The sequence below is a fragment of the Cetorhinus maximus genome, chromosome 19 (assembly GCF_964194155.1).
Source record: "Cetorhinus maximus chromosome 19, sCetMax3.hap1.1, whole genome shotgun sequence".
NCBI lineage: Eukaryota > Metazoa > Chordata > Chondrichthyes > Lamniformes > Cetorhinidae > Cetorhinus > Cetorhinus maximus.
Genome location: NC_135897.1, coordinates 19,107,095 through 19,251,273, shown reverse-complemented (window position 1 = coordinate 19,251,273; position 144,179 = coordinate 19,107,095). Strand labels below are relative to the sequence as shown.

General features: G+C 43.2%; 3 protein-coding genes and 4 long non-coding RNA genes across 7 annotated transcripts; 4 read left to right on the top strand and 3 right to left on the bottom strand.

Annotated features, from left to right (window-relative positions):
- Positions 1 to 2,233: 2,233 nt before the first annotated feature.
- LOC144694302 (putative G-protein coupled receptor 148) lies at positions 2,234 to 4,377 on the bottom strand. The gene is made up of 2 exons (XM_078564635.1): positions 3,326 to 4,377; positions 2,234 to 2,345 (listed from the first exon to the last, which is right to left on the bottom strand). Exons 1-2 carry the CDS (start codon positions 4,375 to 4,377, stop codon positions 2,234 to 2,236), a joined length of 1,164 nt encoding a protein of 387 aa, XP_078420761.1.
- A 6,738-nt stretch (positions 4,378 to 11,115) lies between these two features.
- On the top strand, positions 11,116 to 12,153 carry LOC144694301 (putative G-protein coupled receptor 148). Its single transcript, XM_078564633.1, has one exon. The coding sequence runs from the start codon at positions 11,116 to 11,118 to the stop codon at positions 12,151 to 12,153; it is 1,038 nt and encodes a 345-aa protein (XP_078420759.1).
- A 6,383-nt stretch (positions 12,154 to 18,536) lies between these two features.
- Positions 18,537 to 46,542, top strand: LOC144694147 (uncharacterized). Its single transcript, XR_013579659.1, has 3 exons — positions 18,537 to 19,683; positions 44,682 to 44,780; positions 45,937 to 46,542. It is a non-coding gene; the product is annotated as an uncharacterized LOC144694147 (long non-coding RNA).
- A 17,138-nt stretch (positions 46,543 to 63,680) lies between these two features.
- Positions 63,681 to 127,715, bottom strand: klhl6 (kelch-like family member 6). Its single transcript, XM_078563548.1, has 7 exons — positions 127,342 to 127,715; positions 116,307 to 116,472; positions 107,133 to 107,582; positions 97,592 to 97,829; positions 92,337 to 92,539; positions 86,437 to 86,650; positions 63,681 to 64,921 (listed from the first exon to the last, which is right to left on the bottom strand). The coding sequence occupies exons 1-7, from the start codon at positions 127,599 to 127,601 to the stop codon at positions 64,620 to 64,622; spliced, it is 1,833 nt and encodes a 610-aa protein (XP_078419674.1). The 5' UTR covers positions 127,602 to 127,715; the 3' UTR covers positions 63,681 to 64,619.
- Positions 64,452 to 79,899, top strand: LOC144693671 (uncharacterized). Its single transcript, XR_013579582.1, has 3 exons — positions 64,452 to 64,588; positions 74,820 to 74,918; positions 79,857 to 79,899. It is a non-coding gene; the product is annotated as an uncharacterized LOC144693671 (long non-coding RNA).
- LOC144693672 (uncharacterized) lies at positions 96,925 to 111,465 on the top strand. The gene is made up of 2 exons (XR_013579583.1): positions 96,925 to 97,037; positions 111,351 to 111,465. It is a non-coding gene; the product is annotated as an uncharacterized LOC144693672 (long non-coding RNA).
- A 12,225-nt stretch (positions 127,716 to 139,940) lies between the features above and the next one.
- On the bottom strand, positions 139,941 to 142,014 carry LOC144694146 (uncharacterized). Its single transcript, XR_013579658.1, has 3 exons — positions 141,870 to 142,014; positions 140,555 to 140,700; positions 139,941 to 140,402 (listed from the first exon to the last, which is right to left on the bottom strand). It is a non-coding gene; the product is annotated as an uncharacterized LOC144694146 (long non-coding RNA).
- Positions 142,015 to 144,179: the final 2,165 nt, after the last annotated feature.

The window sequence follows — 144,179 nt, the reverse complement described above, 5'->3', positions numbered from 1 at the left end:
AAAAGGTGTTTGAGGCAAAGTCTTTGATTAGCTTTAAGGCAGAAGTAGATAGATTCTTGATAAGCAAAGGGTTAAAAGGTTATCGGAGGTAGGCAGGAATGTGAAGCTGAGGTTAAAATTAGATCTGCCATGATCTTATTGAATGGTGGAGCAGGCTCGAGGGGCCGAGTGGCCTACTCCTGCTCCTAATTCGTATACTTGTATGTTCATATATATCTTAGCAGCTTCTCTTCTCTGGATTATCTGGAATGCATTGTTGGAGTGTGCTGACTCGCCTTTGAGAAGGAGCTGGACAGTTTCTTCACTGGGACAGAGATCATATCTTACAAAACGTAAATGGACAGTTAAGGTACACGTGGTCAGTGTGATCTCGTGGACCGGTTACAATTTCCTGAGGAGTTCACAAAGGAACTTTCCAGTTATATTTTGCCTTATTGGCCCTGTTTTCTTTCTGTTTTTTTCTCCCCTCTTCTGGAGACTACTTATATATGGCTGTGGGTGTGTGTATGAAGTGTTCCGTATGATGCTTCAGCCATCATGAGTGTGGGAAACGATCTCACTCAGTCAGCCTCTCCCAGCTTCTCACTTGTGCACTGAAATTTTATATAGGCAGGATTGTACCTGACAACTTACTCAACTGACTCCTGTGCAAATCACTCATGTCTTCATGTCACTCCATTAATCAATAAGTATTTCTATCCACCTACTTATTTTATAAATATGGCTCCATTTTCAAGGTTTAATCAATAAAGCTCCACAAGACAGAAAGACTTAGTCATTTATTTCAGTAGCACAGACAAAATTCAGCAGATTTAGCAACTGAAAATCCTAAACATCGCATTCCTCTTCGTGATTACATGACATTTTGGCACAGCTTGATGGAACTTGTTTAGTGCTAACAACATATCTTTACAAAAGCAAAATGCTGCAGATGTTGGCAATCTGAAATATAAACAGAAAATGTTGAAAATACTCAGCAGGTCAGGAAGCATCAATAGAGAGAGAAACAAGAGAGCAGACTTTCCCTATTGTTCTTCCCTCCTCTCCCCTTTTCCCTGCCCTTGTAATTGCTTAGAAACTGACAGACCTCTAATTTCCCCAATTCTGATGAAAGGTCTTCGACCTGAAACGTTAATTCTGTTTTTCTCTTTGTAGACATCGCCTGATCTGCTGAGTGTTTCCAGCATATTCTGTTTTTACCACATGGCCCCTACAATTGTTTCTTTCACTTAGCTCAGCAAATGATGGCCCAGAAGCAAAATTGTAGAACTTGAGAGTGAGACAGTGGAGAAAACTGTAAGTCATCTCCTTGGTGACTGTTCAGGCAGAGCCAGGGGGTTTCGAGAATCCGCTCCATGGTCATCGTCACAGCGACTGTTAACATTCAGGCAAATCCAGTGAAGTCCAACAATGACCTCCATAATTGTCACTGCAGCGACTGTTAACCATTCAGGTTATTTTAAAAGGTGTCTGAGAGTACGCTCTACGCTCAGTAACACAGTGACTGTCACCTATTCGGGCTGAATCCAGGGAAGCATGGGAGGCATTGTTGCTTCTAACCTATAATAGCGGTGGCAGTGCGCTCTCCAAACAAAGAGCTGGAACCCGTTAGTTGAGGAGCAGGTAGCAAGGCCGACAGGTGGCAAACGGGGTGGGGGTGGGTTTGGGAGGGCACTGAAGATAATGTTGTTCAGTGAAAGTCCCACTGAGAGGCAAAAGTAGGATATTTTAGCTCTTGGCCCAGATGGCTACCCAATCCCTCTAGCAGGAAAGCTGGGCCCATTTCGAAGTCTGGGCTTTATTAACACTCATCTGTGAGCAGGAGTTCCCTGGAGCTCGCAGGCTTTACATTACGGCATAAGAAGATGGGGGAGCCCAAGATGGCAGTGGCCCACTTAGTTCTTGAGGAGCTCCTGTGGGTATCTTCTCCTGGACAACCAAGTTTCACTGGCTCTCACAGTTCATGTCCCACCCACTACAGGAAGCACTATTTATATTTAGAGTCATAGATTCATAATGGTATAGCTAGAGGCCATTTGGCCCATCAAGTCTAAGACAGTTTTCTGTACAGCAATCCAGTCAGTCCCATTCACCCGTTCTATACCCATAGCCCTGCAAGCATATTTCCTTCAAATGCCCATCCAATTTTCTTCTGAAATCAATGATTGTCTCTGCTTCCATCACCCTTGTAAACAATGAGTTGCAGCTCATTACCATAAAAAAAAACTCTGCTTCACATTCCCCCTGTTTCTCTTGAAATCTGTGCAGCTTGGTCCTTGTAATAGTAATCAAAATGAAGCTCTTGACTGATCCAGGCAGGCTTCTCAGCCGCCAAGTGTAAGACCCTGGGAATAATGATCATGGAGCGGGAAAAAAGTTAACCATTTTGATTTTTAACTCTGCTACCACCCTGTTTCTACTGGGCACAGGGAGATAAAATCCCCGGTCCTGAAGAGAAATACTAATAAGCATTGAGTTGGAGCAAAGGAAAGGTAAATAATAATATACACCCAAAGCAGCCCCCCACTCAACCTCCAAAACATCAAAATTATCCCCAAAAGATCAACACTGACCCACCCAAAATGTCGAGCCCTCCTCTACAAACACCAATCCGCTCCAAAAAAAATCAAACCTGATCTTTATTATCCATTTGTAGAGATTTGTCCATGAAGACTGCTGATTAGAAACCCGTTTGCCAGATGCACCGAAGGCTGAAACTTAGGCTTCTCTGCCTTAATGGAATAATACAAACTGAATACAAGCGGGTCACAAAAAGCAAAGCAAAGCACTCCTGTCACATTGAATGGACTGCAATGAGGACAATGACCCCCAATGATTATTTATTATCATGCTCTGACTCCTGTTGAGTAACCTCCATAAAATTTTGTTTTATGTTGAGAAACCCAGGTGAAGAGCGAAGGAGAGAAGATGTGGTAAATCAGGACATAGTAAGTAAGCAACACCAAGATTGGTTTTTAACAGACTGAGAACTTCATTTTACTTTTAAGATGTTTAAAAATGTTTTAAGCATCTTTTGGGCGTGTTGAACTCACATGAAGCACTGACACCGGCAGAGACCAGTAGGGCCAAATCACCTGTTTCTGTGCTGTAAATTCTAAGTGAATCCGAACAATTCAGAAATTTCACAAGCAGGATCTGCAAAATATTAGTTTGCACTGAGCCAGGACGTGTACAAGCGCTGTGGAATGTGCTGCACAGAATATGTATGAACTGAATAAAATCCTGCTCTCAGTACAATCTGGAAATAATAATGGGAAGCAAAGAGCCTCAAGTCACATACCTTTCCTCTCATGTATTAACTTACAGTGGCCTTACTTGAGCTATGGGTTTCAAACTGAAGATTGACCGGATTGTGTTTGCAATTTCTCGATATCTCAGCCCATAGATATAAGGGTTCACTGCCTTTGGCAGCATTGGTACATTATTTATGGAGACAATGATCCAGACTGCTGAATGGAATTCAATCAAGTGCATCCCAAAAAGCACTCCTCCTATTACCAACACTACCAGAGGGGAGAAGTAAACAATTAACAACACTGAATGGATGAGATAGGTCTGGCTTGCCCTTGAGTTGCTAACCCATATCCCTGATGCCCTAGTCTTGCAGTATAACATGACATGAAAACTTGAGATCAATATTAAACATATTAGAAAATACAGTACTGTAATACCAAAAGAGCTTTTTAACAAAGTTGTTCCAAGTGGACAGGACAAAAGCACTAAAGGCACCACACATGTCTGTAACAAGGAGAATGGCTTCTCTTGTGCCCACAGTATTGTTATCAATAGGATGGAAGAACTACTAGTAGACAGAATCAATATGCAAGCAATGATCTTAATGGTCCTGGAACGAGGTAAAAGTGAGGGATATCGAAGAGGCCAACTAATGGCCACATAAGTGTCCACCACTGTCGCAGTGATTGTCAGAATTCCATTCAAATAAGCCACCGTTAGCAAGAACAAGAGTGTTTCGCAAACTACTTTAGGCATTCCAATATCTGCTGCATTTAGGATGGCAATGAAGGTGTTCAGTATTGAATAAAATAAATCATTAACCAAAGTGTTGGCAAGTAGCAGGTACCTGGTCTCCTGACGGAGTTTGCTGTTTGAAAAGATGGCCCACAGGACCAGAGGAGTGGCCAGCAGTGAGGCAAAGAGACAGACTACCGGAGGAATGACTAAAACATGCATTCTCCAGTGTGGCATATTGAGAAACCATTCCCGCATCAGGTTATATAGGACACGGAGTTCTTCCAGACTGGGGGAGCTTGTAGAGGATTGCACAGGAATGATTTCTTCCCCCAGATGAGACATCTCATTGTATGAATCATAATGTTCACATTTAGATAAATTCATTGTATGCTGCTTAAAGAAAGTTCACGATTCCAAGGCGTTGTGTCTGTTTGTATCCTGTGTAGAAATGGTTTCCAAATTCTTCACCCTACTTGATGCTGTGACTTGGGCAAGCCACTTCTCTGGATATTCGCTGCAGGGCTACTGCAGATTAATTCTGCAGCCAAATATAGGTAATACCTGTAAACTCTCCAAACATGAAGAAAGCAAATTCTTCTGGACAAATCAGCAGGAACCGTTCAGTTTCTGTGTGCCACACAAACCTGACTTCAAAATATTGTCCGGTTTAGTTTTCAGAACCACATATGTAGGAATCAATCCTGCAGAAGCTGAAGACAGCAGAGATTCAGGCTTTTTCCAATGCCATCCAGAGCAATTCCACTTATATATCAAGCATCACCGTCCTCTCATGAACGTCAATGGATTACATAGACCCTGATCCTTATAGAGAAACAAGGCATATCCTCATAGAGCATATAGCATCAGGTCTGTCACTCTCCCTCAAGCTGAGATGCGAGCAGAGCTTCACTCCAACTCATTGCTGTTTCCCCTTCTCTGCGATATTATCTCTGACTAACTGTTTGATTTGACACTTCAGTGAGCACACACCATGCATGGCCAACCCTAATGAAAACTAAGTTCTGTTTACCCAGGCCAGACTCTGAATGGACATTAGTTGGCTCTGGATCCATGAATAAAGGGAATTTACCATGAGTTTAAACTGGCACAATTGCAGGAGGTTGCAACTTTGCAATTTCGGAAACAACTTGTGTAAGATCATCTCAAGTGATAATTGATTAATAGTATGCAGCAAGGTAACAGGCTGGATAAACCCAGGCTTAAAGATGTTGTTGTGCCAAAAAGAGGTGCCCGAGAGGCTCAATGCATTCCACAAACAGTGGGCACTGCAAGACATTGTTTACCTGATTGATGATAAATCATCATGTGGCTGTCTGCATGTATTTTAAGTTTGACTGTCATTAACAGTGTCAGTGGTTTCCTCCCTTTGCAGGATTTGTTCTGATGTCAATCGATTCACACTCAATATCTCAATCGGCTTGGACGTATATTGAGGCTGGTCACTGATTGATGCATTACTCTGATCAATCAATCACTGCCCAAGCTATCATATGAATTTCTCCAACAACAAGGGAACAGAAAGAACTGAGAGAAGGCATTTATCCAGAATAAGTGGGACATAACCAGTCATGTCAGGTGCAAACTCATTACACAGATATACAGAGGGGGCCAGGAATATTGGTAAGTGTCAGCTCAGACATAACCTGATCACGATAAACTGGGCTGAACTGTTAATGGGTGATCCCACAGACAAACGGTAAGTTGTGTTCAAAGAACAATTTGGTACAATATAAGTACCCACAAAAGGCAAAAACTCCCCTTAGCTAAGTAACTAAATAACTGTGGCCAACAAACTAGGTAATATATAGTATAAAGTTGAAAGAAGAGGCGCATACAAGTGAAAAGAAAGTGGAAATCCAGTAGATTGAGGGTTATAAAGCAACAAAGGGATACAAATAAAGTTATGAGAGCTGCAATAAAGAATACAAAAAGACTTAAGAGTTTTTTTTTATTCACTGGATGTGGGCACCACTGGCTAGGCCAGCATTTATTATCCATCCCTAATTGCCCTTGTTCAGAGGGCATTTAAGAGTCAACCACATTGCTGTGGGTCTGGAGTCACATGTAGGCCAGCAGATTTCCAGGACATTAGTGAACCAGATGGGTTTTTCCTGACAATCAGCAATGGGTTTTGTGGCCATCATCAGACTTTTCATTCCAGGTTTATATTGAATTCAAATTTCACCATCTGCTGCGGTGAGATTCAAACCTAGGTCCCCAGAGCATCTAGAATACCAGACCAGTAACAATGCCACTACACCACCGCCTCCCCTTAAACAGTAACAGTAAACGTTTTTATAATTGCATTAAGAAAAATAAAGTGGCTAAGGGAAATGTAGGCCCATTCAAGACAGATGCAGGTGCTTTTGTAATTGCCTATGAGGAGATTGTATATTTGTTAAATGATGGCTTTGCACCATTTTCACAGTACAGGAAAATAATAAAATGCCACAGTACAAAGGAAACTGAAAATTATTAAAAGAGGATAAACTTATTATATTCAATATAAGTTAAAGAATTGGTAATCTGGAAACTAATGAGACTTAAGGTAGTACAATCTCCAATACTTTCGACTTCAGGGCATTGAGAATAATAAGTAGAAGCAATTGTAGATGCGTTAGTCATAATCATCCAAAACTCTCTTGATTCAGGAATTGTGCCATTGAGTAACTGCAGACCTGTCCATATAATGTTCACAACAGGCAGGGTACAGACTGTACCCAACCAGCCATGATTGCAAAACTCAAAACACAGTGTTCAACATGAAATGTGATTCCTCAGTTGGACAAAATTTGAGGTATTCCTCGATATGCTAAGAATTACGCTGACAACCAAATTAATATTGTCAGTGGGGCTCGCAATGTGGTGCATTTGCATGTACTGGAAGCTACATATATTAATACACAGGGGCCTGTTCTTTGCAGACAGAAAGAACATGCACCTGTCTCAGCTAAACAAAATAAGTGACAGCCATTCACTGACTCATTCCTCAGGGCAATGCCTTGACCAATCAGGGTCAAGCTGCCTGGTTTAAATTTCAAACAATGCTTGGCAGTTAACTGTCAGTCACCATCAGTGGTGCATTCTCCATGGCAATGCCACTTTCCAACCAATCAACACTCTCTTCACATATAGTATAAATTGTTATTTTTCCCCCTTATATTGGTAATCTTGTGTGTCCTGATGAGTGCAAGATGAAAAGATTAGACATTTCTCTTTTTTTCAGCAATACTCAAAAGGTATTCCCCAAGGTTTTATAAGGGGACTTCAGCTTTTATTCATATTTATCAATAGTTTGAATGAACGAATAGAGAGTTGTACATCCAAGTTTGCTGATGACACTGAATCAGGAGGTATAAGTAAGTATTGCAAATGGAAACCAAAGTTACAAATAGCCATGGACAGAATAAGTGTGTGGGCCAAACTGTGGCAAATGAAGTTCAAAGTGGAGAAGTGTGAAGTCATCCAATATAGACTCAGAAAAACAAATCAGAATATTGTTTAAGTGGTTAGAAACTAGGAATTGTGAAGAAGCAAAGAGGTTTTAGTGTTGCTGTACACAAATCACCGAAAGTTAGTGGGCAGGTACAAAAAGAATATTGGCCTTTATGTCAAGGGGTCAGAACTTCTAAAGCAGAGGAAGTTATGCTTCAGTTATATAGGGCTTTGGTCAGACCCCATCTGCGTGTTCAGCGCTGGACACTGCAAATTATACTGCACAATTATGTAAAATTATATTGCAGGTTGAAGGGTTGTATTATGAGGACAAGTTGTATAAAAATATTACAAAGCTTTCAAGGTAGTATTTGAATACTGAGGTGCTCATCGACTGAGGAATTAGGTGCACAGATGGCATAGTGGATGGCTTATCTCAGTTACGTGGACTGAAAATAACTAATGCAGACATATCTCATGCACCAGAGTACCTGAGTAAACATCTCTAAGTGAGGAATTTTTTAATTGCAGGCAAATTAGTGTGCTTTAGTGCTGCAGAACCAGCTCACTGAAATTACTCACTGACTCCTGTTTCTATTTCTGCCAAGTGACTATGGGTGGGATTTTCTGGCCCCCAACACTGGCGAGCATCGTCATGGGTGGGGATGGAAAAATTTGGGGGGGCCATTAAAAGTCAACGGCTCTCCAAATTTTCTCGACCTGCCTGCAACGATGTTTGCTGGTGTTGTGGCCAAAAAATGGACTCTTCCATTGAATAGTCAGTTTATTGGTTAGATTCTTATGCTGTTTATAGAGTGCCTCACTCAGCTGCACCCACAGTGCTAACACAATCCAAAATCCTTGGAATAATGCAAGAAGAATTTAAACTTTATCTAATTGTGACCTCTGAAACACCACCACACCTACACCTGCAGCCTCCGACAGCAGAAAACTTAAACACTGTTGAACTTCAAAGGTAGTGCCTGATTTAGTACTAAGTGATACAGATCAAAAGGTCCCAAGCTCAATCTCTCAACCACACTACATTCACTCACCTCAACTGGGGCTGCAGTTGGGGTGCAATAACTAGCTTCAGTATCCCCAGACAAGAGTGGGGAAAATCAGCCAGAATCCCCCTCTGGACCACAATCTTGTAATTCCTGTTGGCGCATAAGTGGTTGAACAACAAGAGGGAACAGGCACTGCAGACCCTAATAGTGCGGATTAACAGTGGAAGAATGGCTCCTTGAGCAGGGACATCAGAGGCCTGTGGATCCATCAGTGGTTAGCAGGCGAGGAGTCAAAAACATTGAGAGAACAAGGAGGGAGCTGTATGTGATAGGTCAGCTGAAAGAATTACACGGTCATTTCCCAAATTTGTACTGCTGGAGGTGAGCCTGAAATCAAACATTGGAAAATTGTGATGTCACATCAGTAATTTCCCATTCTGAATGAACAGTGAGCGAGTCTCGCTTTTGGCAGCTCAAACCCTTAAATATCATCTCATTGTCTCCCCTAAAAAAGCTGTGGATGCTGGAAGAATTGGAGCTTTCAAGAACAATAGAATTTGTCTAAGTAAGATTGAGATATGGAGCTAAGGCAGAACAATGGGGTGAAGGGGCAGATCAGCCATGATCTAATTGAATGGTGGAGCAGGATCGATGGACTGAATGGCCTCATGTACCCTTGACTAATTTTACCATCATAACTAATGTCAAAAAACTCAAGTGCTCTCGCCCAGTAGACTTCTTATATTTTATGAGAGTGAAAATCATCTTGGACAGCACTGAAGTCAATAGAAAAGGAAATGTAGTAGTGTAAAACAGGGTACCAACCTGCTATCGCACAAGATGAATTTTGCCCCCATTATGTTTTTTCTGTGGGTTTATTATATGTCAGCACTGTGCACATGCCCTGTGAGAGACAAGATAATTGTTGGAGTCCTGTTCCCAGCTCTCTACCTATGCTATTTCTTAATTTCCTGTTGGAATACTCTTGAATGTGAGCTGAGGAAATGTAAATTGCTACTTTATTTTCCCTTCTCTAACCCTGAGACACTGAGGCAAACCGTGGCATGCCAAGGTTAACCCCAACGGAGATCTGCACAGAACTAGGGATTAAACTTCTTATTTTCCTGATCTATACAGCTTAATACCATACCAGGTAATTTATTTATTCACTGAGCCAATCTGAATGGACTCCAAGTTCAGAACTCCAGATCAAATAGCTGTTTTTGCCTTTGATATTAGACCCAGTCTCTTTGAAGATTGTACTTAAAGGAAAGCCCGATCCTACATTCTATTTCTCCCAGTGGTGAGTGGCACTCCTTCCTGGAGGACAGAATCACGCAATCACTCCTCGTGTCTGAGCAATATATGTTCCAGCCAGCAATGCTGAAATGGTCCAGGGAATGAGTCTCTTCTCACCATTCGTAACAATTTACCAGCTTACAATGGTGGACAAAGAAATGTTAGGAGAATGTACCCTTCAAAATATCTTCACGGCACTGCCGCTAATGTGGGGTGGAATTGGGACCCGGAAAATGTCAGGTTCCTGATCCCGGATTGAATCCCAATCCCAGGTCAGTTCTCATCACAGCAATCTTTTGACACAGTAGAATCAGAGCTTTGCTTCTGCTCTGAGAGAACCTTGACTTTCTGTGATGAAGGTAAGAGTGCAATGCTGGCCCCATTAGCTTAAGGATAGAGTTGCTTCAGGCACAGTGCAGCACAAATGTACAATGAATGGCATGGACTATTATAGCCCAGAAAGATTCCTCAGAACTTTTCCAGGTCCACCGCTGTAGTTTTGCCAGAAACTAATGGGGTTCTGATAAAAATACAGTGATGGAGTGGCAGCAGCATGAGGAAATTCAGGCCATGTGTCATCAGTAACTCTGATGCAGCACACTGGAAAGCTATTGTATATCCTAATCGTTTGGCTTTGATTTGCCTTTCATTGCAATGAGGTTTGAGTATCTAAATAGACTCCAAGAACTCAAGTCTTCCTTTGGTTGATTGGTTTAAGTGTAGGAAAAGCAAGAAGTCATTACTAGAGAATTTTAAATGTATATTTTTAGACATTCTCAGAAAAAGAAATAATCAGCTAAATAAGCAGGCAATAAATAAATGTTTTTGTCAAACAGACAGATAGCTGGTTGTTGTTAGGAAAACATTAGGGAAAGTGGAATGCGTGCATTAACAGCAATCCAGTTGTTTGCCTTTGTGTGACTAGTCCACCTGCTCACTGTCATGCACTCAGCACGAAAAAATATATCAACTGCAATGATTTGAAGAGGTACATTTACTCCGAAGTTTGCGGGAGAGGCTGAGGGACGTTCTGGAGCTAATTGAGCTTGGACTAGTTATGGGGCTTCCATGCTGGCATATTAAGGGTGAAAGTTTGCACATGATATTGGCAATCTGGGTTTTGAGTGCAGGTACACGGGAAGGTGCACCGTGCAGTTCCTTTCCTCTCGCAGTAAGACGTTTTGGACCTTAAATATTTCTTTCCCGTGGGAAATACGTGCAATCCGGTTTGGAGGTCTGTCTAGGACAAGTATTGGAACTTAATGAAATTTGGGAAAGAAAAGAAGAGATTCTAATTATTTGGAATCACTTTCCCTTTTTCTTGAGGCTAAAGAAGATAATTGATTTTTGAAGCACGATGACTCTGCTCGATGATGATTGTATTTCTCATTTCCACACCAATGGCTCATCAACAGAGCTCCCAAACTCCACAAATGCCTCCAGCACTATTACTGAAATATACCTGCAATGGATTCACGCTTTGATTCTGAGCCGAACCAGGCTTATCATCGTCCCTGGAGCAATCTGCTTCTTTGCATCTTTGATAGCCAGTACGCCGATTCTGTTGGCCATTTTTACCAGCAGCAGCCTCTGCCAAGAATCCAGATACCTGCTGCTCAGCAACGCCTTGATCAGTGACTTAATTTATTTGGTGATAAATTTCTGCATCCAGCTTGGTAACATTTCCCAACTGAGCTCTCCCAAGTTCGTGTGTGAATTGTTGCTTTTTACTCTAACGACTACAAGCTACTGTGGGTTAATGACAATCACAACCATGGTGATAGATACTTACTTAGCTATTAACTGGCCTCTGCATTATATCACACTCTTTCCTCCCTCCAGGGCTGTTAGACTGGTCATCTTGATATGGATTGTGGTTGCTTTTCCTCAGTTCATCATCACTGCAGTAATGCTAATAACCCAACAGTCTCCATTTTGCAAGCTAACATTCTGTGAGGTAGACTACATTTTCTTGATAGTCCCGCATGGTGCAGTCCTCACACAACTCTTTTATAGCTTCCTTATTGCCCTATTGCTATCATGCATTTGTTTGCTGCTGAGCTGTTACTTCATGTTGTATTGGAAGACGAGGAATTCTGGGATATGGAGCGGCTTTTCCTCTAGGGCAAGACTCACTTTTCTAATGCACTTTGTTGTCTTTGCCTTTTACTTTTGTTCAATGTTACTGATAGTAGTGGAAAGGATTTTATATAATAGCAGCATGGTCAAATTCAAGATACCCATTTTCATAGCTCAGACTACGTCTAACATAATAATGATGGCACCAAAGGCACTGGCCCCCTACCTTTATGGAATGAGGTACAGAGAATTAGCAAAGGTTATCAAATCTTTCTTCTTTTTAAAAGATATCAATCAGGTGGAACCCATACATTAAACCTGTGTGAACACCAAATTTGTATAGTCCCTTCAGGCCTGTCAGAATGTATTTATATTCAACTAAGATTATGGCAAGTGTTGTATAGCTATATATGTGTCTTGCTCTCTCTGTTTTAAATGCACTGATTATAATTGATAATTGATTATAAAATATATCAGTTATGCATTATTTAAGATATAAACTGACTCATAATTTACCAGTGAATGTATCTTGGCTTTGCTTATGGTAAGTTAATGTAAAATAAGAAAGCCTTTGCATTTATACAGTGCCTTTCATGACATCAGGATGTCTTAAAGTGCTTTACAGCCAGCTAAATAGCTTGGAAGTGAAGTTACTGTTATAATGTCAGGAAACACGATAGCCAATTTGGGCACAGCAAGCTCCTACAAACCTCAGTGAACTAGGAAACTACAGACCAGTTAGCTTAACGTCTGTCATTGGGAAATTGTTGGAATCCATTATTAAGGAAGTAGTAATGGGGCATTTGGAAAGTCAAAATACAATCCATCAGAGTCAGCATGGTTTTATGAAGAGTACATCATGTTTGACTAATTTGCTAGAGTTCTTTGAAGATGTGACAAGCAAAGTGGATAATGGGTATCCTGTAGATGTAGTATATCTGGATTTCCAGAAGGCCTTTGATAAGGTGCCGCACAAAAGATTAATACGCAAGATGAGATCACACGGAGTTAGGGGTAATATATTAGCTTGGATAGAGGATTGGCTAACCAACAGAAAGCAGAGAGTCGGGATAAATGGGTCTTTTACTGGATGGCAAGCTATAACTAGTGGGCTGCCACAGGGTTCAGTCCTTGGGCCCCAACTATTTACAATCTATATCAATGACTTGGATTCAGGGATAGAAGGTACTATAGCTAAATTTGCAGATGACAAAATAGGTGGGAAAGTAAGTTGTAATGAAGAAATAAGAAATTTACAAATGGATATGGACAGGTTAGGTGAATGGACCAATATTTGGCAGATGGAGTTTAATGTGGATAAGTGTGAGGTTACCCATTTTGGTCAGAAGAATAAAAAGGCGACTTATTATTTAAATGGAGAGAAACTTCAGAATGCTTCAGTGCAGAGGGATCTGGGTGTCCTCATGCATGAATCGCTGAAAGCTAGTATGCAGGTACAGCAGGTAATAAGGAAGGCAAATGGAATTTTGGCATTTATTGCTAAAGGAATAGAGTATAAAAATAGGCAAGTGTTGTTGCAACTGTACAAGGCATTGGTGAGACCGCACCTGAAGTACTGTGCACAGTTTTGGTCCCCTTATTCGAGGAAGGATGTAGTTGCATTGGAGGCAGTTCAGAGGAGATTCACTAGATTGATTCCAGAGATGTGGGGCTTGTCTTATGAGGAGAGATTGAGCAGTTTAGGCCTATACTCGCTAGAGTTTAGAAGGATGAGAGGAGATCTAATTGAGGTATATAAGATGCTAAAGGGGATAGACAAAGTAGACGTGGAGCGGATGTTTCCCCTTGTGGGGCATTCTAGAACGAGAGGCCATAGTTTTATGTTAAGGGGTGGTAGATTTAAATCAGAGATGAGGAGGAATTACTTTTCTCAAAGGGTCATGAATCTGTGGAATTCACTACCTCAGAGTGCAGTGGATGGCGGGACGCTGAATAAATTTAAGGAGGAGATAGACAGATTTTTAATTAGTAACGGGTTGAAAGGTAATGGGGAGAGGGCGGGAAATTGGAGTTGAGGCTGAAATGAGATCAGCCATGATCGTGTTGAATGGCGGGGCAGGCTCGAGGGGCTGAATTGCCTACTCCTGCTCTTAGTTCTTATGTTCTTAAATGACCAGGTCATCTGTCTTTTGGGGGATAAATGTTGGCCAGAACACCAAGAGCAGTCCCTTGTTCTTTGAATACTGTCATGGGAGGACGGAGTGGTGACTACTTAGGGAGAATAGACCTGACATGGTCTACAATTATGTGTTGGGGCTATTGGGGTTATTAACCAAATTTGACCTGGTATTTGCCTAGACTCAAGGTAAGTGCATTCCACTGGTTAGAGAAATCACCTTTGAACATTGAAACAGGACTCTATAAGCCTGGATAAATTCCAGCACAAAACTGCACAACAGTTCATCAGTGAGAAAGGTATAATAAACTTCTTGCATACCAATTGTGACAAGTCGTCACCCTCTCTTTAATATAAAGAAGACACCAGCAGACTGTGGCCATTGACAGTTTTCAGCATGTGTACGTCTTCCCAGGCTATAAAGACCTGAAGACTGCAGATTTAACATCTCATCCCAAAGACAACACCTTTGGCAGTGCAGCATTCCTTCAGTACTGCACTGAAGTGCCAGCCTTGGAATTGGAATGGAATGAATTGCCATTAAGATGGGGCAAGGGCTAAATTTGTAGAAGACAGTACTTACAAGGAGGTTGGTAGGGATGTATTTATTTATGGTAAGATGAGACCTTTACTTATTTTTTTTTTAATGGGGAATAGTGTAGAATTATTAATTTAAATAAGGGAGATTTGTAATATGACAGGTGTAATGAGGCAGGTGGGAGCAGACAGTAGCAGTGAGCTGAGAGAGGGGCCAGGGGCCTAAAGTTAAAATTTTATTCAGGGCAGCAGGACTTAAGATTTTTTTTTCAAATATACCCAATGGGGAGCAGCTTATAAATCCCTCATGTTCAATTGCTTCCATGACCTCCATCCTCCCTAACTCTATTACGTTCTCAGTCCCTGCAGCCCTCCAAAAACTCTGCATTCCTCCAACTCTAGCCTCTTCTTTGCTCTCCTGACTCCCTTTATCCCACTGTTGGTGGCTGTACCTTCACCCACCTATGCCCTAAGCTCTGGAATTCCTTCCCTAAACCTTCCCACCTCTTCATTTCTCTCTCTTAATTTGGGACGCTCCTTAAAGCCCACCTCTTTGGTCAGGTTTTTGATCATCTGACCTAATGGCCCGTATTTTTCCCTTGTCGGGCGTGCATGATCGGCGGGCCTGGGAGCAGTCAGGAAACAGGCCCCCCCGACCTCAATCAGCCCCCCTACCACGATTCCACATTGGCTGGCCAATTAGTGGCCAGCCAGCTTGAAACACACACTGAAGAGCTCAGCGCTGCCGGGGTTGGGGCAGGGAGAGGGTGGCGACGACATCATGTCGGGCACTTCGAGAGAACTCCCTGAAGGCAGACAACTGCCTCAGGGAGCTGTAGACCTGAAAATAATAAAATAAAGCATAAAAATGCTGCAAAAAATGTCCATGCAGCATAATAAAGCACCTGAAAACATGCCTCGTAACAATGCTGTCCCCAAATATTTCTTTTTATATTATTTCTAATGGAAATTTCATCCCGCCCTTGGATAAGGTTTCATGAAAAATGTAAAGGCCTGCTGGCTGATTGGCCCATCAGCCAACCATACAGTTGGGTGGGCCACAGAAAATTGTGTTCAATTGCAGTGTTGGACTCCTTGTTTGGCTCAGTGTGAGTTTTTTGTCTGATTACTATCCTGTGAGATGCTGAGGAATGTTTCACTACACTTAAATTACAAATTGTCTCAGAGGGAAAAGTCAGTTGAAAACTGAAGCTGTGACTAAGCAGCCTCTAACTAGGATAACCTGTACCCACTGGGAGCAACTGGAACAACTGGGGAAATCCAACCAGAAATCAGTTGACATCTGATTCTCTCAGCTAGAATTGGCAGTGATCAGTTATGATTTAGTGGGAATAGTTGACTTAACTGGGAACTGATCAGCTGAAGTCTTGACCTGTTATTCTCGGTATGGTCCGCTGTATTGTGTGTGTCACATATGTCTGGTATCAGGATAGTAAATATATGTTCCCGTGTGCTGCTTATCAAATTTTGCCAGGTATAGTTCTGTGTTATCACATTACAAAGAGTCTTCCCCAAGCCTCCACCCGGGGTGAACAGCTGTCCTGTATTTTATGCAATTGTCCTGGTATGTGCACTGCTGTCTGATGTCCCACATGGCGGGTGTGGGGCTTGCCAGTCCCACAGGCATGCTTGGACAGGGTGAAGGGATCTGATGGGCTTGGAGACGGGCGCTCGAGTATGGAGGGGTCTATCGGGCATGGAGGTGCAGGGACCCGGCAGGTCATGGGTGCAGGAGTTCTGGCAGGCCCATGGGTACAGGGGAGCCCATGAGTCCGGTGAGCATGGAGGTGCAGGGACTCTGGCGGACATAGATATGTGGGGGTTCCCCAAAGGCCCCACTCTCCTGGTCACTAGTGTTGGCAGCACCACCTCCCTGCCCCTCTGACAAAGTGTCCCTTATTTTTTTCCAGCAGAGATTGACCTGTCTCCACCTTTCAATCCAACTAATTCAATTGACACAACACAACAGGGAAGGCATAAGAGAACTCAAATTCCCATGAGCCTTTGCAGCTCCTACAGGAAGTGCTTCTCTAATCCCACCCCAATTTCCTACAGTACACTAGTGCTACTTCCTGTAACAAAAACAGAAAATGCTGGAAAAACCCAGCAGGTCTGACAGCGTGTGTGGAGAGAAAAACAGAGTTAACATTTCGAATCCGTATGACTCTTCTTCAGAGCTATAGAGAAGTAAAAGTGTGATGAAATTTATACTGTTTAAGGGGGGATGGAGCAGGTGAAGCTGGATAGAAGGCCAGCGATAGGTGGGGGCAAAGGAGAGATTGACAAAGATGTCACGAACAAAAGGACAAAGGGGTGTTAATGGTAGTGGTACGGGCTAAAGGAGGTGCTGATAGTGGCATTAAGGTAAGAAAGCAGAATGTGATAATAGCAGGACAAGGGTAAGTACTCTGGAAAGAACAACATGAACTAGTAATAGATGGCTCTTGGGGAGGGGACGGTGGTGGAAAAAAAGATCGAAAAAGGATTAAAGGTGGGGATAAAACAGTGAATAAATGAATAAGAATGAAAACAAATAAAAATAAAAACAAGTGGATAAAAAGTAAAAATTGAAAAATAAAAATGAATATTGAAAAAAGGGGGTAAAAATGGGTGAGGATGGAGGAGAGAGTTCATGGTCTGAAGTTGTTGAACTCAATGTTAAGTCCGGAAGGCTGTAAAGTGCCTAGTCGGAAGATGAGGTGTTGTTCCTCCAGTTTGCGTTGAGCTTCACTGGAACATTGCAGCAGGCCAAGGACGGACATGTGGGCTTGAGAGCAGGGTGGTGTGTTGAAATGGCAAGCGACAGGGAGGTCTGGGTAATGCTTGCGGACAGACCGAAGGTGTTCCACAAAGCGGTCACCCAGTCTGCGTTTGGTCTCTCCAATGTAGAATAGGCCGCGTTGGGAGCAGCGAATGCAGTAGACCCATGCAGCGAGTGCTACTTCCTGTCTTGCCCATGCAGCATGCTGCAGGACAAGCATGGTTTTTAAAATACTGGTACAAATTTCAAGCATTTTGGTCTGAATTAAGCTATCACAAACATAATCCTAGCTAAGTAAGTTGCTGTTGTAAATGACAGGAAAGTTCAGGCAATTTGGCAGAGGTTGCGTTAAACAAGGCAGCGTGTATGGGCTCGGGCTTTGGAGTGGGAGATTGCAAGGAAATTAACAAATTTAAAATTTGCTTGTGTTACGACTGGGACGGGACCCCAATTTTGTTATGATCCCGGGTGAGGAGGAATGAGCTGGCTCCCCTCTTTGCATTGGGACTGGGAAAGGTATGCATGGGTAAAGGATTTTTAAACAAACCTTGTTGCGACCAACCGAGCGGATTGAACAAAGACGGGGGGGGAGGTGGGGGTTAGGTGGGAGCGGGCCCGGGCGGGCGTGCAGCTGTTCGCTGCCCGCGATAGGCTGGGCACTGCCATTTTACGCGGGCGGCTCAGTTAAGGCCCACCCAGTGTGACGGGCACCTGGAAGCACTGAGCGCTCCCTGTGCGGGAGTGGGGGGTGTTCCTGAGTCTGGGAGTGTGCTCTTTTGCGCATGCGCATGAAAGAGCACAGAAATCTCCCTGAGGCACAGAGCTGCCTCAATTTTAATAAAGCAAACAAAAAACTTAAGACATGTTCCCCTCATGTGAAAGTGTCACATGAGCTGCGACATGTCTATGAATGTTATTAAAAATTTTTATAAAACTTTAAAAACCTTCATGAAACCTCATCCCGCCCTTGGATGAGGTTCCATGATAAACGCAAAGGCTGCCTGGGCTCTTCGCCTGCCCCCCACCAACCTTAAGGTTGGATGGACAGCTCCGTTTATTGTTTTAATTGATATTTAACTGGCCTTCATGGGCCTTTGACAGTTCGGCTGACCCACAGCCGACTCCGGTGCGCGCCCGCCGAACTGAAAATCTGAATGACGCATGGTGATGTCGAGACGCATGCCCGACATCACCACACGTAATTTTACCCCTCAGTGAGTGGGCCCCATCCCCACTCGCCAACCCGAAAATTCTGGCCTTGAACTGAGGCAGAATCTGAGGTGGTCACAGACTGTTTCTGAGTTTGAAGATCGGACATCCTGTACAGCTCCATCCGGTGGTACCTCTCTGACATCGCATGGGCAATTTTCAACTTCATTCATACGTGCATAAGGCCCAAACCTCATCATCAGCCTGTCAGGCGTCAAGCAGGTATCCTGCTACAGCTCGCCTGCTCTGGCAGTGCGAGAAATCAGCTGGCTCCCACGCCCAGCTATACACAGCTTCGGTACAGGGAGGGAAGGCGATGTGGGAAATTGGCTGGGTCCTACGCCCAGCTGGACACAGGTTGGGCATGGGGGGTGGGGGAAGGTGATCAGCGGTGGGGTCACAAATTTTCCAGCAGCTTGCCAGACATTTTTAGGGCATGGAGGAAAGAGTGCAAAGAGAAAAAAAAGGCTTCATGAGTCATTTAGTGAGCTCAGGGTCTGTCCAGTTGTGCCTGATAATTGCAGCTGAGGTCCTACACAGGCAAAAGACTCCAATTAATATATATAAGCAACCTTCCATCTGTTTCAGGCAGCCAGGCTTCTCATCCATTTATAGGCCTGCTAGAAAGTTGGTAGATATTTGGAATTAATGGGTCAGTAAGTTAATTGAGTACAGCATGGAAACGAGTCAAATAAGCTCAGAAATAGCATAACCATTGACATTGATCAGAACAACTACAAAAATGCTACGTCCATTAGAGAGGTTGGGTATTCTATGGTAACTGTCTTCCTTCCATATTCCCTAAAGCCTCTCCACTACCCATAAGGCACAAGCAGGGAGTGTGATGGAATATTCTCCACCTACCTGGATGAGTGCAGCTCTAACAACACTAAAGAAGCTCATCACCATCTAGGAGAAAGCAGTAGGCTTGATCGACACCCAATCCATCAGCTTAAACATCCACTTTCTCCGTCACTGACACACTGTGTTCTATCTGCAGGATGTACCGCAGCAACTCACCAAGGCTTCTTCAACAGCACCTGCCGAACCCACAAGCTCCACCGTCTAGGACAGGGGTCGACAACCTTTTTTCCCCTGAAGAATCTTTTTTTTTAAAAACTTGCCTCAAATATAAACTATTGGGAGCTGCAAAGCGACAAAAGTTGAAGAATGGAGTAAAGGTATTTATCAAGAATTTAAGGGATATGGTGCACTTATTTGATACTGTAAAAAGTCATTTGCTTTAACTTCCCTCTGAGATTTATAAGAATGACCACAGTTACTACTAGATTTCATGTAATTTCAATCCTTTGTATAGGTCAGGCAAAAGTCCAATCTTTATATCCCAGGAATGTGATATCAATTGTTAAGGATATTTAAGTACCACTTTTGAAGCTTGACAGCATAGAAACTATATTATTAATTAAACAAATGAATAAGACAATAAGGATTACATGTTACTGCCTAGTTCTTTGATTTGTAATTTTCTTGACTTCATTTTTTTTGTCAATGTTGGGAGCTGTAAATATGTTGTTAAAAAGCTATGCGAGGCTCTGGATCCAAGGGTTGCCAACCCCTGATCCAGGAGGACAAGGGCATCAGCAAGGGAATATCAGCACCCCCAAGTTCCCCTCTGAGTCATACACTATACTGACTTAGAAATGTATCACTGTTCCTTTATCGCCACTGAATCAAAATCTTGGAACTCCCTCGTTAACAGCACTGTGGGTGAATCTTCACCACATGGACTGCAGCAGTTCAAGAAGAAGACTCACCAGCATCTTCTCAACAGCAACTACGGATGCCTAATAAAATAAAAACAGAAAATGCTGGAAAAACTCAGCAGGTCTGACAGCATCTGTGGAGAGAGAAACAGAGTTAATGTTTCTGTTCTGTTGAAGGGTCGTGAGGACTCAAAACGTCGACTCTTTTCTTCTCCACCAATGCTGAGTTTTTCCAGGTAATTCTGTTTTTGTTAATGTTTCAAGTCTGTATGAGTTCTGAAGAAGTCATTTTCTGCTTTTATTTCAGACTTCCAGCATCCACAGTATTTTGCTTTTATCTATGGCTAATAAAATACCAGCTTTTCCCAATAATTAATTTTTCAAAACTTCAGAACAATATGGAAAATGAATTGAATCCACTGGAAAGAAAGTACTGACAATTCATTGTGAGCAAGGGTTTCTAAAGAACACCAGGGGAGGAATGAAGTTTAATGAATGAGCTGGTAGAAAATGAAACAACCAAACAAAGGAGCAAAGTGATTCTGGAGATCTAGTTGTGGGGGGAAGAGATTTGAAAAACAAAGTGAATCATTGACATCGAATCTACTGGGGAGAAAAAGCAGTTCATGAGCATGAGCAGTTGAGCTGGCAGAGAGCAGGTCTTGCAGCAGGGCCTGTGGGAGATAATTGAGAGCCCAGGGAAGCAATTGCAATCCAGCCCTCTTATAATGTAGGCTCTATGGGAAAAAAAATTAATATTCATATTTATTTATCGACTGCTATGGAGTCTGCAACACGTTAAGCCAAGCAGAGGAAACTGGAAGAGGTTGGGCAGTGATGATGTGACAGGAATCTGTTACAGCACAGTGAGAAAATGAATGCTCAATACCAACAGAGTGGCACCCAGTGCGTGAGAGGATGTCATGAATGTTCATATTTTAACTTTGGGATTCCCATTAGAAATGTTTACTTAGCTGTTTACAGTGAGTGCAGTAAACAAATTTGCAGGGTTATGGGGTCACAGCAGGGCAGTGGGACTAGCTGAGATTCTCTTGCAGAGAGCCAGCAGAGATTGGCTGGATGGCCTCCTGTACCCATTCTGTGATTCTATGAAAAGCCTGTCTCCCACAGCGTTGCACACAGAGAGTCAAATCAAATTTAATCTTCAGGGGAATTGGGGTTAGAGAATTTTGGATAATTCGACCAGGGCATGATAATGTAATTCAGTCTCCATTTTAAACTCACATATTCTGTTCTGATTCTTTTTACTGTATATTTAAATTTTATTATGTTATTTATATTTAAATAGCAAAGCTGCCAGCAAGTTGAGAAACAGAGAAGTAGAGTTGTTGGAACATAGGGGTTTTACTGCTGCACAGACCAAGAAGTTGGGAGATGAAAAGCTGGAGAGACAGAGTGCCACCAGTGTTAGGAAGGCATAATTACAGTGTGACAAGTTTACTTTAGCAGTTTTCCATTAGAGATGTGTACAAACAAATTCATAATGGAAAACACTGATAGAAGGTATTTGCAATGCTACGGTTTTTAGTATATTAGTAGTCAACCTGTCATGGCATCATAGCATACTTAATCTTTACTACATTTATGCAGAACAAAGACGGGAAACAGGAGTCGGGATTGGTGCATGTTAGCGTATGAATTAGGAGCAGGAATAGGCCATTTGGCCCCTTGAACCTGCTCCACCATTTGATAAGATCGTGACTGATATGATTGTGGCCTCAACTCTACTTTCCTGTCTACCCTCTATACTCTTTGATTCTCTTGTCAATCAAGAATCTATCTAACTCCACCTTAAAAATATTTAACGACCCTGAGTCCACTGCTCTCTGGGGAAAATAATTCCACAGACGAACAGCCCTCGGAGAGAAAAAAATTCTCTTCATCTCCGTCTTAAATGAGAGACCCCTTATTTTAAAACTGTTTTCCCTAGTTCTAATTTCTCCCGCAAGGGGAAACATCCTCTCAGCATCCACCCTGTCAATTCCCCTCAGGATCTTATATGTTTCAATAAGATCACCTCTCATTCTTCCATATTCCAATGGATTCACCCTGTCCAATCCTTCCTCATAAGATAACCTCTTCATCTCAGGAATTAGTCAAGTGAACCTTCCCTGAACTGCTTCTAATGATATTATATCTTTTCTCAAGTAAGGAGACCAAAACTATATGCTGTACTCCAAATGTAATCTCACCAATATCCTATACAACTGTACCAAAGCTTCCCTCCTTTTATATTCCATTCCCCATGCAATAGATAGCAACATTCCATTCACCTTCCTAATCACTTGCTGTACCTGCATGCTAACTTTTTGTGATTCATGTACCAGGAAACCCAGATCCCTCTGTACAGCAGAGTTTTGCAATCTTTCTCTACTTCTATTCCTTCTGTCAAGTTCACATTTTCACACATTATACTCCATCTGCCAATTTTTTCCCATTCATCTAAATCCCTTTATAGACTCTTTATGTCCTCCTCACAATTTACTTCCCTACCTATCTTTGTGTCATCAGCAGAGGTAGCAACCATGCATTCAATCCCTTCATCTAAGTCATTTGTATAGATTGTAAATGGTTGAGACCCTAGCACTGATCCCTGTGGTACTTGCAGTTAGCCAACCCAAAAATGACCAGTTATCCATACCCTCAGCTTCCTATAAGCAAACCAATCCTCTATTCATGATAATATGTTATTCCCTACACCACAGGCTCTTATTTTGTGTAGTAACCTTTGGTGTAGCACCTAATCAAACACATTTTGGATCCGACCTCTGTCCCAGCAGTATCAGCAAGTGGGATTTTCATCACTTGGAGATTGGGATGGCCTGGAGTCTGAGATGGAGGCAGGCCAATGTCGAAGCGGACAGATTAAAGAACATCCTTTGTTCCCAGAAACATCAACTCAGTTCTTTAGATCAGTGCAAAGCCTTACCCTCTTAACCTCCCTATCCCCTCAACCCCATCCCTTTCACCTCCTTACACCCTTAACCCACCTCACCCTTCACCACCTCATACCCTTCACTGCCCCTTAACTACTCACCCCCTTAACCCCTACCCCACCTTCACCTCAGCCCCTAACCCTCCCACTTTATAAACAGAGCTCACAAGCCCAATAATAACTTTTGGAAGTCATTGAAAAGCTCATAAATCTGCCAAAATGAACAAACATCACTTGAATGGGCATTTGACAACCAGTATTCTCTACAGAGTTTGCAAATATGTTAAAATAAACAAATTACTTGAAAAGATACTTGAGAAAAACATTATAATCTTCAGAAGCTTATAAATCTGTCAAAGATAGAAAACTCACATTCCCCTGGATAGCTGAATAAACTCTGCAGTACAGAATGCATTAGTGCTTTTGAAGGCCACCAAGCCATCAAATTTACATTCGCAGGACACCTGAGTAAATCAACTCTGAAGCAGAGAATCCATTATTGCTTTGAAAGGGAGCCAAAAGATTATACATCTGTCAAAGCTTTCAAACAGCCAAACAGATGGCCTAGCTGTTCCACAAATAGGGAGTGTTAAAACAATTTGCTCTGGATCTCAAACTAAGCTAGCTTTTCAACGTTGTACAATGCAGAATAGCACTTTATCCAGTATATAATCTTTCTAAAGTATCTGAAGACATTCCAACTTTTGCAATGCTGTTCTTTCACTTGACAGCTTGCCAGTAGTCAGAAGTAACAACCTGGCAACCACATTATTTAATGGTTATTTACCTTTCCCAATCACAGCACTGTCACTATTCATTTTAGTAAACACAGATATAACTCAGGCTATGCAAAGTTCTGCAATGCCCACTTGTCCAATGTTGCCGGCAATTTCTACATCACAGGGCATGCAGTTCCTGACCTGTGTCTTTTCCCGCACTAGTAAAATGGTGTCACCAGGAATGGGCACGGGACCTCTGGATCTGCATTTTATTTTCCCACCCAACCCCATTTAGTACTGAATGGGATCATGAAAATCCAGCCCTTAGTCTTCATCTGAAGTGAGTTAGAGGGCAGGGTATAATTAGATCAGGGTGCACAGGTATAATTCAGTTCCTCTATTAAAATTGTACACATGTCCTACTTGATATAAAATGCGTTATTCTTATGTTGTTTATAATTACATATGGAGTCATACAGTAGTTTGGAAAATGGAGAAGTAGAGTTAGCTTCAGACACTTTCTATACAATGTGGGCTCAGGATTGTGAAGAAGCAGAACTGAGATATTGCAGTGTCGCCACAAGCAGGATGGTATAATCTTAGGTGTGAGATACTCAATATACTGAGGTGTGGTGACCCTCAGGTTAAAGTCACCAACAGTCAGGTCTCTCTCTAATGAGAGAGCAGCCTCTGGTCCTCTGGGACTATGGCAACTTTCATTCATTTCATACTACAGTAGAGGAGCAGTGGCATTTCTTACAGTGAATCAGAAGATACAGTGGGGCTGCACCAACACCTAGTGGCCACATTCAGTGTCCAACATGTCATTGGGATTGGTTTATGTAGGAAATTCGAATTATAACTGATTACATAGTGACTTCCCAGGTTATAAGTTAGCATAAAAAGCGTGACCAACAAACACAACAAGGAGTGAGGTTTAAGGATAGGAAGTGCAAGGAATTTAGTACAATAAATGATGGATCACCATTTAAGTATCTGGGTTCAGTGTCTAATTTATCCTGAGCCTGTATTATTTAATATGTTCAACTTAATACTTAACACATAAAGAACCTGGATATTATTACAAATGTGGATCTTCCATAGATACTTTCTGGATTTCAGTGGTGTCAGTCACTTCCGTAAGTGTTCTGAGCATCTTACTTTTATGAGAGTTAATTTCTACTTGCACAGTATCATGACTGTGATATGTACTCCATTGCAATCTGAGCGAGAAATTCATGTCCTTCATGTGTTCTTCAATCTCTCTGAAGGCAGACTGAGCAAACACTTGATCAGGTGAGGATTGATGTTTTGTTAAACTGTTTTAATTTGCAGAGAGTGGACACATAAAGCAAAATTATGATCCAATTCACTGAGTTCCAGTTGGTACAATTTGTCTCTGTGTTACAGTAGAAAAACAATGAACACTTTGTGCTTCACATCAGTGGATCACTATGTTCTCCTTACCCTTATAGTGTATCCTTGATGCGGCCTTTTTATGGGGCTCAATACTTTTCAGCTTTATTCAAAAGCTGTCTGATTGGATCATTACCTGTATTTTATCTCATGCTGTTATTCACCAGAAATGTGAAAAACTTTCCATTGCAATGGAGATGAGGGGTTAAAGCTAGCTTATTAGAATCCTGGAAAAACTCAGCAGGTCTGACAGCATCTGCAGAGAGGAACACAGTTAACGTTTCGAGTCCGTATGACTCTTCAACTAATAGAAGACTCGAAACATTAACTGTGTTCCTCTCCGCAGATGCTGTCAGACCTGCTGAGTTTTTCCAGGTATTTTTATTTTTGTTTTGGATTTCCAGCATCCGCAACTTTTTGCTTTTTTTCTCATTAGAATCCTAATAGCTATTATCTCAGATTCCTTTTCAACATGCATTAATACACATAATTTAAACACAACATTTCAAATACCTTTTTGCCAAATCCCACCTGTGGAAAACTGGTCAAAAGATCCCAAAACCTGAAAGTTACATACTGTGCATTTACTCAGAACTTAACATAGCCTGTATTACATAGTATTCCTTTATTTGATATTTGAGATGTAGTGGATCTGTCTCTGTGTCATACAATATATTCCAATTTTGGTACGCAGTATTATATAATGAATCTATTATATAAGATATTCTGACTTGGTAACCATCACATATTGACCCGATATTGTATAGCATATTCTGACTCAGTACCCAATATGTTCTGATCTTACATCATATAACGTGTTGAATCAGTAGCAAGCTTATCATTTCCAAGAAAACAACATTGATTTTGTCAGGTAAGTTTGCAATAATTGTACCACCGATGTCATCCACAACAGCATTGATGTGGTCGACAGGAAGACCTCTGCTACCTGCAGAAATATCGCACCTGGAAAAAATAACACAGAACTAAATCTATCCTTTGAAGTTCAAAGCCTGTGTTACATTAAAAAGCAAAACATCCTGAGGGGAGGTTTGAGACTTTATGCAGATGGTTCCGCTTAAATTTCTCTCTCAGACATTGTAACATGATCCAAGCCAGCCATTTCGATTACTGTCTTGTGGTCACTCCTATCTGTTCATTTTTATGTAAGGAATTACAAGTGGAGTAGTTCAGAAAGGCAAAATTATTAACTGTTCAAACCAATTCCCCAGAAAAAAATAAAAACAGAAAATGCTGGAAAACCAGCGGGTCTGGCAGCATCTGTGGAGAGAGAAACAGAGTTAACATTTTGAGTCCATATGACTTCTTCAGAGCTCTGAAGAAAAGTCATACAGACTCGAAATGTTAACTCTCCACAGGTGTTGCCAGACCTGCTGAGATTTTCCAGCATTTTCTATTTTATTTCAGCTTCCCAGCATCTGCAATACTTTGCCCCAGAATAAAAGGCAGCCAAAGAAAGACTCCCAATGAGACAGTGGTCGAAATGCTACAGTGATAAAGTGAGGATGCCTTCATAGAATCTTACAAGGGTAGGAGGAAGCCATTTGGCCCATCGTGCCTGTGCTAGATCTTAGAAAGCTATCCAGTTGGCCTGACTCTCCTGCTCTTTCCACACAGTCCTAAAATGTTTCCTTATCAAATGTTTATCCAACTTTCTTTTGAAAGGTATTAATGAATCTGATTCCCTTTCAGGAAATGCATTCCAGATAGTAATCATTCGCTTTGAAAATATTTCTCCTCATCTTGCCCCTGGTTGTTTTGCCAACTATCTTAAAACTGTGTCCTCTGGTTATTGACCCTATTAATTTTCAGCTTGCCTTTCTCTGCTCCAGGGACAGCAATTCCAGCAAACCTACCCTCTACACATCACTGAAGTCCAAAATCCCTTGTACTATTCTAGTAAATCTCCTCTTAGGCCCCCTCAGATTACCCCCCAATTCCCTTAACGCATAGAATACAAGCTATATTTATGAAACCTTTCCTCATAATATATACCCTCTATGTCCCAGTACCATTTTGCACTGCACCCCTCAATATATAAATATATCAATCCTCCCTGAGGTACAGTGCAGAAGCTCCAGATAGAGTAAGGCCATTGCTCTCATTATAGAGTTGATCCTCAGACAATTTTTCTTAGAGGAAACATTTGACTTCATTTACAAGACAGCAGTAGCAACTACACGTGTGCATCAAACTCCATAAAGAAGAACTCTCTCTTATAGAGGTTCCGTGCGCTGCTAGCTCATTGGTTTACATGGATCATGTGATCTTACAGCACAGGATTATCCTTAAAACTATAATCTAACATTTCCCAGAACTGCAATTACTACATTCCACCCCCCACTCCCTTCAGCCTTTCTGTACATTTTGTATTTACAAGGATAGTTATCTCATGACATAATATTTACACAGGTCATGAAATTACAAGTTCAGCCTTTAAGGCAGTTTCCTGATCCGTGTGGAACGTCATAAGTCCACGACTTCAGATTTTTTTGTAGGAAACACATTCTCTGGAACTGCATTAACATTAGGTGCCTCATTAGGCACAGGCAGTTCAGTGCCTTCAACTCTGACAGAGACATCGGGTGTGTCTATCCTTGGTTGAACATCTTCAACAGGAACTACAGGTTCAGCAATGGTTATAGGTGGAACATCATTTTGTTGGGGCATCTCTCTTTTTCTTAAATGATCCACGTGCTTACAGGTGATCCGGCCCTTCACTTCCACGTGGTGTGACAATGGTCCGGTCATAGAGCTTACTTTACCAGGTAACCACTTCAGTGCTCCACCGAAATTCTTTACATATACTGCTTCTCCAACAGTAAATTGTCTCTCACGACTATGCAAATCATGAGTCGCTTTTTAGTTCCCTTGACTTTTCTCCACCTTCCCCTCCAAATTGGGAAGTATTAGGCTCAGTCTTGTCTGAAAACGGTGCTCCATCAATCATTCTGCAGTTGTTGCTCCTGTCGTAGGGCTAAATTTTGTCATCGGCGAGCAGGGGGTGGGGCCCACTCACCGACGCATAAAATGACGTGGGATGACATCATCCCGCCCCATTTAAATTTTCAGGAAGGCTCAGCAAAATCAGCTGTGTGCCCACCGACCTGTCAATGGCCAATTGAGACCATTGACAGGATCATTGAAACAATTAAAGGACCTGCCCGTCCAACCTTAAGGTTGGCGGGCAGGCCAGGAGCCCCAGCGGCAAACAGATAAAACATGAAACCTCATCCACCGGCGGGATGAAGTTTCATGTAGGGATTTAAAAAGTTTAATAAAGTTTTAGTGTAATTTATGAGCATGTCCCATCTCATGTGACATTGTCACATGAGGGGGAGATGTTAAGGATTTTTTTCCCCATTTTTAATGTTTTTAAAAGTGTCAGCGATCTCCCTGAAGCAGCACTTAGTCTCAGGGAGATGTGCGCTCTTTCGTGCGCATGCGCAAAAGAGCGCACTCTCAATTTTGGGGAATCCCCCCCCCCCCCCCCCCGCCCGCACAGGGAGTGCATAGCGCTTCCCGGTGGACGTCACACTGGGCGGGCCTTAATTGGCCCACCCACATAAAATGGCGGCGGGACCCGCTTCTCCGGCAGGGACCGGCTCCCCACCCGCCGGAGATTGGGTCAGACCCACTCGCCCAGCAGGCAGAAAATTCTGCCCGTAGTGTGGGAAGTGGTTCTGTAATGAAATAGAAAACGAGAAAGTTTGGTCTCCAGCGAATCACCGGTTAACTCTTTCATTCCCACCTTAAAAATTTGTACTATCCTTTCCGCCAGTCCATTTGATGACGGATGGTATGGTGTAGTCTTCACTTCTTCAGGTTGTAGAATCATTACACATTCCTTTTACATCCTGTTGTGTTTCTTGGACTTTCCAGGCTCTTTCTGCGATACCTTGCCTTGTTCCTTTTTCAAGACAGGAACTCTTCCAGCTTCCTTTTGAAATCTAACTGGCCAAGCAAGGTTGATTTCCCTCAACCAATTTCACCTTAGAAGGCTTGGTCCACTGCCTTTCAATACCATCACTGGTAGATATGCCAATTGGCTTCTATAATGAACAGTTGCCCTGGTGATACCTTTTACTTGGATTTCTTCACCTGTGTATGTTTTCAACTTCGCAGATGTTTGTTCCAAATTTAATTGTTGATCACCTTTATTTAGATATCTGAAAGTGTGTTCTCCTGTTACAGTGGTAGAAGTGTCTACTTCCATTTTTAATGGTTTACCATTCGCTTGCACTGTAACAATTACTGTCTCTGTCTTTCCAACTTTCATGTTGAATAGTGAATAAATGTCAGAATTGGTTGTTTCTGGCTCTTTTACATTATAGACTTCATTGGATTCCGTTTGTTGTTTGGAGGCCTGTTTAAATCTCGCTTTGCACTGTCTCATTATGTGTCCACTTTTGTGACAAAAATAACATTCTACTTTTTTAAATTGCCAATCGCTAGAAGAATGATTGTTTCCCCGTCGCTGAAAGTTATTTTTCGATTTAGTTGCTAAGTTGTTTCCTCTCATTTTTCGGTTAGCGGGGGCTGTTTCCCGCTTCGCGGCAGAGTCCTGGCTTTTTGCACAACTTTCGGCCAACCGTTCCCACCCAATTTGGAGTATGGCATCATTTTGCGCCGCCTGAATTGTTTGTGAATCCCTCACAGCGCTTCCCATCACCAGCGCTATTTCTAAAGCTTTCTTAAAATCAAGATTCACTTCAGCCAGCAATCTTCGCTGAATAGTGTCTTCCTGCACGCCTCATACTAAACGATCTCTGAACGTGTCATTCCATTAGTTGCTTTAATTTCGGCACGTAGGTAGCAATTGTCTCAGCTGGGGCTCTACTTCGTGAACTGAAACTGAACCTCTGCATTGCGACTGAGGGCTTGGGTTGAAAATGTCCCTTAACGAAGTCTACTAATTCATTGAAAGTCTTCGAATATGGGGCACTGGGGGCCATCAAGCTTCGAATCAAACTGTAGGTTTTGCTTCCACAGATACTCAGGTGGATTGCTCTCCTCTTCCCTTCCCCTGTGATTTTGTTTGCTTGAAAGAAGAATGCAAGACATTCTTTATACTGAGACCAATCACCTGTGGCTGGCTCAAGAATTGATCCTGCCAATTCTGCCAAACTGTGGCATTTTGGATCAGTATATCTTCTGTTATTTTTAACAAACTTAGATATTCACAATCGCTGGGCGAGGTCCAGCACAGAATCTGATTTATCCTTGTCGCCAGTTTGTTACAGAGTTGATCTTCAGAAAACTTTTCTTAGTGGAAACATTTGACTTTATTTACAAGATAGCAGTAGCAACCACACATGTAGCAACTCCACAATTAAGAAGAACTCCCTCTGTAGAGGTTCCCTGCGCTGCTAACACATTAGTTTACACAGATCATGTGATCTTACAGCACAGGATTATTTTTAAAGCTACAGTCCAACATTTCCCAAAACTATAATTACTACAGATCTTTACAACTGAAGAATATTATATTCTTGATAAGCAAGGGGGTAAAAGGTTATCGGGAGTAGGCAGAAATGTGAAGATGAGGTTACAATCAGACCAACCATGATCTTATTGAATGGTGGAGCAGGCTTGAGGGGCCGAGTGGCCTGCTCCTGCTCCTAATTTGTATGTTCGTATAGCTCCCTCCCTTTTGTGTTTCTGCCCCTTTAAGATAAAGATGCTGGCAAGTGTGAAAGAGAACAGTTTGAAAATATTCACTAAACTGAAGGTGGATTTTGTGACTTATTTCACAAGTTCAAGTGAAGTAGAATGCTCTGTCATCGTGCTGTCATGGAGAAAATGCAGTCGTTGTTGTGACTATCGAGCACAAGTTTATTGGCTTGTTTACATCTCCCATCTCTAGGACTTTCATTGCTGGCAGCACAGTTACTAAGGGAACATTATTTAGTAAGTAGTTTAATGGACAAGAACCCAGCTTAAACACACTGTGATTTAAGGGATCTATGCGAGTGGTCCCTTTGTGTAGCCACAGAGTGCACTAAACACTAAATAATGCAAAGAGAGTTCTAATGAATGTATAAGCAGCTTAATTAATCTTTACAAAAGGTTTTAACTGCCTGTTTTCAAAAGGAACAAAAGAATAAAGATTTCACATTGGTCTAGGCACACTGCAATTGTTAGTTCTCTCTTTTCTGTACAGCCTCTTGTCAGCCATGAGATATGGTTGCCACAGGCTGCTGGAAGAAACAGGAACTCAGTTTGAAGTGAGAGAATGAAGGAGGAAGTTTGGATTGGCAGAAAGAAAGTGAATTTGGGATAATGAAAGAGTCTGGGATGATGGAGGCCAGAGTTTCGAATAACAGAGTGTGAAACTGGGATAATGGAGAGAATGAAGCTGAGAAAATAGAGAGGAAGTAATTTGAGATAATGGAGAGAAAGAATCTAGGATAAAAGAGAGAGGGAGGGTCTGCAATAATGGAGAGCAGAGTTTGAGATAACAGAGACAGTGAGCTGGGGATAACAAGGAAATGGAGAACAGAATATGTCTGGCATATAGCAGGAAGACTGAAACTAGAATAACGGAGAAACAGATAACAGATTGAATCTTGGGTAACAGGAAACATAAAGCAGAACAGTCCTGGAATAACAGAGAAATAGGCAGAGGTGAGCCTAGAATAACGGACAGCAGAGTAAGCCTGGAATAACAATAATAACAACTTCTGTTTATATAATGCCCTTAATAATACTTCCCAAGGTACTTCACAGGAACATTATAAAGCAAATTTGACACTAATCCATATAAGGTGTTATTAAACATAGAAACAAAAACTGCTGGAGTACTGAGTGGGTCAGGCAGCATCTGTGGAGAGAAACAGAGTAACATTTCAGGTTGACACTTCATCAGAACTGCTTAAAGTGATATTAGGCCAGACACCCAAAAGCTTGGTCAAAGAGGTAGGATTTATGGAGCATATTAAAGGAGGAGAGATATGGAGAGAGGGTTATAGGGAAGAAATTCCAGAACTTAGGCCATGACAACTGATGGCATGGCCACCAGTGGCAGAAAGCTCGGAGGGTTGTGAGGCTGGAGAAGATTTTGGGAGATAATGCTAATAATGAAGGGATTCGAAAACAACGATGAAAATTTTAAAATTGAGATATTGCTTAACTGGGAGCCAGTGTAGATCAGCAAGCACAGGGATGATGGGTGAACGAGATTTGGTAGGAGTTGTTGTTTGTCTTTCGTGGCAAAGATGTCCATGTTCATCATCTGGGGTGTTTGGTAGGGTTCCAGTGGGTACGTAGGTGAATGCTAAGGCTGATCTGTGCCCAGAAGATTTGGTTGCAAATAGGACAGATGATTGCATTTTGGACGAGCTGCTGTTTCAGGATTTCATCTCCTTGCATGTTGTCTCTGCCTGTGATATGTGCTTGCGTTTGTAGGAGGCCACTCCCTTTCTTTATTTGGTCACCCCAGGGGCAGCGATCCTGGGTGAACTTCTCCAAGGACTCGAGGTTGATATTAAAACTCCCAAGCGAAGCCTTCAGAGTGTCCTTGTAGCACTTCCTCTGATCGCCATGAAAGCACACCTCAGACCCAAGCTCTCCATAGAACATTCACTTTGGTAAGCGAGTGTCAGACATTCTGACTACATGACATGCCCAGCTCATTTGTGATTGTCTCAATATGGTGTGGATGCTTGGCATGCCATCTGATCTTCAGAAGCTTCTGAAGGCAGCTCAAGTGAAAGCAGTTGAGCTTCTTGGCATGATGCTGGTGCACAGTCCAGGATTCACATGTGTAAAGCAGAATGGGCAGGACTGTTGCACTATAGACTTTGTTAGGCAGTTTGACAGGCAGACTTACACCTTATCACTCTCAGACTGATGTTCAAAGTCTGCTGAAGGCAACACTTACTTTGACAATTCTTGTATGTGTCTCATCATCGATATAGGGAGCTCAGTAGAGTGTGCTGCCGAAATAAGTGAACTTATTGAACTTCTGACTAACAGCAAATGTCCAAGAGCTGATGCTATCCCAAATGAGGCCTACAAGCCTGGAGGTCAATGGATGCATGTTAAGACTTGGGCATCAGAGCTTTGGATGACCTGAAGTTTACAGAAAGGGGAATGTGGTGGCCAGCAATGAGTGATTGAAAAACTTAAATCCAGAGGTAACAAAAGCATGAATTAATGTTTCTGTAGCAGACAATCTGAGGCAGGGTTGGATTGGGCAATGTTACAGAGGTGAAAGTGTGCGGTCTTGCTGATGGTGTGGATATGTGATTGAAAGCTTGTCTCAGATTCAAATATGACAGCAAGGTTGCAAGCAATCTGGTTCAGCCTCAGATAGTTGCTAGGGCGAGGGATGGAGTTGGTAGCTAGGGAATGGAGTTTGTAGTGAGGACCAACAGACTTCAGTCTTCCCAGGATTTAATTGGAGGAAATTTATGGTCAGCCAGTGCTGAATTTCAGAAATGTACTCTTATAAGTACAAGACAGTGGAGGGTTTGAGAGAGGTGATAGGGAGGTAGAGCTGGGTGTTGCCAGTGTACAGGTGAAAACTGATGCTGTACTTTTGGATGATGTTGACAAGGGGCAACATGTAGGTGAGAAATAGGAAGGCACCAAGGATAGATCCTTGGGGGACACCAGAGGCAATGGTGCAGGAGAAGGAAGAGAAACTGTCAATAACAGTTCTCTGGCTATGATTTGATAAGATTGGAACCAGGCAAGTGCAGTCCCACCCAGCTGGACAACAGTGGAGAGGCATTGAAGGAGGATGGTGTGTTCAACCATATCAAGCTGCAGACTGGTCGAGAAGGACATACAACCAATTAGCAGCGTGAGTTTGCAATAACAATCATTTTGATTTATTTCGCACTGTTAACATAGAAAAATCATCTGAAAACCCATTACAGAGGCTTAAGGAAAAATGGACTGAGCCAAGGAAAGAGGCATTAAGAGGGATAACCAAAAGTTTGGTCAGAGATGTGTTATACAGAGGGTCTCAAAAGGAGGAGAAGGAGGCACATTTAGGGACTACATTCTAAATTGTGGGACTTAGCTTTGATGAAGGAAGAGGTGATTGCATAGTTATTCTGAGTCAAGAGAAACAGAGAACTCTGAGGTTATAATGCTAGAGAAAAATACAGAGATAAGAAGGGCAAGACCATGGAGGAATTTAAACACAGGTATGAGGATTTTACATCTGACATGTTGTAAGGCAGTGTAGGTCAATGATGACAGGGGTGATAGGTGAGCTGGAATTTGTGCAGGATTGGATACAGGCAACAGCTGAGTTGACATTTCCAGAAGGTGGGAGATGGAAGACCAACCAGGAAAACATTGGTGTAGTGAAATTTTGAGGTGACAAAGACTTATTAAGTGGAGTTATTATCAAGCATTTCCACTATAATACATTGCACTTCTGCAAGGTCCTACATGTTCCTTAGTCAATAACACATGAGAGAATTTTAGCAGTTGTGCGAAATGGGAATTACAATATGAGTGATGAGTTGTGATCTATCCATGTCTTTTGTGCTGTGTCTGCCAAGCCACACATTAAATGAAATACTTTTGCAAGTGCAGCAAATTGATGGATATTCCATCAGAAGGCCTTGTTAGTTTGTATGTGATGGTGGCAGGTTGGAGGGATGCACCAAGAGTGAGGGTTTATGGAGAATTATTTTAATAATTCCAGGGTTATAACCCTTCCTCCGATGCTAGAAGTTTTCGTATTTACTATATATACAGCAGAATCACGGCACAGGAATTATGTGTGACAATCAGTAAGTTTACATTAATTGCAAGACTATTGATGCGTGTTTGTCACAGTTACTTCCTGTGTCATAATTTTTATCATTCTTTGCCTTGTCTGCCAATTTCACTGGCAGCTTAGATTTTCAAAGTGCTGATACAGTAAACAAATGGATTATAAGATATTATAGCATATGATAAACAGTGAACCCATAAGACCATAAGATGTATGAGCAGAAGTAGGCCATTTGGCCCATCGAGTCTGCTCCGCCATTCAATGAGATCATGGCTAATCTGATAATCCTCAACTCCACTTTCCTGCCTTCTCCCCATAACCTTTGATTCCCTTACTGCTTAAAAATCTGTCTATCTCAGCCTTGAATATACTTAAAGACCCAGCCTCTACGGGTCTTAATGACCCTGCGGTAAAGAATTCCACAGATTGTCTACCGTCTGAGAGAAGAAATTCCTCCACATCTTTGTTTTGAATTTAAGGGTGACCCTTTACTCTGAGATTATGCTCTCTGGTTTTCAATAAGGTCACCTCTCATTCTTCTAAACTCCAATGAGTACAGTCCCAACCTACTCAACCTCTCCTCATAGGAAAACCCCTCCGTCCCCGGGATCAACCTAGTGAACCTTCTCTGGACTGCCTCCAATGCCAGTATATCTTCCCTTAGATAAGGGGACCAAAATTGTTCACAGTATTCTAGGTGTGGTCTAACTAGTGCCTTGTATAGCTTTAGCAAGGCTTTCCTAATTTTATATTCCATTCCCTTTGAAATAAAGGCCAACATTCTATTTGCCTTACCGATTACCTGCTGAACTTGTATGTTAGCTTTTTGGGATTCATGCACGAGGACCCCAAATCCCTCTATGCTGCAGCTTTCTGCAGTCTTTATTCATTTAAATAATATTTAGCTCCTTCTTCCTGCTAAAGTGCATAACCTCACATTTTCCCACATTATATTCCATCTGCCACATTTTTGCCCATTCACTTAACCTGCCTATATCCCTCTGTAGACTCTTTGTGTCATCCTCACCACTTGCCTTCCCACCTATTTTTGTGTCATCCACAAACTTGGCGATAGTACATTCATTTCCCTCATCCAAGTCATTAATATATCTTGTAAATAATTGTGGCCCCACCACTGATCCCTGTGGCACTCCACTAGTTACAGGTTGCCATCCTGAAAATGCACCCCCCAACCCCACCCCCTCACCCCCGTATTCCAACTCTCTGTCTTCTATTAGTTAGCCAGTCCTCTATCCATGCTAATATAATGCCCCCAACACCAATAGCTCTTATCTTATTAAGTAGCCTTATGTGTGGTACCTTATCGAACGCCTTTTGGAAATTCAAATATATTACATCTACTTGTTCCCCTTTATCTATCCTGCTTGTTTGTTCCTCAAAGAATTCTAATAAATTTGTTAGGCATAATTTCTTCTTCGTGAAGTCATGCTGACTCTGCTTGATTATATTGTGCATTTCTAAATGCTCACTATTACATCCTTGAAAATAGACTCTAATATGTTCCCAATGACGGATGTTAAGCTATAGTTACATGTTTTTTGTTTCCCTCCCTTTTTAAATAAGGGTGTTACATTGGCAGTTTTCCAATCCTCTGGGATTTTTCCAGAATCTAAGGGAAGAATTTTCCCGTCGGCAAGAGGGGGCAGGGCTTGCTTGCCGACGTGTAAAATGACACGGGATGACGTCGGGTGGAACTCCCAACTCACCCCGCGTCATTTCCATTTTCAGGTCGGCGGAGGTGCAGCCAAGTCAGCTGCGTGCCCGCTGACCTGTCAATAGCCTATTGAGGCCATTGAGAAACTAATTAAAATCATTAATGGACCTGCCCGTCCAACCTTAAGCTTTGCGCATGCGCAAAAGTGTGCACTCCCGGCTGAGGGAATCCCCCCTCCCCACACAGGGAGCACATAGCGCTTCCTGGCGGACGTCACACTGGGCGGGCCTTAATTGGCCCACCCACGTAAAATAGCGGCGCACTCCCAGTCGGGGGGCACCAATCGGAGGTGGGCCCGCCCGTGCACCACTCCCGCACTTCCCACTCCCCCCTCCCCCCCCGCGCAACGGTGGGGAAAATTTTTCCCTTAGAATTCTTGGAAGATTACTACCAGTGCATCCACTATCTCTGCAGCTACATCCTTTAACATCCTAGGATGCGACCCATCAGGCCCAGGTGACTTAACGGCCTTTAGCCCCATTAGTTTCCCTAGTACCTTTTCTCTAGTGATAGTTATTGTATTTATTTCCTCCCCCACTTTTGCCCCTTGATTATTTAGTATTTTTGGAATGCTATTAGTGTCTTTTACCGTGAAGACTGATGCAAAGTATTTATTCAACTCCTCTGCCATTTCCTGGTTCCCCATTATTATTTCCCCAGCCCCATTCTCTAAGGGGCCTGTATTGACCTTGGCCTCTCTCTTCCTTTTTATAAATTTAAAGAAGCTCTTACTGTCCATTTTTATATTACTTGCTAGTTTACCCTCAAAGTTTATTTTCTTCCTCTTTATTATTTTTTGGTCATCTTCTGTTGGTTTTTAAAACTTTCCCAATCCTCTGGTTTACCACTAATGTTTGCCTCATTGTATGTTTTTTTTCACTTTTATACTAACCTTACTTCCTTGGTTAACCATGATTGGTTTATCCCTTTTCTATAATCCTTCTTCCTCACTGGGATATATCTTTGTTGTGAGTCATGAACTATTTTATTAAACATCTGCCATTGTTCAGCAACCATATTTTCTGCTAAACTCCTTTCCCAGTCCACTCCAGCCAACTCTGCTCTCATTCCTTTGTAATTACCCTTATTTAAATTAAGCACAGTTATTTCCAACCCAAGTTTCTCACTCTCAAACTGAATACTAAATTCCACCATGTTATGGTCACTGTTTCCTGAACCCCGCAGAGATTAGGCAGTGGACACAAGATGGGGTGTTATTGAATCCAAACATTTCAGTTGACTTATGATGGGTAGGAATAGAGGTGGCAAATGAGAAGAAAACTGAGGGGAATTGGGGAAGATGGAATAAGCTGAGGGGATATTGAAAAGAGAGCAGACCAGATAAATTTTAAACTTTAAGGCTACATTGAATGTAAATTGGGCTCTCTGTCATTTCACAGTTTTCCTCCACTCATCAGAAAAAAGATGACAGAAGGAATGGGGTTTGTAATAGATAACAAAATACTTGACAACACTGACACGTTGCCGAAATCTTCCACTTCACACGGACTTAAAGCTATTTTCCCCTATACTTGGACTGCCAATGATCACAGGATTTGTGATGGAGTTAATATTATCAAATTTCACTAAGTTCCACTCAGCGCCATCTACGGGCGTTGCAAGGGGAAAAAAAATTACCCCAAAATGACAGTGGTCAAATGGTTAAGGCTCTTGATCTTTTAGCTACAGGATTGAATACAGGCCATGTTACTGGAGCAGTGATGGCCGTTAAGCCTGCAACATTACTTATAGCTAGGGAAATCCTCCCAATTTGGCATACACGAGGGGGTTGGGCATATATAGATATAAGGGCCAAAGTGAGAGGAGGTAATTGGAGTAGGAGGAGGCTTGTGTGGACAATTGACCATTTGGGCCAAATGGCCTGTTTCTGTGCTGTAGACTCTGTACAAATCTGCGGGTAGGGGTGAGCACATTTAACATGCATAATTCTAAAGGAAGTGTTTACATAAGACTTTTCGTTAGTGTAGTGTGATAAATTCAATAACATATAAATCGTTCTTATAATTAGGAAAAGTTACCCTTTCTACCTCCCAAGGGCCATTCTTTCTGCAGTGCTAAAGTGCCATGTAATTCAGCTCCCTCTCTCCAACTGCATTCCGATATACAGGGCTAAATCTTACAGTCTCCGGATCAGGGCCCTGTGGAAGTTCTGATGCATGGTCCTACATGGGAATTGCCTGGGAAGCTTCAACTTCCCTCTCCCCAGCACCCTCTATGAATGTCTCCAACCCTGAGCTAGAGTTGAAAACTTCAGACAGTTCCACGGGATTTACCTCAATAGTTATCCAGGAAATGTTGGGTAGATTAAAGCCTAGTCTAAAATCTTGGTAACTACTCAACTGACCCCTGCCAATTACCCCTCCGACCCTCCGCCTACGCCTCTGGCCACCCAGCTACCCCCGTGACCCCCAAACTAGGCCCTGACCCGACCTAACCTGACTACCCCTCCCAACCAACCCCCCAACTACCCAACTATGCTCCTGACTACCCCCACGACCAACTGCCCTGCCATCGACCCGACTACCCCCAACCCGACCCAACTCAACAACCCCCGAACTGACTAACCCTCCCAACCACCCGGCTACTCTCCCAATCCGATCCAAGCACCCCACCACCACCCAACTACCGGCCCCGACCTGACCTAACTACCTACCGACCACCTGATTACCCCTCCTGATCACCCAAAATCCTTCCGATCCGATTGTCCTCCCAACCATCCAACTACCCCTCTGTCCATCTGACTACCCTCCCAATACAACCCAACCACCTTCCTGACCACCCAACTACCCCCCCAACCACCCAATTACACCTCCAGACCACCCAATTACCTTCTGAAACACCTAACATTCTGTCCTGACCTCCCCCTGACCTGACTACCCACTCAACCCCTACACCCCTACCCACCTACCCACTAATCCAGTTCACCCATCTCACCCACCCCTACCTACTTAGCCAATTCACCCACTTACCCACATATGTACCTACCCAATTACCCACCTTACCCACCTCACTCACCTACCCCTACCCACGTTACCCACCTACCCAACTCACCCACTTACCCACCTCACCCACCTACCCCTCACCCACCTACCCCTCACCAATTTACCCACCTCACCCACCGAGCCATCTCACCCACTTACCCATCTCGCCCACCTCATCCACTTACCCAGCGACCCACCTCACTCACCTTACCCAATTATCCACCTACCCACTTCACCCATTACCCATACTACCCCTCCACCCATTCACTCATCAATTCACTGAAATTCAGACTGGACATTTCAATTTACCCCATGGCAGCAGATACTGTAAAAGGGGGACGTCCCCAGGATACGTATCCTGTATTCCCTGACTCTACTCCCCTCCAACGGAGTTCCCCGATGGAAGCGGTGCTGTGCATTTCTGTAAAAGCCAGCACAGAACCCCAATAGAAATGCGCAGCAGTGTTGAGTTTATGAGAGCAGCAGCAATCCGACGATCATTGCCACTGCTCGGAAGATCCGAGCCAAAACGTCTACAACTTAATTGACCTGTCAACCCAGCAAATCCAGAGATCGGATTTGCAACCTCACCAAAAAAAGTGACTCCGTCACTAATTTCATTAAGCAGCCTCGAGTGTCTTACGCCTACTTTCCATAAAACATGATGCAATCTTCTTGATTTTATAAACAGTTCATTCTCAAATTTATCATGCGCATAATCACAGGTGGTTTACCGATGTGTGCCTATCTATATGTACAGATAAGAAGCACCATATCTCCAGTAATTTATTAAACATATTTAAATTTTCATGACAGTTCTTCATAATATTTCAGGTAAAATATTCTTTAAAAATCAGAACAGCATTTTAAGATACAGACCAATATGTTCCAGGTTTGGGCTCTGGACAGTAGCCCTTAAGGAAGGACAGTTTTCAAACGTATCAACCAAGTTACATGGTTGTCCACATTGGTCTTTGGCAGTTGCTCCAAGCTTTAAGACACACCCCAATTGAGGAGGGACAGGAACAACAGTATCAACAGCCAAAATAAACTATGACCTTAAAACTCCACTTGGGGTCAAGGCAGAATCCCAGGAGATCTTGTATCACCAAGTCCCATTAAAACAAACAAATCTTTGCTAGAGTAATATAATCGATCCCAGGGGGAATTGATCACCTCCCCAACAGCCTCATCTGCTCCATTGAGAGTTGATCTGGAGAAGATGCTATTTCTTGGGGTCTCACTGGACCTTCAGTCTACAATGAGAGTAGCATGGTGTGCTCCAACATTGTGCTGGTGGATCAGGCTGGACACTGCTGAACAGCCCATGCACGAGCAAGCACCCATCCTGCCGGACACCTGCCCCCTTTACTGGGAATGGCAGCCTGGAGCTAGGATGGGACACCTAGAGGGCTAAAGTTGCGATTTCTACCTCCTAGAAGGACAAGGGTAGCAGGTGCATGGGAACACCATCACCTCCAAGTTCCCCTCCAACTCACACACCATCCCGAAGGCAGCTCACCACCACCTTCTCAAGGGCAATTAATGATGGGCAGTAACAGCCTTGCCAGTGATGCCCACATTCGAAAAAAGATTTTTTTTTTCGCTACGGACTAGCCCTCTGCAGAAATTCTGGGCCCCTATCTGTTTATTGCATGTACACGACACGTTCTGATGATGAATAGCCTCTTGACTGCCTCTGCCAGTTCTCTGTACCTCAGGCCATAAAGATAAGGGCACAGCAGTCGTGGGAGCATCATGAAAATGTGAATGTTGACACTGTAGAGCCACATTCTAGTGCTGGGGTTGATGAGGTGTGATTCACGGAACACAATCTCAAAGCTAAAAATCAAACAGGGGCCAAAATACAGGAAGAGCACGATCCCATGTATCAACAAGGTCATTCGTGCCCTGGAGTTGAGACTGACCCAGATCCCTGAGCTCCTGGTTTTGCAGTACAGCATGACATAGCAGTACAATACCATTAAGAAACAGATCAAAATACTGCACACAAGGAAAATATTGATACCTAATATCAGCTGGTGGTTGAAAGGACACAAATCTGGGGTCAGTAATATGAGACACATCTTGTGGCCGTGAGTGAGAGCCGGCTGTTTTGCCAGGATCCCAGTTAGTAAAGTGAATGGATACATTGATGCTAGAATCCAAATCACAATTACAAGTTTGACAGTTCGTGACGGGTGTATTAGCGACAAGTAGCGCAGTGGTAAACTAACTGCTATGTAGGTATCAATTGCCATAACAGTGATGGTTATGACGCTGCTGAAGTCAGATATAGTTCGTCCAATCACTGCAACATCACAAAGGAGATTGGGCATGCACTGCTGTGCTGCAATGCTAATTGCTATAAAGCTGTTAAGGAATAGGAAAATAAGATCAGCCACCAGTATGTTGGCCAGAAGCAGATACCTCGTTTCTCGGCGGAACCTTTTTGTTAACAAAATAAGCACTAGAAGCAGTGGGTTGGCCAACAACGTGCCTGCGAGGCAAAAGGCTACCGAGATGAGAAAAAAGTTTAAACGCTGATGAAGGATACCTTTAATTGAGACACTGCAGTTCTCACTGTCATTAGTGGCATTGGAAAGCCTAATGCCCGACAAGATCACAGTGAAATTGGTAACATTGATCCCAAGAAAAGCCATTGCATTTCCAGTCAGATGCAGCCAGTATTGAAAAATGCCAACCTCTCAGCTTGGTGTTGTTACCATGATCTTTTACATACTTTCCAGTCGCTGACTGCTGATATACTTTCCCCTGGGTTTGGGGCTTGAGTTACAAAAGGGAACTTCAGCCAACCGCATTGGGGCACATAATCGTTCTACTCTACACTATTTTTTCTTCACCAGTCGATATCCAGCTTTAAACCTGTCTTAGGTCAGCAGACTTGAGGGCATCATTTCCCATTTGTTACTCGCCTCTTGATTCCTGCAAATTAAACATTAATTGAAATTTAACAGAAAGATTGGCACAAAATGCTAAGAAGTCTTTAACGTTGTGGGAATTTCAAAGAGAGGGATTCACAGGCGAAATGATTCCAAGATCAAACAGTAACAGAGAATTAGAATTGCCTACAACATCCCCTTGTCCAACACTCATTTCAGTTGATTTATTTTTAATACTTATTTATTACTTATATTTAAAAAGCATGTATTGATGAATTTATTGACAATATATGTCAGGAAGAGGTTACTAAAATCCGTAATCTTTGCTAAGTATGTTTATCAAGGAATGTGGAGCAGAGGGACATCTTAAGGCACAATAGGTAGCATCCCTGCCTCTAAACCAGAAGCTCATGCTTCAAGTTCCAGTTTAGGACTTGACGGCCAAGGATGGTGCATTTATAACATGGCCAAACAGGTTGAGTATTGTCCTGCAGATCCTTCCAACACATGCCAATGGCAGCCATGTGATGGAAAGAATGTTGGAACCTCTACCATCACTATCCATGGCTCCAGACTAGAACATGCATGTAAAAGTGCATGTTGCCACTGCATCTCAGACTCCCTGAATGAATGGTAACACACCATGGAGCAAAGGTGAGTAGGGGAGGTGGTGGTGTAGTGGTATTGTCACTGGACTCGTTTTCCAGAGACCCAGGGTAATGCTCTGGTGACCGGGGTTTGAATCACCATGGCAGGTAGTGAAATTTGAATTCAATAAAAATCTGGAATTAAAAGTCTGATGATGACCCGCGAAACAATTGCTGATTGTCAGGAAAAACCCATTTGGTTCACTAATGTCCTTTAGGGAAGGAAATCTAGGGCAGGATTTTATGTGTCATTCGGGCAGGCGAGCGTCCCAATGTCATCGCACGCTCTCGTGATCTTTCGGCAGGTGCATGCGAGAGTCAGCAGCACATCCACCGACAATTAAGAGGCCTACCAAGGCTCTTAAAGTATTAATTAAGTTGTATTTTTCACTGCCCGCTCAACCGCTCGGTTGGCAGGTGGGCGAATAGACCAGGTGGCCTTTGCAATTTTTAAGAAACCTCATCCACGGGCAGGATGAGGCTTCCAATGGTAAGTAAAAAGCTTTTTAAAAATGTTCCACTTCATTTGAAACATGTTCCTCTTCATGTGACTGAGTCGCATGTGGGGTCACATATTAAAACTTTATTTTCCTTTGTCCGAATCTTTTTTTTATTTGTTCATGGGATGTGGGTGTCACTGGCTAGGCCAGCATTTATTACCCATCCCGAATTGCCCTTGTTCAGATGGCATTTAAGAGTCAACCACATTGCTGTGGGTCTGGAGTCACATGTAGGCCAGACCAGGTAAGAACGACAGATTTCCTTCCCTAAAGGACATTAGTGAACCAGGTGGGCTTTTACAACAATCGACAATGGTTTCATGGTCATCTTTAGACTTTCAGTGCACCTTTCAAGCTGGTTGGCTGTTAACTGGCCAGCCAGTGTGAAATCGCGGTCAGGACCTGATCCCGGAGATTGGCCCATTTCACGGCCGCTCCCCAGCCCACCCACCACGCCCGCCCGACAAAGGGAAAATCCTGCCCCTGCCTTTCTTATCTGGTCAGACTTACATGTGACTCCAGACCCACAGCAAGGTGGTTGACTCTTAAATGCCCTCTGAACAAGGGCAATTAGAGATGGGCAATAAATGCTGGCCTAGCCAGTGACGCCCACATCCCAAGAACAAATTTTTTAAAATGGGGTTAAGGTACAGATCAGCCATGATCTGACTGAATGATGGAACAGACTCAAGGGATGAAATGGCCTACTCTTGTTCTTATGTTGCTGATATTAAATAAAAAATTCTTGCTGAGCCTCCTCTGCTTGGTCCCACCAAGGTAGCAATTTAGGAATAATTACACAGATTTTCTTCAATGTTAGCAGGTCGAGGGGACACCAAAGCCGGGCCTAATGAATTACTCACTATACACTCCTCCCATGGCACATGTCAACCACCGGAAGCTTGCTGTTTGATGAAAGGTGAGATGGACATCTGATGCTGGCTATAGGAATTTAAACATTGGCAGCAAAAATTTGGAGGAAAGGGGATTTTTGACAGACAAGCCCCTTGATTTGCAGAAGCTGAATACATATTTACAGGCGGTCATCAGCAATGTGTTAATATTCACAGGGGGTCCTCAGGAACATGCCAATAATTGAAGGGGCACTTCAGGAGTTTGACAGTATTTTCATGGGGTCCCAGGAAGTGTCTTAGTATTTGCAACAGGGGGCGGAATTTTCCATGCCCGCTCGTGTCGGCGTCACGGCAGGTGTGAGCAGACAATATGGCGGGAAGGCCAAAAATCAGTTTCACAATATTGTGAAAGCAGTTTGCAATCGCCCGCTCTGCCCGTCAATGGTGGGCCACGTTTCCCGCCGCTGCACATGGGGAACTTCACTGTAATACATCTGCATATCACAATAAGCCCAGCTCGCCGGAATCATCCCCCCCCCACCACGCTGGATCATCCAAGCATCACGTTGGCATGTTTCACAACTGTACATGCACCTGGGGAGCTGCACTTTTGTCTAACTTGCTTTGGGCAGTACTCACATTCATCAGCGCCAGGCTTCATCGGCAGCAACACATCACCTTTAGGGGGGGCTCACGGGCAGGTCTCTACCTACCCGACCAGCCATAAGGCGGGGGTGGCTTTTCAATGGCTGCAGGGCTAGGGTTTGCTTGGGGAAGGGGAGAAGTGGCTTCAGGCAAGGAAAGAGGCTGCAGGGCTGTACTGAGGCAGGGGTTACCCCAGGGTGTGTGTGGGGGTACATGTTAATCTGTGTAAGTGGGCCTGAAGATGGTGAGGGCTGAGGAGGCAGTCTCCAGAGGAGATGAGGCCAGATGGAGATATGAGGGTGTGTGTGTGAGAGAGAGTGAATGATGGTGTCCCTTGGGCTGGCAGTGAATGAGATGCTAGTGAATGTGTGATTCCACCCAGGGGTTCAGTGGAGTGTGTCAATGTTTACAAGAGAAAAGGAAAACTTTCATTTATATAGCACCTTACACAACCTTAGGACGTCTCAATCCACTTGACAGCCAATGAAGGATGTTTGAAATGTAGAGATTGTTGTAATGTAGAAAACATTAGTCCTCGGGAATATGACAATATTTTTCAGAAATTTTGTGTTGCAGGCTGCAGATCTGGCTGGCAGGAATTGCATAAAATTGGAACGGATGTAGGAGAATCGAGAAAAGGAAAATCAAGAGAAATTAGAAAATTTCTCTGATAAAGGTTTTGAAAACATCTCTCCTATTTCAAATTATACATTTCTACATTGGGCCCAAAGCTCAGAAATTCCCTTCCTAAACCTCTCCATCTCGCTTTCCTCCTTAAGATGCTTCTTAAAATCTACCTCTTTTTGCCATCTCTCCTAATGTCTCCTTATCTGGCTCAGTGTAAAAATTTTGTTTGATTACCCTCATGTGAAGGGTATTGGGATGTTTTACTGTGTTAAAGGGCATTATATAAATGGAATTTGTTGTTGTTGTATCATGTTTATTTGAATAGTGCCGCAATGTTTCCAATGGATTTTGCCGACAAGACTTCCTTTCTCCTTTGATCTATCTCGAGATCTTCAAAAGAAGCGGGTTTGGAGAGGCAAAGGGTGGAGATGCAACGAGTGACCGAATGAATACACAGAAGAGGGAGAATTTTCCAACATGAATGCAGTTTTCACCTGGATGGCTAGAAACAGGTTTTACACCAACACCAAATTAAAGTCCGCCAATACTTCTCTGATGTCAGCTCGTCATTATTATTATGCACATCTCCAGCTGCAAAACCTCTTTGTGTACAAGTGGAAAATTACCTGTTAGGGCAGAGTTAAGGGGAACAGAAGTTGTTGTGGTTGAAACAGAGATATTTAAATCTTTGCCAGAAAACATGTTGCCATGGTAATATCACTGAAGGAATCAAAATGGTGTCATGTAATTCTCTGCATGATAAGTCGATATATTTGATACCTCTTCATAGGAAGCCTTTGTAGAGAAGATCTATTTTTAAGATGGCTGCCAGCGGCTGTATTTCCCCTCAGTGCTGGTGATACACTGTTGGTCTGCACAATTTGCACCTTTAAAGTCTGTAATCCATTATCCCCCCAGCCCCCTGGCAAAAATACTGGAAACTTTGAAAGTCTTAATGGCATCTCAACTCATCAGCAGCTTTATCACAAGGCTGAAGGGGCAGGGGACTAAGTGGTTGGAGTAAAGAGCTCCCTCCCCATTCCCTGCTCCCTCCCCATTCTCCCCCCCACCCCGCACATAAGATCCCACATCATTTTCTGATTTCTAATGCTTAGCTAGTCACCCAAACATTGGGCTGACTGGACCGTAATTTCCATATTGATGTCTCATTCTTTAAGCAGTGAGATAATATAGAAAAAAGCAAAGCCCATTAAAAGTGGATTGTTTCCAGCCAGTGCAACCATGCATTAACTGTACACAGAATAAATTCAGATTTTCACTCACCTGACTGAGCCAAGCTGGTGGTAAAGTGCGTTTGGAAGTGGAGTCGATGTTAAGTAAACCTGTCCAGAGCCAATCACCTCCTGGATGGAAATGGGGCTATTTCAGTAAATATCGCTGCTATTGATTCATTAGGAAATGAAGTGATAACACCATTGTCATCAACACTGAATAAGCAGGCAAGGCTATCTCTGCCATAGTAACTGAGCAAATAAAAATCACAATAGGTGCCATGATGCTCATGCAAATTATTGCCACTGATAAGCGCAGTTACAGGTGGAGAAGGCACCAAGGCTGGGGGGATAATGGATTACAGACTTTTAAAGGTGCAAATTGTGCAGACCAGCAGTGTATCACCAGCACTGAGGGGAAATACAGCCGCTGGCAGCCATCTTAAAAATAGATCTTCTCTACAAAGGCTTCCTATGAAGAGGTATCAAATATATCGACTTATCATGCAGAGAATTACATGACACCATTTTGACTCCTTCAGTGATATTACCACGGCAACATGTTTCCTGGCAAAGATGTAAATATCTCTGTTTCAACCACAACTTCTGTTTCGAAATCCTTGACTTTATGAAAGATATCCCATGATCCAACCATTTTAAACAGTTAGTCAATGGTATGTTAATTGTATTATTAAAGTTAAGGATATGCAGCTGGGGGATATTAATTGATTAAGTACCTTGAGCACATATAAAGAGAGACTTCTGGGACACTGGGTGTTTGACATTTATAATGCTACATTCTGTAAATAAATCTAGTATTTAAAAAAAAATTGGCATCTGGTTTTCGACTTCACCATCTGGCATCAGGGTGAATTAACAGTTAAGAATGCTCAAAATGGCAGAAAATGGGTCTTCTGGAGCATTGCCTCAGCTGGCCGGTGTGGGAAATGGGGGCAGAGGTTTACCACTAAACCCTGGCAGTAGACATGGGTTACAATCACCTCCCCACCAGCAGATATGGGCTAGAGGTATGGTTGCCAAATGTGATTAAATGTATTCCTGGAGGTTTCGTCAAGTGATTTGTCCCATGTTCCAGCCATTAGTTTGCCAACACATCCATCCCTGTAATGCACTCTTTTCCAATGCTGGGCATAGGCGGGGCTGGGTGGCTTGTTTTTCAGTTGGCACAGACACGATGGGCCAAGTGGCCTCTTTCTGTGTAATAAACTTCCCATGATTCTACGCCAACTTTTAAAAATTCATTCACGGAGTGTGGGCTTAACTGCCTGGACAAGCATTTATTGCCCATCCCTAATTGCCCTTGAGAAGGTGGTGGTGAGCTGTCTTCTTGAACCACTGCAGTCTATGTGGTGTAGGTACACCCAAAGTGCTGTTAGGGAGGGAGTTCAGGATTTTTTCAGAACAGTGAAGGAACAGCAATATATTTCCAAGTCAGGATGGTGAGTGACTTGGAGGGGAAATTCCAGGTTTCCAGATGGTGGTGTTCCCTTGTCCTTCTAGATGGTAGTGGTCATGGGTTTGGAAAGTGCTGTCTAAGGAGTCATGATGAAGTCCTGCAGTGAATCTTGTAGATGGTACACACTGCTGCTACTGTGCGTCGGTGCTGAGGGCAGTGAATGTTTGTGGATGTGGTGCCAATCAAGCAGGCTGCTTTGCACTGGACGGTGTCAAGCTTCTTGAGTGTTGTGGGAGCTGCACTCATTCAGGCAAGTGGGGAATATTCCATCACGTTCCTGACTTGTGCCTTGTAGATGGTGGACAGGCTTTGGGGAGTCAGGAGGTGAGTTACTCATCACACGATTCCCAGCCTCTGACCTGCTCTTGTAGTATTTATATGGCTAGTCCAGTTCAGTTTCTGGTCAATGGTAACGCCCAGGACATTGATTGTGGGGAATTCATTGATGGTAATGTCATTAACTGTTAAGGGGTGATGGTTAGATTCTCTCTTGTTGGAGATGTTCATTGCCTGGCATTTGTGTGGTGCGAATGTTACTTGCCACTTGTCAGCCCAAGCCTGGATATTGTCCACGTCTTGCTGCATTTAGACATGGACTGCTTCAGTATCTGAGGAGTGGCAAATGGTGCTGAACGCTGTGCAATCATCAGCAAACATCATCACTTCTGACCTTATGATGGAAGGAAGGTCATTGATGAAAGGAAATTGGAAAGCTAAGAGATTCATTACCTAATTGGATGGTGATTGACTGTCAACCAAGCAGCTTTTTTTCCCCATTTTCTATATTTTTATATTTGGTTCAAAAAAAGTTCAAAGGAAATGACAAAAAGTATATATTTTTAATGTCCCTATGAATTTTCTCCAGGGTTGCACACGGCAGTGTCCTGGAGATTGACCTTCAATTCCTGGAGACTCCAAACCAATCCTGGAAGGTTGGCAACCCTAGCTAGAGGGATACAGTCAACTCCCCATCAGTAGATGTGAGCTAGATGGGCACAGTCACATCCTCACAAGCAGATAGGAATTAGAGGGATACAATTACATCCCTACCAGCAGATATGTGCTGGAAGGATACAGTCACATGGCCACCAGTATATATGGGGGTGGGGGTTGAGAGACTAGGATATGATCACATTTTCAGCAGCAGCTGATATGGATAAAGATACCATGACATTTCTGAACTAAATACTGGAACAGTATAAATATCGGAGATCAGATCCTCACCAGCAGATATCGGGACAGAATAATATTGTACATCACATCTTTATCAGCAGATGTTAGGATGAGGGATACCATCACATTCCCCAGGCAGATATGGTGGATCAGGCATCACCAGTGGCATTTGGAAAATGTTCACAGGTGTCATCCTACGAGGAAGTTTCAACCAAGTCCCTGCTACTTCAACTTGTCCTAGCAGCTGTGCCTTTCGAGGCTATGCTTCACTATCAGGCTGTATCTAGTTTCAACATCTATAATATAAGGCAGTCAGTTGTACATAGATACATTAAACAAGTGACTGACGCCTGGCCTGTTAGATTGAGCTTTCTCACAAGCTTCCCCGTAAATTCACATCACCAAAAGCAGCACTCCAGGCTGACCATTGTTCTGTAATTTTTCTTCAATTATTCATTCATGGGATGTGGGCTTCACTGACAAGACCAGCATTAATTGCCTATGCTTATACAACTGAGTGGTTTGCTAGGCCATTTCAGAGGGCATTTAAGAGTCAACCACATTACTGTGTCTGCAGTCACGTATATACTAGATTGGGTAAGGATGGCAGCTTTCCCCCTCTAAGGGGGACATTAGTGAACCGGACAGGTTTTTAATGATGATCCAGTAGCGTCATGGTCACCATTATTGATACTCGGTTTTTTTATTCCAGGTTTATTTATTTCACTGAATTTAAATTTCTCGGCAGCCTTTATGGGATCTAGGGATGATCTGGAGATAATTAGTTGAAGCCTCGGGATTTCTAGGCCAATTACAAAACCACTATGTTACCATACTCCCTAATTTAGTGTTCAACTACATCTAGAAGAGCAGAGAAAAAACTGATATAAAAGCAAAATACTGCGGATGCTGGAAATCTGAAACAAAAATAGAAAATGCTGGAGAAACTCAACAGGTCTAACAGCATCTGTGGGGAGAAAGACAGTTAACGTTTCAAGTCCGTATGACTCTTCTTCAGAGAGAAGAAACTGAGTTGCAATGGCTCGTTGAGGAGCACGTGTTACACAGGAAATTGGGTCTGTAGGCTTTGGGTTAACGTGGAGCCTGCTGGTATGTGCCACCTTCAATGGTCAGCCTGTATCTGGAGAGAGCAGAGCCAGTGCCAGTGAAACTCTCCTCTTCCCTCAACACTTTTTACTGAGCTTCCATCCATACATAGGGATCCTCATCAGTGTCGGTAAATGTGCAGATCACTCATGCATCAAGCTGGTGTCATGGTATGTAGTTACGATGTTACAGATTCTGTAAAAAAAATTGTACTCTCTTTTAAAAAAAGGACACGGTAGACCTTAAAATGGCTGTCAAAGTCACCTGACTTTACAACTGCAATGTTGTCAAGCTTCTGGAAGGCTGAGTGGATTACAAGCGGACACACCCAGTCATGAAAAGGCTTTTGAAATTCAATCAGTCCTTAAACAGACAATGGCTTTACCTGAAAGTGTTAAAAATCTCTTCCTAGCCCACCAAATATGGAAGAATTGGGCCATTCAAGTTTATGGCTGGGGCATTTAAAATGTAATTACCTCAGCTAAAAGACAATGGCTAAGATAGGGCACAGATATGGGTTAATCAACTTCCTTATCTGGAATATGATTCGGCATTTTGAAATAGTGGCCGTCTAGGCTTGCTTGTCAAGAATATAGAAAAGGCAGAACAAGCTGCTTAGAAGAGAGAAACCATCTTGAAGAACCACCTTGATCCATCTTGAATCATATTCAGTGCAGCAGGAAAGAAATTGCTTGCAATAGAGACAGAGAAAGGCATTTTTTTTAATTCATTCACAGGATGTGGGCTTTGCTGGCTGGGCCAGCATTTATTGCCCATTCCTAGTTGCCCATGAGAATGTGGTGGTGAGCTGCCTTCTTGAACCGCTGTGGTCCATATGGTGTAGGTACACCCACAGTACTGTTAGGAAGGGAATTCCAGGGTTTTGACCCATCCAGAACAACCGACTGGTTCTGCTGTAAAGTAACTAGGCAGCTAAAAGTGTCACACCTGCAGAACTAGAAGGAGGGAACCTTCTCTCCTCCCTGTAAACTTGATTCCACCTACCAAGCTTACCTGTGAAAGCAACCTTTGGCAATTCAACAGTGGAAGCCATCACAGCTGCAGAGACAATTCTACAACCTCAAAACCTTAACTTTATCTTTCCTTAAGTAACTTCCAGAGCAGTACAGTGAAATAAACTAAGTAAAAAGACTTTGTTGCTGGGTTATTTTACATTGAATTTCTCACTCCAAGGGTAAAAGTACACACAAATACAATTGTTCACAGGGAAATTTGGAGAAACACCTTTGAAGTGTCCATGACACTGGTGATTAATAGATCGGTCAGCAGGTGTATAATTTTGATCTCTCTTCCAGCTGAATAGCACCAGCAGCATGTCACTGTACTACATTTCAGATCACAACAACTTGCTGTGTTAAAATATTTCTCCTCATCTCCCCTTTTCTGTTCAGGCTTGTTGCAAATACACTCAGGCCATCCGCTTGGCAGGTGGTGCTGTTGGATAGTCTTATCTTAAAGAGTGCCACCTGTTCCTCCTCCTTCTCAACCAAGTTACCCTTCCTCAATCTCCACTCTGGTGCAGTAGCTACTCTCCTTATGCCCAACTATGAAGTGCCTGGGACATTCTTCAAGTTAAAGGTGCTAAGTAACTGTAAATTGTTGGTGCCATGGATGAAGTTGAAACAGCCGAGGATGAAGCTGAAAGAGGCTGAGAGGCTTTAGTAGACTCAACATCGAATCTGTCCAACCAAGGCAGTGCAACAATCAGCAAAACCAATTGGATGTTAAGCTAACAGCCCGGACAGTGAAATATAAGTCAGAGGATGTTGTGATCAGACTGTAGAGTGCTCTGGTCACACTGATGCTTGAGTACTGCATCCAGTTTTGGTCACAAAGATGCAAGGAAGAGATTCAAGTGCCTGAGACAGTGCAGAGTAGAAACATGAGGCTGATTCCTGAATGGTGATCGTATGGAAATACATGAGATAGTTAAGGAAATGGGAAAAGTAAATCGAGAATATCATTTTCAATTAACAAAATGACATAGGTTCAAACTAAAAAAAGATAACTGATATCAGGAATGAGTTCTTCATTGTAGATGTGGATCATTGGTAGCACTCTTGCCTCCGAATCAGATTGAATGGTTCAAGTCCCTGGTATCCTGTCTAATATTTATCCATCAATCAATATCTCAAAAGTAGATTATCCGGTCATTACCGCATTTCTGCTTGTGGGAGCTTGCTGTGTGCAAACTGTGTCGTGCCTCCTACATTACTACAGTGACTATGCTTCAAAAGTACTTCATTGGCTGTAAAGTACTTTGAGACATCATATAGTTATGAAAAGCACAATATAAATGCTCAGGGCTGGAGAGGAACTTGCAGTGGGAGGGGGAGGATCCAGTGGTCATGATCCATGTAGGTACCAACGACATAAGCAGGAAGTTCTGCATAGTCAGTATGAGGAGCTAGGCACCAAATTAAGAAGCAGAACCTCAAAGGTCATAATTTCTGGATTATTACCTGAGCCACGTGCAAATTGGCATAGGACAAATAAGATCAGAGAAATGAATGTGTGGTTCAAAGACTGGTGTGGGAGAAGTGGGTTCTGGTTTGTGCGGCACTAGCTGCAGTATTGGGGAAAGTGGGATCTGTACTGTTGGGATGGTCTACACCTGAACCATGCTGGGGCTGGTGTCCTCTCGAGCTGCCTAACTAGGGAAGTAGAGAGGGTTTTAAACTGAATAGTAGGGGCAAGGATCAAATTTGGGAAGATGTGGTAAACCAAAGAGTAGAGATAAAGCAAGAGAGACAGGTACTAATATGGGAAATGATAAACAGACTGTGACAGGAGGGGACAGAGAGTACAAATCTAGAATAAATCAGCAGATAAGGATAGATGCTACAAAGATAACAAAAGGACAAAACTGAAGGCTCTGTATCTAAATGCATGTAGCATTCAAAACAAAACAGGTGAACCAATAGAGCAAATAGAAATAAATAAGTACGATCTGATAGCCATTACAGAGACATGGCTCCAGGATGACATAGATTGGGACCTGAATATTGAAGGGTATGTGACATTTAGGAAGGACAGGAAGTTAAGAAAAGATGGAGGGGTGGCTCTGTTAATTAATGATGGTATCAGCACATTAAAGAGGGATGACCTAAATTCAAGAAACCAGGATGTAGAAGCAGTTTGGGTTGAGATGAGAAATGATAAAGGCAAGAAGTCGCTTGTGGGAGTTGTTTACAGGCTCCCTAATTGTAATAGGGCAGAGTATAAAAGAAGAGATAATGGGAGCTTGCCAGAAAGGTACTGCAATAATCTACATACATATGGGCTGGATTTTAATCTACATATAGACTGGAAAAATCACATGGGCAAAGGTAACGTAGATGAGGAATTCATAGAATGTTTTCGGGATAGTTTCTTAGAACAGTGCGTTCTGGACCCAAGCAGAGAGCAGACTATACTAGACTTGGTATTGAGCAACGAGTTAGGATTAATTGATAACCTCCTAGTGAAGGCACCCCTAGGTAGCAGCGATCATAATATGACTGAATTTTACATTTGTTTTGAGGGAGAAACAAGTGCATCCAAGACAAGTATTTTAAACTTAAATAAGGGCAATTATAAGGGCAAGAAAGCAGAGCTAGCTAAAGTAAACTGGCAAATGAGGTTAAGGGATATGTCATTAGGAGTTTAGTGGCAGACATTTAAAGGGATATTTCAGAATACACAGAATATATACATTCCAATGAGAAAGAAAAATTCCAAAGGGAGGGCCCACCATCCACGGCTTACTCAAACAGTTAAAAACAATATCAAACTTAAAGGAAAAGCATATAACTACACAAAGACGGGTGGCAGGTCAGAAGGTTGGAAAGAATATAAAGAACAGCAAAGAATGACAAAGAGATTAATAAGGAGGGAAAAATTAGAGTACAAGGGAAAGCTAACTCATAATATAAAGACTGATAGTAAGAGTTTCTATAGATATTTAAATAAGAACAGTTAACAAAGTGAACATTGGTCCTATAGAGAGTGTGTCTGGGGAATTGATAATGGAAAGTAGGGAGATGGTTGATGAGTTAAACAGGTATTTTGCTTCAGTGTTCACTGTAGAGGACACAAGTAACATATTGGAAATAGCTGTAAATGAGGAAATGGAAGGGAGGTAGGAACTCGGGAAAATTACAATCACCAGGGAAGTGGTATTGAGCAAACTGTTGGGGCTGACAAATTCCCAGGTTTGGATGGACTTCGCCCTGAGGTCTTGAAAGCAACGGCTAGTGAGATAGTTGATGCACTGGTTTTAATTTTCCAAAATTCCCTAGATTCGGGGAAGGTTCCATTAGATTGGGAAATAGCAAATATAACTGCTTTATTCAAAAATGGAGGGAGACAGAAAGCAGGAAAGTATAGGCCAGTTAGCCTAACATCTGTCATAGGGAAAATGTTAGAAGTTATTATTAAAGACATTTTAGCAGGGCACTTAGAAAAATTCAAGGCAACCAAGCAGAGTCAACATGGTTTTGTAAAAGGGAAATCATGTTTAACCAATTTATTGAAGTTCTTTGAAGGAGTCACATGTGCTGTGGATAAAGGGGAATCAGTAGTTGTACTGTACTTCTGGTATTTGATAAAGTGCCACATCAAAGGTTATTGCAGAAAATAAAAGCTCACGGTGTAGGAAGTAACATATTGGCTTGGAAAGAAGATTGGCTAGCTAACAGGAAGCAGAGATTTGGCATAAATGGGTCTTTTTCTGGTTGGCAGGATGTTACGAGTGGTGTGCAACTGTGGCGTGCTGGGGCCTCAACTTTTTACAATTTATATAAATGACTTGGATGAAGGGATTGAAGGACTGGTGGCTCAATTCGCTGATGACACAAAGATAGGTAGGAAATTAAATTGTGAAGAGGACGTAAGGAGGCTACAAAGTGACATAGGTAAGTTAAGTGGATGGGTAAAGATCTGTCAAATGGAGTATAATGTGGGAAAATGTGAAATTGTTTTGTTTTGGCAGTAAGAATAAAAATTAAGCTTATTATCTAAATGGTGAGAGATTGCAAAGCTCTGAAGTACAGAGGGATCTGGGTGTCCTAGTGCATGAACACAAAAGGTTAGTACGCAGATACAGCAGGTAATTAGGAAAGCTAATAGAATGTTATCATTTATTGTGAGGAGAATTGATTACAAAAGTAGGGAGGTTTAGCTTCAGTTGTATAGGGCACTAGTGAGACCACATCCAGAGTATTGTGTACAGTACTGGTCTCCTTATTTGAAGAAAGATGTAAATGCATTAGAAGCAGATCAGGGTAAGTTTACTGGACTAATACTAAGGATGGGCAGGTTGTCTTAAAAGGAAAGGTTGGACAGGTTAGGCTTGTATCCACTGGAATTTAGAAGAGTAAGAGGCGACTTAATTGAAACCTTTAAGGTCCTGAGGGGTCTTGACATGGTGGAGGTGGAGAGGATGTTTCCTCTTGTGGGAGAATCTAGAACTAGAGGTCACTGTTTAAAAATAAGAGGTCGCTCATTTAAGACAGAGATGAGGAGAAATTTTTTCTCTCAGAGGGTTGTGAGTCTTTGGAACTCTTCTCTTCAAAAGGCAGTAGAAGCAGAATCTTTGAGTATTTTTAAGGCCGAGCTAGCTAGATTCTTGATTAACAACGGGGTGAAAGGTTATCAGGGGTAGGCAGGAATATGGGGTTGAGATGACATTCAGATCAGCCATAATCTTATTGAATGGTGGAGCAGGCTCGAGGGGCTGAGTGGCCTACTCCTGCTCCTAATTCAGCTGTTCATATGTTTCTTTACATACAGAGTGATCAACATATAGAATAAACTCTTCCATTGCAGCACTGAGGTTGTGAGAGGTGGCGGAGATGTGAAGGTGTTCAAGGTAAATGTCCGGGTAACCTTATTTTTATGTTTTTCAAGCACAGGACATGATGACAGGAATTATTTTGGAGAATTTTCCTAGTCTCTTACATGTGTTGGGGCTGGGTATACCTTTACAATTCCACACACCTTACAGGGAGTCTTGCCAGCCAGGACATGCTATGGAGAATTCAGTCGTGTACTGTCCACAATGTTACAACCATAAGCTTGGACTTTTGCCTCATGCTCATGTTAGATACAACATCTCTCTGGAAACGGGGTATCAATTATATGAGTCTCTTGTGGTTCTGTTTTTTTGTTTACAACAAAGACAGATCCACATTACATCATCTGTTCCACAATGACACTCCAATGTGAAAGCATTGCTAAGTGCTATCAAGTTCCCTGTCTGATACCAATGCTGCTGTGTCAGGTAGAAGGGACTGAAAATAGGAAAAGACCATTGATTAATGTTGTTGAGGTATCGGTATTGGCACAGGTAGCACTCTTACCTATGAACCTACCTTCTATTTCTATTTCTGACATGCCAATAGTGTGTATGAGGAACCTGATGTGTTTTCAGATGATATCGTCAAGGGGTAGCATGCAGATGAGAAATAGAAGGTGGCTGTGCTTTCAGTTGCCCGGGCCCAAGCTTTGGGAATTCCTTCTCTAAATCTCTCCACCTCTCTCTCCTTCTTTAAGAAGCTCCTTAAAATGTAGCTCTTTGACCAAGCTTTTGGTCTTCACAGGTGGCTCAGCGTCAAACATGTTTTTATTGATATCTCCCTTGTTATAAGCCTAGGAACATTTTACTATGTTAAATGTGCTATGCAAATGTAAATTGTTGTTGAGTCAGTCTGCAGCTCATGATCCACTCCAGAGATTAGAGCACAGAAACTTGGCTCTGAGGGAAGTGCTGCACTGTCAGAGATGTGGCCTTTCAGATGAGACATTAAACCAAGACCCTATCTCCTCTCTCAGGTAATGTGAAAGATCCTATTTGAAGAGCAGGGGAGTTCCCCAAGTGTCCTAGCCAATATTTATCACTCAACCAATGTCATTAAAACAGGTCATTTGATCATTATCTCAGTGTAGTTTGTAGGATCTTGCTGCATGCAAATTGGTTGATTTGTTTCTAACATTATAACAATGACTGTATTATGTTGTTCCTGAAGTGCTTTGGGACAAGCTGAGGTTGTGAAATGTATATATAAAAGCAAGGTCTTTCCCCCTTTCATAGTAAAATATGCAGAATTATTGAATTTGATCCCAAAATATTGGGAACAATCTCAGACGTTCATGCAGCAAACAGGGAATCTGAGTAATCATGTATCAGTAGCCCTGGCAATTGCCCATTGCATCAGAGGCACTGGACACAGTTAGTCCACATTGCTAGACACAAGCTTAAAAGGACTGGGTGCAGGCTAAGATTTTATTTTGCTGCAATTAATTTGTGCTCTTTGCATTTTAGTTTGCAACTGTAATCATGACTGAATGGAAGGTAAACACAAGGCAATAGTGGGATAAAGACGGATTAAATAGTAGGGAACAGTGGGACACAGAGGTTAAATACTAGGGAATAGTAGGATATAGAAAGGCTAAATGCAGGAGAATAGCAGGATATAGAGGGGTTAAGTACAGGGAAATAGTTGGAATCATGAGGTTAAACACTGGGGAATAGAGGGATATAGAGGAGTTAAACCCTGGGGAATAATGAGATATAGAGCAGTTTACAGGGGAATCTGTAACCTCATATGGCCAGCATATTACCCACTCTACCATTGCCATCAAGCTAAGGGATCAACCCTGCTTCGAAGAAGAGTTTAGGAGGGCATTCCAGGAGCAGCCCCAGGCATATCTAAAAATGAGGTGTCAACCTGGAGAAGCTACAACACAGGACTACTTGCGTGCCAAACAGCATAGGATGCATGCAATAGAGAGAGCTAAGCAACCCCACAGTCACGGATCAGGTCTAAGCTCTGCGGTCCTGGCACATCCAGTCGTGAATGGTGATGGATAATTAAACAACTCACAGGAGGAGGTGGTTCCACAAATATCCCCATTCTCAATGATGGGGGAGCCCAGAACACTAGTGCAAAAGCACTTGCATTTGCAACAATCTTCAGCCAGAAGTACAGAGTGGATTATTCACCTTGGTCTCCTCCTGAACTCTCCAGCATCACCTTAAACAAAAAATGTGAATTTGCGAAAACTACCATTAAATCCTTGGCGCACATCATACAACAAAAAGGCATAATAGTAGACTCTCAAAAAATGAAAGGAAAAGGGCAATTTTCCTCAACTAAAGTGTGTTACTGATGTCCAGAGATTCCTCGGAATGCACAATCAGGTTGGTAAATTCATTCCCCACTGAGCTACAATCATTGAACGTTTGAGAGAACTTTTACGGAAAGGTCAACAATGGTTTTGTGGCATTGAGCAAACCAATGCATTTCAGAAAATAAAGGAAAGGCTCATCTCTTCAGGTGTGCTGGTGCATTATAATCCCAGATTGCCCATGGTGGTGGCCACTGCTGCATCCTCAACGGGCCTCGGAGCTGTAGTCATTCAGGTCCAGGAGGATGGTAACAGAAAGCCAGTCTACTTTGCTTCCAGGGCATTAACTGAAATGGAAGAACATTATGCAACTATAGAGAAAGAAGCGTTGGCAGTAATCTGGGCATCTGAGTGATTCTCTGATTATTTGATGGGATTGCAATTTCAAATCGAGACAGACCAGAAACTGTTGGTCACCCTCCTGAATTCCACAGAGATTGTCAAAGTGCCTCTATGCATACAACATTTCAGACTCAGGCTGATCTGTTCTTATTATACAGCTGTGTATATGCCAGGCAAAATACAGACCACAGCAGATGCATTATCTAGCTATGGTTGATCAGGCAGCAACCCAAGACTTAGTATTTATTTCAAAAGTGGAAGCATTTTCATCAGTCATAACCAACTCTCTACCAGCCTCTGAGAAAAAAAAACTACCAGGAATCAGGAAAGCACAAGAAGAGGTTGTGGAGTGTACCCAGGTTAGAAAATGTTGCTGGAGCTTGGTCAAAATATAATCCAAACAATCAGCTCTCATGAAATTACCACTAACAGAGGAAAAATGTAATGATAGTGGACCATCTTCTAGTATTTAACCATAGACTAGTAATACCCAAGGCTATAAGGGAGGAGATTCTTCATAGAATCCATGGTCCATGGTGGTCACTTGGGATTAGGGAATGTAGAGCTTGTGCACATCAATCTGTATGGTGGCCAGGAATTTCAAAAGCAATTCAAGACTTCATACTTGCACAGTTAATAGCCAAACATCTACAGAGCATTTATTACCATCTAGATTTCCAGACAGGCCTTGGGAAAGATTGGGACCAGATCTCTTTGACTTTAGAGGAAAAGCACACCTTATTACAGGATTATTATTCATGCATTCAAGTAGTGGGAAACCTTTGCAATAAAGAACACGCCACAAGTTACCTGAAGAGAGACCCAAATAGTATTCAAAGTGGAAATCAAACCACAAACCTACCACCATCTTCTCAAAGGCAATTAGGGATGTGCATCAAATGCTTGCCAGTGATGCCCACGTCCATGAAAGAATTTTTTAAAAGTTTGATATAGAGCGGTTAAACACCATCCAGAAAATAGCCTACAAAGGGATTTAGACAAGTTAAGTGAGCGGGTAAAAATTTGGCAGCTGCTGTCCACTTTGGCAGGAAGAATAGAAAAGAAGTATATTATTTAAATGGAAAGCTCTACGGTACAGAGGGATCTGGGTGTCCTGGTGCATGAAACACATGCCACAGCTGTACAGGGCCTTAGTGATACTGCATCTGGAGTACTGTGTACATTTTGGTCTCCTTACTTCAGAAAGTATATAATTGCATTAGAAGCAGTTCAGAGAAGGGTCACTAAACTGAATCCTGCATTGAAGGGGTTAGCTTATGAGTAAAAGTTGAGTAGGTTGGACCTATACCCATTGCAGTTTAGAAGAATGAGAGGTGATTTTATTGAAACATATAAGATCCTGAGGGGACTTCATAGAGTGGACACTGAGAGGATGTTTCCCTTTGTGGGGGGATCTAGAACCAGGAGACAGTGTTTAAAAACTAGGGCTCTCCCATTTGAGACTGAGATGAAGAGAATTTGTTTTCCTCAGAGGGTCGTTAGTCTGTGGAATTCTCTTACCCAGAGAGCAGTGGAGGCTGGCTTATTAAATTTATTCAAGGCGGAGTTAGATAGCATTTTGATTGACAATGGAGTCAAGGGTTATGGGAGACAGGAAAGTGGAGTTGAGGCCAGAATCAGGTCAGCCATGATCTTATCGAATGGTGGAGCAGGCTCAAGGGGCCAAATGGCCTAGTCCTCCTCTAATTCTTGTGGTTAAACACTGGGGAACATTGGGATATGGGGACGTTAAAAACTAGGGAACAATGGGATAGGGAGAGGTTAAACACTGGGGAACGATGAGATAATGAGGGGTTAAACACTGGGGAATAGTGAGATATAGACAGGTTAAGTATTGGGGAATAGTGGGGGACATGGAGAGGTTAAACACTGAAGAATAGTGGGATATTGAGAGGCAAAGCACTGGGGAAAGTGAAGCATATGGGAACATAAAAACAAGATTAGGCCATTGAGCACCTCAAGTCTGTTCCACCATTCAGTTAGATTGGACCGGACTTTGCGATCAGTTTGAAGGTAGGCATTGCCAACTGACCTCAGAAATGCGAATTTACCCTAGTTCATTGGCTGCACTGACAATTTCAACCTCTGGCTGCAGAAAGGTACATCTGCAAAGACTAGCGGTGAGGACAAAGCCACACCCCCTAATGATGTCACCAGCTGAAGACACGCCCCTTGAGGTCAATCTTCACCTCAGCAGCAGGTGAGTTTGTTTATATTGGCCCAGAGCTTCCAGTCAGCAATGGAGAGGATCTACTTGCCACTATTCAATAGCTGGAAGCTTTGCTCCAACAGTGCCGGAGGCCTAGGGCTGAGTGTAATCCCAACACAGCTAGGGCCCCATGGCGGGGTGAACATTGTCCAGGGATGGTGAACATTGTCCGGGGGGGGTGGTGAACACTGTCGGGGGAGGCGTACAACATTTGAGGGGGGGGCGAACATTGTCAGGGGGGTGAACAATGTCAGGGGAGGGGTACAACATTTGGGGGTGAACATTGCTAGGGGAGGGGTGAACATTCTCGTGGGGGGTGAGCATTCTTGGGGGTGCTGTCCTGCTTTTTGACACTCCAGCTGATTAATTTGGAATTTTGCTGGTTTTATACCTGCTCTAAGAAGCTATAAATAATTCAGTGTAAAAGCCAGGTTAAGTATAGGATAAAGAGCCTAAGTCCCCATGGCTCTGGCCATCTGATCCCACTGCCATTGGAATCAAGGAGCAATCAGAGCAGAGTAAAACTGGCAGAGGCCCAGAACTTCCACTCTGCAGATGGTCGTACCCCACACATATCCCCCAAGATGTGCTACGTGACCCCTCAGAAGTTGCAACATACTGACTATGAGGGAATTACCCGGGAAATTTGGGTTTCCAATGGGTAACTCCCCTTCATCCAGAACCCTCCAAAAATGTCTGAAACTTCGAGTTTGAGTCAGAGACATTGGATGGTTCTGACTCAGTTAGCTGGATAGTTACCCTGGCAAGGTTAGACAAAAAGAAACAGTTCTAACTCCTGGGTAACTATACTCACACTGACCAACACCCCGCACTCCCGCACCCCCACCAACCATCCAAACCCTCCAACTACCCTCAACCCCCAAGTACACCCTGACCCTCCAACCCCTTCAACTTCACCCCAATCCTCTGACACCCTTCCCACCCTGACCTGGGCCAACCTCACCACCTGACTCACCCTGCCACCCTACACAGCTGGCATCCTATCACCCTACCAACCCTCCCACCTAACACCCTATCCAGCTAGCACCCTACCCACCCTGCCCCCCTATCCAGCTAGCACCCTACCCACCCTGCCACCCTACACAGCTGGCACCCTATCACCCTTCCCACCTTGCCACTTACACCCTCCCACCCTACCCACTTACCTCACTCACACTCATTCACTAATGCAGTGAAAAGCCAGTTAAATGACCCAAAGCTTTTTAATGCATTAGTGAATGAGAACTCACCAAAATACGGCAGCTAGTGCTGTAAAAAGTAGACGTGTCTTGGCTTCCCCTGACAATCTTGCACTATGAGGATGGACTCCGAGAACAGTTACACTCCACAGAGGCCTGGTTCGGAAGTCTGGGCGAGAAATGTGGAGCTCTGGCACTATTTTTAAAAATCGGAGCAGATTGGTAACCTGAGAGTGATTGCCACTGCTCGGAAGATTGGGGCCCATAAATTTAAACATCTTGCCTAGGTAGCGTGGATGTGCGTGTGCTGGGACTTCCTCAGGGCCCCGGGGTGTAGCAGGAGGTCTCTCCCCATATCGGAAGATTTGGGCCAATGACTTTCAACACTTTTAAACACGTTAAGAAATATGCAGAACTTTCAGCTCAACTCACAATTTGTTTTCTCCTTTAGTTTCTGCACCAGCCCAGTTTAATTATATATTTTTTTTGCCTATGAGACTTTATATAAAAATCCTTTCTTATCTGTGAGATTTTTTACATAATTTAATTTTATTCCCACTTATCTTGCTAGTATTTTATCTAAACTTCAAGCCTGAGTATCCCTTACCATTTTCCCAGGGAGTTGAAAGTCTCTCCCTCCCTCCGTCTCCCAACCTCTTGCCCTTTTCCCCATGGGAGCTGTGCAAGCAGAATCTGCAGGGCACAGCTAAGTCAGAAATAAAACACACAAATAAAACCATATCGATATTGTACAAATATGCAAAGACAAATTTATCTGAAATTTAAGAAAAATGTTTTGGGAATAGCATCATTATGAGCTGGAGGATGTCATGTTGCAGAGATTTGTAACGTATTAAAGGGATTTATAGTATCTAATACATGGCTGAACCACTCATCATCAGGCTTTACACCTGCTAATATCAGCTCTCATTTAAATAGCGTTAAACCCAGTGTTATTTGTGGGCAATCAGCCCAAATTCATTAAATACAGGTCCCTGCCATTTTACAAAGTGGCCCAGCAGGACCATTATCAGAAGCTCTGGAGGAGCACATTCTCAAGTATCACTACTTCCTTTTGCCAGCATAAGTCTGTGCATGTGCAGATGTTGGCAGCTGCGACTCCCTTTTGAACCCCGATAGCATTGCCTTTATTAGGACCACGAGATCTGGGCCACAATGGTTGATCTGTATCTTTACTCTAACTACTCACCTTGGTTCCATAATATCCTTGCCCACCAGCTTAGTCTATGCAACCTGTCCCCATAATTTAACTCATTGAACCAGTGTTGTATCCTTTCTATATACCTCTGCTCCAACATATTTACTCCATATCTTTCTGTTCCCAATGTGTTTCCAATATATTGCAATGTTTACCCAGTGCGTATCCTCTATGTCTAGTGTGTAGCTGCTTTATTAGCCAAAAAATGTAAGGAATCTTTTTGGATTAGATTCCAGTTCCCAAATATTTTCACAATGCAGTGTTTGTCCCACAAGGTTCGTGTGCAAAGATCGTACAGCCATTTCTCTGGTGACATCCAAAAGGATCAAATCGTGGTGACAGGAAAATGTTTTGTTAAACACATCCAAAGGTTGAGATAGAAGTTCAGGAGAACGCAGACTCATGGGAAGCCCTGAGGCAGCCCCTCAGGAGGTGAGTAAGTTGCCCATGATTCTGCCGACTGTCATACGGAGACGGCTCCGGGAACAATGCGACGGATGTGTGTGTAGGACTTCCTAACGGTGACACTGCCGTGGTGCGATACCCCACGGGGCAAGACACACTCCTCCGTCAGCTTTTCCTTCTCTGTGTCCCAGCACAAGACGGTGGCAATAACCTCGTTCTTCTCGTCGCGGCCGCCGGTGATGAAGAGTTTGTTGTTGCAGGCCGCAATCCCGCAGCTGGCGCGTTCATGACCAAACTGTGTGACCAGAGTCCACAAGTCTTCAACGGGGCTGTAGCAGTAAAGGGCCTTCATTGCACCGCCTTGGGAAAGAGAGAGAGAGAGAGATTAAAGCAGCAGTCAGAGTTTACTGAGGCTGGAGTATAGTAGGAAACCAAGGATGGTGGTTTGGTCGAAGGATATTCCAGCTCAATGCAGTATTCCATTATGACAGTATAATGAAAACCCAAGGGAGATCAAAGATTTCCCCCTTCACCTACCACTTATTTTGGCCATGATTTCTCCAACAACCCAGCCCACCTTCCACCTACCTACAACTCCTCATCTTTTGACTTCATGCCCACACCACATCCCCCACCCTCACCTACCCACTTCTCCATGTCCCCCACCCTCACCTACCCATTTCACTATATTCCTCACCCCCACGTATCTAACTCACTGTATCAGTCGCGCGTACCAACCCACCCTTTCACCGTATCCCTCAATGCTACCTTCTCACCTTCTTACTCAATCCCTCAATCTCTTGTTTCCCCAGAATCACATTAAATTGTTCCTTGACTCCATAAACACTGTCCGTTTCAATGTCCTTCCCCAGGTAACTTATTCTTCTACTCGATTGTCCCTGTTTGCCTGCTTCTCTCTTTTTGAAATCAGAACTTATGTCCCCTACTGTTCGAACCCTGTTACCCAAATTACAATTCCTTCCATCAGCGGCTCTTTTGGTGCCCGTTTTGGGTTTATCAACTAACTAATCCACCCAATAGTTACAATGGATAGAAATTAGTCTCATGAAATTATTGTGAAGAAGCTTCTTCAGTAACAAAAGATTGTCCAGAGGATGGCGCTATTGTTTGCTCTTCACATATGTCCCACCACAAAAATAGCATCTAGATAAAAGCAAAGTTCTGTGGATGCTGGAAATCTGAAATAAAAACAAATGTTGGAAAAGCTGAGCAGGCCTGGTAGCATCTGTGGAGAGAGAAACAGAGTTAACGTTTCGAATCTGTGTGACTCTTCTTCAGAGCTAAAGAGAAGTAGAAATGTGATGGATTTTGTGATTTCTACTTCTCTTTAGCTCTGAAGAAGAGTCACACAGATTCGAAACGTTAACTCTGTTTCTCTCTCCACAGATGCTGCCAGACCTGCTGAGCTTTTCCAGCATTTTCTGTTTTTATTAAAAATGGCATCGACCAGCGATTGCTAATACGAGACAGCTGCATTTTTCACAGATGCCCAACTTAGGAAACTCAAAAAAGTTGACAAACAGCTCAGAAAATCTGACATAGCACAAAAGATCAGGCAACTCATTAAAACTAAGTACAACTGAAACATGGGTCTGAATTTTACCAGCCCTCTGGAGACCGGCTGGGAGGCAGGAGGCCTTGTATAAAGGGGGGCAGAAGGCTTTGGGAGGGGAACCTGATGACTTCCCGCCACCACAGGATATTCTCAACAGCAGGGGCATCAGTAGGGCAGCTGCCTTCTGACGGAGGTGGGCAGCCAATTAATGGCCACCCCCCACCCCTGTTGGCATTTTCCCAGTGACGGAATGGGCCCCCACCATGCACAGACGCCGCCAGGCAAATATGGTTGCCAACCCTCCAGGATTGAAGATTAATTTCCTGGGTGCTGCTGTGTGCAATCCTGGAGAAAAATCATTGGGACATTAGAAAAGATTGGGGTTTTTTTGTCATTTTCTTTGAACTTTTCTCTTTGCCAGGTGTAAAAATATTGAAAATGGGGAAAAGAGGTTATTTGGCTGACAGTCAAGCATCATCCAATTGAATAACAATGTAAATTTCTATCATGTTATGATCATTCTTCCCTAGAGGCCCCTTGACACTGAGATTATTAATTACCCCTTTCTCATTGCACAATACTAGATTTAAAATAGCCCGTTCCCTAATTGGTTCCTCAACAAACTGTTCTAGAAAACCATCTTGTATGCATTCCAGGAATTCACCCTCCACAACAATTGTCTGAATTTGGTTTACCCAATCTATATGTAAATTGAAGTCCCTCTCGAGTATTGGCCTTCTTCCTGCAGCTTTGGCCGTGGCCACCACTATCGGTGGCGCTGCTAAGCTGCCGGACTTCTAATTGGGCCTCTGTGGTGACTGAGGGTGTAGCCTCTCCTGCTGTGTATCAGGGGTCATGTGATGTTCTGGGAGGCTCCGACCAATAAGCCCTAAGCGTGGGCAATCCGAGGGGTGAGGCTTCCTGACCAAGCATGTAGCTCCTAAAAAGCTCTCTATAATAAAGTTTATCTGTTTCTTGTTGAAACCTATCCGCTCTGTCGAGTCATTACATTTGACGGAGGGTAAAATAGCTCCAACGCTGCACCTCACCTTGTTAACATGAGTGCACCGAATCTCCCTCGCCATGGAAAGTGCTGTGGGAGATTCGCAGACTTTGCAACACCTACAATGGGGGGCTCATCTTCATGTGGGGTGGGAACCTACCACCGAGCGTGGCACGAAAACCAGACCTAGAGCATCGAAGCGAGAGGCAATGTCCGCTGTTAGAAATATGAAAAGACCTAGTGGAAACACTTCAGCAGCAACTTCGAGGTTAATTTGTTCTAGATGTGGGGGTGACCACAAATCGGACACCTTTGGATTCAAGGAGGTAGAATGCCATTACTGTCATAAGAAAGGTCATGTTGTAAGGCAATGCAGGGCGATGTCAAAACAGCCCATAAATACAGCAGAACCTGAAGCTGCCGACACCGACATCTATTCCCTATAAAACGTAACCGCTGTAAGAACTGAATCTTCACAATCCAAGTTAATGAGAAGCCACTAATAACGGAGGCGGATACGGGAGCCTCAACTACAGTGGTGGGAGAGCACACTTTCAAATACCTTAGTGAAGGTACCCAGCCACTAAACCTGGAGCAGACAACCGCTAAATTAAAGACATACACGGGAGAGTCTATTCAGGTAAAGGACATTGCCACAGTACCAGTATCTTATAGGCAACAGACAGCCCAGTTGCCTGTGATAATAGTGAAAGCAGAAGGACCCAGTCTGCTAGGCCAAGATTGGTTACAGAAAATCAAGCTTGACTGGTCTGAGATATTTCACCTGAAACAGGAAGTTCCTGGACTGCTAAAGATTTTTTTTTTATTCATTCACGGGATGTGGGCTTCGCTGGTTGGGCCAGAATTTATTGCCCATCCCTAGTTGCCCTTGAGAAGGTGGTGGTGAGCTGCCTTCTTGAACTGCTGCTGTCCATGTGGTATAGGTACACCCACAGTGCTGTTAGGAAGGGAGCTCCAGGATTTTGACCCAGTGACAATGAAGGAACGGTGATATATTTCCAAGTCAGGATGGTGTGTGGCTTGGAGGGGAACTTCCAGATGGGAACACCACCACCCATCTGCTGCCCTTGTCTTTCTAGATGGTAGTGATCGTGGGTTTGGAAGGTGCTGTCTAAGGAGCCTTGACGAATTCCTGCAGTGCATCTTGTAGATGGTGTACACTGCTGCTACTGTGCATCGGTGGTGGAGGGAGTGAATGTTTGTGGATGTGGTGCCAATCAAGCGGAATGCTTTGTCCTGGATAGTGTCAAGCTTCTTGAGCATTGTGTCATCCAGGCAAGAGGGGAGTATTCCATCACACCCCTGACTTGTGCCTTGTAGATGGTGGACAGGCTTTTGGGAGTCAGGAGGCGAGTTACTCATCACACAATTTCTAGCCTCTGACCTGCTCTTGTAGCCACAGTATTTATATGGCTAGTCCAGTTCAGCTTCTGGTCAATGGTAACTCCCAGAATGTTGATAGTGGGAGATTCAGTGACGGTAATGCCATTGAATGTGAAGGGCGATGGTTAGATTCTCTCTTGTTTGAGATGTTCATGCCTGGCACTTGTGGCTCAAATGTTACTTGCCACTTGTGAGCCTAAGCCTGGATATTGTCCAGGTCTTAATGCATTTGGACATGGACTGCTTCATATCTGAGGAGTCGCGAATGGTGCTGGACATTGTGCGATCATCAGCAAACATCTTCACTCCTGATCTGATGGAAGGAAGGTCATTGATGAAGCAACTGAAGATGCTTGGGCCGAGGACACTACCCTGAGGAACTCATGCAGTGATGTCCTGGAGCTGAGATGACTGATCTCCAACAACTACAACCACCTTCCTTTGTGCTAGGTATGACTCCAACCAATGGAGAGTTTTCCCTCTGATTCCCATTGACTCCAGTTTTGCTAGGGCTCCTTGATGTCACACTTGGTCAAATGCTGCCTTGATGTCAAGGGCAGTCACTCTCACCTCACCTCTGGAGTTCAGCTCTTTTGTCCATGTTTGAACCAAAGCTGAAATGAGGTCAGGAGCCAAGTGGCCCTTGCAGAACCCAAACTGGGCATCACTGAGCAGGTTATTGCTAAGCAAGTGTCGCTTGATAGCACTGTTGATGACCCCTTCTATTACTTTACTGATGATCGAGAGTAGATTGATGGAGCGGTAATTGGCTGTGTTGGATTTGTCCTGTTTATTGTGTGCAGGACATACCTGGACAATTTTCCACATAGCCGGGTAGATGCCAGTGTTGTAGCTGTATTGGAACAGCTTGGCTAGGGGTGCGGCAAGTTCTGGGGCATAAGTCTTCAGCACTATTGCTGGAATATTGTCAGGACCCGTAGCCTTTGCAGTATCCAATGCCTTCAGCTGTTTCTTAGTATCAAGTGGAGTGAATCGAATTGACTGAAGACTGGCATCTGTGATGCTGGGGACCTCCGGAGGAGGCCAAGATGGATCATCCACTCAGCATTTCTGGCTGAAGATTGTAGCAAATGCTTCAGCCTTACCTTTTGCATTGACATGCTGGGCTCCTCCATCAGTGAGGATAGAAATATTTGTGGAGCCTCCTCCTCCAGTGAGTTGTTTAATTGTCCACCACCATTCACGACTGGATGTGGCAGGACTGCAGAGCTTAGATCTGATCCATTGGTTGTGGGATGGCTTAGCTCTGTCTATCACTTGCTGCTTATGCTGTTTAGCACACAAGTAGTCCTGTGTTATAGCTTCACCAAGTTGACACCTCATTTTTAGGTATGTCTGTGCTCCTGGCATGCTCTCCTGCACCCTTCATTGAACCAGGGCTGATCCCCTGGCTTGATGGTAATGGTAGAGTAGGGCCAGGCCATGAGGTTACAGATTGTGTTTGAGTACAATTCTGCTGCTGCTGATGGCTCACAGTGCCTCATAGATGCCCAGTCTTGAACTAGATCTGTTCAAAACCATTTAGCCCAGTGGTAGTGCCACACAACTCCATGGAGGGTGTCTTCAATGTGAAGGCAACCGCAACAACTGTGTGGTGGTCACTCCTACCAATTCAGTCATGGACAGATGCATCTGCAGCAGGCAGGTTGGTGAGGATAAGTATGTTTTTCCCTCTTGTTGCTTGCTGCAGATCCAGTCTAGCAGCTATGTCCTTTAGGACTCGGCCAGCTCGGTCAGTAGTGGTGCTAGCTCCAAGTCGTGTCTGGGACATTATCTGTAAGATATGATTCTGTGAGGATGACTATGTCAGGCTGTTGCTTGTAAGGCTCTCCCAATTTTGGCACTAGCCCCCCGATGTTAGTAAGGAAGACTTTGCAGGGTTGACAGGGCTGAGATGTCGTTGTCATTTCTGGTGCCTAGGTCGATACCGGGCGGTCCACCCGGTTTCATTCCTCTTTTTGAGACTTTGTAGTGGTTTGATACAACTGAGTGGCTTGCTAGGCCTTTCAGAGTGAACCATGTATTGCTGGAGTCTGGAGTCACATGTAGGCCAGACAGGATGGCCGGTTTGCTTCTCTAAAAGGGCATTAGTGAACCAGATGGGTTCATGGCCATCATTAGACTTTTAATTCCAGATTTTCATCTGCCTTGGCAGGATTTGAAACCAGGTCCCCAGAGCATTACCCTGGGTCTCTGGATTACTAGGCCAGTGACAATACCACTATGCTATTGCCTCCCCCTAAATATGACAATGCATTTCAGGATGAATTAGACACGTTAAAAGGCTTGCAAGCAAAAATATAAGTGGATCCTCAGGCAACACCATGTTTCTTTAAGGCCAGGCCTTATGCGTTGAAGGAAAAGGCGGATGTAGAACTGTGCCGGTTAGAAAAACTGGGCATCATCCAACCTGTCCAATTCTCAGAATTGGCAGCACCCATAGTTCCAGTGGTTAAGCCTGACCATAAACAAGGCAGCCAAAATAGACAAGTGCTCCATTCTAAGGATAGACAACATATATGCAAAGCCTGCTGGTGGCAAGTCCTATGCAAAATTGGATATTAGCCACGCCTACCAACAATTAAAACCGGATAGTACATCAAGAGAATACGTGACTATCAACACAGATAAGGGTCTTTATCAGTATACTGGCCTACCCTTTGGAGTATCGTTTGCATGCACTATCTTCCAAAGAACAATGGAGAGTCTTTTGCAAGGACTTCCCCGAGTGGTAGTAAACCGAGATGATGTTCTGATCACAGAGTCAACCGAGACCGAACACTTGGCCAACCTGGAGGAGGCGTTAAGAGGGTTCATGGAAGCCAGCGTACGATTAAAGAAGGAAAAATGCACATTTCAAGTGCCAGAAGTTATTTACCTGGGTCACAGGGCGGACACCATGAGTTTGCATCCTGTAGAAGAGAAAGATCGGGCAATAAAAAATGCGCCCTCACCGTCTAATGTAACCAAACTCAAGTCTTTCCTGGGTATGATCAATTACTATAGCTGCTTCTTGCCAAGCTTATCAACGGTGTTAGCACCATTACACTTGTTAAAAAAAATCACCATTGATCATGAAATTCACAACAGGAAGAAGCTTTTGTGAGAGTAAAGAAATTATTAGGTTCATCGTGATTATTGGTACATTACGATCCAGGGAAGGAGTTGGTATTAACATGTGATGCCTCTGCTTATGATATGGGAGCTGTGTTATCACACAGAATGGAAAATGGATCAGAAAGGCCCATTGGCTATGTCTCAAGAACCCTCTCCACAGCCAAGAAGGATTATTCCCAGCAACAAAAGGAAGGTTTATTGGTGATATTCAGAATGCAGAAATTCCACCAGTATCTGCATGGATGACATTTCACCATTGTGTCGGACCATAAACCATTAATGGGTTATTCAGTGAGGATAAGGCCATTCCGCCAATAGCATCAGCACGAATACAACATGGGGCTTTGATAGTATCTGCATACGAATGTACTTTTTTGCACCATCCTGGCTTGTATATGGCAAATGCAGAGGCACTCAGTTGTCTCCCGTTACCAGATAGCATTGTGCCACATGAAGTTATGCTATAAGGTCAATTACTTGGATTCTTCACCTGCGTGTGCAAAGCAAATTAGAAATTGGATGAACAGAGATCCAATATTGTTGAAAGTCAGAGACTTTGTTTTGCAAGAATGGTCAAATTCGCCTGTTCTCAAACAGTTGAGACCATTCCATGCCTGAAACACAGAGTTAAGCTGTCAAGATGGAATTTTGTTGTGGGGAACAAGAGTTGTCATCCCTTCACAAGGAAGAGAACCACTCTTGGCAGAGCTTCACAATGCGCATCCAGGCATATCAAAGATGAAAATGTTTGCACAAAGCTATGTCTGGTAGCCAGACATTGACGGTGACAGTGAAAGCATGGTCAAGCACTGTTTCCACTGTCAACAACAACACAAGTTGCCTGTTTCAGCTCCCCTGCACCTGTGGCAGTGGCCTGGTCCATCCTGGGTTAGACTACATATTGATTATGCAGTTCTATTCTTAGGGACCATGTATTTGTTGATCATAGATGCGCATTCTAAATGGATGGATGTATACAAAGTCAAATCACCAACATCGAGTGAAACCATCTAGAAGCTGCATCATTGTTTTAGCATACATGGCCTACTGGAAATCGTTGTTTCTGATAATGGTACGGTCTTTAGCAGTACAGAGATTCATGAATTTAAATGGAATCAGACATATTAAAACAGCCCCTTACCATCCCTCATCAAATAGTTTAGTTGAGAGAGCTGTGAAAACATTCAAGTCTGGTATGACGAGATTATCAGAAGGTACTGTAGAAACTCGACTTTCCCACTTTCTTCTCAGTTATCACACAACGCCACATGCGACTACAGGTTCAAAACCATCTGAATTATTGATGAAACACCACCCAAGTACAAGGTTAACTCTGGTTTTTCCAAACTTAGAGGGGAAGGTAGAGAGGAATCAGAGTAATCAAATATTGAATCATGATATTCACAGCAAAGCTTGCACATTCAGTGTAGGTGACACAGTATTCATGCAAAATTTCAGAAGTGGACCTTGTTGGATTCAGAGACCGGTCCCTTATCCTTCTAAGTGTAAGTGGAAAATAGAATCTTTCGTAAGCACGTGGACCATATTCATGATAGAGAGACCTTCCAACAACCAACTATTCCACCTATGATTAACGGTGAACCATCAATCCCTAAGGTGACAGATCGACCTAGAATAGACATGCCCGATGTCTCTATAGAGTTGCCAAACCCAGAACTGCCACTTTCTAATGTGTGTCATGCTGCAGTTCTTGATCATGCCAATCCTGTTGAGGAACCTCAAGTGGTAGAGCTATGCCGCTCTAGCCATATAAGGAGAGCATCTCAGAAAATTAATTTTTAATCACCTGAATTTGTATATATGTATATGTTGTTGGATATTCAAATATTCCCTGTAAATAGAAACTGTAAAAAACTAAAGGGGGAGGAAATTTAGTAACTGAAGGTATAGCCTCTCCTGCTGTCTATCAAGGGTTAGGTGATGCTCTTGGAGGTTCCACCCAATGAGCCCTAAGCACGGGCAATCCAGGGGGTGGGGCTTCCTGACAAGAGTCCTGATCGAGCATGTAGCACCTGAAAAGCTCTCTGCAATAAAGTTTATCTATTTCTTGTTCAAACCTGTTACAGCGTCCTAATTGGCTACCATTGGTAAAATGCCCCCCTGGGTCCTCCATCCATCCACACAGCCTAAGGACCTGCTTAGATCCCAGTGGTGGCTGGTCAGTCTGGGATTTGGTAAGATACCAGCCACAACCCAGAATACAGGCCTATGGCCAAGGCTTATTGCCTCAAGATGACTAAATAATTTGCTTTTTATTGCACACGGTTTTGATATTTTTACTGATGTTTTGGGCTCACATTGCACAGTTCAATTTGTTGTTCTGTGAAGCTGAAACCCAATGACTTCACGAATAGGAAACATTGGAATTGGAATAGGTCATTCAGTCCCTTGAGCCTGTGCCGCCATTCAATTAAATCACTGCTAATCTGTATCAGTTTTAATTATCCACTTGCTCCATATCCCTTAATACCCTTACCCCCAAAAAAACTATCAATCTCAGTCTGAATGGTTCCAATTGTTCCAGAGTCCCAGGTGGCTCCAGGGAGTCTTAAAAAAATGTGAGAAGTGTGTGAGAGAGAGAGTGTGTGAAAGAGAGAAAGTGAAAGAGAGAGTGAGTGAGTGAGTGAGTGAAAGAGAGAGAGAGTGAGTGAGTGAGTGAGAGAGTGTGTGAGAGAGAGAGAGAGTGAGAAAGAGTGAGTGAGTGAGTGAGTGAGTGAGTGAGTGAGTGAGTGAGTGAGTGTGAGTGAGTGAGTGAGTGAGTGAAAGAGAGAGAGAATGAGTGAGAGAGTGTGAGAGAGAGTGAGAAAGTGAGTGAGTGAGTGAGTGAGTGAGTGAGAGTGAGTGAGTGAGTGAGTGAGTGAGTGAGTGAGTGAGTGAGTGAGTGAGTGAGTGAGTGAGTGAGTGAGTGAGTGAGTGAGTGAGTGAGTGAGTGAGTGAAAGAGAGAGAGAGAGTGAGTGAGTGAGAGAGTGTGAGTGAGTGAGTGTGAGTGAGTGAGAGAGTGTGAGAGAGAGAGAGAGAGAGAGAGAGAGTGAGAGAGAGAGAGACTCAGGCCAGAATTTTCTGGCCCCGCTGTAGTGGGTACCCCCATGACGGATGCGGCCATTGACTTTGGCAGGACCAAAAGAGGGGCCAGAAAATTCCAGCCTCAGTCTTCAGACCGGCCAAATTCTGAGAAAAATGTGACGCCACAGGAAAACAGATAAGTAATTGGTTGGTGAGTATTTTCTCATTTACCTTTCAAAACTTGAATAATTTATTGGATTTTATTAATGGTAGTAAAGATTACTAGCAGTAGTAAAGCTTATTAGCAGTAGGATCTAGGCTTCTAATCTCCAGTTTATAAGAAACAGCCTATAAAGCAAAGTTCAGAAATGGCAGGGCCGCTCAGCTGGGTGTAACGCCCATCCTGTAACATGTAGAGAGCCGTGGCCACTTCCTGTGGCCTGGACAACCACATGTGCAGGAAGGGTCACCAGCTGCCAAAACTTGAGCTCCAGGTTTTGGAACTCGAGCGATGGCTGGAGTCACTGTGGTGCATCTTTGAGGCTGAAAACTACGTGTATAGCAGGTTAAGAGAGTACAGGCAGAGAGGGAATGGCTGACTGCCAGTGTAGGACGTCCAGACAGGTAGTGCAGGAGTTCCCCCGAGCCTACCTCGCTCACTAACCAGTGTTCCGTTTTGGTCACCGAACACCAGTGAGGGTGGTGGTTTCTCAGAGGAGTTCAGCCAAAGCCAACTCCAATCTAGAACAGTTTGTTGAGGAACCAACTTGGGGGCAGGCTATTTTAGTTCTAGCATTGTGCAATGTGAAAGAGCTAATTAATAATCTCATTGTAAAGGAGACTCTAGGGAACAGTAACCATAAGATGATAACGTAAAATTCTAAGTTTAAAAGTGATATTTTTCAATCTGGAGCTAGGGTCTTAAATCAAAACAAAGGAAACTATGAAGGTATGAGGGCATGTTGGCTGTGGTAGATTGGGAAACTACATTCAAAGGTATGATGGTAGACAGGCAATGGCTAACATTTAAATAATTAATACATGGTTTACAACAAATATACATATATACATTCCTTTGAGGCACAATAACCCAATAGGAAAAGTGATCCAACTGTGGCTAACAAGAGAATTTTAAAATTCTATTAGATCAAGGGAAGAGGCTTATAAGATTGCCCAAAACAGTACTAAGCCTGAGGATTCAGAGCTTTTTAAAATTCAGCAAAGGAGAACCAAGAAACTGATAAAGAAGGGGAAAATAGAATATGAGAATAAACTAGCGAGAAACATAAAAATGGGTTGTAAAAGCTTCTATAAGTATGTAAGAAATGTATGAAAGAAATTAGTATTAGTAAAAAGTAATAATGGAGAAATTAATGGGACTGAAAGCTGATAAATCCCCTGGACCTGATGATCTACATCCCAGAAAACGGGAAGCTACAGACCTGCTAGCCTGACATCAGTGCTAGGAAAAATGTTAGACTCTATTATAAAGAATGTCATAACTGAACACTTCAAAAATAATAGTAGGATTGGGCAGAGTCGACATTCATTTATGAAAGCGAAATCATGTTTGACAAACCTGTTGGAGTTTTTTGAGAATGTAACTAGCAGGATAGATAAGGGAGAACCAGTGGATGTGGTATATTTGGATTTTCAGTAGGCTTTTGATAAGATCCCACACAAGAGGTTAGTAAAAAAAATTAGATACCATGGGATTGAAGGTAATATACTGACATGGATTGAGAATTGGTTAACGGACAAAAAACAGAGTAGGAATAACGGGTTATTCTCATGCTGGCAGTTTATCACTGGTGGGGTACCACAAGGATCAGTACTTGGGCCCCAGCTATTTGCAATCTATATCAATGATTTGGATGTGGGAACCAAATGTAATATTTCCAACTTTGGTTGGAATGACATAAAACTAGGTAGAAATGTGGGTTGTGAGGAGGATGCAAAGAAGTTTCAATGGGATTTAGACAGGGTAAGTGAGGGGGCTAGAAGATAACGGATGGAATACAATGTGATGATATCCACTTTGGTGGAAAAGAACAGAAATGCAGAGTTTTTTTTTTAAATGGTGAGAGGTTGGGAAGTGTTGATGTCCAAAGGGACTTGGGTGTCCTTGTTCATGAGTCACTGAAAGCTAACATGCAGGTGCAGCAAGCAATTAGGAAGGCAAATGGTACATTGGCTTTTATTGCAAGAGGATTTGAGTACAGAAGTAAAGATGTCTTACTGCAATTGTCTAGAGTCTTGGTGAGACTGCACCTGGAGTATTGCATACAGTTTTGGTCTCCTTACCTAAGGAAGCATTTACTTGCCATAGACGGAGGTTTTGTCAGACTGATTCCTGGGATGGCAGGATTGTCCTATGAGGAACAATTGAGGAGACAGGGCCTATATTCTCTAGAGTTTAGAAGAATGAGAGGCAATCTTGTTGAAACATACAAAATTCTTACAGGGCTCGACTAAGTAGATGCAGGAAGAATATTTCCCCTGGCTGGGGTGTCTAGAACCACGGGACACAGCCTCAGAATAAGGGGTAGGCCATTTAGGACTGAGATGAGAAGGAATTTCTTCACACACAGGGTGGTAAATCTTTGGAATTGTGGTAAAGTGGATACCATGTAACTTTAAGACAATGCAAGTGGACTAACCATGTGACAGTACTGACCAATCACTGTACAGCATGGGCTACTGGTCAGCTGTAAGTCTAGAGCTGGAGGTGGTTGTGGGGGCATGCAAGGATTTAGTGCTCTGCTTTCTGTTGCAATAAACAATCACAGTTTGGTCTTATGTCGGTCTCTCTCCGTTATTGATAGTGAGCATCAAATAACTAGTGTATATGAAGATGTGCAATTCGAGTTTACTCGACTAGTGAACTCATAGACTAAAGACATAAAATTGGCGACGGGGAAGAACATAGCAAAATTGTAAGACCCCTGAGTGAGAATGCACGACACGGGTGAGCAAATCACTAGGAAGAGAATCTGTACTTCAGTTATGAAATAGACGGCAATCAGAGCAGAAAGCAGTGCTGCAGTTTTAAGTTTGAAAGAAAAAAGAAAGAAAACCTGCAGAATCGTGATTGTGGAGATCCCGCCAAAACTCGAAAAGAGCGGGAAACACAGCACAGAAAAGCCGACAGCTGCAGAGACGGAGTTGAAAGAAAAAATGGTTACTGCTCTTAAAGTGGCAATACATTTAAAGAGGTACATGCACGAAAAATGGCTATAGGCAGAAAGTTATAAGGGACCCCAGAGAGAGGGCAACTCTGCAGAAGGCAAAACACGAATCAATCGATGGCAGTCAAGAAAGTCGCGGTAAGCCAAACACCTGAATTTGTCATTAACTGGGAAGCCATCGAAAGTGCAGTCCCCTTGCAGTTGTTCATGATGCTGCAGTTTGGGTGTGTCAATCCATTCGACCCCATTTCAGATGACTGGCCTCAATATGTTGAGTGCCTAGCGTTCTTTTTTACTGCTAATGACATCACAAGAGAAGAAAAGAAGAGGACGATTCTTTTATCCACATGTGGGAGCAAAATGTATGGGCTGATCCACAGCCTCACCTAACATCTCCAACTCATAGGCTTTCAAACAGTTAAGAAAAATTGTACAAAACCACTTAAGACCAAAGCCCTCAGTCACTATGCAGCGCTTCAAGTTATAGACTTCCAGGGGAGACAATAGCTGACTATGTTTCTGCTTTAAAGGCATTAACTGAACATTGCAAATTCAGAACGTCTATTAGTGATATGTTGAGAGGCCGACTGATATGCGGGATTGGAGATGATAGCATTCAAAGTTGTCTGCTAGTCGAAACTAATCTAGACTTCAATAAGGCATTAGAAATAACCACAGCCATGGAGTGTGCTGTTAGAAATTTGTAAGCTGTAAGAGATACACAAAATGGCGCCATCTATCTGGTAGGGCGGGACAGACCAGCAACAAAAGGCGCAAAAACATCGGACCCCACAGAAAGCCGGGAAACAGCCCCCATGTACAGATCAGTAAAAAATCAGCTGTACCACAGTGAAAGCCCACAAAATGAATGAGAGACATGCATCCAGGCATCCAGTGGGTAATCGACAATTCAAACAAGTCGAATGCTTTTTCTGCCACCGCTATGGTCACATAATGCGGCAGTGCAGAGATAGGCTGAGACTGCATTTTAAAGACAAAAAGAGAAATCATGAAATATGTCTCATGGAAGAACCAGAAGAAATGGAATCGGACATCCATTCATTATATAACCTGAAAGTGGGTAAAAATGAGCCCAATCCAAGCGGTCATTATAGTCAATGGAAGTTGATACTGGAGCGTTGATGTCCGTCATTGAAGAATAGACATTCAGATACTCGAATAAAGGAACCCATCCTTTAAAATTGGAAGTTTCGGACATTAAACTGAGAACATACACAGGTGAAGAAATAAGACAGAAAGGGATATGTCAAGTCAAGGTGCAGTATGAGGAACAGTCTGCAAAATTCCCCTATTTGTAATATCAGGCAGGGGACCAAGTCTCCTCAGAAGGAACTGCCTGGGAGAGATAAACCTTGAGGGCCCACTCAGTTCCCAGTTGGAAACTAGAAGTGTTACTGCAGGAAAAAAATGAGTGCGCGAAGACCCAACGGGAGAAACCCGTCAAAGTGTTGCACTGGGACAGAGTTCAAGCTGAAGTTAGCATCCTTCAAAAAGAAAAGGAAAACCTATTAAAGGACTTTCATGAGCTACAAAATTCAGCTCCCAATTTGTGCCACTGAAAAGATAAGAAATGGAAGAGTTAAGGAACAAATTAGCTGAGAAGGGGCAACAATATGAGATTCTCCCAGAAACTATTAATGAGAATAGGAAAGAACTGAAAGAGCTGAAGCAGCAGCTGCATAAAAGCCCTGCAGAAAACTAGAAGGCCCCGAGTTCTCAGGAGAGCTGTCGGAAAACCCAACTACTGAGCTCAGTCACATTCAACTCGCACTTGAGTCTAGTCCAGCCAATAGCGAAATTAAAGAGGAGACCGAGATACAGATCAGTGCTACCAAGAAGAGGGCACAGGAAGAAAAAGAGGAATTATTGACAATCCTCGAAAAGAAACACATTTTTTTTTCTCTCTGTGCATTGTGCTTGTTGCCCTTTATCTGTTTCAGCTTGGAGGGGAGAGGCAGCAAAAGTGAACGTGACCACACCCAGAAGATGATCAAATCATCCACCGACGAACCTGGTGGACAACTGTCCCCTGAAAAGGAGGTCTCAGAAAAACCAGCCAAGGTCGTTGAACTGAGACGCTCAAAACGTCTGAGAAAGCCTCCTGAGATACTTGATTTGTAAATAGTTATTAGTATAAATAGTTCAAGTTATTAAGTTTGTCAACTGTATTTTTTAAGCAAAGGGTGAGGGATGTGGTAAAGTGGAGGACTATGTACCTTTAAGAGAATGCAAGTGGATTAACCATGTTATAGTATTGACCAATCACTGTATAGCACAGGCTACTGGTCAACTGTAAGTCTAGAGCTGAAGGTGGCTGTGGGACCACACAAGGATTTAGTGCTCTGCCCTCTGTTGCATTACACAACCACAGTTTGTTCTTATAACACTCTCTCTCCATTATTGATAGCGAGCATCAACTAACAAGCGTATATGAAGGCGTGCAATTCGAGTTTACTTGACTAGTGAGCTCAGACTCAAGACATAAAGGGAATTCTCTACCGCACAGGACTATAGAGGCTCAGTCATTGAGTATGTTCAAGACAAAGATCGATAGATCTCTAGACATTAAAGACAGCTAGCGACATGGGGATAGTGTGGGAAAATGGCATTGAGGTAGAAGATCAGCCATGATCTAATTGATGGGAGGAGCAGGCTCGATGGGCCAAATGACCTACTCCTGCTCTTATTTCCTATGTTCCTAACCTACAGCTTTCTAGGGGAGGGAGTTACATATTTTCACTACCCTTTGTGTAAAAAAGTGTTTCCTGATTTTATTTCTAGCTCTAATTTTAAGATTATGCTTCCTCATTCTGGAATTCCCCCACCAGGGAAAATATCATCTCTGTATCTAGACTTTTGAATCCTTTCAACATTTTAAATACTTTAATTAGATCAGCCCTAAACCTTCTATATGCAAGAGAATACAAGCCAAGTTTATGTAGCCTGTCTTAATAGTTTAATCCTGTAAGCCATCTTGAAGTGAATTTATACTGTATTCTTTCTAAGGCCAAGATATCCATCTTGAAGTGAAGTGTCCAGACTTGAACCAGTACTGCAGATGAAGTCTAAGTCTGGCTCTGTACAACTGAAGCATCACTCCTCATTTCTGTAATCCACCTCCCTTGAGGTAAAGATCACCATTCCTTTTGCTGTTTTGATCACTTCTTGTGCCTGTGCACTACTTTTTAGTGACTTGTATGTGGACACCTCAAATCTTTGCTCTTTCACAGTGTCTAATCTCTCACCGCTTAGAAAATATTCTGATTTCTTTTTAATGGATCCAAAGTGGATGTGATCTCCCACTTCCCCACATCAAACTCCATCTGCCACAATTTTTCCCACTCACTCAATTTGTTTGTGCCCCTTTGCAATTTTTAGCTCCCAACTGTAGAGCTTACTGTGTTAAGTTAGTGTCATCTGCAAACTTGTAGGGTAGATATGAGAAAACATGACAGCCCTATGAGCAAGTTTAAAGCCCATGGGATAAAGACATAGTGACAACATGGATATGAAATTGGCTGAGAGTAATGGTGAATGGTTGTTTTTCAGACTGGAGGAAGGTTTATAGTGGGGTTCCCTGGATTCACTATTAGGCCCACTGCTTTTCTTGATCTATGTCAATGACAGGGACTTAGGTGTACAGGGCACAAATTCAAAATTTGTGGATGACACAAAATTTGTGGATGAAGCAAGGAGGATGGTGTAGAAGTTCAAAAAGACAGACAGGTTGGTGAAATGAACTAACACATGGAAGATGAAAACAATACTAGAGAAGTGTGAAGTGAGACATTGGGGTGGGGGGGGGCGCGGGGTGGGGGGCAGGAGAACATGGACAGGCAATATAAAATAAGGGACACAATTCAAAAAAGGGTGCAGGAGTAGAGGGTCCTGGGATAAATGTGCACAAATCATTAAAGCTGGCAGGGCAAGTTGAGAAAGCACTTGTTAAGGCATACAGGACCCTGGGCTTCATAAATAGAGGCATAGAGTACAAAAACAATGAGGTTATGATAAACCTGTATGAAACACTGGTTCGCCCTCAACTGGAGCATTGTGTCCAGTTACACTACACTACACTTTAGGGAGGATGTGAAGGCTTTAGAGAGGGCACAGAAAAGATTAATGATTCCAGGGATGAAGAACTTCAGTTACAAGGATGGCTGGGAGAAGCTGAGGCTGTTTACTTTAGAAGAAAAGGTTGAGAGGAAATTTGATAGAGATGTTCAAAATCATTAGGATCTAGAGAGAGTAGATAGGGACAAACTGTTCCCATTGGCAAGAGAACCAAAGGTGACCTATTCAGTCAACAAGTGGTTAGGATCTGGAATGCACAGCCTGGGGGTGTACACAAATCCTTTTCAATAAAGAAAGTGCCACAACCTTTACTTCAGAGGATAATAGGCAAATATGCAGTGTTTTATTCATTCTCATGTTGGCATTTGTTGAATTGCCCATCCCTCTAGACTATTTGAGAAGTAGGTGAAGAACGGGCTACTTGAACTGCTACAGTGGTTTGGCATGATTGAGTGGCTCGCTAGGCCACTTCAGGGGGCAGGTAAGGGACAATCACATTAGCGTGGAGCACGAGTCACATATAGGCCAGACTGGGTAACAATGGCAGGTTTCCTTTCCTGAAGGACATTGGTGAGCTGGGTGGAGGCGCCAGGTGGGCCTTTGATGACAATCCAACAGCTTCATGGTATCAGCCTTTTAGATTTGAAGATCTATAATTTTTTTAAAACACATTTCAAATTCTCAATCTACTATGATGGGATTTAAATTTACATTTTCTGGATCATTAGGATGACCTGTGGATTATTTATCCAGTACCATAATCACCATTGGAAGTGGCAATTGCTTCAAGCAGTAAATATATAATTCATAAGCATTTTACTACAATAATCTGAATTGTGCAATTACCATGGAGACTAGATGCCTTAATCATATTTAATTGTCTGTTTAATAAGCCAATTAAAATATATTTCACTAAATTTGTGTTCTGTTAGAGCTGTCATTCTCGTGAATTAAATTATAAGAAATTCTGTTCCATTCCTCGATGGAGTAACATTGTTGACAACTGGTAATCCCATTCCTGGTCTAAAGCATAGGCTGTAGTATTTTTCCTCAGAATACAATATTGCAATTCCAAAGAAATGCTTACCTCAACTGTTTGTCAAACTTACTTGTGGCTGTTACCTGGTAGAAATCTGATAGCCCCAAAATCTGCTGGTGTTTTTATAATTACAAGTAGTCACATTTTTAGAATCTGCCGGTATTTTTATAATCACGATCAATCAAATTCTAAGAATGATGCTGTGCGCCATTCATCTCCCTCATACACATGCAAACATCAGCACAGCATCAGCCCATAGCCCATACATTCAGGCATTACTGTTTTCCCCTTGTGCATTGGTATGGATATGTATGGGCTGTTAGCTTACTTGTTATTGGTTCATAACCATGAGCGGCCAGTATCAAAAGCTCTGACTCACACAGCTTCCTACTGATTTCTAAGACTCCATGATGGAGTTCCTGATCAAAATCTTGGAGTTACATGGACAGAGAACACGTCCAGTACATTCAGAGGAGTAATCGCTGGGAAAGTGCTGAGAGGAGGGACAGAATCTTGTGGAGGCAATGGGGATCTCAGCCACTGGCTGCAGAGCTGGTGAGAACCCCATGTTGCCTCTTTTCAAGAAGAGCCGCTGCCAATCAATCAGGCAATTGAAACATGGACCCCAGAGGGTGGAAATCTTGCCAGCCAAGAGCAGCCGAGCAATCAGAGGCCAACAGCACTTCTGTACTCAGCAGCGCCACCAGAGAGGCAGTGGCTGCTGCCAATACTACACCCAGCCTCAGATTGAGGAGGGACCCAGGCACAGGGGGGTGATGACAGAAGGGGAGTTTCAGGGATGGGGTCAGCAGTAATAGCAGCATTGTAGTTCTCAGCACTCCTCCCCCCTTAACAATGCCGGGTCCCTCGATCAAACACTGAGCACCTTTGAATGAAGACACCCCCGCGTGCCCACAAGCAAAAGCACCAGCGTTTGCTTAACATGCTCCCCACATGGTGAGCCCCACCCCCCACCCCTACCCCCACCCCCCACGCACCACTGAGTAATGCCAGCAGCATTGAATAAGGTTCTGAAGTGGGCATTAATTGCCCCCTTAAGGGCCTCAATTGGCAGCAGGAGGGGGAATGATCATCTGATTAAATGCCCATCCCCTCCGCCACCAAACTCACCACAGGCAAAGGCACATAGGTTTAAATACTCTCCAAGTTTGAGAATATTTTCACCAACAACAATTTTCATCTTTAACTATTAGCTTCACCAGGGAATAATCAGACACAAAATTTACAATGAGAAGGGAACAAAGGACCGGTGATGAAATGCTTAGTCAAAGAACTAGATAGGTAGGCTTTAAGTAGCATCTTAGAGGAAAAGGGAGAGACAAAGAGGTTTGGTGATGGAATTGCAGAGGAGTTTAGAGCCTAGGCAGCTAAAGGCACAGCTACCAATAGTAAAGTGAAGGAATCGGGGATGCACACGGCCAGAGTTGGAGGACCACAGAGATCATAACTTCTAGATAAAGGTCAGCCACTTAGGACTGAGACGAGAAGGAACTTCTTTCAATCAGTTGGTCTTTGGAATTCTCTACCCCAGAGGGTTGTGGTTGCCGAGTTGTTCAAGACTGAAATCGATAGGAGTTTTGGCCACTAAGGAAATCAAGGGATATGGGTATGGGGTGGGCAAGTGGAGTTGGTGTAAAAGTTCAGCCATGATCTTATTGAACAGTGGAGCAGGTTCAAAGGGCCATCTAGCTTCCCCCTGCTTCTATTGCTCCTGGTCTTGACTTGGAGGAGGTCACAGAGAAAGGACAAGACTGCAGAACAATTGAACACAAGTTTGTGAATTTTAAGATCAAGGCATTGCCAGACAAGGAACCAATGTAAGTTGGCAAGTGTAGGGAGTGACAAGTGAATGGAACTTGGAGTGAGTTAGGATACAGACAGCAGAGGTATGGATGAGGGATGGGTGGTGGAAGATGGGTGGCTGGCCAGAAGAGCATTGCTTGTACGGTGTAGAGGTGGACCAGAATTGTTGCTCACTCATTCAAAAAATAAGCACGTGCTTAGTAACTGTGGTACTAGGGTGTGGAGCAGAGAAATGCAGCTGCTAGCCAGATGTGGAGGAGTCCTGCATTACCTTGTCCCGCACCATACAGCAGGAACTGGGGTGCGGGGAGAAGTGCAAGTGATAAGGCAAAAAATAATGTGCAGAAAGAACATATAAAGAGACAATAATAATGCCATCACAAGTGTCCAAACAACTAGTTAGCTCCAGCTTTAAGAATGGACGTTCTGAACTGGGAAGTGTCAATTCTACATGGGGTACAACAACCAAAGAATTGAGCAGTGTGGACATGTGTGCTAAACTGAGGTGCAATACACTTTAAAAGAATGTGAGCAGATTGACCATGTGACTGTGTTACCAAATGGCTATGTCGCCTACCATGTTAATCAGTAGTTTAGAATAGGGCCTGGTTTGAGAATCACACATTGTGTTAGTGCTCTGTTACTTGTGTAAATAAACTGCATGTGCTTCATCTTATGTTGGTCTTTACGCCTGCAGTAGATTGTTTACCAACTGACCCTATGGTAGATAAGCGTGCAACTATGTTCGCGAGCAAAGCAACCCAACAGAGGGAGCATAACAATATGTTTGTCATCTTTCGATTAATTTAAATGCTTGAATGAGGCCTACACCCAATTTGAAATCTTTAAATTTGTTCTGCTGCTACGCCAAGAGTGTGGTGCCACCTAATTTAATCTGTTATGCACATGCTGGGGACAGGACATACGGTAATTGGCCCTTTTATATCCCACCATTCAATCTATCAGGCCAGCCATGGGCAGAAATCCTCGCCAAGAGACAAGGAAGATGCACCTCTATGGCACTTCATCTTCAGAGCAACCCTCAGCAAAGCTTAAAACCATCTGCTGATGTGGAGAGGTATCAAGGGGCCAACAAAGATCATTCGGGATATCTGGAAATTCAAATTTTGAGTAAAGGGGAAGGAATATGCACCAGATTTCTTTGGACAAGAGGTGTCTTTAGAAGCCACTTCCTGATGTCAACCTACCAACAAAAGGACATGAGAACTTTTGATCTGGTAATCATCACAAAATTGGAAACATCAGGAAGGAAATCAGGAAACACCTCTTCACACTAAGGATAGTGTAAATTCGGAACTTTCTCTTCCAGAAAGCTACGAATGCTGTGTCCTTTGAAATTTTTAATTCTGAGCGCAATAGATTTTTAATAGGCAAGGGTGTCAACAGATATTGATCAAAGGAGAGGAAATGGAGTGGGGATACAGATCAGCCTAAACTGAATAAATGGCCAAACAGCCTTTCCATGTTCTTAAACAGAAAGTTGTATCCAAACTCTTTGCCCAGATGTTAACATCTGCGTTCGCCACCCACACACCCACAACAAAGCAGCACAGTCCACATACCGACAACATAAATGTGGTCATTGAACGTAACGGCATTGATGCACTTGGCTTCAACAGGCATAGGTGACTTGAGGCTCCATTTATTGGCTGCAGGGTCATAGCATTGGGTTCTGTCTGTGGCCAGCTTCCCATTGGGCCCTCCTCCAATGACATAGAGTTTCTTATTATAGGTGGTGGCAGCAAACGAGCTGACATTTACGAGGAGTGGGACCACCTGCAGGAGAAGAAATAATTTGAGTCACATGTAACTGGTTCACAGGATGAAAAGACACCTTTTGGAATAAGGGCTGTGACTGCTCAAAAAAAATAAGAGAGAACAAACAATAAGCTCTACTTGTCTCCCCCCACCCCCTCCCCCACCTTAAACTAGCTTATATTTCACCTCTCTTCTATTTTCACTTAGTTCTGTTGAAGGGTCATTCGGACTCAAAACGTTAACTGTGTTCCTCTCCGCAGATGCTGCCAGACCTGCTGAGTTTTTTCAGGTATTTTTGTTTTTGTTTCTGTTTTGGATTTCCAGCATCCACAGTTTTTTGCTTTTACCTCTAACCTCAGATCAGCTTCTCTCTATCACCTTCTCCCCCATCCCTGTGCCAACCAATAGTGCCCACAGCCCCCCTCCCCAACAACATGATATGAAGAAATAGCAGCGTGCCCTGGTACAGCAGAGGCTATGGGCCACAAAAGCATCACTACATGTGGTACTCATGGCTTGTGCTCCAGAATTAGTCATGCCCCTAGCCAAGTTGCTCCAGTACAGCGACAACACTGGAATCTACCCAACAATGTGGAAAATTGCCGCGGTCTACAAAAACCAGGACAAATCAAATTTCGCAAATCAGCACCCCATCAGTTTACCCAAATTATTAAGGGTCATTAACCTGAAATGATAACTCTGTTTCTGCAGATGCTGCATGGCCTGCTGGATATTTCTAGCATTTTCTGTTTTTATAACAAGAAGCGCAATTTACATAGTACCCTTAACATGGCAGGACACCCCACAGCACGACACCAAGGGTAATCACCTTGCCTGAAAAGGTTCATAAGGCCCGCAGGCCTAGGCTAAATTCTGCCCCACACTTGGAGCAAGATTAGAGATGAGGAAGCACTTTCCCTTAATAGGATAATGAACGGACCTGGCTTTAAGGAGATGGAATTGATTCATGGTATTGATTAACATCGAGAAACAAGATGGTGAGATTGATGGGGGTGAGGTGATGGTACAGGGTAGAGAACAAATGAAGTCTTTTAAAGGGATGTAGTATTCCTTAAAATAATGACCCAGAACTTCCGTTCCCCAGGGTACCCCAGAGGATGTGCTGGGAGACCCTCTGGAAGTCCCTGCACAAGGACTGCACAGCAATTGCCCAGGAACTTTAAACTTCCAATAGACAATTAACCTGCACCTGGAACCATCTGATACATCAACTTGACTCGGACACTTCAGATGGTCCCAACTCTCTTAGCAGGATAGTTACCCAGGAAATGTTAGAAGAATTAAAACCACTTCGAACTCCTGAGTTACAATACTATTGACGCCCCCTCCCCAACCCCCACTGGACCGCCCACCCCGACTACTGCAACCACCCCCCCACAAACTACCCTCCCGACCCCTGGCTACCCTCCACCCCCTCGACTATCCTCCTGATCCCATGAAAAGCCCCCCCCACTCCCACCAACTACCCTCCCAATGCCCCGACTACCCCCCCACACCCCAACCCCCCCAACTGCCCTCCAACCCACCAACCGACTATCCCACCACCCTCTGGCTACCCCCCAGAATTCCCAACTAACCCCCAAGCCCCTGAATGACCACCCAATCTCCTGTGAAGCGTCCCCACCACCCCCATCCTGCCCACTTACCTTGTCTTCTCCCTGGCCTCTCAAAGTGCATTTAAACACCGGGAGCTTTAGACTTACCTGCTTTACGGCAGGTAGTGCCAGGTTAGTGGCTTCATTAACCCCAATGCTGCTGCCCTGCACTGGAAGGCCTTGGGAACCAGGTACACTGCACATTTCTCACAAGGCCTGTGCCAGAAGAGCAGGCGAGAAGTGTGCAGCTCCTGACCTGGGTAAGTAAAAAGGAGCGAAGTGGGAATCTGACTGTGATTGCCACTCCATGGAAGTTCTGGCCCATAGTTTTAACAGGTGACCTGCAAGGGAATTTCATAATGGAATAATCATGCATGGATTTTGTTACAATTATGAGTTTGTAGAATTATTAAATTTAGAGCTACAGTCTCAAAATATAAGGTAATTGAAGGGATCATGTGACCTGTTCTAAAGCCTGCCTGACAGTAAACCTGAATGATTTCATTGTTAGAGATGAACGGACAACTTAGGTTGTTTTATTGCGAAGAAAATGCAAGGTATTTATGCTTGGAGGCAATGGCAGCAGTCACCGAGTTTGCTGTGAATAGACTCTGAGTCTCCCAAAGACCCAGAAAGGTGTTGAAGGTACCAGGTTATAAACAGTTGTGCTAGAAGCTGTCAATTTACTTCTACGATGAAAGGGAGTTGGGATCAAGGTAACTAATTAGTATTTCCACCTAGAAATAAGGTTTATGTGTTTCAAATTGCCATGGGGAAAAGGAAAGAGGTAAGAGGAAGTCATTTGAGATCAGGTTACAGGCTTCCCAGCAAATCAAGGAATATCAAAGACAGACAGGAGAGGTTTTGTGTGGTTAGCATAGAGAAAAGGCAGCTTGACTTTGTGAGCTACCACAGCCGGATACGGGGGGAAGATGGTCTCTAGTGGAAGAGACACATCCTGTAGCCTTCTATGGATTCTGGAGACTTGTTCTGGCATGGCTGGGAGGAGGAAGAATCATTAGAACAGGATTTACTGCTGGTGGTGGATTAAGAAGCTCTCAAAATTATGGAAAATGCCTGGAGATGGTCACTCCAAGTTACTACTCGGTGAAACGGTGATACAAGAATTTATTAGAAGCAACTGTGGACTGTTTGCTGAGGACTGTAATTCCATGGAGAGTGTGATGCATCAGCATAAGTATAAAAGTGGAATGTTCCTCTTTGTAGTTTAAAGTACAAGTTGCCTACAAAAAGAAAATAGTATTTCTGAAAAAAGAAAGCAGAAAGAACATGTCCAGGCATTGCTCCTTTTCAGTTAAACAAAAGCTTGGGGGAAACAAATGATCCCTGGTCCATTCCCCATGGCAATGTCTCAACTAATCAGAGTCCATTTGCCAACCAATCAGCACCCTTTTCTCATGAAGTATAAATTGTTGTTCCCTTTGAAATTTGGTATTCATACATCTTACATCTGTCCGAATGAATGCAAGATGAAAAACTTCGACAACATACTTCTTTTTTCAGCAGTGCTCAAAATAGTGTTCAGCGCTTTGAGTCATTTGTTATAGTAAAAGTTTTAAAACTTGAAATCTTGTCATGTCATTCTTTCAGCTATCAACTGGAAGTTTGAATCTTTTTTTAAAAAAGTTATAGGTCTTTACAGGGATCGAGCTGCTGCCAATACTACACCCAGCCTCAGATTGAGGAGGGACCCAGGCACAGGTGAGTGATGAGGGGAGGGGAGTTTCAGGGATGGGGTCAGCAGTAATAGCAGCATTGTAGTTCTCAGCACTCCTCCCCCCTTCTCCATGCTGGGTCCCTCGATCAAACACTGAGCACCTTTGAATTGCCCACAAGCAAAAGAACCAGCGTTTGCTTAACATGCTCCCCACATGGTGAGCCCCATCTCCCCACTCCCCACGCACCACGCACCACTGAGTAATGCCAGCAGCATTGGGTAAGGTTCTGAAGTGGGCATTAATTGCCCCCTTAAGGGCCTCAATTGGCAGCAGGAGGGGGAATGGTCATCTGATTAAATGCCCATCCCCCTCCGCCACCAAACTCACCACAGGCAAAGGCACATAGGTTTCCACCCAAGGTTTAAATACTCCCCAAGTTTGAGAATATTTTCACCAACAACAGTTTTCATCTTTAACTATTAGCTTCACCAGGGAATAATCAGACACAAAATTTACAATGAGAAGGGAACAAAGGACCGGTGATGAAATGCTTAGTCAAAGAACTAGATAGGTAGGCTTTAAGTAGCATCTTAGAGGAAAAGGGAGAGACAAAGAGGTTTGGTGATGGAATTGCAGAGGAGTTTAGAGCCTAGGCAGCTAAAGGCACAGCTACCAATAGTAAATTGAAGGAATTGGGGATGCACACGGCCAGAGTTGGAGGACCACAGAGATCATAACTTCTAGATAAGGGTCAGCCACTTAGGACTGAGACGAGAAGGAACTTCTTTCAATCAGTTGGTCTTTGGAATTCTCTACCCCAGAGGGTTGTGGTTGCCGAGTTGTTCAAGACTGAAATCAAAAGAGTTTTGGCCACTAAGGAAATCAAGGGATATGGGTATGGGGTGGGCAAGTGGAGTTGGTGTAAAAGTTCAGCCATGATCTTATTGAACAGTGGAGCAGGTTCAAAGGGCCATCTAGCTTCCCCCTGCTTCTATTGCTCCTGGTCTTGACTTGGAGGAGATCACAGAGAAAGGACAAGACTGTAGAACAATTGAACACAAGTTTGTGAATTTTAAGATCGAGGCGTTGCCAGACAAGGAACCAATGTAAGTCGGCAAGTGTAGGGAGTGACAGGTGAATGGAACTTGGAGTGAGTTAGAATACGGACAGCAGAGGTATGGATGAGCTCAGTTTTGAGGGTCGGGTGGTGGAAGATGGGTGGCTGGCCAGAAGAGCATTGCTTGCACAGTGTAGAGGTGGGTCAGAATTGTTGCTCACTCATTCAAAAAATAAGCACTCTCCTGGTCTAGATTTTCTTCTCTTATACAGTGAGAAGGTGAGTAGGTGAGATTGATCTTTGAAAAGAGTTGGGTTTATTTGAGCTAAGTGGCTTATTCCCATTTCCTGGTTCAGAAAATGGTTGGTTCAAGTCATAGTCAAGGGTCTTGAGCACATAATCCAGGCTAACACTCCAGTGCAGTACTGAGCGAGTGCTGCACTGCCGGTGGTGCAGTCTTTTGGATGAGACATTAAACCAAGCCCCACCTGCCCTCTCGGATATAGGATCCCATGGTAATATTTGAAGAAATGCAGGAGATCTGTCCTTAGTGTCCCGACCAATATTTCTCCCTCCACCAACATCCAAAAAAAGATCTAATTATCTGATCATTTATTTCATTGCCGTTTGTGGGATCCTGCCATGCATTACTACAATAACTACACTTCAAATGTATGTCATTAGCTGTAAAGTGCTTTGGGATGTCCTGAGATCACAAAAGGCACTATGTAAATGCAAATCTTTTCTCTGTAAAGGCTTTTTTCTCTGTTAAGGTTAACTGCAACATAGTAACATCATATAGATTGGAACAATTTACTGATTTTGTTCAAGAAACTGGTTAGCATTATATATTTACTATAAAATTTTCATTTCATTTTCGGTGACAGTTGGAATTCAGTTGGTTGCATTCTGATCTCCGAGTTAAAAGGCTGTGGCATCAACTCCTCACTCCGGAGACTTGTGTACAAAACCTCAGTTAATACTTGAGTGCTGCTTTGTCAGAGGTGCCTTCTTTTGAATGCGATGTTAAACTGAGGCCCTGTCTGCCCTCTCAGAAAGACCTGGCTGTGCATAATTTGATTGCCGTGGCTCCCTACATTACGACAGTGCCTATACTTTATGAGGTATTTCATTGACTGTGAAGCACTTTGGTATGTTCTGAGATTGTGAGACCCACTATCCAAGAGATGTGACTCCCAGGCATGACAGAAGTAGCATTACAGAAAAATTGTGACATGGGAAATAAAGTGTGAAATGTACAGAAAGTGCATAATGTGCAAAAGAAAAATCTTGATTTACTATAGATTGGCATTAACATAGACAATACAACAGATGTTCAGCTCGATAGATACCTCTGACCAGCAGTTGTGAAAGGAGTCGTATGCTTCCACACTGTTGAGGCGTGTGATGCCATCAAAACCTCCCACTGCGTACACCTTGCCGCTCAGAACTGCCATCTTGTGCCGCCACCGTCCAGTGTTTAAATATTCAACCTGAATCCATTTATTTAAGGAGGCATTGTACTTCCACACCTCATGCTGTGTTTCTTTACCACCTGGAAGGTCCAACAGAAAGACAAACTTTAATCTTGCAGACACATAAATCTTGAACTTTTCCCAAGACAATTTCTCCGGGCAATAGCAGATCTTGAACCTGGGACCTCATGCCTGAAAAATACACTTCATTTCTTAAAGAAGATGAACTTCCTGGGCAGCCACTCGCACTCAGAAATATAAGGTTCCTTCAACAGTCTACCATCATAGTGTATACTGCATCACCCACTTTGTGGGACAATTGTAAAGGTAAAAACCTGGCGAGTGTAGCACCAAACAATACAGGCAAGAAAGGTCACAGGTTTGATCCCTAGTCTGTGCTGAATGATACCTGAGGTAACAGTTGAGGTGATATGAGTGGACTCAGCACACCTGGACAAGAAAATCAGCCAATGTTTCACTGACCCAATAGAATGTGTACGGGTTGCAGATTGAGGCTCAATAAAGATGCCTTCTCCACCAACACAACTTCAGCCCCCCTTCCACCGCCCAACAATCAAGAAGTTAAGCTGACACAAACTGACTCTACTCAGGCTTGAAGAATAGTCACTTAGGTAAGGTACTGGAGACAGTGTGCATTGAATTGGACCCTGGTGAGTAACTAGGAGTTATGGAGGAGCATAAAGATTTGGGAATCAGAGTAAACAAGTAAGTAAAACAGGGCTTCCCAAACTGAGTGTCACGACCTCTGCATCAGCAATGGCTGCCATGGAGCTCTGACTGAATGTTAGCAGACGTGAGGCCCCTTTAAATCCTCACATCTATCTCAAGGTTGAGATAGACAGATTTTTAATCAGTAGGGGAGTTAAGGGCTATGGGGAAAAAGCAAGAAAGTGAAGTTGAGGATTATCAGATCAGCCATGATCTCATTGAATGGCAGAGTCCCAGGAAAGGTTTTGGAGGGGGTGCAGTGCAGATTCAGAAGAATGATACTGGGGCTTAGAGAGTTGAGGACAAACTTCAGGAGGACATGGGAAGACTGGTGAAATGAGCACATACGCAGCAGATGAAATTTAATGCAGGGAATTGTGAAGTGGTGCATTCTGGTGGGAAGAATGAGGAGGCACAAGATAAAGTATATGGTACCTATCGTAAAAGGGATGCAGGAACAGCACACCTGGGAGTGTACACACTTAAATCTTTGAAGGACAAGTTGAGAAAGCTGATGAAGAAGAATACTCCATCTGTATCTTTATGAAGAGAGGCAGAGTATAAAAGCAAGGAAATTCTAGTAAAGCCTTATAAATCACTGATTCAGTCCCAGCTGGAGTATTGTGGCAAACTCTGTGCAGCACCCTTTAAGAAGGGTGTGAAGGCATTGGAGAGAGTGCAAGGGAGATTTACTAGAATGATGCCAGGGACAAGAGATTTCAGTTACGCAGAGAGACTAGAGAAACTGGGTTTGTTCTCCTTCGAGCAGAGAATGTTAAGGGGAGATTTAAGTGAGGTGTTCAAAATCTTGAAGGGTTTTGATGGAGTAAATAAGGAAAAACTGCTCTAATGGCCAAAGGGGCAGCAACCAGAGGGTACATATTTAAGGTGATTGACAAATAAACCAAGCACAACAAGAGGGGAATTTTCTTTACACAGCACTCTCTCAGTACTGAGCTAGACCGTCAGCCTAAATTTATGTGCTCGAGTTTCTGGTATGGAACTTGAACTCACGACCTTCTGATTCAGATCAAGAAGCCTATGGCTAATGAAGGAGAATTGGATAAACACGTGAAGGGGAAGAATTTGCAGGACTATTGGAAAAATAGAGGGATTAACTAGATGATTCAATCAAAGAGCTGGCACAGGCATATCAGGCTGAATGGCTTCCTTCTGTGTTCCATTATTCCATGATTCTATGATAGGCTGCATAGACGTGTACTCCCTTCACTTGAGAAAGAGAACTAATCTCTTGATTCTGAGATTTCAGAATACTTGGAAGTGCATGGTAAAATCGGGCAAAGTCAGCATGGTTTCATCAAGGGGAGGTCATGCCTAACAAATCTGTTAGAATTCTTTGAGGAGGTAACGAGTAGGTTAGACAAAGGAGAGCCAATGGATGTTATCTACTTGGACTTCCAGAAGGCCTTTGACAAGGTGCCGCACAGGAGGCTGCTCAGTAAGATAAGAGCCCATGGTGTTAGAGGCAAGGTACTAGCATGGATAGAAGATTGGCTGTCTGGCAGGAGGCAGAGAGTGGGGATAAGGGGGTCCTTCTCAGGATAGCCCGGTGACTAGTGGAGTTCCGCAGGGGTCAGTGTTGGGACCATAACTTTTCACTTTATACATTAATGATCTGGATGAAGGAACTGAGGGCATCCTGGCTAAGTTTGCAGATGATACAAAGATAGGTGGAGGGACAGGTAGTATTGAGGAGGCGGGGAGGCTGCAGAAGGATTTGGACAGGTTAGGAGAATGGGCAAAGAAGTGGCAGATGGAATACAACGTGGGGAAGCGTAAGGTCATGCACTTTGGTAGGAAGAATAGAGGCATAGACTATTTTCTAAATGGGGAGAGAATTCAGAAATCTGGAGTGCAAAGGGACTTGGGAGTCCTAGTCCAGGATTCTCTTAAGGTTAACTTGCAGGTTGAGTCGGTAGTTAGGAAGGCAAATGCAATGTTGGCATTTATTTCGACAGGACTAGAATATAAAAGCAGGGATGTGCTGCTGAGGCTTTATAAGGCTCTGGTCAGACCGCATTTAGAATATTGTGAGCAATTTTGGGCCCTGTATCTCAGGAAGGATGTGCTGGCCCTGAAGAGGGTCCAGAGGAGGTTCACGAGAATGATCCCAGGAATGAAAGGCTTAACATATGAGGCACGTTTGAGGACTCTGGGTCTATACTCGATGGAGTTTAGAAGGATGAGGGGGGATCTGATTGAAACTTACAGAATACTGAAAGGCCTGGATAGAGTGGACGTGGAGAAGATGTTTCCATTAGCAGGAGAGACTAGGACCTGAGGGCACAGCCTCAGATTAAAGGGAAGACCTTTTAGAACAGAGATGAGGAGAAACTTCTTTAGCCAGAGAGTGGTGAATCTATGAAATTTATTGCCACAGAAGGCTGTGGAGGCCAGGTCATTGAGTGTATTTAAGACCAAGATAGATAGGTTCTTGATTGGTAAGGGGATCAAAGGTTACGGGGAGAAGGCAGGAGAATGGGGTTGAGAAACTTATCAGCCATGATTGAATGGCGGAGAAGACTTGATGGGCCGATTGGCCTAGTTTCTGCTCCTATGTCTTATGGTTTTATGGTCTAATCAAGGTGTGCAAAATGAGGAAAGGATTTGATAGAATAGATACAGAGAAGCCGTGGGCCGCATTTTAACCCATTCAAAATCCACCCAATTGCACACTGTTAAAATCGAGCCCAATTTCTTCTGGTGGGGGGGATCCAGAACAAGGGAACATAATCTTCAAATTAGAGCTAAGCCATTCGGAAACAAAATCAGGCAGCATTTCTTCACACAAAGGATAGTGGAAATCTGGAACTCTCTCTGATGCTGAAACAATTTAGACTTTCAAAACTAAGAACAATAGGTTTTTGTTAGGAAAGGGTATCAAAAGTAGGTGAATGAGGGTGAAGTACAGATCATCCATGATCAGATTGGCAACTGTCTGAAGCTAAGCCATCTGTTCACAACTACAGTGTCATACCTGAACCTAAGATGGGCTACCAATCACATATCCACGCCATCACGAAGACCACCCACTTCCAACTCTGTAACATTGCCCAACTCCGCTCCTGCCTCAACTCATCTACTGTTGACACCCTCATCCATGCCCTTGTTAAATTTTGACGTGACTATTCTAACATGTGCCTGATCTGCCTCCCATTTTCTGCCCTGCATAAATTAAAGGCCACCTAAAATTTGCCATCTGCGTCCGAGTTCACCCCAAATCCTGTTCACCAATTACCCCTGTACTTGCCAACCTTTGGCTTCCATTTAAGCCTCACTTTTAAAATTCTTGTCCTTGTGTTCAGGACCATCCATGGTCCTTCGCAGGTTTCTATAATCTCCTCCAGTCCTACAACCCTCCAAGCGCTTTGTGCACCTCCAACTTTTGTCTTTTGCGCATCCCTGATTTAAATCGTTCCACCATTGGTGGTCATGCCTCCAGTTGCCCAGGCTCTAAGTTCTGAAATTCCCTCCCTAAACTTCACTGTCCCTTTACCTCATTTTCCTGCTTTCAGACTCTCCTTAAACCTTGCATCTTCGACCAAGCTTCTGGTCATCTGTGATTATGTGGCTTGGCGTCAAACTTTGTTTGCAAACCAGCCTGTAAAGGGCCCTGCAACTTGTACCTCATTAAAGATGCTATGTAAATACAAGTTGTTGTTGAATGGCAGAGCAGCATTAAGAGGCTGAATTCCTGTTCCTGTGTACCCCAGGTGATAAGAGGAGAAAGCCAGGGAGGAAAAGGAAAGAACTCTGGAAATGAATGGGGTGTGACAGCACTACAGAGGAGACTGTGTCGGCAGAATAGTGCAGCTTTGATTCATTAATGTGAGCATCCCCATAATCTCCTGCCATATTTCCTGTTTATATTTCCATTTCCTCTTGGAATGCTGACTCCAATATTACCTCTGAACTCTCTAGAAAGCAGCCTGGCAGTGGACCCATTTATGCAGAACTGCCATTGGGTTTATTTTTAGAAGTTAGCTGAACAATTGTTTACCGAGCTACCAAAACCAGGAATCAGACATGTACAGCTATTTTCTCTTCTGAATTTCCTGTTCTTTGGGATGAAGGTTTGCAGAGTTGTCCCTGCGCTGCCTGATCTAACACTCGTGGGGAAGGTACAGCATGGGTTAGATACAGAGTAAATCTCCCTCTGCACCGTTCCATCAAAGACTCACATGGCAAGTACAGCTTAGATACAGAGTGGAGCTCCTTCTACACTGCCCCATCACTGAGCTGTGCTGAGATTTATTGCTGGTTCTGGCTGTCTGAATTGGAAAACGACCATCACCCAGGGCTCACCTAGGTGAGTACAAAAATAAGTAAACAGAAAGATTGCAGTGGATGGTGGGACAGATGGTTCTAAATTCACAGCTCACCTGAGATGTAGACCTCATTACGGAATGTGATACATGCAAACTCCACCCACTTCTTGTTCTCACTCTCCAACTCCAGCTCTGTGATAGGCAGTTTGGCCACTTCCAGGCGACTTCGCCGGAGAGGGTCTAAACAGGTCACCTCCGACACAAACTTCTCATCCTTGGTGCAGCCGCCTATTATCATGAAGACCTCTGACTGGAACTCCTGCATCCGGGGCTTTGTCCTCTCCGAAATAATCTGCACCAATGAAAGAAAGGGGTGAGTGCAAAAACAGAGTTATTCCATTCTTCATTCACTCTTGAATTATCCTGAAGTAAGTTCAAAATCAGAACCTTTACTCTCTTTCATACAAAGATTTCAGGATCAACCCTTGGGCTAATCTCCACTGTAGCCTCAGTATTGGCACCAGGATGGTGTCAGCCATGGCTCATTGGGGAGCACTTTTTGCCTCTGAGTCAGAAGGGTGTGAGTTCATGTTCCAGAAGCTTGAGTACTTAATCTAGACTGACACTGCAGTACCATTTTGAGGGAGTGCTGCACTGTTAGAGGTGCCGTCTTCTGGATGAGATGTTAAGCTGAGGCCTGTCTGCCTTCTCAGATAGACATTAACAATCTGATGATGTTATTTTGAAGAAGATCAGGGGAGTTATCCCTGGTGGAATAAAAACAGAAAGTTCTGGAATTGCTCAGCAGGCCTGGCAGCATCTCTGGAGAGAGAAACAGGGTTAACCTTTTGAGTTGAAAATGACCTCTTCTGAACCGAAGAAGTGCCACAGTCAACTCAAAAGGTTTCTCTGTCCACAGATGCTGCCAGACCTGATGAGCACTTCCAGCGCTTTGTTTTTATTTCAGATTTCTAGCATCCGCAGCATTTTGCTTTTATTTTAGTCCTTCCCAGTGTCCTGGCCAATATCAATCAACATCACAATAACAGATTATTTGCTCATTATCACATTGCTGTTTGTGGGAGCTTGCTGTGCACAAGGTGGCTTCCATGATTCCTACATTAGAATAGTGAAGACACTTCATGAAAAGTATGTCATTAGCTGTAAAGCACTTTGGGACATCCTGAGGTTGTGAAAAGCAAGTTTTTGTTCTTTCTCAGCATCCCTGGGAAGGGGAATAACAGAGCTGGCTGTGATGCCCTCATGTTGAATAGTTCACTCTGAGTTGGTTGAGAATGATTGCCACCCATTGATTGGATCTCAACCAGAGTCAACGCCTGTGAGACAGGCTAGTTAGAAAATTGTGGGGCAAGAAACCAGTAAATTCTGTTGTTGGCGGTGCCAATGCATTTTTAATATTTGATATGAAAGGATCCTGCTGGAAGAAATTGAACGTCACACCAAACTGTGTGAATCTCTGTGGATGCTGCCTGCTGAAGTTACCAAAGCCATCTCTTACTGAGGAAAATTTTCATGTTTTTACACTCAAACCACCAAGACCATCTACTTCCACCTCCCTAATTTCGCCCATCTCTGCCCCGCCTCAACTGAGCTGCTTCTGAAACCCGTTGTCGCCTCCAGACTTGACCATTCCAGTGTTCGGCGGGCCAGCCTCACACCTTGAAGCTTCCGTAAGCTTCAGCTCATCCAAAGCTATTGGCCATATCCTAACTCACACTAAATCCTCTCATCCGTCACAACTACATACAAACTAGGAGCAGGAGTAGGCCACTCGGCCCTTCAAGCCCACTCTGCCATTCAATAAGATCATGGCTGATCTGATTGTAATCTCACGCCTACCCCCTATAACCTTTCACCCCCTTCACCCCCCTTGTTAGTCAAAAATCTATCTAGCTCTGCTGTAAAAATATTCAAAGACTCTGCTTCCACCGCCTTTTGAGGAAGAGTTCCAAAGGCTCACGACTCTTAGAAAAAAATTCTCCTCATCTCTGTCTTAAATGAGTGACTCCTTATTTTTAAATCTTGACTCCTAGTTCTAGATTCTCCCTCAAGAGGAAACATCCTTTCCACATCCATTTTCTGTCAAGACCCCTCAGGATCTTACAGGTTTTGTTCCAGTCACTTCTTACTCTTTCAAACTCCAGCAGATACAAGAATAACCTGTCCAACCTTTCCTCATAAGACAGATTCCTGGGGAGAAGGTGGGGTAATAGTAATAGTAATGTCTCTGGACCAGTAATCCAGAAGGTCAGGCTAATGCTCTGGGGACAAGGGTTCAAATCCCACCATGGCAGCTGGTAGAATTTAAATTGGAGTAATAATCTGGAATTGAAAAGCTAATCTCAGTGATGACTGTGAAGCCATTGTCGATTGTTGTAAAAACTGACCTGGTTCACCAATGTCCTTTAGGGGAAGGAAATCTGCCACCTTACCTGGTCTGGCCTACATGTGACTCCAGATCCACAGCAATGTGTTTAACTCTTAGCTGCCCTCTGCAATTGTGTGGCAAGCCATTCAGTTCACAGGCAATTAGGGATCGGCAACAAATGCTGGCCTTGGCCAGCAACACCAAAATCCCATGAACAAATTTTTAAAAAATTAGCCCAGTAAACTTTCTCTGAACTGCTTCTAACGCATTTACATATTTCCTTAAATAAGGAGACCAATACTATACACAGTACTCCAGATGTGGTCTCACCAGATCCCTTTACAACTGAAGCATAACTTCCCTACTTTTGTACTCAAATTCTTCACAATAAGTGATAACATTCTATTAGATTTCCTAATTACTTGCTGTACCTGCATTCTAGCCTTATGTGATTCATGCACCAGGACACCCAGATCCCTCTGAATCTCAGAGCTCTGCAATCTCTCACCATTTAGATAATATACATTTTTATTCCTACTGCCAATATGAACAATTTCACATTTTCCCACATAAAACTCCATTTGCCAGATCTTTGCCCACTCACTTAACCTACTTATGTCTATTTGTCCTCCTCAAAACTTACTTTCCTACCTATATTTGTGTTGTCAGCAATTCATCCAAGTCATTTATATAAATTGTTAAAAGTTGAGCCTCCAGCACTAATCCCTGTGGCACACCACTTGTCACATCCTGCCAGTCAGAGAAAGATCCATTTATGGCTACCTCTGTTTCCTGTTAGCTAGCCAGTCTTCAATCCATGCTAAGATATTACTCCCTACTCTATGAACGTTTATTTTCTGCAATAACGTTTGATGTGGCACCTTATCAAATGCCTTCTGGAAATCTAAGTACAGTACATCCACCGGTTCCCCTTTATCCACAGCACGTGACTTCTTCAAAGAACTCCGATAAATTGGTCAACATTATTTCCCTTTCACAAAACCATGTTGATTCTGCCTGATTGCCTTAAACTTTTCTAAGTGCCCTGTTATAACATCTTTAATAATAGCTTCTAACATTTTCCCTATGACAGATGTTAAGCTACATGGCCTGTAGTTTCCTGCTTTCTGTCTCCCTCCCTTTTCGAATAAAGGAGTTAGATTTGCTTTTTCCAATCTAATGGAACCTTCCCCGAATCTAGGGAATTTTGGAAAATTAAAACCAGTGCATCAACTATCTCATTAGCCACTGCTTTCAAGACCCTAGCATGAAGGCCATCAGGACCCAGGGATTTGTCAGCCCGCAGCTCCAATAATTTGTTCAATACCACTTCCCTGGTGATTGTAATTATCCTGAGTTCCTCCCTTCCTTCCATTTCCTGATTTACAGCTATTTCTGGGATTTTATTCGTATCCTCTATAGTGAAGACCGATGCAAAATACCTGTTCAATTCATCTGCCATCTCCATGCCTTCCATTAGTAATTCCCCAGACTAATTTCTATAGGACCAACGTTCACTTTGTTAACTCCTCTCTTATTTTAATATCTATAGGAACTCTAACTATCCATCTTTATATTTCCAGCTAGCTTTCTCTCATACTCCTCATTAATCTTTTTGTCATTCTTCACTTCTTTATATTCTGTCCAATCTTCTGACCTGCCACTTATCTTTGCACAATTATATTCATTTTCTTTCAGTTTGATGCTGTCTTTAACTTTTTTAGTTAACCATAGATGGTGGGTTCTCCCCTTGGAAGTTTTCGTTCTCATTGGAATGTTTCTATTCTGTGTATTCGGAAATATCCCTTTAAAAATCTGCCACTGCATCTCTATGGACCTTAACCTCATTTGTCAGTTCAGTCTAGCTCACACTTCTTTCATGCCCTCATAATTGCCCTTATTTAAGTTTAAAATATGTAGTCCTGGACCACTCTTCTCTCCCTCAAACTGAATGTAAAATTCAATCATATTATGATCGCTGCTATCTAGGGGTGCTTTCACAATGAGGTTATCAATTAATCCCATTTCTTTGTAACCACTCTGCTCGCTGACCAATTGGCTCCTGATTGAGCAATGCCTCATATTTAAAATTCTCAATCTTGTTTTCCAATCCCTCAATGGCCTCGCCCCACCCTATCTCTGTTATCTCCTACAGTCCTACAACCCTCTTAGAACTCCGTGTTCTGCCAGTATTGGCCTGTTGTGGATTCCTCACTTCCTTGATCTCACCTTTGCAGGCCATGCCTGTAGCAGTCTGGGCCCTAAGCTCTGTAATTTGCTCCCTAAACCCCTTCACCTCTCTAACTGTCTCCCTTCCTTAATATCTATCTAATTAACCATTCTTTCAGTCCTAATTGTCCTAATTTTTCCTCCTTTGATTCAGTAACAATTTTGTGTCTGAGCACAATCCTGTGAAGTGCCTTAGGATATTTTACTATGATATTGGTGCTATATAAATCCAAGTTGGTGTTGGCAGAGCAGGCAGTTACCCATGCTGCCATAACTAATACAAGACAAATGCAAAACTTGTAAACATACATATTTCTCTGGCATAGTATTGCGGACAGCGCATCCTGCCACTAGGAAAGGATGTGTTGGAGACACTTCCTTTAAAAAAAGGAAATGTTGCCCATCCACCCCCATTGTCAGAGACTAGGGATGGAGCCAGAGACCAGCTTGGGGGAAAACTTTTTTTAAACATTGTTTGGAGGTTAACAATTTAAACTGTTGCATGGCCCCTTTGTTCAGCTACTATAATGGGTACTTAGTTCAGTGCAGTCTCTCTGCCTCCATATCTATGGTGGTCAGATGTCCCAGTTTTTCCAGTGTCCCGATAATTTGCTTAAAATAGCTCAAATGTCCCGTTTGCAGCTTTTCCCTCTTACATGAACCATATCAGAGATTTCTGTCTGCACTTAATATTGTCGCTCAGCTCAGGGTCTATTCTTTCCATTTGCTCTCCCCTCCCTTTCATCCTCGCGCTTCATTTACTGTCAGCAAACCTCAAAAAAACCTCTTGTGCTCTGCTGCACCCTGCGAATCGGAATGTTGCCCCACCCACCAGCCATGAAACGGATTCGTTGGAATGCTCCCGCATGCACAGAAATCCTTCTCACTGGCACCCAGAGCCAGGAGTGATATTTCTTTCTAAAACTGGTCCTCAATGGGACAGCTCTAATTGTGAAACTTATGTATTCTCTGGCACTGTCTTCAGCTGCGTTAACTTTATTTACACCTCACCTCTTATATCTTCCCCAACAGCAACAAAAAAAATTTCTCATATTGCCTTTTCTCCCCCACAAACTACACCTGACGACCATCATCCAATCCACAAGGTGAATACCCAATTCTGACTGGTCAGTCAGAGTCCGCTGTTGTGTTCTGTGTGGCCTTGTGACCTGTGCCAGGAGTAATGGTTAATCAAAGCAAGTCAAGTTTGCTCTCTGAGCAATTCAAGTCCTCCCAGTACTTCCATTGCCATCCAATTTAATAGGGAGCAATGATAGACCTGGCTTGTTCTTAAGATAAGCATCTTTTCAGTGCTTTTATTAGAGGCCATATTGTCCTTCCAAAGAGGTGGGGGGGGTGGTGGGAGTATGAGGGCGATTGACAGGGGTAACGGCTAATCACAAAGGCCCAAGTGGAGCATGGTTCCGGGATAGAGAGCTAGGCAACCAGTGAGATCCAAGAATGAACCAATGTCTTAACAGGGTTGCCAAATCTGGCTGGACATATTCCAGGAGATATGTCATCACATGACCTCCCATCTTCAACTGCCCGTCCCCCAGGCTCCTGCCATGGATCCCTGCCCTCCCAAGGCTTTTCAATGTGCCCTGGTTTTGATTTTGAAAATTTTAATCTGGCCACCCTATCCATATCTTCCTGTCTTGAGTCTTTTTTTCTCTCTCCCTTTGTCTGGCTGCAGAGTCATTCCCGCTCTCTGCATTGAAGGACTTCCTACTCTAATTATCTACAAATTTAAATTTAACCATTCATTTCTGGGATTGACTGCTCCTCCACATTGGTGGTGCTATGAGTTTCATTTAAAGGCCTGTTGATTTAGGCCTTGATGTTTTAATATCCTGACATTTTTGAGGCCTTGCTAGTTTTGAGGCCTCTCTGGTTTTGGGATTTTGTTGGTTTTGAGGCCTTGCTGGTTTTGAGGCCTCTCTAGTTTTGGGATTTTGTTGGTTTTGGGGCCTTGCTGGTTTTGAGGCCTTGCTGGTTTTGAGGCCTTGCTGCAGAGTTTTGAGACCTTTCTGATTTTGAGGTTTTCCTGGTTCTGAAGCTCTCTTGCTTTTTTGCCGCAAGACTGAATTAGCCAAATTTGGATACTTTAAAGTCTATAGCACAGGATGAAAGGCGTCTGTTAAACTCCTGAAACCATATATTTATTGTCCCATCGCTATCAGGGATACATAATGGAGTCTAGTCAACAAAGTGTACTTGAGCAAGAATCAGGGACAGCCCAATGTGGGGGAGGGGGGATATAATTTGGAATAGGGCCAGCATCCACAGGAGCAACTGTTCTATCTTGCACCTGTCCTGACATTCATTTAAACACAAGAGTGCAGCTATTGTTGTCCCACAGCTTTGTTTCGTCCCTGAGCAGCTGCTTTTGAGCTGGACAGCTCACATCCTGTGCAGGCCTCCTGCCGGCAGTGACAGCTCATGCATCCTGTGCTGCATCAAGCCCAAACTTATTTGCCCCCGGTGTTGTTGGCTCTGCTCTGCCTCTTCATAACACCTCTCCCAACAACTAAGAGCTCTATGATTTACCCACAAATGTTGATACTGCCAAGACGACTATATAAGCCTTGAGGATCACCATGACTTGCAACATTTTTTGGGCAGGGATCACACTGAAACATAATTCAACGTCTCTGTGAAGTTGCTGCCAAGAGACAGAAGAAGCAGTGCAGTGATATACGTTTCAATAAAAATAAACTATCCTTGGGTATGTTTATAGAATAAACTCCCTTAATGACACTCTCCAACACCAAATAATTTTTACAGCCAAAATTAGGAATGGAGCTGAAGACTCAAGTAATAATTATTTTGCTGTTGCATTGTGCTTCTAAAAATAACCCAACCCATTATGTTCTTTCAGCTCTCATTTCCACTTGTTGTACTTTCCCTGCCTGATAGCTCCCTATAGTTTCTATCTCTCTCTGTCTCTCTTTCTCTATCTCATAGATATTTGGGGGCAAGTTGGTATGTGTTATGTCTGATTTAAGATGTAAAATGGGTGCAATATGTACCAATTTCTGGGTGCAAGGTCCTGTACCCAACACGCCTCAGTGTCATGGCTGCCACTTCATTGATCTTCATTGTTTTTAGATGCCCCTCACATTGGGCCAATTTAAATATGCAAAGAAAGGTCCTAAGTATGCCTCAGGACCTTTCTGCAATATTTGTCGGAAACTAGGTGGACTAGCTTTCCCATTTTGCTTAACCAGCGATCCTTATAACTTGGTTCTGTAGATGTTAGGAGTTTGTACACAGTAAATGACTAAGTTAAGATAGCTTGACATGAGCAGAAAGCATGTTGGTGAGCATCTTGAGAATTTCTACAGTTGCAACGGGACAAACTAGTTCAAGGATAATGGAAAAGTACGACAATGAGCTCATCATGGTTATGTAAAAAATAGGTTAGAGAAATTTTGAGACAAGGGAACTGAAACTGACTGATACAAATAAGCTTAGAACAAGAGAGGCAAAGGCAGCAGTTCAGAGGGAGTCAAGCAAGTGTCAGGAGTGCATATTGGATATAAGATGGAAATACAGTCGAAATGGGAAAGTCATGTGTGCTGGATAAACAGAATTTGTGGGTTTAGGTACGTGGATTATAGCCCCCAAAAGTAAAATGTGTTTGAAAATCTAATGGAATCCAGGAGGTTTTATCAAAGCAAAGTAGCACAAATCCTTTCATAAGAACACAAGAAATAGGAGCAGGAGTTGAGCCTACTTCATGATCCAATATGATCATAGCTGACCTTGGGCTTCAACTCCATTTTCCCACCTGCTTCCCATATCCCTTTCAATTCTCAGGTTTGGGAATCTCAATTATTGTTCAAACTCCAACATTGACTCAGTAGGAGGTTAATTTGTAGTTTCTTGAATCTGAACTTCCAGCAGAGCATTTCGCCTGCTGGGAGCACTAAGGAATTGGGCCTGCGCCTGCTGTGTTTTTTGGTTTAATATTCCTCATAACTCTCCACAGAAGCATAGGTTTGTAAGAATTCCCCCTGTGGACTGAAGGACTGATGAAACTGCAAAACTTTCTTTATATTACTTTGGAATGAGGCTGCTCAAGGGGTCATCAGATTAAGGTATTTAAAATAATGGAGGGAACTAACAGGGTTTGAGGCTCTGACTCTATTTAGAATTAACGTCAAGGCAGTTAATGGGACTGTGCTGGCAAATGTTTCACCAGGCAGCTCAACTGTGAAGGGAATCACTTTCGGGCCCAATCTTTTTTCTATTCTGACATGTGCACATGCGCACTTTCCTGAGGAATTTACCAGAACGCAATCAGAAACATCCACTTTTCCTCACGTTATCAAGCTGCACCTGTTGTTCAGCTGGTATCAGTTTAGATTGAAGTGGGGTTGTCTGTACTGAATGCCTCAGCAGCATATTGCACAGTGTCTTTACCAGTTGGACCATCAAGAGAGTTCATTCTTACCACCCCCCCCACCCCACCCCCGCCCCCCGCCTGACTGAATCCAACTGTCACTCAGTGGTAGCACTCAAACCCCCGAACCAGAAGGTTGTGGGTTCAAGTCTCACTCCAGAGGCTTCAACACATAATCCAGGCTGACACTGCAGTGTGGTACTGAGGGAGTGCTAGACTGTCAGTGGTGCAATCTTTCAGTCTAGATATTAAACTGAGGTTCTCATCTACCCTCTCAGGTGGACATAAAAGATTCCAGAACGCTGTCTTGAAGAATTTTCCCCACTATCCTGGTTCAATATTTATCACTCAACCATCACTAAAACAGATTATCTGGTTAAGTTTCTCACTGCTGTGCACCAATTAGCTTCCCCGTCCCTATATTACAACAGTGACTTCATGTCATTGGCTGTAACATGCTTTGGGGCATCCTGGTGTTGTGAAAGGCGCTATATAAATGCAAGTCTGGTGTTGTGAAAGGTGCTATATAAATGCAAGTTCTTTATGTTCCATTTGCACATCCACCATCACAAGCTAGCAAAATCTGAAAGAAAATGTTAGAATGACTAAATCATGGAAAAAAGGCTGACCTCATTGCCCGACAGATGGTACATCCTGGCTTCTTGCAACAAATCGAACACGTCAGGGTTTTGCCGAACAAGTTCATTGCCTTCCACTTGTTCCACAAAATACCAGGGGTCCAGGAGGGACAGGCGGACATGCTTCAGGACCTGGACCAGCTGATGCCGCCTCTCAGGCTCTCGGTAGCGCACCCACCGGGTCACCGTCTCAAACACCTGCTCCTCGTCCGTGACATAGAGCTCGTCGCTTCTGAGGATATCAGACAGAATCTCCGCTGGCAGCTCCAGCAACTCCTCATGTGTCAGCACCTGAGGGAAGTTCTGTATAATGTAGTTCTGGACACATCTCCTCAGGCTGTCCAGGGAGTGTGTGTCAGCCAGCCTGAGGATCCCCACACAGTTATCTGGGTGCAATGCATTCATGAGGAAGCTGGCGCAGGCATCCACCATCCGCAGGAACTGTCAAACAAGGAAACAGGCACACCGTCAGTGTAGTATAAGGGTCTGGCACATGCAGATTAATGTGGGACTGAGTAAGTGCCACCCACACAGTGATGTAAGAGGCACATGACCCAAACCCAGGGGTTCTGTGTGGTGTTGAGCAGAGACGTGTAAAGACTAAGCGTGGAGATAACTCCTAGCCTGTACCCTTTACTGTATATGTGTAAATAGTTCTAGTAGTTAATAAAGACTTACAATTAACCTGCAGAAGACTATGGAGACTTCTTTAAGACATACTGATCTGTGACCAACAACCTCCCAACAGTCAGTAGTCACAAAATGCACCCCACTCCCACCCACGCCCCCACAATCACCCCCTGGCCCCTTAGCTTTTCTGTTTCTGCCTCCCTCTCTCCCTGTCCCTCCTGCCTCTCCCTGGACTCTGTCCCACATTCACTAACAGCCCTCCAGAACTTTGTCTTCACTTATGAGTTCATACTCTGAGAGTCTGTAGACTAGGTGACTATGGGTTGCATCACAGCCAAGCCTGATCCTGATAGCCACAGAAATATGAATATAACACTAGAGATCCTCATTGATGTTTTTCTCTATTCCTAGGGCACTGAGACCAACTGTAGCAGCCCTAACATGTCACCTCTATCTCCCACCCCACCTCAACCCTACACTGAGATCACAAAAGTTAAATGAGCCTTGTTTGTTAGAGCATCAACATACATACCATCGGGCTATGCATTGAAAAGGAATAAGACCCTGCTTTTATATAACGCTTTTCACCACGTCCCAAAACACTTTACCACCAAGGCACATCATTCTTGGGATTTAGGAAACACCAATTTAATGCCCGTGTTTGGAAAGTGAGTGTTGACAGGCTAATCAACCGACTGCAATCCCATTTTAACATGTGCATAGATTTCCCTTCTCATATGTCAGCTTGGGTCATTGCTGGCACCATTGTCTCTGAGCCAGAAGGTTGTGGGTTCATAGCCTCAATCCAGAATTTTAGCAAATAAATCTAGGTTAACATTCTAGTTCAGTACAGAGGGAATGCTGCACTGTTGGAGATGCCATCTTTCGGAAAAGGCGTTAACCCGAGGTTCAGCCTGTCTTCTCCAAGGACCATGAAAAATCACTTTTAAGAAAGACAGGGAGTTCTCTAGTTTCCTGGCAAGTAGTTGTCTCTCAAACCACCAAAAATTATAATTGCTCATTTCTCTCATTGCTGATAGTGGGATCTTAATGTGCAAAAATTTGCCACTGCACTCACCAATAAAACAACAGTAACTACACTTCAAATGATTTGAATGATTGAGCTTTGGCTCAACGTAGCCATCCTGTATCTGGGTTAGAAGGCTATGGGTTTCAGGCTGCTACTTCTGTGCAGTACTGAGGGAGTGCTGCACTGTCACTGGTTATATTTTTCCAATGAGACATTAAACTGAGGCTCTGTCAGATCTCCCAAGTGGAGAGATCCCATGGCACTATTCTTGGAAGGGCATTTCTCCCCAGTGTCCTGGCCCATATTTATCCCTCAAGCAACATCACTAAAACAGATTATCTGGTTGTTATCTCATTGCTGTTTGTGGGACCTTGCTGTGTATGCATTGTCTACTGTAGCTCCCTGTGTTACAACAGTGACTACTTTATTAGCTGTAAAGCACTTTTGGGCATCCTGAGGATGTGCAAGTCACTACATAAATGCATTGTGCTGTTGTGACCTCCTCATTATAGGAAGAATATTTGTACCCTGGAGAAGGTTCAATGAAGATTCAGCAGAGCAATATCAGTTGTAAGAGGTAGTAGCTATGGACGTGAGTGATTTCACTGGAACAGAGAATGTTAAGGGAAATCTATTAGCAAGCTTTTAAAAATATGATGTACTGAGAGGATATGTATTGTGAGAGAAAAACAGAAAATCCTGGAAATACTCAGCAGGTCAGGCAGCATCTGTGGACAGAAACAGAATTCACGCTTCAGGTCTGTGACCTTTCATCAGAACCTGAAACATTAACTCTGTTTTTCACTCCACAGATGTTGCCTGACCTGCTGAGTATTTCCAGGATTTTCTGTTTTTATTTCAGATTTCCAGTGTTGTGTTTTTAAAATGTTATAAAGACGTCTATCACTCATAAGGGATTGGATAAGCACATTGTGGGTTCATTTATTTACACTAGGCATATGAGAACATATATACAAAGGTAGAAAGCTTGAAGTCATCATCAGCAGAGCTGTGTGTGTGTGTGTGTGATCTGCTGAAAAGCAAAGGTGAAACTAAAACCGATCACATGACACACTTCTAGTGATGTCATGCTGCTATCCCTTAACTGCATGTTACAACATCCAGCATCTGCAGTACTTTGCTTTTGTATTAGTATTGTGAGATTGCGAGTAATGCACCAATCAAAGGGGTTTAGAGTGAGGCATATGTTGGGTGAAATCTTTATACAGGGATTTATTAAAACATAGAAAATGTTACCACAAGTTGTCATTGAGCCACAGGCTACAGCACCAGATAAAATGAATAGGATAAATATTTGCAAAAGAAGAATGTAATAAAGATACAGGGAAAGGGGATTACAGCAGACTGCTGAAGATTGGCACATGGGCTGAACAATCTCCTGTGCTGTAAGGTCTATGATTCCCTGTGTTTGGAGAGCAAAAGGAAGTTGCCAATTGCACTGCAACAGGTTGCTGTAGGGCTCTTTGGTTGCACTCCCTGGGGAACAGTGCAATCAATGTGAAAAATGGATGCTAGGTTTAATCATGCAGTGAGTGAGACACTGGCCTCTGGGAGTCCAAGCTAATGTGCCGAAAGTCTCTTCCGCCTGCTGGAAATAAAGGTGCTATGTGAAATAAATTCAAGCAGACTCAATCCAATATCTAGCGGGCAGGGAGCCAAATACAAATCTATGCCAGTGAGCAATTTTACACAGAAAACGAAACAGAAAATATTGTGTTAGTGTAATCAGTGTGTTCGTCCAAGGTTAACTCTGAACCATGTTCATCAAACTGTTTTTTAAAACTTCTTTCACGGGATGTAGGTGTCGCTGGCAAGGCCAGCATTTGTTGCCTATCCCTAATTGTCCTTGAACTGAACATTTCAGAGGGCAGTTAAGAGTCAACCACACTGCTGAGAGTCTGGAGTCACATGTAGATCAGCCTAGGTATGGATGGCAGATTTCCTTTCCTAAAGGATATTAGTGAACCAGATGGGTCTTTACAACGATCAATGATAGTTTCATGGTCACCATTACTAGGGCTAGCTTTATATTCCAGATTTTTTTTATTAATAAAATTTAAATTCCACCAGCTGCTCTGGTGGGATTTGAACCCTTGTCCCTAGGGCATTAGGTTGGGCCTCTGGATTACTAGTCCAGTGACGTTACAACTACGTTGCCATCTCACCAGAGGGAAATGGTGGTGTAGAGGGAGCTTTACTCAAAACTCTTACTGTAGCTGTCCTGGGAATGTTTGGTAGGATACTGTTGAGGAATATTTATTTTGTATTTCCCCATACTAACCTGAATTGGGCATGTTTGAAATAGTGTAGTGGGGATTTACTCTGTTGCTAATGTGGTCTGTATGTGACCTGGTAATATTTGATGGATAGTATAGAAGGAGTTTTATTCTGTATCTAACCTATGCTATGCCTGCCCTCTGAGTGTATGATACAACATGTGAAGGAGTGTAGGCTCAGTTGATAGCACTCTGTCAGAGTTGTCATCTTTTGGATCAGATGCTAAACTAAGGCTCTGTCTACCCTCTCAGGTGGACCTAAAAGATCCCATGGCACTACTTTGAAGAAGAACAGGAGAGTTATCCCTGGTATCTTGATCGATATGTATCTCTCAATCAACCATAAAAATGGATTACCTGGCCATTATCATTTTGCTGTTTGTGGAGTTTGCTGTGTTCAAATTGGCTGTCGCAGTTGCTGCGTTACAAGAGTGACTACTTTTAAAAGTACTTCACTGGCTGTAAAGTGCTTTGGGATGTCCTGTGGTTGTGAAAGGTGCTATATAAATGCAGGTCTTTCTAACTTTACTCAGTATTCCCCACAATTAACCTTCTTTGCCTTGAAATGTCACACAAACTAAATTATAAACAAGAAAAAATGCTACAAGAAGGGGAAAAGGGGGGTGGAGTTTTGATGTTGTGTAAAAAAACTCCTTTATGACCGAAAATGTTGGAAACCCAACAAGGGGAGGAAGCACTGCAAGGTCTGGTGATGGGAGAAATACGAAATACGATAAGCAAGTTTGGGAGAAAATCAAGGGAGGAGTGATAACCTATAAAAGGTTTAAGTCAGATCATGATTGCAAAAGGTACAAATAACACAAAACCAAATAATAAATTAGAAAAGGCCAACAATGAGGGAATAAGAATGAACCTTAGGGGAAAATAATTGAATAAGAAACAGAACAACAATGGGTAATATTTAAAGGAGCAATAGTAGAGTTTAGAATAAATATTTTTCACTAGAAAATAAGAACACACTATAGACAAGGATGAAATGCCATAAATTAATAAAGAAGTGAGGATAAAAATGAGTCTAAAGAGTGTAAAGAAATACATGATGCTTATGTAATAATGATGTCAGATCACATGACTGAGAAGTCAGACCTGGAAGGAGGAGTCATCGGGGTCCAAAATCTGTAAATGCTTGCTGTAAATAAAGAGTAATGGCTTGAGAAACTAGGGCTCGAGCAGCACAGTTTGGGAGAATAGACAATCTCCCAAACCCCCCATCTAGACCCCAACCATACAACAAAAGAAAGAAAAGGACATCCGCAAAGTACAGAAACAACAAAGGGAACACGATGATCATAGGAAAGAGGTTAAAAAGAAAAAGAGGAAATAGGAAATAGAAATATCCCAGCAAATATAAAAAGAGAGTAAAATATTCTACCAGCATGTAGGTAACCAAAGTAGAATCAATATACGGATAGGACCACTAAAGGGTGACGAGATAAACTCACTGGGAGACAACATGAAATGGCAGGATTACTGAATAAATACTTTGCCTCCGTTTTCACTGAAGAATCTGACAGAGGAAATGACAACAGTGGAAGTCAAGAGAATTACTGGAAAAGTTAAGATAGAAAAAAAGAAGTTGCTAGACAAACATAAGGAGGAAATAAATCCTGAGTCCACATAGACTGTACCTGCAGATAATCAAAGACTAGGCAAGAGATAGCAAAGGTATTAATATCCATGTATTGTTTAAAAACTCCATAGGAAAAGGTATAGTGCCCGAGGACTGGAAACTAGCAAATGTAATTTCTATCTTCAAAAGAGAGATGGAACTAATTTAGAGAACTTTTGACCAGTTGGCTTAATGTCAGTATTAGGAAAGATACCTACCACTAAAAATGAAATAAAACATCTAGAGTATATATTTTCAGAATGATTTTATGAAAGGAAGTTCATGTTTAATCAGTCTTATTGGATTGTCTGAAGAAACAGTACTTGGATTGGATGAGGGCAATGCAGTGGATGTGGTATACTGGACTTCTAGAATCCCTTTGATATGATACCTCATAATAGGCACATGACAAAAGGTCAGGGTGCATGGAATCAATGGTCAGGTAGTAGAATGGATTGAAAGATGGCTATAAAACAGAGGAAATGAGTTAAGAGTAGTTTGTCAGACTGGTAGAAAGTGAAAAGTGATGTATTGCAGGAATACACGCCGAGGCCATTATTGTTCATTATATATGTAATGATATGAACTCAAAAATCAGAGGCTTGGTGCTAAAATTTGTAGATGACACCAAATTCTCTAATAAAGTTAAGGACTGCATGAGAACACAGGAAGACATAAACAGGCTTGCAGAGTGAATAGATAAATGATAAAACAAATTCAACATATAGCAGTGGTTCATTTAGTAGGATGAATAAAGAGGGAGGTAATGTTAAATTTATGTAGAATCTTGGTTAGAGTATGCCATTCTGGTCTCCATACTGCAAAAAGATTATTGAAGCACAGAAAAGATTTACAACTGTTACTGATGAAACTATCAGGAAAGATTGAGCAAGCTGGGGCTCTTATTTCTGGAGAAGAGAAGCCTAAAAGAAGACACTAAAGAACAGACAGCTCTTTGAAACTATTAAGAATTTAGATAGGGTGGACGTTGAGAAACTGGCTCTATTGTAGCTGTGTCCAAGAGGCAGAAGTATAAGATAGCCACTAACAGATCAAATAAGGAATTTAAGTGGAATTTCTTTACACAGAGAATAGCGAGAATGTGCAAGTCACTATCCTATGGAATAATGAAAACAGATATATTGATTCATTTAAGGAGATGCACACATGAGGGAGAAAGGAATAGAGGGGCAACATGGAGGCAGAAGGAAGTGGTGAGTGGGAGGTGGCTCATCTGAAGAGTGAAAATGGGTACAGGCCAGTTGGACCAAATGGCTTGATTCTGTGCTGTAGATTCAATGTAGATTTCAGGGTAAGAGAGTTACTTTCGAGACAGCAAAGTGCACTGGTGTGAAAACCACACTATCCTGCTGTTTACAGACTAATCTGGACATGTGTCTGAGTTCAAACCATCAGGGGATAACAGTTGCAAAGCACAGACAACACATAAATAACAAACAAGCTGATGTCCCTATAGAGCTGGAGATCCAGCTGCCCTGCTTGTTCAGTGGAGATAACATCAATTTCAGAGGAATGAGAAGTGGCTAAAACTGTAAAGCAGTTTCACAACAAATCAGAGTAACTACAAGTATCTGGGGAGAGAAGCTGAGATGTTTATCGCACTGTAATAATATGTTTTATCAAACATTATTCAGAAAGATGATGCACACTTTGTGGTTTGATGCAAAACTTTAGTCTGTGTCAAAGATTCAGTGTGCTGCAATCAATCATGTGTAAACAACAGATATTTTGCATTGGTGTCAATAACTGCCATTGTGAGGTGGGGGGATGTTGGGGGATTACCACTGTGCTGCCTAGTCACTCAGCAAGAACAACATTTGGGCCCTCTAACAGTCTGCACCACCTCACCCCTGATTGGTATCCATCTCTGCCCAAAGACTTGCTGATGATAATCAACTGTTGCATCCCATAATTAGCTATTCATTATTTGAGCCAAATGAGCCAGTTTGATTTGTAGGCTTAGTATAGAGACATTTCCTGCTGTTTTAAAGCCACCTCAGTGACCACTGCAGCTCAGTGAAAGTTGAACAACTGCTGATGCGTTCGGTTGACTTTAGTCCATGGGTATAATTTGGTTCTTAAGGATTAAGAAATTCTGCAAGTTTCCCCCTGACAGATCAAGTGCAAACAATGTTCAATTTTCTGATGTAAACCTTATTTGCATAGTTATTCACAATTCCTTATGCAACCTCAAACAGATGATGGGGGAGAAAAATTGCTTTATCTAACTTAAGTGAAAGAGCTAATAAAAAGTGGGCAAGAAAAATCAGAAAGCTTTAGGAGTTGCAACACACAATGCTTCATCAGCAAGGCTAGAGGAGCAGGCAATAAACCAATGAAGGGAACCCTACAGGCAGGTACATGTCTGTCAGCAAGTGATGGAGCAACCCAGCAGACACGCTCCTGTTTGACAGCTGCTAATGTTGAGGTGGGGCTACAGGAGCTCCACTGCAAGGAAGGTGACCCTTATATCACCTCATGATACTACCTCCGTCAGCATGGTAGCAAGCCTGTGAAGAGATGCAGCTTCTGCACCTGCTCACCGCCTGTGTTGCACGGTAGCTGCAGGAACTTTTACGTGAATGACACAACTTGGCAACTCTTCTTTGCTGGCTCAGATTCTCAGAAGACTTATCCCTGTGCCAGGGAGGTGTTCCAGGTGCTGGTTGGCAGCATCTTGGCAACTGCAACTAAGGCTATGGATTATCTCTGGGTGTCTCTTTTTTACATATAATATGAGGTAGGGCACAGCCTGCTGTAATTGGAGTGCTTCTGGAAAACCGTATATGACAACGGTTAATCAGGCATTCGCACATCTCAGTGATATCACCTGGGATCTTATGTCACAACTCCCTTTGAGGAGAGGATCCTTCAGCAGCTTTGTATCTGCCAACTCTGTCCGCAGAGTGTGTTGCAGAGGGAGGACATTGGCCCCCTCTTGGGCAGCCTGGCCTGCCTGGTATCCCTCTGGCATCCACTCTTCTAAACAAATCACCACAGGGAATTCTCATACAAAATTCAATATAAACGGTATGCTGTATTAGTTTTGTCAATACACAATAGCGAAATATATGCAATTCAATAACATTAGTTGCAGTAATTCACTCAGGGCAAAAGACTATATAATTTAAAACAACTGGAACAAAGATTCATTGAAAGCTTCAGTGGCAGTAAGAAGAATAAAACAATGGGAAAAAGGTAACATAAAGGGCCCAGAAATGCATACAGTTGCATTTGTGCCCTATAAAGGAAATTTTGAGCTGTCCCATCCCTAGCAACCCTTTCGTTTCATGGGAACAGACTGTCTTTAATATCTGGCACATCTTCCTTCTTAAAAGCCCCATCTTCATTTTAATATGGAAGTGAAAGTCCACTCTACTGTTGATGGGAATTTCCACCACCTCCCACCACCCAACTCCCCTAAGTTCCCCAAGACCTGACCAGGAAACCCCCCCCTCCAACCCCGGTTTAACACCTTATGATGTCACATCTGTTCCTGTGCATGACAACAGAACATGGAAACTGCCCCTGTAGTGGAAGGTTTTGTTGTTGCTAACCTGAAAGAGACTGGCGGCCTCCAGGATCTGCTGGACATTCTGTCTGGTGATGTAGACTTTGCTGGTGTAAGTGTAATCCAATAACGTCTGCATGGTATCGGCATCGACACCCTTAATCACTATCTTTTCTTCATGTTTTTCTTTAAGGTCATTACAAAACATCGCCCTGGGAGAGAAAAGAAATCTTGCATGAAACAATAATTCATTCATTTTGGTTCTTTTTTTTGCCAATTCTGTATTCCCTCTTGTTGAAATCGGATCACCTGGAGCCAGGTGAGGGTGAGGCAGGTTTGAATATAAATTGTTCCATGGCCATCATTAAATTCCACCCTGTGATCAGACTACAAATCATACGACATGGAAGGAGGCCATTCAGGCCATCTTGCCTGTGCCAGCAATTTGATAGAGCAACTCAATGAGTCTCACTCCCTACCTTGTCCCATAGCTCTGAAAATGTCTCCTTTTCAAGTATATATCCAATTCCCTTTTGAAAATTACTATTAAATCTGCTTTCAAATCATCACAACTCACTGGTTCTTTTGCTAGTTACCTTAAATCTGTGTCCTCTATATCGAACCCTCCATCAGTGGAAAAAAAACAAAAAGCTAAAAGCTTTTTATATTTATTTATATATTTATTTATTTATATTTATTTTTATATTTATATTTCACCTCTCTCCTAACTATACTTCAGTTCCGCCGAAGGGTCATGAGGACTCGAAACGTCAACTGATTTCTTCTCCACCAATGCTGCCAGACCTGCTGAGTTTTTCCAGGTAATTCTGTTTTTGTCCTCCATCAGTGGAAACAGTTTTCCTTATTTGCTCTATTAAAACCTCACGATTTTGAACACCTCTATCAAATCTGCTCTTAACCTTCTCTGCACTAAGGCTAACCCCAGCTGCAGTCTCTCCACATAACTGGAGTCCCTCATCCCCAATATTCTGGTATTCTCCTCTGCACCCTCTCCAAAGGCCTTGACATCCATTAACAAGAAGCTGCTTTGGAAGAAAAGAACCCAAGAGGACTTAATTCCCTCTCTCATTTGGAAATGGAAACCTATAGTCCCCTCAGTCGCCAAACTGCCCTCCTTTACATACCGGACAACGTAAAGTTAGTATTAAATCAGTCAACAGAGGGTGGTGGGTTGAATCCCCATCTAGGACTTGAGAACAAATATCAACACAGTGCAGCACTGAGGGAATGCTGCAAGAACAGGATAGGTGCTGTGGTGAGGGAAATCACCAGACCCCTTCTGAAAGAAAAGCTCCCTTGTTTAGAGCTGCAGTAAGTAGGCCCGAGCTCAGTAAGTATCCTGGCAAAAGTGGAGAAAGGAATAAGCCACTCTAGCACATGATGAATGGAAGATGCAAAGAGCCACAAGTAATCCACAGTGCCTAACTAAGGTCCTTCTAACTACTGTTCATATTGAAGCAACACCCTCACTTCACGAAGTCACCTGCATTTTTGGCACATGGATGCTTATGTCAGTTCATAATTTACTGGCATATTTTTCATCAACTGGTATATGGAGGGTCTATGGCAACCCAAGCCTTCTGGGTTTCTAAAGTAGCGCTCAGTCCCCAGCAAATTTGTTCTACCTGGTGCCATCAGCAATTGCCTGAGCCTTTGTCTGCTCCTCAAGCTGGAAGATCTTAGAGGCCCATAGGCCCCTGTAGACTGAACCTCCCAACATTCAACCATAGAAACAGACAACATTCCTGAAGCAGCACAGGAGAGAAGAGGGGTCATAGAGCTGACCCCAACACTCCCCAAGCCTTATTCCTGCTGATTGAATATATGTTTGAGCCACAGCAATTATTGGGGAAATATAGGCCTAGTTGTGAGTGAAGCCAATGTACATTTAAAGCGCTGTATTTTAAAATATAACAGCTTTCCAATTCATTCTCTAAGTCTCACTTCACTCCTAGCACTGAGCATAGCAAAGTAAAGAAGGCCGAACACAGAGACTGGTGTAACTGTGTTGGGTTAATGTGGGATTGGGGAATAAGAGCATTGATTGTTGGTGAGTCTGATGATATCAGAGGAGGGAATCAGTTTGATATCTCTAAAATGTTTGTGTTTGAACTTTGCCATCTGTACATAAATCTCCATCTTAAGACAGCCTGGTAAGACATTGACTAGTTGAGTCACCAATTCCAGGTGATAGGTTTGATCTCAAGTCTATGTTCCAGATGGCTGATCTCAACCTGAATAGTGCTATAATTAGGATTGGAGTTCTCACCCTTTCATACTGGTCAACCAGTTAGGTTTCAAGTGAAAATGAGCTTTTTCAACTCCCATTTAATGTGATGTGTGCGGCCTCTTTAACATGTGGAGATTTTCAGAGCCTCAAATCACTCCACGGGACCTTGTATGATACATCTCTTCTGCACAGTTCATTCACTCAATGTTGTGTAGTCTTGGAAGAGATAAATTGTACAAGGTGGGCAATTATATTCCAATGCCTGGTATTAATAGGATAGCAGCAGCCTCAAAATGGGGCAGATAACCTCAGTGGCCTGTTATCAGTGGCAAAGAGGCCAGCAGCATTATCAAAGGGGCCTATCACTGGATATCCAGAGTGCCCCATCCATTTCAGCAAGCAGGTCCCATTATAATATCCAGATCAGGATCTTAGTATCTCGACTAACATTTTCGATGGGAATTGGATGGACCTTGCTCCGTGTATTCCCTGACCAATTCCACGGATGATGGAACTAAAGTGCCCAGCTCTGGGCCCCAGAAAAATAATCTTGGAAATCGCAGCCTGTGCCCACTGCATTTCCTTTGCTGGCGGCCAGGGTGACCTGATAATGGGAGACCTGAATTCAGCACATTACAAAGGGACATGATTAAGACTGTAGGAAATAGGAGCAGGATAGGCCATACGGATCCTCAAGCCTTGTCCACCATTCAACAAAATGGCTGTGATCTTCTACGTTTACTCCACTTTCCTGCCCTTTAGCCATACCCCTTGATTTCCTTTGTGCTCAAACATCTATCGATTTCAGTTTTGAATATACTCAATGACTGAGCTTTCTGGGGTCAAGAATTCCAAACATTCACAACCTTCTGAATAATGTAATTTCTTCTCGCCTGTGTCCAAAATTCTTATTCCTTATCCTGAGCCTATTCCCCTTAGTCTTAGACTTACCAGCTGGGGAAACAGTCTCAACATCTACCCTATCAAACCCTCTTGCTTTTCAATGAGACCACCTCTCACTCTTCTATTTAGAAAATATAGACCCATCCTACTCAATCTCTCCTTAGGGGACAAGCCTCTCATCCCAAGAATCAATCTATTGAACCTTTATTTCACACCTTCTAAGGCAAGTGTATGCTTCCTTAGGTAAAAACTACGGAGTAGTACAGATGTGGTCTCACCAAAACCCTATTTAATTGCAGCAAGGCTTCCCTACTCTTATAATGCAATCCTATGCAATAAAAAAATTCTTTCGAGTTATCAACAGTCACAGATTGCAACTCTTTTGAGTACAATCACAGTTCTTGGTTTCCAGGAGTGGGACATGAACCCACAACCTTCTGATTCAAAGGCAAGGGTGCTATGGACTGAGCCACAGCTGACACCTCATCCTATGCAATAAAGGGGAACATGCCATTTGCTCTCCCAATTGCTTGCTATAACTATGTTAATTCTCAGTTATTCATCAATAAGGACATCTAATTCCTTGTGCACGCCAGCATTTACTCTCACCTTTCATAAAGATATGCTGCTTTTTCCACTCTTCCTACGAAGGATTTTTAAAAATTTGTTCTTGGGATGTGGGCACTAATGGTAAAATCAGCATTTATTGTCCATCCCTAATTAGCCTTGAACTGAGTGGCTTTTTGGCCATTCACAGGACAGTTAGGAGTCAACCACATTGCTGTGGGTCTGGAGTCACATGTAGGCCAGACCAGCAGATTTGCTTCCTTGGAGGACATTAGCAAATCAGATGAGTTTTTATGGCAGACTGATAGTTTCATGATTATTATTAATGAGTCTAGCATTTTATTCCAGACTTATTAATTAATGGAATTTAAATCCCCCAGCTGCTGTGGTGAGATCAGAACTGTCTCCAGAGCATTAGAGTAGGTCTCTGGGCTACTAGCCCAGTAACATTACCACGGTTTTAGCATCATTGGAGGCCACAGTGGCCTGGGAGGAGGTCGCCAGGGTTATCAATACCAAGGGGTTGCAGAGGAGGACTGCCCAGCAGTGCAGGAAACTCATGAACGGCTTAATCCTCGCCAGCAGGATAAGTGAACCATCTACTCTCTATACTCACATCACCATTTTCTGAATCTGGCATGAGACGGGGGCGTCAATGGCAAGGCCAGCATCTGTGCTTTCCATTCCTAAAAGCCCTTCACAAGGTGTTGGGGTGCTGCCTCATTGCCCCACTGCAGTCCACGTGGTCTGCTGGTAAGGAGGCAACTGTGGGTTGCTCACCCAGCCACACTGAAGGCAGTGGTACATTTGGTGGTGTGGATAGGGTGGTGGGGTGGGGGTAGAGGGAGGAGGTTCCAGTAGAGGACAATTTGTAGATGCTGCTGATGCTATGCCTCTGCTGCCCTTGTCCTTCTAGCTGCTAGAGCTTGCAGGTCTGGAGGGGGCTGCTGAAGTAGCCTTGGGGACTAGCAGCAGTGGATTGTTCACATAGCACACACAACTGCCAATGAGTCGGTGGAGGAGGGACTGAATGTTGAGGGTGTTGGATGAGGCGTCAGTCAAGTGGCCTGTGTAGCCCTGGATGGTGTCCAGCTTCCTGAGTACTGTTGGAGCTATACTTATCCAGGCAAGTGGACAGTATTCCCTCAAACCTCTCTCTTGTGCCTTGCAGATGGTGGGCAACCTTTGGGGATTCACGAGGTCACTTCTCAGCCACAGAATTAGAGCATTTGACCTGCTCCTGCATCAGGAGTGCTTATAATTCATCTATTTATCCTTATGCAGGAGAAGACAGTGTACAACAGGTGTGAGAGGGAGGAGAGAGGAGAGGGTATGACTGACATCCGGCCCCTCACACAATATGAGTGGGCTGCTGAGCTGGCAGGTGAGGACCATGACTGTGCCTGTGCTGACAGTGAGGTCGGCCTCCCCCAAGCCCCCAGTGAGGAAGCATGCTTAATCTCTGCAAATCAGAATCTGAGGGTGAGGCTCGGTGCAATATAAGAGGCAAGGCTAGGCAGTCACTTATTCCCTATTCTCTCCATTCCAGGTGCCAGTAGGAAGAGGGGGAGGCCAGCCCCCACACCTGGACTTGGTCCCAGCCCCCAGGAGACTTCGGAAGCAGGTGAGGACAACTTTTCTGGAGTATCAACGAGACACAATGGAACAAAAGGCAGAGATGTCAGAGGCCCTCAACAGAGTGGCACGTGAAGTGGAGGAGTGTGTCCGCGTACAGCCTGATTCAGTGGCTTCGACATGCGAGTGCATCAAAGTCTCTATGGAGAGGATGGCGGACACCATGGAGACCCTTGTCTAGCAGAACACCCAGTTTCTGCTGGAGCTCCACTCAGACCTGCACTCCATTGCTGTAGGCATGGGTCAGCTTTTGCAGTGTCTACATGAGAGAGGGACAGGGCACCTCGACCCCCTCGGCTTCTCCTCCAGCAGTCAGCAAGGGGCCTTCAGGCGTCAAAAGTGGGGAAGGTTGTCAGGCAGACATGCCTGGGGCTTCGACCCAGGACTCTCTAAGGGTGTCCATGCATTCCGAATCCGCTCTGCCTGTGACCCCATCAGCTCCAGCCTCTGAGGCCACAGAGGGTACACCTGCCCCAGAGCAGGAGACGCAAAGAAGGTGGGCCCCCTCAGGCCTCGGCCCTCCAGAGGATGCCTGCCAAAGTCATCAGAGGCAAGAGGCATTGTAGTCAGCAGGCTGCCTCCACCTCTGCTGCGGATGTCGGGGAAGAACCTGGACGCAGTAGTAGGGTAAGAAAACTTAAGAAGTATCAAGTTCACCCTGGTGGCACAGGTCTGCCATTATTGTAAATAGTTATTGCATCTTTGCAAATATAATAATCATTGCACTTCATGGAGGACTCCTGGGTTTTTCTTGCTACTGCTTGAGTTATTGCCTGTGCGAACTCATCCACACCGCCCCCCGCTGCCCCACCTTTTTCCGGGCGGGGGGGACCAAGGCTGGGTCTATGTCCCTCTTAATCATGACTGCACATGGAGGCATCGCTCTTTGCCAAGTCTCTTGCAGGCATGTGCGAGAAGCCTCCCAGTCACACTATCCCCCTTCCCTTCACTACCCAAAGAGAAACCTTTGTCTTGTCAGGATAGATAATCAGGGTTCTCCTTCAGTTGTCCAGTTGAGTTGACCTTCAGCTCCACCCACCCACCCAATGACCCTCCTTCCACCTAGCATTTTTTTTGTTGGACATCAAGGGTGTCAACATGCTGATCTACCTTCACACAAGGACACATTCCAAACTATCTTTAACGCCTTCTACCCTCCTCCTGTAACCTCCCCCATCCCCCAACACCATTTACCCATCCCCCAGCCCCACCGGTGTGACCTTCGCCCTCCCATCTGTCACCCTTGAACGTCCCCCCATCACCCTTGAGCCCATCACCATCATCCTTCAAATGCCTTCCATCCCCAATGAGCCCATTCCTGTCATAGTCCCCATGCCCCGCCTTGATCCAGCCCACTCCCAGGATCCATGTTAAACTTATTGTCCCCTCCAACAACCCAGAAGAGATCTACACCTGTCACAGACAGACCTTCACCCTCCCACTTTACCAGATCCCACTGGCCCCTCTCACAGCTACAGTGTCCTTCCATCACCAGTAGAATTAATAAATCTGGAATTAAAAGCCTAATAATGACCATGAAACTATTGTCAATTGTTGTAAAAACCCATTTGGTTCACTAATGTTCTTTAGGGAAGGAAAACTGCTGTTCTTACCTGGTCTGGCCTACATGTGACTCCAGACCCACAGCAATGTGGTTGACTCTTAAATGCCCTCTAAACAAGGGCAATGAGGGATGGGCAATAAATGCAGGCCTAGCCAGCGATGCCCACATCCCATGAATGAATTTTTTAAAAATTCCCTCGGTTTTTCCTCCAAGATTGCATCTTCAACAGCACAGAACTCTCCCTGGTCCCTTTCAAGGCTCCCTGGTTTCTTCCCCTCCTTCAAGCCTCCTTGGATCCCACCCCCCCCTTTGTCTTCCAACCACATCCCCCCCACTTTTATCTTCCAGCACCACACCCCAGCCACCCCGCCCCAGTCGGTCCTGCAGTGATCCAGGCTATGGCTTTTCGGATAAGTGTTGTCTTGCCATGTTGGTCCAGCTGTCAATCGGACCAATGTGAATTTCCACAGGGATCAGTGCTGCGGCCTTAACTATTTACAATGTATATTAATGACTTGGGTGAAAGGACTGGCTATTGTAGTCAAATTTTCTAACGATACAAAGAAAGGTAGAAAAGCAAGTTGTGAAGAGGATACAAAGAGTCTGCGAAGGAATATAGATAGATTCAGTAAGTAGACAAAAATTTGGCAGATAGTGTATAAAATATGGAAAAATATCCAATTTAGCAGGAAGAATAGAAAAGCAGAATATTATTTAAATGGAGAGAGCCTACACAGCAACTCATGAAGGCTCCTTCCACAACACCTTCCAAACCCATGATCTCTACCACCTAGAAGGACAAGGGCAGCAGATACATGGGAACACCACCGCCTGCAAGTTCACCCCCAAGCTACACACCATCCTGACTTGGAACTATATCGCCGTTCCTTCACTGTCACTGGGTCAAAATCCTGGAACTCCCTCCCTAACAGCATAGTGGGTGTACCTACACCACATGGACTGCAGCGGTTCAAGAAGGCAACTCACCACTACCTTCTCAAGGGCAACTAGGGATGGGCAATAAAAAATGCTGGCCTAGCCGGCAGTACCCACGTCCCATTGTAAAATGCTGCAGTACAGAGGCAACTGGATGTCCTTGTACATGAATCAGCAAACGTTAGCAAGCAGGTACAGCAAGTAATTAGGAAGGCAAGGGGAATGTTGGCCTTTATTGCAAGAAGGATGGAGTATAAAAGTGGGGAAGTCTTGCTACAACTTACAGGGAATTGGTGAGATCACACCTGGAGTATTGTGCACAGTTCCTTATTTAAGGAAGGATATATTTTCATTGGAAGCAGTTCAGAGAAGTTCAACTAGGCTGATTCCTAGGATGAAAGGGTTGTCTTATGAGGAAAGGTTGAACAGGTTGGGCTGATACTCATTGAGTTGAAACATATAAGGTTCTGAGGGGGCCTGACAGGGTAGATGCTGAGAGGATGTTTCCTCTCTTGGGGGAAGTCTAGAACTAGGGGGCACGGTTTAACAATAAGGGGTATCCCATTTAACTTGGAGATGAAGATGAATTTCTTCTCTGAGGGTTGTTAGTGTTTGGAATTCTCTTCCACTAAGAGCTGTAGAGGCTGGGTCATTGAATACACCCAAGGCTGACTTAGACAGGTCCTTGATTGACAAGTGGGTCAAGGGTTATGGGGGACAGGCAGGAAAATGGAGTTAAAGCCACAATCACATCAGCCATTATATTATTGAAGTGCCTCGATGGGCCGAATGGCCTAATCATGCTCCTGTTTCTTATGATCTTATGAGCTTAGCTGTCAGCCATAGTTCTGAGGTGATTCTATTGCCTATGAGTCTGAAGATCATGGACTCTTCAGAGACTTGAGCTTATAGTCTGGGCTGGCACTTCAATGCAGTACTTTTGGAGGTGCTGTCTGTTGAATGAGGCATTAAACTTCTCAGGTAGGAATAAAAGATCCCGACTGGAAAAAGAGCAGGGGAGTTCTGTCCAGTATCCTGGTCAATATTTATCCTTCAACCAACATAATTAAAACAGATTACCACTTCATTATCACATCATTGTTTGTGCGACCTTGATGCTGCATTTTCTACATTACAACAGTGACTACAGTTCAAATGGACTTTACTGATTGTAAAGCACTTTGTGACATTTTGGGATTGGTGGAGGAGCTTTTTGAATGCAAAGTCTCTTTTTCTTTCATTAGTGTTTTATAGCTTTTTAACTTTTCCCTTTAGGTTCCTTATAAGGTCCTCCAAATTCCACCCACAGGATGCTTCCCTAACCCTGTGCTGTGAGGTGTGCTGTAGTGGGTTTGGGGAGGTTTATAGTCCCTCTCAAACTGCTTCCCACCAGTTGGCTGCAGGCAGTGATACAAATATGAACTTTCATTGTTCCACTCCGAGGCAGCACTTGTTGGAGCTCTGCAACACAACTCACTGTGCCAACCTGAATATACCTTTTCTTGACTTTTTTTTAGTGAATATGAAAATTATTTTTAATATGGGATATCTCACAAAGATAGGTTTAATGCCTTTCAACATCTTTTGATATTTTTGGGAAGTTCTAATGTTTTATGGTGCTTGTTCCAGTGGCTAGGGTAGGATTGTATTTCCAGCTGGTTCCATACTCTCCTCCTGAGAATGATCCACGGGGAGCCTTCCTCCCCATAGTTACACACAAAAAAAATCACTCACGGGCATCACTCTCCCCACAATAACCCACTGGAAGTTGCATGTGAAGATTGAGTTAGTGGTACTATAAGCCCACTATAAGCCAGACAATAATGGGTTCAAGCCCCAATTCAGGCTTGTGCATATAATCTAGCCTGATGTTACAGCGCGGTACTGAGGGAAAGTGCTGCATTGTCAGAGTTGCAACCTTTCAGGTAAACTGGCTCTACTTGAAGAAGATCAAGGGCATTCTCCTGGTATCCTGGCCAATATTCATCCCTCAACCAAAACCAAGAGGGTCAGTTCAACTTTGGTGTAAGACTGGTGACACCGATTCAATCACCTGTTTCTCACCTCTCCCTGAATATGAAATTTGGGAGAAATGTATAATGTATAAATGTTAATTTCACACTATTTTGCAAAGTCAAAATTACTCTCTCAAAAGTGAATTAAGAGCACATTACCTTATTGCTCCCGAAGTGATATTTCTGCATGCAAATTGGCTGCTTCATTTACTTATGGGCAGACACTGACTAAACTTTGAAAATGATTCATCAGCTATCAAGTGCTTGTGAAAGCTCTGATGACATAGAAGTTTTTGTATAGTTTCCTCTTTATCAATTTAAAAAAGCAGAACACAATACATGTGATGAGGTTTTGAGGTACTTCATTCCCCACACTCCTTTGTGCCTTTACACAGACCTGTGATGTGTCCCGCACTTTGGGTTGCCAACTTTGCTTGGACGTATTCCTGGAGATTTTGTCACATGATCTCTCATCTCCCAGTCACCGTGTATAACCAAACAGCCTTACTTCCTATTTTGAATATTTCTATAACTGGTAAATGAAAGTAAATGAATGAATCAAAGGAAATAACATAAGGTTTTTTTATTAATAGCTCTATTACTTGGGGCTTGGGTAGGACAAGCAATCCTTCACTTGGGTTGCTTGTCCTAGAGCCAGGAGATTAACAATGTTTGTCATAAACCTCACTCCTCGCATTCCCCAAAGTTCTGCCATTATGATTAGAGACAGCAAGAGGAAACCACACTGAGGCATTAGAATAGCTAACGCTATCCTTATTTATCAGCATTGGTGATTAAACATTGAACGGAAGGATGGGTACAGAGTTTCATTGAATAAAGGAGTTGGTCACACAATAGTGAGGATCTAGAGGATTGCTAGTGAATATTTGTTTTTCTTTTTTTCAATCAGCAGACTCAGCTCAAAGAAGGAACTGCCATGGACACCTGCGGAACAGTTTAACTCAACTTGCACTTATATAGTGATCTAACAGAGTTGAAACATCCAAAGCTATTCACAGGAGAATTATCAAACAGAGTGAGGACTTAAGGAGCTTCCTAAATGAGATAGATGGAGAGGCAAAGGGTTTAGGAAGGGAAGTCCAGAGTTTAGGGCCTAGACAGCTGAAGGCATAGTCACCGAAAGCAGGACGAAGGAAATATCAAACATCTTGGCCTGTGAACAAAGATAAAGTGCTCTATTTTGGCCTACCTGAAGTAACTGCTAGCAGCTGCCAGGACCACCCGGTGGCAGGAGAACTCCCTGTCATCCACACACAGCACAACATCTGTCAGGGCCCTCTCCAGGCGGAGGTCCTCCAGGGCACCCTGGAGGACTGTTGAGAACCCAGCATCGTCGAATGTCATCCTCCCATCAGGCGAGCTCTCTGTCAGCCCCTCGACGCCCCAGGAATGTTTCCCAGTCTGGTTGCCCGAGGACTTGTCGGTACTACTCTCCACCACGTCTGCCATTTCGCATGCTACTGTCTGATTGCTCCACTCTCCACTGACTGTAGCAGCGTTTTGAGGTTTCAAAGTCGGTTGTAATGTTGCCCTTTGACGGATTTCCTGCTCATGACTTGCTTCTTATCAGAGACCAACACACATGCAGAACAGGAAGAGCTGCACTTTCTCATTTTTTTCTCCATTCCCTCCCCCCCCCATCCCACATCCCGTCCATAACCTGCCTCTCTTTCGTGGAGTTTAGTTAGCCCACCGAACAGTCGTATATAAATACTTCTTATCTCAATCTTGTTTCTTTTGTGTAAAAGAAATTGAATGTAATACACAGATACAGCTCTGGTAAAATAAGAAAGCAGCACTCTATACTGGGTGAGCATTGTGTGTTGTGTGTTAGAATCAAAGCAGGGTTTGGATGACATCAAAGATCATGAGGCTGCCAGTGTCTGATCTGAATCCTCAAACCATGTTGCGGTCAGTTCCTGGCCTAAGGATGACCTCCCCCTAAAAAAGTGTTTACTGACCAAGGTGGTCCACAACCAGACAGCAATGATTTTCCATTGCAGAATTTTATTTTCCTTCCACCTCTCCCGATGACAATGATACTTGGTGAAGTTTGATCCTTTATGCTCTGCACAGTTCATACATTGGTTGCAAGGTGCTAACGCTGCCTCTCTTTGTGAGTTCACAAATTCTAACACTAGTGCAAAGCTATACTGCTGCAGGACGATGAGACCTAGTGCAGAAAGTATGATGTACAGGGTAAGCAGTGGATCCCAGTGAAACATAGTCACCAGACTATGACGGTGGTCAGTCATAGAAACTCACAACCATGGACATACTAAGTATTCTTGTTACATGTGGCCTCAGTGCGATGTCGGGATCTCTAAGAACATCAAGACCACCAATGTCTCAGACAGGGTTTAGTCACAAGAATAAAGTGAGGCAAGCTTACCAACAAGTAATTCCCTTTGGGTTGTGGGATGTCAGCTCAAATGAGATAATTCTCTACTTTTTGTTCTTGTGCTGCATCAATTTTCCCAAATCAAGAATCGCATAGGTTAAGTGTTGAGTGAAGCTTCCTCCATCCTATGCTAACAAACATTCCCAAAGCAGTGTAAATACAGAGTAAATCTCTTTTACACTGTCCCATCAAACACTCCCAGGGCAGGTACAGCAAGGGTTCAATGTGGAGTAAAGCTCTCTCTAACCTGTCCCATCAAGTGCTGCCAAGATAGGTACAGCATGGACTAAAGGCAGAGTAAAGCTGACTCTGTAGTGTCCCCTGGAGCATTCTCAGGTCACACACATCACAGTTAGATACAGAGTACAAACTGTATAAAAGTACAATGGGCACTTGAAGAAAATAAACTTGTAGGGCCATGGGGACTGAGTGGGAGAGTGGGACTGACTGGATTGCTCCACGGGGAGCTGGCTTAGCCTTGATGGGCCAAATGGCCTCCTTCTAACATAATAACATAACATAAGAACTAGGAGCAGGAGTAGGCAATTCAGCCCGTCAAGCCTGCCCCGCCATTCATTACGATCATGGCTGATCTCATTTCGGCCTCAACTCCAATTTCCTGCCCTTTCCCCATAATCTTTCAACCCGTTACTAATTAAAAATCTGTCTATCTCCTCCTTAAATTTATTCAGAGTCCCAGCATCCACTGCACTCTGAAGTAGTGAATTCCACAGATTCACGACCCTTTGAGAAAAGTAATTCCTCCTCATCTCTGATTTAAATCTACCACCCCTTAACATAAAACTATGGCCTCTCGTTCTAGAATGCCCCACAAGGGGAAACATCCACTCCACGTCTACTTTGTCTATCCCCTTTAGCATCTTATATACCTCAATTAGATCTCCTCTCATCCTTCTAAACTCTAGCGAGTATAGGCCTAAACTGCTCAATCTCTCCTCATAAGACAAGCCCCGCATCTCTGGAATCAATCTAGTGCCAAAAATGACTCTATGACTCCACTACATCAAAAAATGTCCAGGTAAGGCACAGCATAAGTTGGATACAAACATAAGAGGGAGTAAAGCTCCCTCTACACTGTTCTAACAAACAATAGCAAGTCATGCATGAGCTAGCTACCCAACAATTCTACCTGAACCCAACCTTTTCAGTCTCAGAAGAGTACCTCCTACTCCATTAGTGTATCCTTACAACCTCTCCACGGGAGGTTGTTAATTCAGTTCCAATTTGTGCCAAATGTGAACAATTGCATGCTCTGGTCATATGTCCACTAGGAACTGGGTATTAGCTGTCCAAACACAGTGCAGACAAAACCCATAAAGCATACACAGACCTCCATCTCATCAGTCTGGTCTACATTTAGGTCCTGGAGTGAAAGGACAGTGGTTGAAGAACTGTGGCAGCCAATTTGCATTGGTTATTTCAGTCTCTGTTCATTCATTAGAGTATTTCCATCATGCCGCAAACCTTTTGGCGGTAATTTTTGCAGTCGGTTTGATGAATGGGAAACAGCTGTGAGAATTTGAATGCTCTGTGAGTTTTATTTTGCCTGAAAAAAGCAGAGAAGCAGTCTTGTTTATTTTCAGCAAGCTGAATATAAAAATGAGGAAGCATATTGCAACAGTTGCACAGAACCTTGGTCAGACCACATCAGGAATATTGTGACACATCAGTCTTGGGGCACCACCCCTCAGGAAGGATATATTGACCTTAAAGGGGGTACTGTGCAGACACACCAGAATGATGTCAGGGCTAAAAGGATTATATTATGAGGACAGGTTGCATAAAGTTGGATTTTATTTCCTCACAGAGTTGGTAATCTGGAACTCTCTGCCACAAAGGGCAGTGGGTGTTGGGTCAACTGAAATTTTCAAGACTGAGGTTGATAGATTTTTTTGGGCATCAAGGAATATGGAACAAAGACAGGCAAATGGAATCGAGATACAGACCAACCATGATCAAATAGAATGGTCCAGTCTATAGAACTTGCGGCAAGTGTAACATCAGGACCTTAAGCACGTAGCCTATTCAAAATTATCATTTGTTCCTTTCTCCCTCCAAGTTACCATATATCCTGAAGGCTCGGGCAAACATGCAATACCTATCCACATAATCAGTTCTATCTAGCAATCTGCCAAGAGTCACTTAAAATTATATTCTAGCTGTTATCCAGATCATTGCTTCTTAATAGCTACCCTGTATCAGAGGAATTAAAACAAAAAGCTAAAAGCTACTGCGGATGCTGGAAATCCAAAACAAAAACAGAATTACCTGGAAAAACTCAGCAAGTCTGGCAGCATCGGTGGAGAAGAAATCAGTTAACGTTTCGAGTCCTCATGACCCTTCGGCAGAACTGAGTATAGTTAGGAGAAAAAGAGGAAGCTCACTTTAACCTTTGAACTCCACTGTACTGAATTGGGCCTATTGTTCTGCAGAAGCATCTGTTCCATTGAAACAGTCTGCTGACTATCATGGATATCCTGTCTCACTTGAGTTTTGTGCCCTTCCCCACAGCCATGCTTTTTCCAATGGGACATCTTAAAACCCAACCTTTGTTCCATTCTCTTCAAGCATTATTGGAAGGAAAGAATTGTGGAATCTCAGGAAATCAATGGACAATTCCTGTCCTTGAAAGGGGGTCGGGGAGGGAGCTTTGAAGTGGGGATTACAAGAACAATCTTTGTGAAAATATTTTTGACAAAGCTTTCTTTCCTTTTTAAACATATATCATCACATCATCTTTGTGATAGTATGGAATGTTACGTAATGGTCCCGCCATATATTTTCCACTACAACACTCATAAAGATTATGCCTCCTTAAATCTAATATATATCCCTAATTCACTATTTTTTTACTAACTCCCCTATCCCCTCACTCCCATCCCCTGAAGGAACTGACTCTAGCCAGAGCAGAATAGGCTTTGGCCCTCCTTCTGCCATTTTGTCCAAATTACCATTATTTATGCATAACCCTTGACTTTCAATGTCATCTGAAAGAGAGAACTTGAATTTATATGGGGTCTTTCACAATCTCAGGGCACCCCAAAGCTTTTACATCCAATGAAGTACTTTTGAAGTGTAGCCACTGTTGCAATGTAGTAAACACAACAATCAATTCGTGCACAGCAATCTCCCACAAACAGCAATGAAATAAATGATCGTCCATTTTAGCTGTTGGTTGAGAGGCAAAAGCTGTCCAGAACATCATAAAAATTCCCCTGTTCTGAACTGTGTCAGGATACACCCACCGGGCAAGTTTGATGTCTCATCTGAAAGATACCACCTGCAATAGTACATCATTTCATCAAGTACTACACTATGTGTCAGCCTAGGTTATGTGCTCATGTCCATGGGACTTGAACCCCATTGCCCTCTGACTCAGAGGTATGAGTGCTACCAATTGAGCCACAGCTGACAGGTAATATGACTATAGTGGGAGTCACAGCTAAAGCCCTACCTTAATTACGCCAATGTCCATAGATGTGTATTTTCATTTTAAGCCGAGAGGCACTCAGGAAAATTGCATTGTTTCAGCTATTATCCCATTTGAGATCAGCTCACCCAGTACAGACCAAGGATCGAACATGGGAACCTTTTGGTCTATATAATTTTGTACCCAGCAAAAGGTTATGAACCCACTGTGCCAGCATAAAGAAGCAATTGTTGAATTATTTGGGAGGGATAATCTGGAAGGCGTTAGAATTTAGGATGGGTGTTCAAGACAATTGGTGTAAGTCAAATTCATGATATATTATGTGCATGATACAAGCACGTCCATAATATGTTGATTATACAGAGGTACGTAATGATGCATGCATTGACAAGAGGGTACACAAATGAGTTGGTGTGCTTTACGTATTCATTGTTGGTGAAATTAGTCTTTGCCAATTGTACAAAATGGGCTTTCAGCAAAATGGCAACATGTTTTACACCATGACCAATTGAAATCAGTAGAGATGATTCATGGTGTAAGCAAGCTGGGATTTCACTAGGATCCCTTCTCATGCGACTGGCAAAAACCAATTGTACCCCCATGATATTTTATCTTCTCTCTCAACAGAATAATGAGAATCCAGTGGTCTACAAGGTGCACCTAAAGAGCATCAGCCATCCCCATCTCCATCATCCTTGAAGCTGGCACCAGCACACATAAGTATATTATTGAAAACAGTTGGGAGCAGGAAGTAGAGAGTGAGGCACTGAGCATCCTGATTAAATGGTGATGGGGGTGGGGGCTGGTGAGGCATCAGCTGGTCGAGGGCTGCTCAGTGCCCTGCCTGAGTTGCAAACTAATCCAGACACCAGCCTGCTTTACAAACACTAGGGTGTTAATTGTATCGATTGATGTTAAATACATACAGGTGGAGGTCACTGATTGATTGTACGGCTATTGAGCATATATATAAAGATACACTTGAGGTGTCAGCTGTGGTTCAGTTCATAGCACCCTCGCCTTTGAATCAGAGGGTTGTGGGTTCATGTCCCACTCCCGGAAAACCAAGAACTGTGATTATACTCAAAGAGTTGCAATCTGTGACTGTTGATAACTCGAAAGAGTATAAAGACACACTTGCTTCCTCTGAATTTTGCCTTCTTGTTACAGTGCCCATTTAAGGGGCTGTTAATTTGTTAATTAGTTTATTTGTTTATCATTTACTCAAAAGAGTATAAAGACACTTTCTGACACATGAGTAGAGTGGAGAAAGGAGATTAAAATCTTTAATGTTACACTCTGTGCATAAACCTATTCCAAGTAAAGACTGGCTCTGGTTTCTTCTTTCAGCAACTGGCTATCAGGAGTATAACATAAAGGACACAGGTTTAAAGTTTTGAGCAAGATATGCAGGGGGATGTGAGCAAGAGCATTTTTGCGCAGTACATGGTAATGACCTGGAACGCACTGCCCACGAGGGTGATGGAAACAGTGACAATCAATGATTTTTTTTTAAAATTGGATAAATATGTTAGGAAAATAAACTTGCAGGGCCACGGGAACAGAGCAGGTTTTGGATTTCCAGCATCCGCAGTTCTTTGCTTTTATCTAGGTGAATAGGACTGATTGGTTTGCCCTTATGGAGAGCCAGCAGGTACTCAATAGGCCAAATGGCCTCCTTCTGTTCTGTAATGATTCCATGACAATGGAAGGTGTTAGAAAGTGAAGCCTGTGTTCGGCAATCAGATGCTTCTGCATCCATAGAGTTAAGCAGTCGCATTGGATTCAGCCTACAATCATCTCTATTCCACCCTTCCAGTGAAGAAAATTCCTTAATAAACACAAAATATATATTTTCCTTGTTTTCATGATTATTCATTAATTTTTTAATAGATTTTAAAAATGTCAGTGCCGTGTTAACCATCAACAAATTGTGCACTAGCATTTTCTACAAACAATACACCACTGGTTAATTTCCCAAAACATGTTCCCAGCCAGTGAGCTTCCACACGGGGCACACAATTCCATAAGATCAGCCTTCACGTTTATTTGGATCAACTTTCTGGCTAAAATTAGTGGAGAGGAGATTCTGGTGCAAATTGTCTACTCCCAACCTGCCTTCAGCCAAAAAGAAATTGTTTTAGGAACAGGAGGATGCAATGTCTTTGAAAATATTTGTTTTCTTAGTGGGATGATTAATTCTGTTTAGTTCTTCATGTTTATAATTCATGGAATTAGAAGGTTGAAGGATTTCACTCATATTTCTCTCAATACGTCAGCCATCATTGATAATTTTTGGAGAACTTACTATATTGCAGAGCTGTATATATATGACTGACAAAAGTGATTCAGATGCAGACAATGGGGTTTATGTATAACATAATTTAATTTGGAAAAGGAATATAGCCTACAGCATTGTTTCCAGTCAGGGCTCCTCCAGCAGTATGGTATGGAATTAAAGTGCTAAATCTCTTACTACCACAATTACAGAAGACTTCAGTCTCCTGATGACTATAGGAAAAGCAGATACCAGACAAGCATTTTCTTTTCAGGATTATAAAGGGAAAATTGACAAAAATGATCCAGGTATATTGATCCCTTTAGGGAAGGCAGTTGAATCTCCGAATAAACGTGCAATAAAGGAGGAGGTTAGGAGTAAGAAGGAAAGTCAATCTTTTTGTCAAAATTGACAATTGGATTGTGGAATGAATGACCAGGTAAGGATATGGAATTGGGCAGTAGGAATGAGGGTCAAGTGGCAATTAGCTATGTTAATGGAGAAGGACAGGACTGAAGCATATGGTAAGAAGATGGGCAAGAGGTCAATGAAAAAGCAATGAACCCATTGGGCTTAATGAGCTTTGTTTACCCCTGACACCTTGGCAACTTTTTGAGGCTGGACCAATGTGTTCACAAGCTTGGTGTCACATCTGATGCCAAAATGAGCTTCAGACCACAAATTCACTCCATCACCAAGATCAATAATTTCTACCACCGTAACATCACCCAACTCCACTCTAGCCTCAGCTCACCTGCTGCTGAAATCCTCAGCAATGCATTTGTTACCTCGGGACTTGACTCTCATGCCTCTCCTCCCATCTTCCACCCTACATTAATTGAACCCATCCAAACTCTGTTGTCCGTATCCTAACTCGTTCTTGTTGACTCATCACTCCAGCGCTCTCTGACCTACAATGGTTCTCGGTCCAGCAATGGCTCAGATTTAAAATATTCATCCTTATCTTTAAATCCCTCCATGGCCTTGTCCGTCTCTACCTTTGTAAACTCCTCCAGTCCTACAACCCTTTGAGATCTCTGCACTCCTCCAATTCCAGCTCTTGCATGTCCCTGATTTTAATTGCTTTATCTTTGGTGGCTGTCCCTTCAGCTACTTAGGTCCAAAGCTCTAGAATTCCTCTCCAAATTAAATCTAACCTCTTTGCCCATGCTTTTGGTCAACTGTCCTAATATCTCCCTATGTGGTTCAGTGTCAAATGTTGTTTGACAATGCACCTGTGAAACACATTGGATGGTTGATTGGTAACTGTGTTATGTGAGGCAATACTGAGCACCCTGTCTATGTTGAGCAAGTTGAGATCAGTTGAAGCAGCAAGAGGGATGATACAGCTAACAACAGCACCATGAACTAAGTAGGGGGAAATATAGCATAAGTTGTGTTAGATTTTAACCACTGCAGCTAACATTAATTAATAGATCCATGAGTCTGGTGTCAGCACCTTTAATAATTTTTTAAGAAATACAAGATATAGCTTCTGGCTTATCTTATATTAATATATCAATCATAGTATACATACAAGTCCTGCATGTTCACATCACTGAATGGAACACTAGGCACCCTGAGAATGATCTTTAATGTAAAAAATTCAACTGCATACCCTTCACCAGGAGGCCCACACTCTTTATACCCTGCAGTGATCCATCTATGTCACCTGATTTTACTTTGTCTTCCCTTCAGAGTTTTGGGGGAAGCTAGCAATAGAAGATGGATCTTCTCTAGTCTGTAATTTACAAGAACACATTCCTGCATATCTAGCAGACTTCAGATGCTTTTCTTCAGTAATTCCCCTAGGCTAACTTGCTTAATGTTAATTCTTATAGTTTCACAACCATCACCTAAATTATAATGTAATATATACTATTACATGAGCCTGCTTAATCTTATATTATGGTTAATGATGGACAAAGCCCTGTTCCTTATCTTTAACTCATTTGGCTCTATTTAGCCAGCTACAGAGAATGTCTTCATCATTTTCTGGGGTTTCTGGTCATTTATACATATATTAAGGTTTTGCAAAAATCTAATTTGATCCCTTCAACCTACTGCTGGCTAGAGTGACACAGTTCATATCATTAAGAATGTCAAACCAAATAATACCAAACACTGTACCATAATGACATGCCCTCACTGTGACCCGCAGTTCAGACCATTCCTGGAGTCAGCACCGAACAACAATGTCCTGCCGTCACTGTGGTGGGGAGCAGGCCATTCGTGGAATTTGTAAAGTGCTGACATTGCTTTTCCTGGATTGCAACCTTGACTCAGCTTCCCATCCAGCAACACTTAAAAGTCAAGAGTCCTTGGGTTGAATTTGGGATTCAGAGTGGATTGAGGTGATGGGCTGGGTGGGATGATTGCAGAATTAAAACCATTGTAATTGACGTTGGGAAACCAAATCCATTTCTGCATTTTGCTCCAGTACGATAGGCTGCTTGGACAGGCAGGTTGTCAATATGTTGACCGCCCAGTTAGAATGATATTTCAACACACATTTGAGTTTAAAATTAACTACACAGATTTTGAAGCCATCCTGTGATTCACCAGTGAACAAAAAGTGCTTATGCAGCAGTGGTTGAGGGACCAGTGACAGAGGGGCTAAATTAATCTCAGGTAAAAAGCCATTAAGTGTTCTACAATAAAAGGAGGCCTCCTTGCTTTGCAAAGGTACCTCCCTAAGTGTTCTTCAGTGACAGTTTGTGTCATATAAGCAAGCCCCAATAGTAAAATAATGTCTTTGAATACAAGGACATATACTTTGGAACTCCTCCTGATACCACAAGGTCTCTTTCTAAATTTGTTTTCTCAGTTCTTCTGGACCTTGGAGATCCATTTGCTCTTTCCCTGACTTTAATCTGAAAGCTTTGACTTGAAGGTAGTCATCCCCTCCAAGGAGAACCATACTCCTTTACTGCATTTCCCACACCAAAACCTTCAATGCATCGTGAAGGGTTATAAATTTTCCTATCCCTCCAAACCTGCATTGTTTTAATTCATTCATGGGATGTGGGCATTGCTGGCCATACCAGCATTTATTGCCCATCCCTAACTGCCCTTGGTCAGAGGGAAGTTAAGAGTCAACCACATTGCTGTGGGTCTGGAGTCATATGTAGGCCAGTCACCGGTATGGACAGCATATTTCCTTCCCTAAAGGAAAATTTACCGCAATTTAAAGGACATTAGTGAACCAGATGGCAATGGCATCATGGTTATCACCAGTCTTTTAATTCCATTGAAATTATTATTGAATTCAAATGTCACCATCTGACATGGTGGGATCCTGGGTCCCCAGAGCATTACATTGGGTCTCTGGAATACTAGCCCAGTGACAATACCACTACGCCACTGCCTCCCCTGATCTTTACCAGAAAAGGGTTTGCTCAGCTAAACAAAAATTTACGCCAATTTAAAAGCAAGAAGAAGCCCTTTAAGAGCGGCTGCCTCTCATATTTCCTGCCCCACCCAGTCAAAGTGCTGCTGGCCAAGCACCCTGCACCCATTTCCCATATGCAGAGAGTGTATTAAAATTAAAGGATAAAGCTCACAAGATCAGGATCATATGGAGAACAATGGATCCTTGGAGTGAGTTACAAACCGGATTTTAATCACATGATTTGCATTAATTATATACGAAATAACAGGTAATTATGAATGAGTTACTGGATGTGATCTATTTGATTTAGATAACTTATATACAGAATAATAGATACCTGAGGGAGATTTACAGCTGGAATCTTATTGAGATTTCAGGCAATGTATATATACACAACAGCGAGCAAGAGGCTGAAAGCTAATACAGGGGTTTGAGTGGTTCTTCAATATTATGAGGGACAGCTGGGAGTGAGTTACAGACTAGTATGTGATTGAGGAGCGTGGATGATTTATATGTAGAATAATGGAAACCTGGTTGTAACTCTTCTATCCCGGCAAAAACCAAGCTAGGAATGGGGAGGATAACAGTTAAAATGGAGTGGTACATTTAACCTATTTACTTCAGTCAGTGGGGTCTTCTTTAACTTGAATTGTATTATGTATAAAAAATATAACACAGGAGTTTGTCTGGTTTTTCAATATTATTAGGACATCAGGGAGTGAGTTACAGACTGGAATTTAATTGAAGGGCCTAGAGATTTATATATAAAATGACAAATACCTTGGAATCTGTTACAGGCATTGCCTCTAATCAAAGGAATTTGGTTGGTGTATTTACGATAATAAATCCAAAGGATCAGGGCTAGATTCTAATGAAACAGACTTGGATTATCCAAAATTCGACACCATAGTACTGGTAGTTTCCATACTACAAGTGCAGGTTTAGTAGAAAAATGGTGTCTGCACCACTTAATGTGCAAACTGCTGGCATGGCTCATGCTGAACATCATCTTATGAGGGCATTAGTGTGGGTGTTATACATGTACACCAGATGTGACATCAGCCAGCACCTAACGCTGCTTTGATGCCTGACCTGTCCTCACCACTCTAGTTAACACTCTCTCTTAAATGGGAGCAGCTGAACATGTGTTCAACAGCAGGAAGGACCACTCACTAGCGTTACTTAAAGGGGCTAGCCACTCTGCATGCAGTTGATGATTCAACTCCGCAACTGAATCACTTGTGGCCAGCACTTATAGAATGAGAGTCATGTTGCCACTAGGAATGTTGAGCATCCGATTGGAGTGCTGAAGCAATGACTGCTCTGCAGCAGTCCTCCGGCACTCACCAGAGTGTGTATCCCAATTCATGGTGATCTATTCCATCCTCCATAATCTGACCATCATGAGGGTTCAGCCCTTGCCACCATGGATTTGGTGAACACCTCAGAAGGAGGAGAAAGATGGGGAAACTGTCAGTGAATGTATCATTTGACTCTGATTCCCCTGAATAAAACCTGAGGTACCCATTGTTCAGCAGCTCCACACTACACCATCACAATCCTGAAGTAAAAGCCTCCATAAAGCAATCATTTCATAACAACTTTACCCAACGAAACCTCCAATGCTCCATACCGTACTCAACCAATCACCCTTGTTCATTCCCTTAGTGTCTGTCCTGAGGGTGTCTTTGCCTATCCTACTGTTCCTACACAGTGCTACCCCAGTGGCTGCCGCTTGACTGGAAGGAGGCTGCTAACTGGCAGTGGGGGACACTGTAGGTGGCCTTGCAGGATGCTCTCAAGCAGCCCTAGACCCAGAAGGTCCACTAGCATTGTTGGCAGCAGTCCATGCTGGGTGACTGGGAGCCACCAACAAGGATACTGGTGGAATGACAGTGGTGGGAGCATGAATGCTGTCATCCTGAGAGAGGACAGTGGGTTCATACTCCATGGATCCACTGCCACTCACCCGGGATGGCACCTCAACAATCCTCGTAATCTGCACGAGCACAGATTGCTAGACTGCTGTGAGACCCTGCAAGCCCCTTTGAACACTACTATTCACAGCCATGATGACAGCAGTCTGAGCCTACATGGCACCAAGCTGGGCTTGCATTGCAACAAGCCAAGATTTCATGACCTCAGTCTGAGCTTCCACTGCAGCATTCAGTAGTTGGGTGGCTTCTGTTTGTACTGCAATGGAAGCTGAGATATTGGCCATCATATGCTGCATCATAATCGGGAAGTGCCTCATGGAGCTAGTCACCTCTTCCATGGTGGAAAGGATGGACTTCAAGTTCTGCGTGAGGGCCTGTACTAAATTGGAGCTGAAATCCTCCATGCTTCTTGCCAGTGACAGAAGACAGTATGATAGGCCTGCCAATGCACCAAGCATGCCCATCAGCCTTTTTCCATATGCTGCCCCATCAAAGTCCTTATCTGAGTCCTCTGCAGCAGAACTCGTGTGCAACATACTTCATCATCTTGTGTGTTGGTGAGCACACAATCTTTTCCCCTGGCCTGGCTGAGCTTACTTGCGTCTGGTGGCCCACTGTGTGCTGATCCCACCTCTGTACTGCCCTCTAAAGTACATGCAGTGCCAGTATCTGAGCTGTGGCTGCGAGTGTCAGATCAAAGGACTGTGTTTCTTCCTCTTCAGCCTTTTATTCATCTAGGCCTTCAGCCTCGATCCTGCATTACTGGCTGGCCAGGTGACAGTTCTTGGGTACCTGAAAGCATAAGCACACAAGGGCATGGTTGGGTGAGGGAACGGGGGAAAGCAAGAGGTGTATGGTTTCATCATCTGAAGCTTGTAAATCATAACAGATTGCAGGATGAGGGTGAAATGGGAATTGAGAAGGTGCATTAGGCAGGAACGTACCATCACCCACTTTGCTGGCCAAGCCCTCAGTGATGGCAGGTTCAATTGTTTCCAGCACCGTCTTCTCCAGAAGGCATCAGCACATACATCCATGGCAGGGCCCGATTAGTTAGCTGCTGCTGCCACCTATTATAGACCACCTTGTCCTGCAAGAGGGAGGACATTTTGTTACTGAATGTGGTGCAATGTGTTTATGTGATGTACCTGCCACAGTTATTTAGCATGCAAGCTGTGAGCTATGACTGTGAGGCTTGCAGCAGTGTTATGCATGTGAGGATGAGGTGGAGCATATGAATGTGAGGTTTGAGTCATGGTTGACAGAGAATGTTGAAAGCGGGTGAAGGGGATGTGGTGAATTGGGCATTGTCAGTAAGATATGGCATATAAGGGACATATTCACTGACCTTAACCACTCATCTGAGGTCATTGAACTTCTTTGGGCACTGCATCCAAGCCTTCAGGGCTAGAGTGCAGGAATTGACCATGACACCACCTGCTCCTATTGCTTTTCAGTACATATCTGGAGGGTATCCTAGCCCCTGAGGAAAGAGAACCTCTCCCCTCCTGTCCACCTTCTGCACCAAGGCCTCCGGAGTGTGATATTTTCTAATTACTTTCCTGCTTGCTGCCTCAGTAACATATTTGATTCAAATTCAATCTTGCAGCATTCTTTATTCCTGCAATTGGTCTTTGTTAAATAGAATTATTAATGTAATGATCTATAATTACAACCCTCCTACAATTATCACACCTCATGCTTTCAGCTTTCAGCCAAAAGAGCCCCATAGATATTGCACCACATCCCTGTGTATTGTTTCTGACTGGTTCCAGTGCTTTGTGCAAATGGCTACGTTTATTCCAGTGGATGGAAGATGTGGCGAGTTCTGTTGGGTGAGGAGCAGGTTTGGCTGAAAATTGAACAACTTGCTGATGCTCACTGTTTGGGTTCACGTGGAATAGATGGGGGCATGAGCGAGGTAATGGGCACGAACTGATGCCAGTGAAACCATTTCATAGCAGGGGATTGGCACCTGGAAGACCGGAGAACATTGATTGGAAAAATAGACACAGGCCATTGTAACTTTGCCAATCAAAGTTAAAGCACAAGAGCTTGAACATGTTGGTGTTCACTAAACATAATGAAATTTATTATAAAAGTTCAAAGGTTTCCTAATCTGTCAGTAAGCATTCATCTGATAATGAAAACACAAAAACTGTACTCCTTACAAGACAAAGTGATTTCTCTGAAACAATTCATATATTTTGCATCAGACAAGCTTTCAGATAAGACCTTCACCAGTTCCAACATGAGTACCTGGAATAATTGAAATTGATGTTGCCAACTTTTCTTTGTCATTTGTTATTTTCTGTTCACTACAGATATTCTCTTCTTGGTTTTCACATAAACTATCTCTCAACAGAGTGGGGAGACACATAGGCTGCCACCATGCCGCAACAGATTCCAGAATTTCTCTTGAAATTTCATCACTCCAAGATTAAAAATGGCACTAAAGATAAGGAGTGTTACAAAATAATCATGTTGCATCATTACATCACAATTTCCAATAGAAACACCGCCTACTGCTTAAGCATGAGTGTCATGAAGCTATTAATGTATATAATAGTTTGGAAAATATTTTTCTTTTAAAATAGACTGCATGTATGTCTTAATTGGATTAAAGCCAGCTAGTCTGGGTGCTTTGATATGTACTACTTTTGATATGTAAGAGAGATGGCATACATTTGCATTCAAGAAGTGGGGTGAAAATTGACACCTTTCTAGCAGCTACCAATCAATATGTTTATATTACTAATAAAATTGGTAAATATGAAAGTATTATGAATTGTTAAAAGGTGAAGTTCAAAGAGGTTGTTGAAACAATAAGAATTAACATTCAATGGCTGGGAGATATAACTTCAGTAGTTTTCGAGCGTGGAGGCAGAGGCAATGTAAGATCAAAAGGCAGCTGTAAGCCTCCAACTGGCTCCACAGTGAAAAGAACCTCATTTTGAATTCGTAAGGTGAAAATGCTTTGCCTGGCGTCTGGTTAAGTCTATGGGTTGCTGTTGCCTTAATGGAGATTATATTAGGGATTTGTTAAAAATGATAGTAGTAATTTGTAGCCATTTGTACATATATTTTAACTTATATAAATTAATAAAATGTTTCATTTAGTTTAATGTAAAACCTCAAGAATTGGTGGTCTGATTCCTGCATCTCAAATAAAACACTTAAAATTATAGGTTATGACAGTTGTTTAAAGTTTCCCTCTGGGATTTTTTAAATAACTCCGCTTTACCAACTGCATTGTTCATAACAGTTACGTACAGCATACACATGTTCTACACTGTCCCATCAAATACCATTACGTCAGGTACATTATGGGTTAGATATGCACTGTGAAAGAATAGCATTTAACTCACTGTACCAACCAGTAACAGAGTGTGAAAGGACAGTGTCTGACCCAGTGTCCCACCCAGTCCCAGAGTGTGAAAGGACAGTGTCTGACCCAGTGTCCCACCCAGTCCCAGAGTGTGAAAGGACAGTGACTGACACACTGTGTCACCCAGTCCCAGAGTGTGAAAGGACAGTGCCTGGCCCACTGTGTCACCCAGTCCTGGAATTGAAAGGACAGTGTCTGAGCCACTGTCCCATCCAGTCCCAGATGTGCATGACCCGCTGTACCACCCAATCACAGAGCTATATTGTGAATAAACTTGGATCTTCAATTATTTTGCTTAGTAAATAATTTTAAATACACATCAATCTGAGTTTTCCTAATATCTGTTCTACATTTATCTTTCACAATTTTGCATTTATGTCCTTTGCACTTTATGTTCAGGCTCTCCGCCAGCAAATGTTATTCGCCTTAGAAAAGTAGTCCTCATAGCCAGACTAAATGTCCTATTTATTGAAACTTGCTCCCTCATTAATGCTGAAAGCTATCTATAATGCTGTAATGTTAACAATTAGTTTATTTTATTCATTCATAGGGATGTGGACGTCGCTGGCAAGGCCAGCAATTATTGCCCATCTCTAATTGTGCTTAAGAAGGTAGTGGTGAGCCCCCTTCTTGAGCCTCTGCAGTCCTTGCTACGTACGTTCACTCACAGTGCCATTAGGGCGGGAGTTCCAGTGATATACTGTAGTTCCAAGTCAGGACTGTGTGTGACTTCAGGGGAACCTGCAGATGGTGGTGTTTCCATATGTCTGTTGCCGTTGTTCTTCTAGGCGGTAGAAGTCATGGGTTTGGAAGGTGCTGTTGAAAGAGCTTTGGTGAGTTGCTGCAATGCATCTTGTATATGGTACACACTGTTGCCACTGTGTGTTGGTGGTGGAGGGAGTGAATGTTTAAGGTGATGGATGGGGTGCCAATCAAGCAAGCTGCTTTGTCCTGGGCAGTTCTGCATTTCTTGAACATTGCTGGAGCTGCACTTATCCAGGCAAGTGGTGAATATTCCATCACATTCCTAACTTGTGTCTCGTAGATGGTAGAAAGGCTCTGGTAAGTCAGGACGTGACATAGAATACACAGCCTCAGACCTGCAATTGTTGCCACAGTGATTATATGGCTGGCCCAGTTAAGTTTCTGGTCAATGGTGACCACCAGGCCATTGATGGTAG

Excerpts from the sequence above, each read along its gene's own strand:
- LOC144694302 (XM_078564635.1), bottom strand. The coding sequence starts at position 4,377 with ATGAATTTATCTAAATGTGAACATTATGATTCATACAATGAGATGTCT. Across the intron at positions 2,346-3,325 it reads ATAGCTCAAGTAAGGCCACT|GGTCTTACACTTGGCGGCTG; the intron begins GTAAGTTAATAC and ends CATTATTCCCAG.
- klhl6 (XM_078563548.1), bottom strand. The coding sequence starts at position 127,601 with ATGGCAGACGTGGTGGAGAGTAGTACCGACAAGTCCTCGGGCAACCAG. Across the intron at positions 116,473-127,341 it reads GCTGCTAGCAGTTACTTCAG|GGCGATGTTTTGTAATGACC; the intron begins GTAGGCCAAAAT and ends TTTCTCTCCCAG. Across the intron at positions 97,830-107,132 it reads ACCATCTGTCGGGCAATGAG|ATTATTTCGGAGAGGACAAA; the intron begins GTCAGCCTTTTT and ends TCATTGGTGCAG.
- LOC144694301 (XM_078564633.1), top strand. The coding sequence starts at position 11,116 with ATGACTCTGCTCGATGATGATTGTATTTCTCATTTCCACACCAATGGC.